This window comes from Oncorhynchus kisutch, linkage group LG8 (assembly GCF_002021735.2).
Source record: "Oncorhynchus kisutch isolate 150728-3 linkage group LG8, Okis_V2, whole genome shotgun sequence".
NCBI lineage: Eukaryota > Metazoa > Chordata > Actinopteri > Salmoniformes > Salmonidae > Oncorhynchus > Oncorhynchus kisutch.
The window spans coordinates 64,920,669-65,062,147 of record NC_034181.2 but is presented as its reverse complement, the minus strand read 5'-3'; the positions used below and the strand labels follow the sequence as shown (position 1 = coordinate 65,062,147).

Below are 141,479 nucleotides of genomic sequence, written 5' to 3'. Positions count from 1 at the left end.
TTACTATGAAACAAAAGTATACAAAAGTATACACCTCACACACATGGTTATGGGCTTAATTAAAAGAAGACACCTGTACCATGTCAGACATAGAGTTGAAATGTATTACATTTTGAGTTTGATCCCAATATTTCTATCAGTTTTGAAGGTAAGCCCCAGGTGCAGACAGTGTCAAAGTAACAAAAATGTATTAAATTGTACACAGCAGGCAAAGGTACAGGACGGCAGGCAGACTCAGGGACAGGTCAGGCAGAGGTCGGTAAACCAGAGTGGTGGGGCAAAGGTACAGGACGGCAGGCAGTCTCAGGGACAGGTCAGGCAGAGGTCGGTAAACCAGAGTGGTGGGGCAAAGGTACAGGACGGCAGGCAGAATCAGGGACAGGTCAGGCAGAGGTCGGTAAACCAGAGTGGTGGGGCAAAGGTACAGGACGGCAGGCAGACTCAGGGACAGGTCAGGCAGAGGTCGGTAAACCAGAGTGGTGGGGCAAAGGTACAGGACGGCAGGCAGACTCAGGGACAGGTCAGGCAGAGGTCGGTAAACCAGAGTGGTGGGGCAAAGGTACAGGACGGCAGGCAGGGTCAGGGACAGGTCAGGCAGAGGTCGGTAAACCAGAGTGGTGGGGCAAAGGTACAGGATGGCAGGCAGACTCAGGGACAGGTCAGGCAGAGGTCGGTAAACCAGAGTGGTGGGGCAAAGGTACAGGACGGCAGGCAGACTCAGGGACAGGTCAGGCAGAGGTCGGTAAACCAGAGTGGTGGGGCAAAGGTACAGGACGGCAGGCAGACTCAGGGACAGGTCAGGCAGAGGTCGGTAAACCAGAGTGGTGGGGCAAAGGTACAGGACGGCAGGCAGACTCAGGGACAGGTCAGGCAGAGGTCGGTAAACCAGAGTGGTGGGGCAAAGGTACAGGACGGCAGGCAGGGTCAGGGACAGGTCAGGCAGAGGTCGGTAAACCAGAGTGGTGGGGCAAAGGTACAGGACGGCAGGCAGGGTCAGGGCAGGCAGAAAGGGAAAAAACTGGAAAATACACAGGGGATAATGGGGAAGATGGGAAACACCTGGAGGAGGGTGGAGACAATCACAAAGACAGGTGAAACAGATCAGCGTGTGACAATTTCACTGTATATACATCCCAGAAGACTGGAATATAACGAAACCGTTTGACATGGAAACACCAGATTGTAAGCATAAAAAAATATATAAATGTTTATTCATTATGAAATTCTGAAAAATATGAATAACATTCCACCCTTACAATCATGTTGGCTGGTAACTTATTCTTTATACGTTTTGGGCTGCTGGTGAACCATGATGTGAAGGCATAATCAAAGTTACACTGGACTAGCACACTTATCAGAGTCTTTAGGATGTCTATAGCCAGGTTTCCATCCAATTGGCAACAGATTTTCATGTGAATATTTAAAAATCTTCAAAAAACCCAAATGCAATTTCAGAGTTTCCTTCAGGACAATTTGTTGCCGATCAACATGACAGGGGAAATTTTAATTTACCAGACATTTGAGAAATTTAACGAACATCCACATGCATTCAGAGCCAACCTTGCGCAGCCAGCACCATCAATAAATGAGGGATGTGGGCCAAATGAGCAACAATTACGTATCCTTAAATATAGCCTTTAATAAATTACAAAAACACTATTCATTGCATTTTGATGTGTAGCATATGCAAATCTTTCTAGACTATTTTTTTAGGGGGAGGGGGGTGTTAAGCTCCTTTCCATTTTTATTTTACCTTTATTTAACCAGGCAAGTCAGTTAAGAACAAATTCTTATTTTCAATGACGGCCTAGGAACAGTGCCTGTCAGCTCGGGGGTTTGAACTCACAACCTTCCAGTTACTAGTCACACACTCTAACCACTAGGCTACCCTGCCGCCCCAGGGTTTCAGCTGTTAGAGATTTGAGTACAAAATGTATCAGGGCATTGCATGCTAAGGCTTAGGTGTCCACCGAATGCACTGTATATAAAGAAAAATAATCTTAGCCTAACCCCAGAGAGATACATATACCGGTGGCATGCTATGACACCGACATGCACTTCTTTATGTCAGATGACTACTGCGTCTGTTATACAGATATAGACATACAGAAAGAGGGTAATTATTACATTTTTGATTAGAATATTTCATATAAAGTTAAGCATTGTATTGTTAGATTATAGGAGTCACTCTGGTAGGCCTGAAACAGTCTTCCTCACCACAAGGTCAACTGTCTCAGTCAACTGCACTGCCTTCATATCATAGGCCTGCAACAGCTAAAGCTTAATAATAGCCACAACACACCAAACCTTCAAAGGTAAGTCAAGCCATTGTTTATAGGGAAAATACGAGTAGAAGAGCAAATGGAAGTCTCTAAGAGCTTTGCACACCTTGATTGCACAATATTTGCACATTATTGTTTTAAAAAATGCATCAATCTCAGTCACATTGGTTGTTGATCATTGCTAGACAGCCATTTTCAAGTCTTGCCATAGCTTTTCAAGATGATTTAAGTCAAAACTGACTGTAAACTGTAGACTGTAAACTCTCCTTCCAGACCCATATCAAACATCTCCAATCCAAAGTTAAATCTAGAATTGGCTTCCTATTTCGCAACAAAGCATCCTTCACTCATGCTGCCAAACATACCCTTGTAAAACTGACCATCCTACCAATCCTCGACTTTGGCGATGTCATTTACAAAATAGCCTCCAATACCCTACTCAACAAATTGGATGCAGTCTATCACAGTGCAATCCGTTTTATCACCAAAGCCCCATATACTACCCACCACACCATTGCGACCTGTACGCTCTCGTTGGCTGGCCCTCGCTTCATACTCGTCGCCAAACCCACTGGCTCCATGTCATCTACAAGACCCTGCTAGGTAAAGTCCCCCCTTATCTCAGCTCGCTGGTCACCATAGCATCTCCCACCTGTAGCACACGCTCCAGCAGGTATATCTCTCTAGTCACCCCCAAAACCAATTCTTTCTTTGGCCGCCTCTCCTTCCAGTTCTCTGCTGCCAATGACTGGAACGAACTACAAAAATCTCTGAAACTGGAAACACTTATCTCCCTCACTAGCTTTAAGCACCAACTGTCAGAGCAGCTCACAGATTACTGCACCTGTACATAGACCACCTATAATTTAGCCCAAACAACTACCTCTTTCCCAACTGTATTTAATTTTAATTTATTTATTTATTTTGCTCCTTTGCACCCCATAATTTTTATTTCTACTTTGCACATTCTTCCATTGCAAAACTACCATTCCAGTATTTTACTTGCTATATTGTATTTACTTTGCCATCATGGCCTTTTTTGCCTTTACCTCCCTTCTCACCTCATTTGCTCACATTGTATATAGACTTGTTTATACTGCATTATTGACTGTATGTTTGTTTTTACTCCATGTGTAACTCTGTGTCGTTTTATCTGTCGAACTGCTTTGCTTTATCTTGGCCAGGTCGCAATTGTAAATGAGAACTTGTTCTCAACTTGCCTACCTGGTTAAATAAAGGTAAAATAAAAATAAATAAATAAAAAACTGTAACTAGACCACTCAGGAATGTTCAATGTCATCTTGTTATTTATATATTTTTTTATATTTAACCTTTATTTGGTAAGTAACTCCAGTGTATATTTGGCCTTGCGTTTTAGGTTATTACCCTGCTGAAAGGTGAATTTGTCTCCTAGTGTCTGTTGGAAAGCAGACTGAACCAGGTTTTCCTCTATGGTTTTGCCTGTGCTTAGCTCTATTCCGTTTCTTTTTATCCTAAAAGACTCCCTAGTCCTTGCCGATGACAAGCATACCCAAAACATGATGCAGCCACCAACATGCTTGAAAATATAAAGAGTGGTACTCAGTGATGTGTTGCATTGGATTTGCCTCAAACAACGCTTTGTATTCAGGACATAAAATACACTTATTTGCCACATTTTTTGCAGTTTTACTTTAGTGCCTTATCGCAAACAGGATCCATGTTTTGGAATATTTGTTATTCTGTACAGGCTTTTTTCTTTTCACTCTGTCATTTAGGTTAGTATTGTAGAGTAACTACAATGTTGTTGATCCATCTTTTTAGGATGAGTTTTGTGATTTAGAAGTTTTCTCCTATCACAGCCATTAAACTATGTAACTGTTTTAAAGTCTCCATTGGCCTCATGGTGAAATCCCTGAGCAGTTTCCTTCCTCTCTGGCAACTGAGTTAGAAAGGACACCTGTATCTTTGTAGTGACTGGGTGTATTGATACACCATCCAAAGTGTAATTAATAACTTCACCATGCTCAAAGGAATATTCAATGTCTGCTTTTTTTCCTCCAATCTACCGATAGGTGCCCTTCTTTGCATGGCATTAAAATGCCTCCCTGGTCTTTGTGGTTGAATCTTTGTTCGAAATCCACTGCTCGACTGTATGTGTGGGGTGCAGAGATGAGGTCGTCATGTTAAACACTTTTATTGCACACACAGAGTCCATGCAACTTGTCCATGCAACTCGTATTGAGTTGCTTGGATGAATACGGTGCCCAGAGGTGCCCAGAGTAAACTGCCTGCTACTCAGTCCCAGTTGCTAATATGTGCATATTATTAGTATATTTGGATAGAAAACACTCTGAAGTTTCTAAAACGGTTTGAATGATGTCTGTGAGTATAACAAAACTCATATGGCAGGCAAAAACCTGAGAAAAAAGAATCCAACCAGGAAGTGGTAAATCTGAGGTTGGTTGTTTTTCAACTCATTCCCTATTGACGATACAGTGGGATATTGGTCATGTTGCATTTCCTAAGGCTTCCACTAGATGTCAACAGTCTTTAGAACCTTGTTTGATGCTTCTACTGTAAAGGAGGGAGGAATGACGGCTCTTTGAGTCAGTGGTCTGGCAGAGTGCCAGAAGCTCGTGACGCTCGTTCACGTGAGAGTTAGCTCGCGTTCCATTGCATTTCTGAAGACAAAGGAATGATCCGGTTGGAACATCCTAAAGAAATCATCCTAAAGATTGATTCTATACATCGTTTGACATGTTTCTACGGACTGTAACAGACATTTTTGACATTTCGTCTGCTCCTAGTGAACGCGCTTTGTGAGTTTGGATTTGTTTACAAAACGCACTAACAAAAGTAGCTATTTGGACATAAATGATGGACAGTATCGAAACAAAACAAACATTTATTGGTGAACTGGGATTCCTGGGAGTGCATTCTGTTGAAGATCATCAAAGGTAAGTGAATATTCATAATGTTATTTCTGACTTCTTATGACTGCACAATATGGCGGATATCTTTTTGGCTTGTTTGGTCTTTGCGCGCCGTACTCAGATTATTGCATGGTTTGCTTTTTCTGTAAAGCTTTTTTGAAATCTGACACAGTGGTTGCATTAAGGAGAAGTGTATCTAAAATTCCATGTATAAGACTTATATTTTAAGCAACATTTATTATGAGTATTTCTGTAAATTGATGTGGCTCTCTGCAAAATCACTGTATGTTTTTGAAACTACTGAACCTAATGCGCCAATGAATACAGAGATTTTTTGATATAAATATGAACTTTATCGAACAAAACATACATGTGTTGTGTAACGTGACGTCCTATGAGTGTCATCTGATGAAGACCATCAAAGGTTAGTGATTCATTTTATCCCAATTTCTGATTTTTGTGAATCGTTTGTGGTGCTTTTGCCGTAAAGCCTATTTGAAATCGGACACTGTGGAGGGAATAACAAGAAGTGTATCTTTAAAATGGTGTGAAATACTTTGATGTTTGAGGAATTTTAATTATGGGATTTCTGTTGTTTTGAATTTGGCGCCCTTCATTTTCACTGGCTGTTGTCATATCGATCCCGTTAGCGGGATCTCAGCCCTAAGAAGTTTTAAGCACATTCTTACTCCTGAACATGTCATAACAAAGATGCTAATACATATTGACTCAAGACATTTCAGCTTTTAATTTTTTATTAATTTTAAAACATTTCTAAAAACACAAGTCCACTTTGACATTGTGTGTAGGCCAGTGACACGAAATCTAAATTGAATACATTTTTCATTCAAGGCTGTAACACAACAAAATGTGGAAAAAGTTAAGGTTTGTGAATACTCTCTGAAGGCACTCTATTTCACTAAGGGACTAAACCACTCAGGCTGAACTAATCTTGATGGGGGCATACATTTTCCAACAGTGATGAGATTTCAGGCCAAGAAAGGCTTTTGTTCATTGCTCTCATTCACTTTTCCGCCCTTTCTCTCTCTCACTTCTGAGTTGATGGTCTCATCCTCCATGGCCGCGTCTCCCAATTACAGAATATTAATCTTCCACACTGTACATATAAACATTCTTAATACTGCTGATTCCAGAATATACTCTGAATTGAAATAGCTTGCATTTCATTCTGAGTAATTTGATAAATCAGCATATAACTATTCCCATACCAATAACTCTTTCATAGGTTGGTTGCCCTGCCCAGTAATTGACTACTATCTAATACACCTCAAAAAGGGTACAATTAGATTGATTCCATAATCATTAAATCATTTACTTAAAAAAATATATATTTTCTTACACTGTGCCATTTGAATCCACTGAGCCAGAGTTAAAGCTGGAACTGCCATGTCTGTTTGGAATATTACAACAACGAAGAAATCACTGCAAACAAAAAAACACTGTTTTTTTCCTATGTACAGAATTTATTTAAACATGCTGTTCACTTCCGTTAGGATGCTCCTAACCTCTGTTTAGTAAAAAAATTTTTTTTTTACAAAAGCGCCTGGGGCGACCAGCTTCCACTTTTGCGGATCCCAGCTTTAAAAAGTTATGTATATATTCAGTATTGATCATAACACCCAGAGATTTCCAATGTTGGGCACGCATGTTTATCAAGGTTATCTGAATGAGCTGAAGTTTATTCATCGTAATTATCCAGAATCAGTAAGCACTGCATAAATTCTCTTCTGCATAAATTCACACCGCATCTCAAAGACCTGGCAAGCAGAACTGTCTGTCTGTCTCTCAAAACATAAACTTCATAATAACGTTTTACATTTCCTAATTAGTCTATTCAAACATGTTGATCCCATTCTCGTCTCAAAGTTCAGAGTTTGAATTAGTAGGCTAGAGTACCCTCTGACCTTGCTGTAAAGGCACCACTTCAGACAGCAATGCCTGCCAAATACTCAGAGGAAAACTAACTAACTAACATTCCTTTTCTTTTTATCCTAAAAGGGCTTTATTGGCATGGGAAAAGCAAGTGAAATGGATAATAAACAAAAGTGAAAATGTCTAGTTAAATTAAGGTCAAATAAAATAAACAATAGAACATTTACAGTAAACATTACACTTACAAAAGTTCCAAAGAATAAAGACATTCCAAATCTGTGCAGAAGTTCTAGGTGCTGCTACAGGTCTTCCTTGGTTGGGGACAGAAGCACCAGATCATCAGCAAACAGGTGACGTTTCACTTCAGATTATAGTAGGCTGCATCCCTGTCTCACCCCCCGACCCTGTGGAAAGAAATGTGTGTTTTTTTCCAATTTGTTGTTTGCGTACATGGATTTTATAATGTCGTATATTTTTTCCAAAACACCACTTTCCATCAATTTGTATAGCATGCCCTCATGCCAAATTGAGTCAAAAGCTTTATTGAAATCAACAAAGCATGAGAAGACTTTGCCTTTGTTTTGGTTTGTTTGTTTGTCAATTAGGGTGTTCAGGGTGAATACGTGGTCTGTCGTATGGTAATTTGTTAAAAAGCCAATTTGACATTTGCTCAGTACATTGTTTTCGCTGTGGAAATGTATGAGTCTGCTGTGAATGGTAATGCAGATGATTTCCCAAGGTTGCTGTTGATGCATATCCCATGGTAGTTATTGGGATCAAATTTGTCTCCACTTTTGTGGATTGGGGTGATCAGTCCTTGGTTCCAAATATTGGGGAATATGCCAGAGCTGAGGATGATGTTAAAGAGTTTTAGTATAGCCAATTGGAAATTGTGGTCTGTATATTTTATCATTTCATTTAGGATACCATCAATCACACAGGCCTTTTTGGGTTGGTTTGTATTTTTTGTCCTGTAGTTCATTCAATGTAATTGGAGAATCCAGTGGGTTCTGGTAGTCTTTAATCGTTGATTCTAAGATTTGTATTTTATCATGTATAAGTTTATACTGTTTGTTCTTTGTTATAGAGCCAAAAAGATTGGAGAAAGGGTTTATCCATACATCTCCATTTTGGATAGATCTCTTCGTGTTGTTTGTTTAGAGTTTTCCAATTTTCCCAGAAGTGGTTGGATTCTATGGATTCTTCAATTACATTGAGCTGATTTCTGTTCCTTCTTTATCCATAGTGTATTTCTGTATTGTTTTAGTGATTCACCATAGTGAAGGCGTAGGCCCAGGTATTCTGGGTCTCTATGTTTTTGTTTGGATGGGTTTCTCAATTTCTTTCTTAGGTTTTTGCATTCTTCATCAAACCATTTGTCATTGTTGTTAATTTTTTAGGATGTCTGCTTGACATGTTTAGATTTGATAGGGAAGCTGAGAGGTCAAATATACTGTTTAGGTTTTCTACTGCCAAGTTTACACCTTGTCCAAGAAATTGTCTAGAAGGGAGTGAATTTGTTGTTGCCTAATTGTTTTTTGGTAGATTTCCACACTACTTTCCTTCTATCTATAGCATTTATTAATATTATTAAGTTCCTTTGGCTTTGATGCCTCATGATTGAGCAAAGCTCTGTTCAAGTAGTGTGATTTTGCTGTGATCTGATAGGGGTGTCAGTGGACTGACTGTGAATGCTCTAAGAGACTCTGGATTGAGGTCAGTGATAAAGTAGTCTACAGTACTACTGCCAAGAGATGAGCTATAGGTGTACCTACCATAGGGGTCCCCTCAAAGCCTACCATGTACATACCCAGCTTCGGACAGAGCTGCAGGAGTTGTGGCCCGCTGTTGTTGGTTATGTTGACGTAGTTGTGTCTAGGGGAGCATATAGGGGAGGGGATGCTGTCACCTCCACGTAGGTGTTTGTCCCCCTGTGTGCTGAGGGTGTCAGGTTCTTGTCCAGTTCTGGCATTTAGGTCGCCACAAACTAGTACATGTCCCTGGGCCTGTAAATTGTTGATCTCCCCCTCTAGGATGGAGAAGCTGTCATCATGAAGGTATTGGAATTCTACTGGGGGGGATATAGGTGGCACACATGAGATAATTTCCTTATTAATTTCTAGCCAGATGTTCCTGTTTTGACTAATTTAATAGAGTGGATTAGGTCTGCTCTATATGAAATTAGCATACCCCTGAGTCTCTTCCCTGTTTCACACCTGGTAGTTTGGTGGATGGGACTACCAGCTCTCTGTAACCTAGAGGGCAACCAGTGGGTCCGCCTCTTTTATAACATGTTTCTTGTAGGATGACAATGTCTGTATTTCCAATTTCTTTGATGAAGTCTGGGTTCCTGCACTTTAGGCCAAAGGTAGATGACCTCAGGCCTTGTATATTCCAGGATGAGATAGTAAAAGCTTTGTGTTCCATAGTGTCTAGTGTTGTTTTGTGTGGGTTAGACGCGGACAATCACAGTTGGTGTGAGCAGGGCACGTTGAGCATCTGATACATACTGTTGAAGTCGGAAGTTTACATACACTTAGGATGGAGTCTAAAAACAAGTTTTAATAACCACTCCACACATTTCTTGTTAACATACTATAGTTTTGGCAAATCGATTAGGACATCTACTTTGAGCATGACACAAGTAATGTTTCCAACAATTGTTTACAGACAGATTATTTAACTTACAACTCACTGTATCACAATTCCAGTGGGTCAGAAGTTTACAAACATTAAGTTGACTGTGCCTTTAAACAGCTCGGAAAATTCCAGAAAATGATGGCATGGCATTAGAAGATTCTGATAGGCTAACTGATAGGCTAACTGCCACAAAAAAGCCAGACTCCGGTTTGCAACTGCACATGGGGACAAAGATCATACTTTTTGGAGAAATGTCCTCTGTTCTGATGAAACAAAAATATAACTGTTTGGCCATAATGACCATCATTATGTTTGAAGGGAAAAGGGAGAGGCTTGCAAGCCAAAGAACATAATCCCAACCATGAAGCACAGGGGTGGCAGCATCATGTTGTGGGGGTGCTTTGCTGCAGGAGGGACTGGTGCACTTCACAAAATATATGGTATCATGAGGATGGAAAATTATGTGGATATATTGAAGCAACATCTCAGGACATCAGTCAGGAAGTTAAAGCTTGGTCGCAAATGGGTCTTCCAAATGAACAATGACCCCAAGCATACTTCCGAAGTTGTAGCAAAATGGCTTAAGGACAACAAAGTCAAGGTATTGGAGTGGCCATCACAAAGCCCTGACCTCAATCCTATAGAACATTTGTGAGCAGAACTGAAAAGCATGTGCGAGCAAGGAGGCCTACAAACCTGACTCAGTTACATCATCTCTGTCAGGAGGAATGGGCCAAAATTCAGCCAACTTATTGTGGGAAGCTTGGGGAAGGCTACCCAAAACGTTTGACCCAAGTTACACAATTTAAAGGCAATGCTACCAAATACTAATTGAGTGTATGTAAACTTCTGACCCACTGGGAATGTGATGAAAGAAATAAAAGTTGAAATAAATCCATCTCTGTCACGCTCTGGCCTTAGTTGCCTTTGTTTTCTTTATTATTTTGGCTAGGTCAGGGTGTGACATGGGGGATTTATGTGCTTTGTCTTGTCTAGGGTTTTTTGTATGTTTATGGGGCTGGTACCTGTCTAGGTAAATTGTATGTCTATGGTTGCCTAGATTGGTTCTCAATTAGAGGCAGCTGTCTATCGTTGTCTCTGATTGGGAACCATATTTAGGCAGCCATATTCTTTGGGTATTTTGTGGGTGGCTGTTTCCTGTGTCTGTGCCACACGGGACTGTTTTCATTTTTCCCACGTTTCTTGTTTTGTAGTTGTGTTCATGTTGAGGTATCCTATTAAAACCATGGACACTTACCACGCTGTGTTTTGGTCCGATCCTTGTTTCACCTCTTCAGAGAAAGAGGAGGAAATCTGCTGTGACAGAACCACCCACCAAATCAGAACCAAGCGGCGTGGTGAAAAGCAGCAACAGCAAGAGAGGCAGAACTATTTGGAAAAATGGACTTGGGAGGAGATCCTAGACGGGAAAGGACCCTGGGCACAGCCAGGAGAATATCGCCGACCCAAGGAAGAGCTGGAGGCAGCGAAGACGGAGAGGCGCTGGTATGAGGAGGCAGCACGGCGGAGCGGATGGAAGCCCGAGAGTCAGCCCCAAAAATGTATTGGGGGGGGGGGGGCACACAGGAAGTGTGGCGAAGCCAGGTAGGAGACCTGCGCCAACTTCCTGTACTTACCGGGGGGCGAGAGAGACCGGGCAGGCACCGTGTTATGCTGTGGAGCGCACGGTGTCCCCAGTGCGAGTGCATAGCCCGATGCGGTACATACCAGCTCCTCGTATTGGCCGGGCTAGAGTGGGCATCGAGCCAGGTGTCATGAAGCCGCCTCTACGCATCTGGTCTCCAGTGCATCTCCTTGGGCCGGCGTACATGGCACCAGCCTTACGCATGGTGTCCCCGGTTCGCCTGCACAGCCCAGTGCGGGCTATTCCACCTCGCCGCACTGGCATGGCGACCGGGAGCATTCAACCAGGTAAGGTTGGGAAGGCTCGGTGCTCAAGAGCTCCAGTGCGCCTGCACGGTCCGGTCTATCCAGTACCACCTCCATGCACCAGCCCTCCGGTGGCAGCTCCCCGCACTCGCCCTGAGGTGCGTGTCCTCGGCCCAGTGCCGGCACCACGCACCAGGCCTACAGTGCGCCTCGTCTGTCCAGCGCTGCCAGAGCCTTCCTCCTCTCCAGAGCTGCTAGAGTCTCCCGGCTGTCCAGAGCTGCTAGAGTCTCCCGGCTGTCCAGAGCTGCTAGAGTCTCCCGGCTGTCCAGAGCTGCTAGAGTCTCCCGGCTGTCCAGAGCTGCTAGAGTCTCCCGGCTGTCCAGAGCTGCTAGAGTCTCCCGGCTGTCCAGAGCTGCTAGAGTCTCCCGGCTGTCCAGAGCTGCTAGAGTCTCCCGGCTGTCCAGAGCTGCTAGAGTCTCCCGGCTGTCCAGAGCTGCTAGAGTCTCCCGGCTGTCCAGAGCTGCTAGAGTCTCCCGGCTGCTAGATTCTCCCGGCTGTCCAGAGCTGCTAGAGTCTCCCGGCTGTCCAGAGCTGCTAGAGTCTCCCGGCTGTCCAGAGCTGCTAGAGTCTCCCGGCTGTCCAGAGCTGCTAGAGTCTCCCGCCAGTCTGCCAGGATCCTCCAGAGCCGCCAGGATCCTCCAGAGCCGCCAGTCTGCCAGGATCCTCCAGAGCCGCCAGGTTCCTCCAGAGCCGCCAGGATCCTCCAGAGCCGCCAGTCTGCCAGGATCCTCCAGAGCCGCCAGGAGCCGCCAGAGCCGTCAACCAGCCTGAGCTACCTCTCAGTCATGAGCTACCCCTCAGGCCTGAGCTGCCCCTCAGTCCAGTGGGGCCATTTAGGGTTGCCAATCCTAGTAAGAGACTAAAGCGGACAAAGACTATGGTGGGGTCCACGTCCCGCGCCAGAGCCGCCACCGTGGACAGACGCCCACCCAGACCCTCCCCTATGGATTTAGGTGTGCGGCCGGGAGTCCGCACCGTTGGGGGGTTACTATCACACCCTGGCCTTAGTTAGTTATCTTTGTTTTCTTTATTATTTTGGTTAGGTCAGGGTGTGACATGGGGGATTTATGTTCTTTGACTTGTATAGGGTTTTTTGTATGTTTATAGGGCTGTTTCCTACAATTTAACTAGACAGGTATGTCTATGGTTGCATAGATTGGTTCTCAATTAGAGGCAGTTGTCTATCGTCTCTGATTGGGAACCATATTTAGGCAGCCATATTCTTTGGGTATTTTGTGGGTGGTTGTTTCCTGTGTCTGTGTTTGTGCCACACGGGACTTTTTGGTTTTTCCACGTTTCTTGTTTTGTAGTTGTGTTCATGTTGAGTTTTCCTATTAAAACCATGGACACTTACCACACTGTGTTTTGGTTCGATCCTTGTTTCACCTCTTCAGAGGAAGAGGAGGAAATCTGCCGTGACAAACTCTCTACTCTTATTCTGACATTTCACATTCTTAAAATAAAGTGGTGATCCTAACTGACCTAAAACAGGGAATTTTTTACTGGGATTAAATTTCAGAAATTGTGAAACTGAGTTCAAATGTATTTGGCTAAGGTGTATGTTACCTTATGACTTCAACTGTACTTCTTCGGTTGCATGACGGAGCTTGGACGGGTGTAATAGTGAGGGTTGGGCCTGTTGCTCTGCTCATGGCCTGGACATATGTTCTGCTGTCATCTTGAGGTCCTTACTACAGGGTCGGGGGGGCATGGGGTGGGCAGAAGGGGCATAGGTCTGATGTGGGGGAGGTGGCTATATAGAGTTTGGCCAGGGTATGCTAGAGGTGGTCTTAGCTGGTTAGGGTGTGGCTGGTGATGCTCTTTCTCGCTCTCATCGCCCTCTCGCTCTCATCGCCGTGTCCTGGCAGGCCTGTGTCTGGTTGAACTGCATTGACAATGACATTGATAGCTTGCTCCCTCATGGCATGCAGCTAAGTTTTGTTCCAGGATTTTGCTACACATGCCGACAGATGTCACACAGCATAGGCACAGAAAGGGATAAATCCCCACAGTGGCTGGGTGAGGGATCAGCTGAGCGACTTGGGGACAGGTTCCAGTTGAGTTACAGTAATGTGACTGTGTTTCAGACCTTCTGCTCAGAACAAGGGATGTCAGACATCCAGTAGACATGCCTGTGTGCCTGTGTGTTCAGCTCCCTCAGTCTGTTGCAGAGATTGTACACTGTATAGCCTTGCCTGCTATTGTAGACTGTCAGGAGAAATCAGACTCAAACATGCCCTGAAACTCTGACGCTCACTCACTAATTCAGCAAAGCGACTACATCCCTACAGGCAACCTGACCTGCCTCACATCATAAGAGTGAAGTCAAATTCACTTTTTTCTACCCAACAATACCAAACAACGACTGCTTTAAGGGCTAAGAAGCAGAAAAACTATAATGATTGTCACGTGCTCACACTCCGGCCTGATGGTCACTAGGCTGCTCGTTATGGCGCACACCTGTCACTATCATTACGCGCACCTGCGCATCATCAGACTCACCTGGACTCCATCATCTCCCTGATTACCATCCCTATATATTTCACTCCTTTTGGTTCCTTCCCCAGATGTTATTTTTTCTGTTCAAGTGTTAAGTCTGTGCGTTGTTTGTTTCTTGTTGTGTTTATTTATAAAAACACTCATTCCCTGAACTTGCTTCCCGACTCTCAGCGCACATCGTTACGATGATGTACTCTGATGATTTAAGAAGTTACAAAAATAAAAAACTAAATCAAGGGAAAGTCTGGTAAGACTACTTTCAGTTTGATGGAATTCATCTCCGGTAGAGCTGTAATGACATATAGATATCAGAAATGTTTACTCCCCATGGTATTCCTTTAAGGCTATGACAGCTCTGTGTCAAATTATTTCCTGTCATCATTAATTGGTTGAGTCATCAAGGCCAAACACAGCTTGAGTGGTGGATAATCAAAGAGATGGGGAGGCTCTGACAATCAAATCAAACCCACATCTTCAGATACTGAGACGGAGGTTCCACTCCCTGCCTGCTGGAAAAGGCTCCTTTGATGTTCACTGTGGTTGGGCTGTGCCGATTCAATATCCGGGAATGAGAAGTAGAGGAGAGGCGCTTGCTTAATTATTTCCTTTAGTACCATAACTCACTGCCGAGACAGGAGAGCAGAAGCTCCAGTTAAACATCGCCTGGTGAGAGAAACATTATATTAAATCACAGGTGGTGTTAACACAAAGTATGAGACTTGAGTATGAGAGAACACAAATTCAATTGCTCTGTTGGATGTTCAGTGTCAACCTTTTTTAAACAGAGGAAGCAAAACAAGGTTTTGTCAAATCGCCCTCGCTCTGTATGGGATTCCATTGCCTCTGTACTCTGAGACTCTGAGAGCTCCTGTCAGGCTGGGCCAGTGATATTCTTCAACTACAATGCCTATTTATCTCCTGCTTTCAACCCCCCCCCCCCCCCCCCCCCCCTCCAGTTGGCTGGATTTAGGACCTTGCAGACACCACAGAGTGTGTGAACAGAGGCAGCTGTTGTCTGTGTATGTGTGGTGCTTTTTATCCGAGATGTAAAACCAAGCAGAGCAGAAGCTGGCTACTCTTTATTTGACTGATGTAGCTGGCAAGGTAACTGCTGTTTGATTTAACAAAAGTATTTATTCCCAGTGCTGAGCTAGTAGTGTAACTGACATGTAACTACCAATCTCTCCGATTTGGTCCTGCCATACATACCAACAGTGGCTGGCAAAAGTATTCACCCCCCTTGGCATTTTTTCTATTTTGTTGCCTTACAACCTTGAATCACACTCTCCCAAAGTCAATACTTTGCAGAGGCACCTTTTGCAGCTAATACAGCTACAAGTATCTTGGAGTATGTCTCTATAAGCTTGGCACATGTAGCCACTGGGATTTTTGCCAATTCTTCAAGGCAAAACTGCTCCAGCTTCTTCAAGTTGGATGGGTTCCGCTGGTGTACAGCAATCTTTAAGTCTTACCACAGATTCTCAATTGGATTGAGGTCTGGGCTTTGACTAGGCCATCCCAAGACATTTAAATATTTCCCCTTAGACCACTCAAGTGTTGCTTTAGCAGTATTCTTAGGGTCATTGTCCTGCTGGAAGGTGAATCTCCATCCCAGTCTCAAATCTCTGGATGACTGAAACAGGTTTCCCTCAATAATTTCCCAGTATTTAGCGCACGCCATCATTCCTTCAATTCTGACCAATTTTTATGGAATGGTCTGCCTATCCATGTGATAGATGCAGACTCGGTCTCGACCTTTAAGTCTTTATATTTAGACTCATCTTTTCAGTAGGTCCTATGAATGAGTATAGTCTGGTCAAGGGGTGCTAAGGTGAACGGGAAGGCACTGGAGCGACGAACCGCCCTTGCGATCTCTGCCTGGCCGGTTCCCCTCTCTCCACCAGGATTCTCTGTCTCTAACCCTATTACGTCAGCTGAGTCACTGGCTTACTGGTGCTCTTCCATCCCATCCCTAGGAGGTGTGTGTCACGGGGCCACAGTGTCTCCCAACCCCTCCTTTCTCAGCCTCCAGTATTTATGCTGCAATAGTTTGTGTCAGGGGCTAGGGTCAGTCTGTTATATCTGGAGTATTTATCCTGTGTTATCCGGTGTCCTGTGTGAATTTTAAAGTATTTTCCCTCTAATTCTCTCTCTCTCCCTCTCCCTTCCCGGAGGACCTGAACCCTGGGACCATGCCTCAGGACTACCTGGCCTGATAACTCCTTGCTGTTCCCAGTTCTCCTGGTCGTGCTGCTGCTCTAGTTTCAAATGTTCTGCCTGTGGTTATGGAACCATGACCTGTTCACCGGACGTGCTACTGTTACGCCCATGAAAAAGGGGAGAAATAATCACGAGTGATACGGTATTGTTTCCTCAATGAGAACTTTTAGTGCAATGAGGAAACTTGGGTGGAGACCAGAGCAATCGATCTTAGGCTCATAGATTAAGAGCATTTAGTATATCACAGATTAAAATTTTTACCCTTCCATTAGGCACCACAAAATATTTTTTTATTTTTTTATTTCACCAGGTAGGCTCATTGAGAACAAGTTCTCATTTGCAACTGCGACCTGGCCAAGATAAAGCGTAGCAATTCGACACATACAACAACATAGTTACACATGGAATAAACAAAACATACAGTCAATAATACAGTAGAACATAAGAAAACAAAAAGTCTATATACAGTGAGTGCAAATGAGATAAGTTTTAAGGAAATAAATAGGCCATGGTGGCGAAGTAATTACAATATAGCAATTAAACACAGAAGATGAATGTGCAGGTAGAGATACTGGGGTGCAAAGGAGCAAAATAAATAAATAAATACCCGTATGGGGATGAGGTAGGTAGATAGATGGGCTGTTTACAGATGGGCTATGTACAGGTGCAGTGATCTGTAAGCTGCTCTGACAGCTGGTGCTTAAAGCTAGTGAGGGAGATGTGAGATTTTTGCAATTCGTTCCAGTCAAGGGCAGCAGAGAACTGGAAGGAAAGACGACCAAAGGAGGAATTGGCTTTGGGGGTGACAAGTGAGATATACAGTGGGGCAAAAAAGTATTTAGTCAGCCACCAATTGTGCAAGTTCTCCCACTTAAAAAGATGAGAGAGGCCTGTAATTTTCATCATAGGTACACTTCAACTATGACAGACAAAATGAGGAAACAAATCCAGAAAATCCCATTGTAGGATTTTTAATTTTTAATGAAATTATGGTGGAAAATAAGTATTTGGTCAATAACAAAAGTTTATCTCAATACTTTGTTATATACCCTTTGTTGGCAATGACAGAGGTCAAACGTTTTCTGTAAGTCTTCACAAGGTTTTCACACACTGTTGCTGGTATTTTGGCCCATTCCTCCATGCAGATCTCCTCTAGAGCAGTGTTATTTTGGGGCTGTTGCTGGGCAACACGGACTTTCAACTCCCTCCAAAGATTTTCTATGGGGTTGAGATCTGGAGACTGGCTAGGCCACTCCAGGACCTTGAAATGCTTCTTATGAAGCCACTCCTTCGTTGCCCGGGCGGTGTGTTTGGGATCATTGTCATGCTGAAAGACCTAGCCATGTTTCATCTTCAATGCCCTTGCTGATGGAAGGAGGTTTTCACTCAAAATCTCACGATACATAGCCCCATTCATTCTTTCCTTTACACGGATCAGTCGTCCTGGTCCCTTTGCAGAAAAACATCCCCAAAGCATGATGTTTCCACCCCCATGCTTCACAGTAGGTATGGTGTTCTTTGGATGCAACTCAGCATTCTTGGTCCTCCAAACACGACGAGTTGAGTTTTTACCAAAAAGTTATATTTTGGTTTCATCTGACCATATGACATTCTCCCAATCTTGTTCTGGATCATCCAAATGCTCTCTAGCAAACTTCAGACGGGCCTGGACATGTACTGGCTTAAGCAGGGGGACACGTCTGGCACTGCAGGATTTGAGTCCCTGGAGGCGTAGTGTGTTACTGATGGTAGGCTTTGTTACTTTGGTCCCAGCTCTCTGCAGGTCATTCACTTGACCCCACAGGGTGAGATCTTGCGTGGAGCCCCAGATCGAGGGAGATTATCAGTGGTCTTGTATGTCTTCCATTTCCTAAAAATTGCTCCCACAGTTGATTTCTTCAAACCAAGCTGCTTACCTATTGCAGATTCAGTCTTCCCAGCCTGGTGCAGGTCTACAATTTTGTTTCTGGTGTCCTTTGACAGCTCTTTGGTCTTGGCCATAGTGGAGTTTGGAGTGTGACTGTTTGAGGTTGTGGACAGGTGTCTTTTATACTGATAACAAGTTCAAACAGGTGTCATTAATACAGGTAACGAGTGGAGGACAGAGGAGCCTCTTAAAGAAGAAGTTACAGGTCTGTGAGAGCCAGAAATCTTGCTTGTTTGTAGGTGACCAAATACTTATTTTCCACCATAATTTGCAAATAAATTCATAAAAAATCCTACAATGTGATTTTCTGGATTTTTATTTTCCTAATTTTGTCTGTCATAGTTGAAGTGTACCTATGATGAAAATTACAGGACTTTCTCATCTTTTTAAGTGATAGAACTTGCACAATTGGTGGCTGACAAAATACATTTTTGCCCCACTGTACCTGCTGGAGCGCGTGCTACGAGTGGGTGCTGCTATGGTGACCAGTGAGCTGAGATAAGGCAGGGCTTTACCTAGCAGAGACTTGTAGATAACCTGTAGCCAGTGGGTTTGGCGACGAGTATGAAGTGAAGCGAGGGCCAACCAACGAGAGCATACAGGTCACAATGGTGGGTAGTGTATGGGGCTTTGGTGCCAAAAGGATGGCACTGTGATAGACTGCATCCAGTTTGTTGAGTAGTGTTGGAGGCTATTTTACAGATGACATCACCGAAGTCAAGGATTGGTAGGATGGTCAGTTTTACGAGGGTATGTTTGGCAGCATGAGTGAAGGATGCTTTTTTTGCGAAATAGGAAGCCGATTCTAGATTTAATTTTGGATTGGAGATGCTTAATGTGAGTCTGGAAGGAGAGTTTGCAGTCTAACCAGACACCCAGGTATTTGTAGTTGTCCACGTATTCTAAATCAGAGCCATCCAGAGTAGTGATGCTGGACGGGCGAGCAGGTGCGGGCAGTGATCGATTGAATAGCATGCATTTAGTTTTACTTGCGTTTAAGAGCAGTTGGAGGCCATGGAAGGAGAGTTGTATGGCATTGAAGCTCGTCTGGAGGTTAGTTAACACAGTGTCCAAGGAGGGGCCAGAAGTATACAGAATGGTGTCGTCTGCGTAGAAGAGGATCAGAGAATCACCAGCAGCAAGAGCAACATCATTGATGTATACAGAAAAGAGAGTCGGCCCGAGAATTGAACACTGTGGCACACTCATAGAGACTGTCAGAGGTCCGGACAACAGGCACACTGATTTGACACACTGAACTCTATCAGAGAAGTAGTTGGTAAACCAGGCGAGGCAATCATTTGAGAAACCAAGGCTGTCGAGTCTGCCAATAAAAATGTTGTGATTGACAGAGTCGAAAGCCTTTGCCAGGTCGATGAATACGGCTGCACAGTAATGTCTCTTATCGATGGCGGTTATGATGTCGTTTAGAACCTTGAGCATGGCTGAGGTGCACCCATGACCAGCTCTGAAACCAGATTGCATAGCGGAGAAGGTATGGTGGGATTCGAAATGGTCAGTAATCTGTTTGTTAACTTGGCTTTTGAAGACCTTAGAAAGACAGGGTAGGATAGATATACGTCTGTAGCAGTTTGGGTCTAGTGTGTCACCCCCTTTGAAGAGGGGGATGACCGCGGCAGCTTTCCAATCTTTGGGATAGCTTTTCTAACTGCCTGTGTATATTTGTTCCTAACTTCCCTGAAAAGTTGCATATCACGGGGCCTGTTCAATGCTAATGCAGAACGCCACAGGATGTTTTTGTGCTGGTCAAGGGCAGACAGGTCTGGAGTGAACCAAGGACTATATCTATTCCTCGTTCTAAATTTTCTGAGAGGGGCATGCTTATTTAAGATGGTGAGGAAGGCACTTTTAAAGAATAGCCAGGCATCATCTACTGGCGGGATGAGGTCAATGTCATTCCAGGATATCCCGGCCAGGTCGATTAGAAAGGCCTGCTCGCAGAAGTGTTTCAGGGAGCGTTTGACAATGATGAGGGGTGGTCGTTTGGTCACAGACCCATTACGGATGCAGGCAATGAGGCAGTGATCGCTGAGATCTTGATTGAAAACAGCAGACGTGTATTTGGAGGGTGAATTAGTTAGGATGACATCAATGAGGGTGCCCATGTTTACTAATTTGGGGTTGTACCTGGTAGGTTCATTGATCATTTGTGTGAGATTGAGGGCATCAAGCTTAGTTTGTAGGATGGCCGGGGTGTTAAGCATGTCCCAGTTTAGATCACCTAGTAGCATGAGCTCAGAAGATAGATGGGGGGCAATCAATTCACATATGGTATTGAGGGCACAGCTGGGGGCAGACGGAGATCTATAGCAAGCGGCAACAGTGAGCGACTTGTTTCTGGAAAGGTGAATTTTTAGAAGTAGAAGTTAAAATTATTTGAGTACAGACTTAGCCTGCAGAGTTCTGTATTACTATCTTTGCAGTAGATTGCAACACCGCCCCCTTTGGCAGTTCTATCTTGGCAGAAAACGTTATAGTTAGCAATGGAGAGTTCAGGGTTTTTGTTGGTTTTCCTAAGCCAGGATTCAGACACGGCTAAGACATCTGGGTTGGCAGAGTGTGCTAAAGCAGTGAGTAAAACAAACTTAGGGAGTAGGCTTCTAATGTTAACATGCATGAAACCAAGGCTTTTACGTTTACAGAAGTCAACAAAGGAGAGCACCTGGGGGGTGGGAGTGGAGCTAGGCACTGCAGGACCTGGATTAACCTCCACATCACCAGAGGAACAGAGGAGAAGTAGGATAAGGGTACGGCTAAAGACTATACAAACTGGCCGTATTGCCACGATAGCATAGATTCAAGGCATAGTGTACAGACAAAGGTAAGGTAGGATGTGAGTACATTGGAGGTAAACCTAGGCATTGAGTAATGAAGAGAGAGATATAGTCTCTAGAGATGTTTAAACCAGGTGGTGTCATCGCATATGTAGGAGGTGGAATAACATGGTTGGTTAAGGCATATTGAGCAGGGCTAGAGGCTCTACAGTGAAATAAGACAGTAATCACTAACCGGGACAGTAATGGACGAGGCATGTTTATATTAGAGAGAGGCATGCGTAGCCAAGTGAACATATGGGTCCAGTGAGTGGTTGGGCTGGCTGGGGACACGGCGATTCAGACAGTTAGCAGGCTAACAAGCTAACAGTTAGTAGGCCGGGGCTAAACAAGCTAGCAGCTAGTGGCCCGGGGCAAGCTAGCAGTTAGCAGGCCGGGTTAGCAAGCAAGCAGTTAGCATGGGCCAGCAGTTACAGACCGGGCAGGTAAGCTAGCAGTTAGCAGGCCGGGGCTGGCAGCTAGCAGTTAGTAGACAGGGGCAAGCTAGCTGTTAGCAGGCCGGGTTAGCAAGCAGTTAGCAGGGGCTAGCAGTTAGCAGACCGGGCAGGTAAGCTAGCAGTTAGCAGACCGGGCCTGGCAAGCTAGCAGTTAGCAGACCGGGTTAGCAAGCAAGTAGATAGCAGGGGCTAGAAACTTAGCCTTTGGGGGACGTCGCGATGGGGGTAAGTCTGTTTTTTGCCTCTTCGTGCGGTGATGTCGATAGAGCAGTCATGGAATTAGTAGGGTTCCAAGTAGCTCTAGGTAGCTAGCAGGCCTAGCTGGTTAGCATAATGGGTCTTCAGCGGGCGTCGCGCCTGAGGGGCTTGTTGTAGTCCTTGGGCAGATTATGTCGGTATTCCGGTCGTAGGGGATCTGCGGGGTTCCATGCCCCCTACCGGCTGTAGAAGGGGTCCGGATATTGTAGCCCAGGAGTATACTTCAGTGGTAGCACAGGAGCCCTGGCCGGGCTAGCTTCAAGCTAATTGGTGCTTGCTCTGGGATGGAAATGCTAGCCAGGAGTAGTCATCCGGGATTGTGGTTAGCTAGTTGTGAAGATCCAGATGAAAATGTTCAGTTTGCGGTAGGAATCCGGGGATAAAAATAACAGGTCCGTTATGCTCTGGTTACAGTCACGTTGTTCGAACTGACGAGAGCTTTCCGAGCTGAAGGTTAGCTGATTACTAAATACTTTAGGAAAAAAAAGCAGATCCACGCCACAGTGGGTGAGGCGGGTTGCAGGGGAGTATTTAGATGTTGAGGTTTATCAACATTTTTTAAAGGATATGCGACGAAAAAGATGTAAAACGATATACAAGGGACACGACAGGACAAAGACGTCTGACTGCTACGCCATCTTGGAAAAAGTAATTCATATAACGTTTACACATTCCTCTCACAATTCGTATCCTTTGTACGCTTGACCGATTTGAACTTTTTAACACAATTATATGAATGTTATCAATCTCTATCAACTAATTCTGAATGCATGATCTTTTTGACCCTGCTGGTCATCTATGAACGTTTGAACATCTTGACCATGTACTGTTATAATCTCCACCCGGCACAGCCAGAAGAGGACTGGTCACCCCTCAGAGCCTGGTTCCTCTCTAGGTTTCTTCCTAGGTTCCTGCCTTTCTAGAGAGTTTTTCCTAGCCACCGTGCTTCTACATCTGCATTGCTTGCTGTTTGGGGTTTTAGACTGGGTTTCTTTATGATGTAAAAAAGGTGATGTGAAAAGGTATTTTTAAAAACATATTTAATTGGTTAGCTAATGTTTAATCCCCTCTCGACTGAAGTTCTGTCTGAAGTGAATGAACTCGCTAGATAGTAGCTACCACAGCCAGTTCATTTCTGGGCTCTAGCTACCTATCAGGTAACAGTATGTAGCAGCCTTTATTTTGTCCCTGTTACATCTGCTCCTGCCACGCCCTCTACTTCTCATCCTGTGTCTCCCTAACCTGCCGCCACTGCCCCAGTGCTCCCTCTCTCTTCAGTGAAACGGAATAACATGCACTCAGAAATGTTATTCCTCTGCTGGAGGTGTAAAACACAAAAGGGGACATATTTGCATATGTTGTGTTCTTGTGAAGGATGGCCTAATTCTGGCAAAGAGTATGTTGTTTTATCTCAGCATGTCTACAGATCCTCCCTTCTCCCTGTTTTTGTTTGTTTGGAAATGTTGATACTGGAGACTGTTATCAGAAGAAATTGTGTAACCTAGCATTTAAAGCGGCTAAGAAATGCATTGCCACTCATTGGAAGGTTGTTAATTCTCCCACATTGCCACAATGGATGGCAGAAATGTCAAGTTATGTTTCACTAGGTTTTATTTATTACAAGATTAAGGGTATACTGTGCAACTTTCATAAGGTCTGGATGCCTTATATGGAATACTGTATGACAAAAAGTGTCTGCATTGAAAACATGCCCACATCTGGGGAGATACCGACAGTATTTAGGCAATCCCTAGCTGCTGGGCTCCTCAGTCCTGGCCCTGGGGACCTGTCATATCAGTGGTTGTCACTCTGGCCTGGGCCAAACACACCTGAAACCATAATGAATGTTTCACTTAGATCCTAAAGCTGAGTGAGCTGTGTTGGGTTGGGGCACTGCAGGGTGGTGACCACTAGGGTGCAGGACGGAGCGATCCAGCTATAGTGTGTTCAAGTAAAATAAGCTGTACAGTACAATTAGGTCTATGGTATGAATTACAGTGCCCTCGGTAATTATTGGGACAGTGAAGTATTGAAATCAAAGAATGACTATGACGTTAAAGTGCAGACTGTCAGCTTTCTTTTGAGGGTATTTTCATTCATATCGGGTGAACCGTTTAGAAATGACAGCTCTTTTTGTACATAGTCCCCCCATTTTAGGGGTGCAAAAGTATTAAGACAAATTCACTTATATGTGCATTAAAGAAGTAAAAAGTTAAGTATTTGGTCCGACATTCATAGCACGCAATGACTACATCAAGCTTGTGACACACGTGTTGGATGCATTTACTGTTTATTTTGTTTGCGTTTCAGATTATTTTGTGCCCAATAGAAATGAATGGTAAATCATGTATTGTGTCATTTTGGAGTCACTTTTATTGTAAATAAGAATATAATGTGTCTATAAACACTTCTACATTAATATGGATGCTACCATGATTACGGACAATCCTGAAAGAATCGTTAATAATGATGAGTGAGAAAGTTAGAGACGCACAAATATCATACCCCAAAGACATGATAACCTCTCATGATTACAACTGCAGGGGGATGGAGGAGGAGGGGGGTTGATATTTGTGTGTTTAAAACGTTCTCACTCATCATTCTTCACGATTCATACAGGATTATCATCCACATTCTTGTAGAAGTTGAAAATAACCCCAAAAGGGTCATATTAAATTGTGTAGAAATGCAGGAAAACCCCAGACTCTCTGACAGGATATGTCCCCCCCACTTCTAAAACCAAAGTTGCGCCCCTGGTTGCCAATAATGTTTGTCATTGAACGGGAATTGTTTGCTTCACAGTGAGATATTCACAAGAAGCTGCTATTCAGCATTGTATTGAGCCTCACAACAACTATAAAAGTCAATCAGAGCAGTTGCAACACAAAGAAAACACTCCTGTGGCCACATGCCCACTGTTATCACTGCAACCCCTCTATTGACCAATATCTCTGTCCTGTCAGAGAGCTTTCATCCTCCTGCGAACTCTACTCAGCCATGCTCCTCTCCCTCGTTATCTGACTGCCACGGAGGTGTGACTATCACGGATGACTGATAGTCTTTTGGGGGCGAGTTGTCCTTCAGTCCCATAGCAGCATCTAATCTTGTCCTTGTCCCTTGCTAAACTGCACTAGCAGTCAAGTGCATGAATACTTTTATAACAAAATATTGTTTACAATAGGCTGATCCACAGCTATAATGAACTGTATTTCTGGGTAAAATCTAAATCTCTCACCTTTCCTACTGTCTCATCAAGGACAAGGTCACTTTTATATTGTGATAGCTACTGACATGTACTTGTACTTGGAATCCGAATGCTACTCTCCCCTCCAACTGTATATGGGCTTTCTATGTCAAAACAAGGTACATTTTGCATATAGGGGAAGATGCTCTATGTTCCATGTCTTTATTGGTGGGCTTACAAGTTGTTACTTTTTAACATCTGATTCCATTGAAAACATATAGGCTTCTTTATGGAAGATTATATGCATAAACAGAATGCAAATTATTTAGTATCCCCTCCAAGTAGGTACCTGAACAATCAGAGCAATGGTTGCCAAGGGACCATAGACAGCTGCCCAGCATAGTAGGCACCCAGGAGGCCAAGCTTGATTGGTGCATCTAAACACTGGCTATCCGTTTTCTGTGTTAGAGAGTTACATTGTATTTCAAATCAATATATTGGTTTTAGATCATTAAAAGGTTGGATTGTTTCTCTTAGCTCTTGCCAGTGATGTGCTCCCAGCCACTTTACTGATGAACACTTAAAGTACAGTACTTTGTAGTGTTTTTTTTGTTAGTTTATTATAATCTCTTAAAGACAGATTCTCGTGGACAGATGAAACGGTGAGAATCTGTCATGGCTCACGTTGAATTAAACCGGTGCAGTGATGTTCAAGCCTGTGTGTAGATGATAAATGTTTCCCACTAAATTCCATAGCCACAAAGTCAAAATGGGCTAAATCGTAAAAATTCATGAAAACAAACATATCCTTTTTGACCATGATACATGATACGGTGAAATTTGTGGAAGGGACGGGTTTGGCCGAGAGTTTCCGTTTGCGAGGGAGGAGACTTCGCTTCCTTCCTTAGCACAAAGGTAATCACAATTGTTAATGGCATTCCACCCAGAAGTAAAACGGGAAATGACAAACTTTTGCAAGAGAATATTAGGTTTATTCCAATTCTACTCTCATGTTTATATTTTCATTAACATGTGTCTCCCCCCTGTTGCCTGAGTAATAAAGTGATCCCAATATTCCCTCATCTCACAAAGCTGGGGTAACATAGACATCAGTAGCTTAATCCAATTATAATGAAGAATACACAGACTGTGTAATGGAAAATGAGTAAAAAGAATAATCTAGTGCAAACTCCTGCATTTAGTGTCCATCAGTTGACATTTCTGGGATGCATTACAATGAAAATGGAATAAAGTAATTTCTGGGTAGATAAAATATGTTAATTCATATTCCCAATTAGATGTGGAAAACATTTCAGATTTTACCTAATTCCTTATCTAATTAAGTAAATTACAAATCTGCACCCTCCGATTCGGGTACCTTACTCACAGTCAGAGACATCCACAACACTTTAAACACGTATCCAGTTTGGTGAAGTACTATGTAAGAGAAACAAAGCTTGAAGACAATTTAACACTCCTCTTTCCTCTGGTTCAATTTGCTTTGCCCAGTTCCTATTGATTTTGTTTCCTCGAGATTGAGACTGATGGGCACTAAGGTTACATTTAAATGAGATGTGGAAAGTTTTGTGTACTCATTCCCTGGGTGGCTTGTCTCTCACTTTCTTCTGGGCTCTGTGCAGTCACTGTATAATTCATTTTGCTCAGTGTGTTTGCCTTTAGGAAACAATTTACTGCGGCTTAGGCTTTTCTCTCCAACAAATGAGTGACTTTTCTCGTGTCATTAAATATATTGTTTCAGATACTATTTTGAGTGACTCCTGGATAATTTAAAAAAAGATGCATTGCAGTAGGGAACAAATGTTTTAAGCAAATGTGAATTGAACAGGAAGCAAATAATGACAAGACTCATGCTGTTAAACTGAGGAAGAGTGGAGGAGGGATGAATAAAGCGTTATAATACACTTTAGTCTACCCTAATATTTGATACTCTGTGCACTTAGTGATACTGTATGTATGTACCTAACTCTACAACAACAACAAAAAACTGAGATGTGTATGTTACCTTGATTATTACTCAACTCAAAACATTCCAAAACTCACCACCATTTATCGCATATTAGAGTTCATTCAAGTACAACAAACAGATTGTTTGACAGAATAAGACATTTTCAGACGTGGTGTTATGCTGTTGGAGTGGTGTGTCACTGAGCTGTCATCCCCCTGGCAGTGGCCTAATTCTCTGGGTGCTCCATTCCTGTAGACAGACAGGCGGTGTAGGAGGCAGACGCAGAGGGACCGCCGTGTCTGCCTGCCTCTTCAAACAGCCACTTCTCTCTCTCTCTCTCTCACACACACACACACACACACACACACACACACACACACACACACACACACACACACACACACACACACACACACACACACACACACACACACACACACACACACACACACACACACACACATACAACACACACACACACACACATACAACACACACACACACACACATACAACACACACACACCACACACACACATACACCACACACACACATACACCACACACACACACACACACACACACACACACACACACACACACACACACACACACACACACACACACACACACACACACACACACACACACACACACACACACACACACACACACACAGAGAGAGTGTTTGTCAAGGCTGGCGATGCCTGTCACAATATCTATCTCACAATACTACAACAGGCAAAGAAATAATCCTGGCCCATCCAAACGAGCTCTCTCATGGGATGTGGCAAGGACACAATGTGCAGCTCAATACGTGGCTCAGTGATCAATATGTTTGATAAACTGCTGGGTAAATCAAAGCCCGTGCTGTCACTGTGAGCACCACTCTGAATGACCTCACAGCACTTGGCCTTGCACTTCATCCTTCCCTGGCTGGCACTCCTTCTGTGGTCATTCCACAGTCCAAACTCCAAGGGCTTCCATTACTGTGTCTTAGCACTGATATAAGCACATCATCCCAAATGAATTACAGTAATGACTTATTCTTTTCTCCCCTCTCTCTCTCTGTGTCCCCCCCCCCCCCCCCCCCTCACTTGTTCATTCTGTCTCACACATTCTTTGTCTCTCTGGGTAAAGTGCTGGCATGGATCAATATTTTGTACTTGTGTGTGTGTGACCTTGCCCACTGTTGTGCAGTAGCAAACACCCTCCTCTGCTTACAGTTTTCTCCTGACAGATATCATTAGCATATCAAACTATCTCAGCATCAGTCGCATCCCTTGTTCCGGCCAAGGAAACAACATCAGAGCTGCTCACTGTTAATGCCTCTGTGTTTCATGCTACTCAGGTCAAATGGTCTCAGTGAGGAAGGAGGAGTGAGAGGCATATTAAATCTATGCCTAGTGTTTGTATGGTTTTGACCTAGAGGCTTCTCCTATTTGACTCTATTCTTCTACCCAACATTAAAATGATCGGCATGTCTGTAAATGAATGTTTAGAGAGTGCCATTGCTGTTTTCTTTAACATTGTCAAACCATAACTCCTTTTCATAATCAATACAATTGCATTGTTAACCCCGAGTACAGCAATGTACAGTCATACACTTCCAATATATACTGTATACTGTACGTTTAGTTTAGCGGAGGTAATAAAACACAATCTCACACACTGACAATCTCAATAGCTATTATATTCTATAATCTAATTTTATTTATGGGTAACAATGGGCAACACATAGTTTAAGACCTGAACCCTTTTTTTGTCATATCAAAAGCTATCATCTTCTGGCTTGTGGGCAATTTGCTCTCTGGGAAACTGCTAATCTGAAACAATGTGTCAGAGGGCAGGTTTGTCTGCAGGCAGCTTAATCAGTTCTGCAGCCAGGTTGCATTAGCGGGATGAGGATGATAAAACCTGCACCGCAGAGGGCAATACTGCAGCATCTATGAGGCATGGAGCTTGTTATCACACATAGTTCTATCAGCATATTAATACAAAGGTAACACTCCTTCCTCCATGCCCAAGTTTCCCCTATTGTGTTTTGGATCACAGCCATCAGACAATGATCGAAAGTCAGGAGAAGGGACGAATGAAAGAGAACCTGGGGTGATCACACTTGAAATTACCCATATAGACACTACCTCATATCACACACCTCCTGGCTCCTACTGAGGCATCTGTCTCTATGGAATTGTTCATATTGTTTGACAATACAAACCACAATATGAATGTGATTAATGCTGTGGTGAGGTTTGGTCCTTGTCTAGTATACACAGTGAGCATGATTACTCAGGTTGCAATATCTGTCCAAGATTAAACCTAAATCAAATCATATCATACATACAGTACACAGGCAGCCAATTTCTATTGTAGGCTAAGTTTCTAACCTCTGTTTAAATATTTTGGCTCTGGGTCATGTCAGCCTTAGAAGGCCAGCCTAGTAGGAGGCCTCATTTAGTGTTGCCTTCTGTTTGTATCTATTCATCCCATATCACTGTTATGTGATCTCTACTTGACACAAGCATGGGGATGTGCTGACAAATGTATTCCTGACCTATCCAATTAAAGCAAATCTTAGCTCAGCTGTATGAAAACACCGCCTCAGTGATTGAGCTGACCTGCCCCCCTATCTAGTGTATGGCTTTCAGTTATCATCTATCCATGATAAAGGCCTGTTTTACTTTCCCTCGTAAATTGCAGGTTGATGTTTACTTTCATGAGTCTTGTCCTGGAACTGAGCGATTTCTGCCAGCTGCAAAGACAAAATTGGCTATATTGTAAAAAAGTATGAAAACTAAAATGTGCTTATTGGTCCTAATTGAAGGTTAGGGTTAGGCATTAGGGTTAGCAGTGTGATTAAGGTTAGGGTTAGGTTTAAAATCAGATTTTATGACATTGTGGCTGTAGTGACCACTCTGCAGAGCTGCCTCCAGTGTAAGATTCATAATGAAAAACGTTAACCTGCTCATAAATGAGGTCATATCAAAGTGTCTGAACTGTAAGAATTACAGCTCAAGTGAGAAGGTTACTGAAATTGCTCAGTTCCAGGACAAGACTCATGAAAGTAAACATCAACATGCAATTTACAAGGGAAAGAAAAACAGGCCTTTATCATGGATAGATGACAACTGAAAGCCATACACTGCAACTTCGAAGAAATCCATTAGTTTATACATTCAGAGATAAAGAAATAAATATTGTCATTGCATGAACTTTTACTTTATAGGAAGATCAGTAGCCTACATAAAAGATCAACCTTGCCTATAAATGAGAAGTTCATCTCTCATATGGAGATGATTTCATTACACAGACCGGTAAAGCGGCAGGTAGCCTAGTGGTTAGAGCTGTTGGACTAGTAACCAAAAGGTTGCAAGATTAAATCCCTGAGCTGACAAGGTAAAAATCTGTTGTTCTGCCCCTGAACAAGGCAGTTAACCCACTGTTCCTAGGCCATCATTGAAAATAAGAAGTTGTTCTTAACTGACTTGCCTAGTTAAATAAAGGTTTTAAAAAAGTGCACAGAAAACTAATTTGAGATGTTGTTCAAAAGTATATCAACTAAACTAGGAACGGCTTCTGTGTTTGCAGACTTTAAGGATGAGGTTCATATTAAAACTCTTAAAATGAGAAATGACTCAGACATGTACAAATCATTGTGCAAACTAGGACTCTAAACCCAATACGTATTGCCAGGAAGCACATTATGAGTTTCAATGCCATAAGCAATGTATTTTATGAAGCTGATAATTGAGTCACAAGGCCTTTCAGAAGTATTGATGGGTTTGCAACTGCAATATACAGAGGATTAGGGCTTATTGTATTGTGTGCACAGCCGGGGGAAGTTCACCACCAGGTGGTCATAAAATGGGTCTTTATCCCTGTAAAGTAAATACCATTGAAATATTGAACTCCAACTTTAAAGGTGCCATTTGCCTAAGAGGTAATCTAAGATTAATTTTGAATTTCGGGTCAGTGTATTTGAGATCAAACATTTCAGTACAGCAATAAAATCTAAAATATTCCTTCACACTAATTTCAATTGATATTTGGTTGTGTTGAGAGGTTTTCTGAGCTGTGTGCATGTCTATTTATTTCAATAAAGATCCACTCACTCTTTATATTGCCTCCCAGGATAGTCTCTCCAAGTGATGAGCTCATACTGAACAGAGAAACGCTGACTCTTTTAAAGATTCTCTCTCCTCTCAGTATGTAACGAATTCATTTGCAGACTTGCTCCAAATCTGTCTGCTTCATGACGCTAAGATACCTGGGAAATTTACAGCTTGATTTATTCACACAGAGCAAAACACAAGGTGTGGTTATATACAAGAGAAAAGTAATTTCACAACAGTCCATAGGAGGGTTTGGTGCAATTGGAGGGGTGGTACAGTAACTATAGAAATGTATACAGTAAGATTTGGCAAAAGAACAAAAGCAAAATGTGCCGGTATAAAAAGACAAGCCAACCTTTATTTAGAGGATTGGAACTCTTTATTCAAACACCATTCCATTGGGCAATGGCACAATCCGTTACGGCAGGCGCCGTCAAACAGCCAAATGGTTGTTAGGCAGTAATTGAGGTGTACAGACATACTGTCTGTGTATTCCTTGTGTAACTGTACACTGTCATCCAACCTTACTGCTGTAATCCATAAGCATAAATAAAGTGTGGCACAGGAAATTAGCCTTATCACTTATCAGGGCTCCCTCTGCCTCTGTGATTATCCAGCAGTCTGACAAATACAGAAAGCCGTAATATTCAGCCTCATTGCTCTGTTTGGAGCAGAGAAACTGACACTGGCTGCTTCAACAACTTGCTGTATCATTCTTCTGATCATGACAGACAATCTGACATTTGCTTTGGAGGAGCTTTGAAGTTGCACTAGTGGATGTCCAATCGAAACGAGCACTGTGAAAACAGTGAGGAAATGGGAAAGGACTAGAAAAAGACTTCAGAGTAGTTCATGGATGAGTTGCAAGGCTTCAATTCACTTCAGATATGGTTTGTGTCTGGTCTGAGATGTGCAAGGGGTGCCTAAACTCAAACAAGCTGATGGTACTGCATGCTATTGTGGTTGTCTTTTTAATAATTGTGAACCTCCGGAAAGCTATCCATCAGCGCATAACACACAGCACGCCTCGTGAATGCTCTTTTACTATCTCCATGTCCCTTTTGTACCACACACAGACCATAGTCTATGCAGATATAAGATGTTTGTCAGTCAGTTCCTGTGCATAGCTCAAGGCATTCAAGCATAATATTAAAAGGTCAGAGATGAATCTTGTATCAGCAGGAAATATGGATTTGTTGAGTTTGTATGTTCACCTCTGGTGTGACGGCTTGGGATCTGAAAATAGGTGACTTAAATTAAGCAACGTTCCTATGGCAACATGCAGTGGTTGAAAAAGCCCAATTGTCATACCTGAGTAAAAGTAAAGATACCTTCATAGAAAGTTACTCAAGTAAAAGTGAGTCACCCAGTAAAATATTACTTGAGTAAAAGTCTAAAAGTACTTGGTTTTAAATATACTTAAGTATCAAAATTAAATGCAATTGCTAAAATATACTTAAGTATCAAATGTAGGGCCTCCCGGGTGGCGCAGTGGTTAAGGGCACTGTACTGCAGCGCCAGCTGTGCCACCAGAGACTCTGGGTTCGTGCCCAGGCTCTGTCGTAACCGGCCGTGAACGGGAGGTCCGTGGGGCGACGCACAATTGGCATAGCGTCGTCCGGGTTAGGGAGGGTTTGGCCGGTAGAAGATATCCTTGTCTCATCGCGCACCAGAAACTCCTGTGGCGGGCCGGGCGCAGTGTGCGCTAACCAAGGTTGCCAGGTGCACGTGTTTCCTCCGACACATTGGTGCGGCTGGCTTCTGGGTTGGATGCGCGCTGTGTTAAGAAGCAGTGCGGCTTGGTTGGGTTGTGTATCGGAGGATGCATGACTTTCAACCTTCGTCTCTCCCGAGCCCATACTGGAGTTGTAGCGATGAGACAAGATAGTAGCTACTAACAATTGGATACCACGAAATTGGGGAGAAAAGGGGGTCAAATGTTTTTGTTTTTTAAACAAAACAAAAGTATCAAATGTAGAAGTACAAGTATAAATAATTTCAAATTCCTTATATTAAGCAAAGCCGACGTAACCATTTTCTTGTTTTAAAACTGTACAAGGGCACACTTCAACACTCACACATTATTTACAAAAGATGCATTTGTGTTTAGTGAGTCCACTAGACCATAGGCAGTAGGGAATACCACGTGTTCTCTTGATAAGTGCGTGAATTAGACAATTTTCCTGTCCAGCTAAGCAATCGAAATGTAACGAGTACTTTGGGTTGTCAGGAAAAATGTATGGAGTAAAAAGTACAATATTTTCTTTAGGAATGTAGTGAAGTAAAAGTAGTCAAAAATATAAATAGCAAAGTAAAGTTCAGATACCCCAAAAAACTACTTAAGTAAAAATACTTTAAAGTACTACTTAAGTACTTTACACCACTGGCAACATGAAACATCCTCGAAGAGATGGTATGGGTAAAATGCACTTTAGATTTGGAAAATAACTAACAGGGACATTTCACTATGTGTTGGATGTAGGGTCACACTAAACCAGTGTAAAACTATTTGACTATAAATATGTCTCTTTTACAGCTCAGTAAGCTTACGATATATACAGTGCCTTGCGAAAGTAGTCGGCCCCCTTGAACTTTGCGACCTTTTGCCACATTTCAGGCTTCAAACAAAGATATAAAACTGTATTTTTTGTGAAGAATCAACAACAAGTGGGACACAATCATGAAGTGGAACGACATTTATTGGATATTTCAAACTTTTTTAACAAATCAAAAACTGAAAAATTGGGCGTGCAAAATTATTCAGCCCCCTTAAGTTAATACTTTGTAGCGCCACCTTTTGCTGAGATTACAGCTGTAAGTCGCTTGGGGTATGTCTCTATCAGTTTTGCACATCGAGAGACTGAAATTTTTTCCCATTCCTCCTTGCAAAACAGCTCGAGCTCAGTGAGGTTGGATGGAGAGCATTTGTGAACAGCAGTTTTCAGTTCTTTCCACAGAGTCTCGATTGGATTCAGGTCTGGACTTTGACTTGGCCATTCTAACACCTGGATATGTTTAATTTTGAACCATTCCATTGTAGATTTCGCTTTATGTTTTGGATCATTTTCTTGTTGGAAGACAAATCTCCGTCCCAGTCTCAGGTCTTTTGCAGACTCCATCAGGTTTTCTTCCAGAATGGTTCTCTATTTGGCTCCATCCATCTTCCCATCAATTTTAACCATCTTCCCTGTCCCTGCTGAAGAAAAGCAGGCCCAAACCATGATGCTGCCACCACCATGTTTGACAGTGGGGATGGTGTATTCAGGGTGATGAGCTGTGTTGCTTTTACGCCAAACATAACGTTTTGCATTGTTGCCAAAAAGTTCAATTTTGGTTTCATCTGACCAGAGCCCCTTCTTCCACATGTTTGGTGTGTCTCCCAGGTGGCTTGTGGCAAACTTTAAACAACACTTTTTATGGATATCTTTAAGAAATGGCTTTCTTCTTGCCACTCTTCCATAAAGGCCAGATTTGTGCAATATACGACTGATTGTTGTCCTATGGACAGAGTCTCCCACCTCAGCTGTAGATCTCTGCAGTTCATCCAGAGTGATCATGGGCCTCTTGGCTGCATCTCTGATCAGTCTTCTCCTTGTATGAGCTGAAAGTTTAGAGGGACAGCCAGGTCTTGGTAGATTTGCAGTGGTCTGATACTCCTTCCATTTCAATATTATCGCTTGCACAGTGCTCCTTGGGATGTTTAAAGCTTGGGAAATCTTTTTGTATCCAAATCCGGCTTTAAACTTCTTCACAACAGTATCTCGGACCTGCCTGGTCTGTTCCTTGTTCTTCATGATGCTCTCTGCGCTTTTAACGGACCTCTGAGACTATCACAGTGCAGGTGCATTTATACGGAGACTTGATTACACACAGGTGGATTGTATTTATCATCATTAGTCATTTAGGTCAACATTGGATCATTCAGAGATCCTCACTGAACTTCTGGAGAGAGTTTGCTGCACTGAAAGTAAAGGGGCTGAATAATTTTGCACGCCCAATTTTTCAGTTTTTGATTTGTTAAAAAAGTTTGAAATATCCAATAAATGTCGTTCCACTTCATGATTTTGTCCCACTTGTTGATTCTTCACAAACAAATACAGTTTTATATCTTTATGTTTGAAGCCTGAAATGTGGCAAAAGGTCGCAAAGTTCAAGGGGGCCGAATACTTTCGCAAGGCACTGTATGCGACATAGAGAAGACAAATGACTTTACTTTGAGCAGGATTTAATTGAATTTTCAATTGAAAGTTGGCTCCCCATTACCAGCCCCAGTTCTCGTATCCCCTGGGCCCTCCTGTGGTGGTTCTTCTACTTCACTTAGCCACCTGTACCTTACCTGCAGGATCCACAACTGATAAACTCTCTCCTCCAGTGAGTCCTGTGGGACATTTATTACTTCTCGACAAGGCTCCGACTCCCTCCATATGCTACCCAAACCTTTTCTGATTCCCCCATAGTGGGCTTGTTTTGTGCCAAGAATATATCTCTCTGTCTGTTTTATTGTGACTGTGTCAGGGGCAGCAGTAACTACGAGTGTGCATGATTATCGAGGTGCACTCTCTCATTGCCTTTCTCCCAAGAGGCAGAAACCTGAATTATAAATGTGGGTAAGGGTAATGGGACCGTCTCACGCACACAGACCAAGGACACAACTGCTTTATTGGGTTAGGAATTCTAGATTTCTCAGAAAGCTCTGGTTTTCAGATGAACTAAAAAACAAGGAGCGATGCCATTCATAGAATCATCAAACCCACATTTTGAGATATTGGAAGAATTTTTCAGTGTTCAAAGTAAGATGGTTATTACTCAGTGACGTATCCAGGAATGCAATCAGTATCTTTATGTAAAGCTTGTATGATATCTGTACGATAACAATACCATTTCTCATGTGATGCACATGTTTTTTAGTCATCTGAGAAACACTGTTACTGGGATTGATTGAACAGGTTCATGTTATTGTCATGTAAGAAATCACACTTCCATTTATTTGGCTTTAATTCATGAAATGATATGTGAATCCTAATTCTTTTACTTTGAGTATGAAGAGGCCATTTCAAAGCAGGTGCTCTCTCATCATTATGCTCATCTGAAAGGTTTTAATCATTCATGATTAACATTATGCAAAAAAGCCACCTACTGTATGCGTTAACAAGAAGAGCTCCAGTGTCATAAATAACTCAATGTCACGCTGAGATTCAAAGATTTGAATATCTCACTTGGTGAAATCTGTTTGAAGAGTTCACTGTATGTGGTTCCGCATTATTTTATGAATTTAGAGCAATACAACTACTGTGACAAAATTTGAGATGATGATTATGGTATTCTAGATATGAGAACGTTTGTGCATATCAACTCCCAACCTTTGGGAAATCAATTCCGTTTTGAATTTGAGAATGCACAAAAATATTTTCCGGATTTAAATCTGTTAGCGAAGGAAGTGGGTTTGCATGTACACTACCGTTCGAATGGTTGGGGCCACATAGAAATGTCCTTGTTTTTTAAAGAAAAGCACATTTTTTGTCCATTAAAATATCAAATTGATCAGAAATACAGTGTAGACATTGTTAATGATGTAAATGAGTATTGTAGCTGGAAAAGGCAGATTTCTTATTGTCATATCTACATAGGCGTATAGAGGCCCTTTATCAGCAACCATCACTCCTGTGTTCCAATCGACGTTGTGTTAGCGAATCCAAGTTAATAATTTTAAAAGGCTAATTGATCATTAGAAAGCCCGTTTGCAATTATGTTAGCACAGCTGAAAACGGTTGGTCTGCTTAAAGAAACAATAAAATTGGTCTTTAGACTAGTTGAGTATCTAGAGCATCAGCATTTGTGGGTTTGATTACAGGCTCAAAATAGCCAGAAACAAATAACTTTATTCGGAAACTCGTCAGTCTATTCTTCTGAGAAATGAAGGCTATTCCATGCGAGAAATTGCCAAGAAACTGAGGATCTCGTACAACATTATGTACTACTCCCTTCACAGCGCAAACTGTCTCTAACCAGAATAGAAAGAGGAGTGGGAGGCCCTGGTGCGCAACTGAGCAAGAGGACAAGTACATTCGAGTGTCTAGTTTGAGAAACAGATGTCTCACAAGTCCTCAACTGGCAGCTTCATTAAGTAGTACCCGCAAAACACCAGTCTCAACGTCAACAGTTAAGAGGCAACTCCGGGATGCTGGCCTTCTAGGCAGAGTTCCTCTGTCCAGTGTCTGTGTTCTTTGCCCATCTTAATCTTTTATTTTTATTGGCCAGTCTGAGATATGGCTTTTTTCTTTGCAACTCTGCCTAGAAGGCCAGCATCCCGGAGGTTGCCTCTTCACTGTTGACGTTGAGACTGGTGTTTTGCGGGTACTACTTAATGAAGCTGCCAGTTGAGGACTTGTGAGACGTCTGTTTCTCAAACTAGACACTCGAATGTACTTGTCCTCTTGCTCAGTTGCGCATCGGGGCCTCCCACTCCTCTTTCTATTCTGGTTAGAGCCAGCGTTGTACGAGATCTTCAGTTTCTTGGCAATTTATCTTCATGGAATAGCCTTCATTTCTCAGAACAAGAATAGATTGACGAGTTTCAGAAGAAAGTTCTTTGTTTCTGGCCATTATGAGCCTGGAATCGAACCCACAAATGGTGATGCTCCAGATACTTAACCAGTCTAAAGAAGTACAGTTTTATTGTTTCTTTAATCAGCACAACTGTTTTCAGCTGTGCTAACAGAATTGCAAAAGGCTTTTCTAATGATCAATTAGCCTTTTAAAATTATAAACTTGGATTAGCTAACACAACGTGCTATTGGAACACAGGAGTGATGGTTGCTGATAATGGGCCTCTGTACACCTATGTAGATATTTCATAAAACAATCTTTAAAAAAATCTGTCGTTTCCAGCTACAATAGTCATTTACAACATTAACAATGTCTGCACTGTATTTTTGATCAATTTGATGTTATTTTTATGGACAAAGAAAAATGAGCTTTTCTTAAAAAGAAATAAGGACATTTAAGTGACCCCAAACTTTTGAACAGTAGTGTATATTTAATGGCATGACTCCCCTGGCCCAGCATGAATGTGGATGCTAACGAGGACTGGCATGTTGAAAACCGAATGTGCCACTCCTCTCCTCCCCTGGTACACACAACAGTCAGAAGAGAAAGGCTTCGACAGAAACAAGCCCTGATTCTAGACTTGTCTGCTTCTGTGAGAAACTGATTTAGATGCCATTTCTCAAATGTTCTCCCTGTGCGCATGTGTGTGCTCGCAAAATGTTTTTGTTACATTACTGCACAAAACCATAAAAAATAAGGACACATGGAGGATATTCATTTGAAAATAATCCTGCAGCAACAGAAAATGTGAATTGTTAAGTGGATTATTTTTCGTTAGGGCAAATCAAGTCTGACATTTTAGAGAGGCAATTACACACTTCAGAAGCCTTTTTAAACCTTGAATACACTACAAGTTCCTGCCGTGCAGGAAAATTCTCAGCAACAAAAGAGTGATCAAATTAAGATCCTACATCTGTATGTGATCATTAATATCATTTGTGTAATCAGCTACCATTAAATAGTGAACATAAATGATTAACTTCTGTATGTTGAGAGAGCTATAACCTTAAAGGCATGAGTTTTAGGGGAAAAACACACATTCATTTTGATAACATGACATTTGCTTTGTGGCACATGGGACCATACGCACATACGGAACAGCTGGTGGCTGTTTACATGGAAAGGGCACACTCAATATTGTACCATTGGGAAAAAAAAACACACTACCACACATTCATGTAGTATCAGTTCTTTTACTGGCATAAATTATAAATATTTTGAATATTTACACTTAGAAAATAGTATATTATTTTCATATATATGTATTCCAACATGTTGGCATTTCCCCAAAACTGTACAGCTTAATCGCATAATAAACTTATCCTACAAACCTGAGACACTAGAAGAAAAGAAAACAGCAGAGAACTTTTCATAATGCTTGCTACACGGTAGCAGTTATGTACCAAGTACAACAATGAACATATAGGACCCAGTACAACCTTCAAGTCAACAGAAAACCAACTACACTCTTCACAAAATGTTTCATAACGTTGTAGTATCTCATAATGAACAATCTATCAACCATCTATCGCTGATCCATAGGCGAAAGAAAATGTTTAACATTTATCATGTGATGTCAACTGGTGAACAAAAGACATCATGGTCCTCCAATGCCTGTCATTAACCATACACCATTCTCCTTTATCCACAACAGAGAATCCAGAGGAGTAACAGAGTAAGCACCCCATCCAGTCCAGTGTGCTCCAGTATATTTGACCAGTGTTCTCTCAGAGGGGCTCATCATAGGGCACTGCCAGGCAGTGTGTTGGTGATGGACCATTTCTGTCCAGTGCATTTTTGAAGGACCAGCTGGTACCCAAACTCGTTGTCATTGCTGGCCACCAGCTCAAGGCATCGCTTCGATTTCCTGTTCTGAATGGAACCTCCCTGAAAGGAAAAACGGTTAGATCAAATTACAGTGGGATGCGACAGCATCATTGGTGTGCATGTCGTTGATTGCTGTGTCACCTTAACCCCACAGTGCTATGAATTAATGGATGGGGTTGATGTGTATAGCTTAACAAGCACCCCGCAGCTCTGTTTTGTACTGATTTCCCTTCGGCACCAGCACTGGGGCCTTCCCAGATAGCATCAGCATGCTCACGAAGCAAGAACAACACTCTATCTACCATTATACTCAGTAGCACTCTCAGTAGGAATGCCAAGATTATGTGATAACAGAAGAAGATAACATTAGATGGGAAGAAACCATTTTTCACACGTCACCTGAGAAAACAACCCTCACACTTACAGGAAGAAACTCCATCTTCGTCACCTAAGGAATCGTGTGCTTCGAAGTGTCTCTCCATCTCATCTCTCATTCCCATTTGTTAGAGTGGAGAGTCTCTCACATTTACGTGGAGGCCTTAAAGCTTTGTGTTGGACTCAACTGTTGGGACCAGTGTGATGGGAGTCACTGCACAGATCAGATAAGCTCACTATCTCTAACTTCAGGGCCTGGGATGAGAGAATCTCCCCTGTCACCTCTCAGTCAGGAGAACAAAGACTCAAGCTGGAAAGGCAACCGTTTTAAAATGGCCTTTCATTTTGGTTCAAGACGAGATGCTCTATGGGAAATGGGAATGAAAGATGAGATGGAGAGACACTTCGAAGCACACGATTCCTTAGGTGACAAAGATTGAGTTTCGTCCTGTAAGTGTGAGGGTTGTTTTCTCAGGTGACGTGTGAAAAATGTTTTCTTCTAATCTTTAAAGAAAGAGGCCAAGGGCATGTTAAGGTTCAGAAATTCAGACCAATACACATCATTAAGATTTGCACTAACCAATTGATAATTAACATAGCTTTTTATGAGGGATTCATCCTTATATGTGGAGTCAACAACCACCTCTAAGCAATCTCGTTGTCAACTTGTCATCAATGTTTTGTTGCACATTCAGCATACGGATGATTTGGTCAGGTTAATTTGAAAGTGAATTCATCAAAAAGACAAGGAGTCTAGTCGATGTCACTCTGATTCAGGATATGATAAGTTTTCATTAGAATAGAATAGAATACTGTCTGTTTAGTTAAGAGTGCTTGTCAGGTCTTGCATGCCTAAAAGCTATGGAATGAAACAATTATCTGCTTGAGTGCATTCTGTAAAATACATGGGGGACGGATACAGTTTACATATTCACTAATAGTTTTTCATCAGTAATCAACATCTCCACGTGTAGTAATGGCTGTCAGATGTAGCATGAAATATAACATGGTAGATTCCATATGTTCAACCAAATGAAGAACCATTAGCCATTAGATACACCTCATTGGCCACATGGTGCATATAGCCTGGAATGAGTCCAAGGAAAACAACATTACCTGCAAATAAGATATGACAAAGAAAACAAATTGAGCTACACAATGCAGTAGAACCAAAAAGTCCCATATGAAAAAAGTTGTACATGTACTTTATGTTATCATTGCTGATGAATTTATTTCAGCTCATCAATTGTTAAGACTATGTATGAAATTGAAGTTTCAAAATATAAAACAATAATACATTTGTTTTTCATTCTGTCATTATCATACTTTGCCAGAGGCGCATCCTGAAATATTTAGGAGGCATCTACCAAGCAGCTAAAACACGTATTTATTTACAGAAAATATTCATCATTTCATCCTGATTCTATTCATATTTGAAACATTACCATCTTGCAGCAGGAAGCCTGCCAAGTAACCTCAAGGCTTCGGCATAATGTTCTTAACCTGATGTTTCAGCTATACATGGCTAAATAGCAAACATTTTCTGAGGCAGTTGAATTCCAGTGGGTCACTGAACACTTCAGAACAATTTCACACAAATAATATCAGCATTACTCAGCCTTTCTCTATCTGGGAAGTCAACATCAAAAGATGCTAAACACCAATAACCATTATAACCTTCAGGGTGCTTAAAAAGCCTGCGTTCTCTCCAGGAGAAGCTGCATTACAATACAAGGCCCGAGGTTGAATTCTGTACTGGCAGAAGACCAGTCCTGTTTGCTCCCTGTGCTTGATCCTGTGGGCTGCGGCCAAATCAACATATTGATTTGCTATAGAGAGTGAGCCAGTGAGCCAGAATGATAATGGTTCTGGGTTCACAAGCAGCGGTGAAAGGTTAACCAACTCTCCTGCGTTCTTTCATCTAATTGATTATTTTTGAGTGAACAGTTTGGGAGTCTGTGTGTGCATGCATGCATGTGTTTACGTGTTGTGTTACATAAAGAGATATTATGGGCTGTAGTATGGAGACACAGAGGGTTTAAGTGTAAAGAGCCCTGCTTGGGAGACAATCTTAACACGCCGATTAAACACATCTAATTAGCTTTCTGTTCATCCTCAGTGCTTTAACTGACTCGATGACATCACCTTCCCAAGTGCTTCTGGGAAGTGTTTACAGTGTGTAGGCCGACATGAGAGGGAGAGGATACACCATGTAGTAGAAAAGCACAAAGGATAGTAGAAAACAGAAGCACTTGGGAAGGTGATGTCATCGAGTCAGTGAAAGCACTGAGGATGAACAGAAAGCTAATTAGATGTGTTTAATCGGCGTGTTAAGATGGTCTCCCAAGCAGGGCTCTTTACACCTAAACCCTCTGTCTCCATAATACAGCCCACGCTACAGCCACCTTAACTGCTGACAAAATCTTTACAAATACAAAACACCCACTTCTTTTCTTCTGCTTCCCAAGATACATAACAATTATTTAACTTGAGGAGAGCATGTTGAATTTCCACTATAAGGCTCTAAAGAGAAGAAAAGTCACAAAATTGTCAGGCACATTCAACCAGAGAGATTCATTGATTGCTGCTCTTCTCCTCCTCGTAGAATTTAAGTGTGGTAACGCTTAAGCTAGAATGGGAATAGGAACATTCCTCCTCGCTACAGTACTGTACCACCCTATGCTTGAGTTGTATCGATGCATTTCCTTTTGAGGTAAAAAACACATTTCACACTATGTCTAGCAGAAATGTGCTCAATAATCCATGGTGTCTGACTCCATTCCTTCTTAAAATTATACAATGCTAAACCAAGAAACCACCTACAGAAGAGCCATGTAGATATGTGAAACGTGAGATCAAGCATTTCAATCCTTTTACACTCCTATACTTCACCCCTTTTCGTAGTATCCAATTGGTAGTTACAGTCTTGTCTCATTGCTGCAACTCCCGTACAGACTCGGGAGATGCGAAGGTCGAGAGCCGTGCGTCCTCCAAAACACAACCCAACCAAGCCGCACTGCTTCTTGACACAACGCCCGCTTAACCCGGAAGCCAGCAGCACCAATGTGTCGGAGGAAACACCGTACACCTGGCCACCGTGTCAGCGTGCACTGCGCCCAGCCCGCCACAGGAGTCGCTAGTGCACAATGGGACAAGGACATCCCTGCAGACCAAATCCTCCCCTAACCTGGACGACACTGGGGCAATTGTTAGCCATCCCATGAGTCTCCTGGTCGCGGCCGGCTGTAATAGAGCCTGGACTCGAACCCAGAATCTCTAGGGGCACAGCTAGCACTGCGATGCAGTGCCTTAGAACGCTGCTCCACTCGAGAGGCGCAAACTAAGAATTTTACACAGTTCCATCAACAATGATCTCCCCAACATAATCAAAGAACAATTGCATTAAGATGTAAAACTGTGCTTGGCAGCATTTCAATAAAAACCTTTGAACGGAACATACAACAGGATTTCCTTCTCAGTAAGTTCACAAGGCATCACACTAATGTCAAAACTATAGAAGCAAATAGGTTGAAACCATAATTGACAATACCTTGACTTTTAGGAGGTTAGTGATAGAGATTCAACCAATCCCGGCATGACATACAGTACATACTACTGTATAATATGTTTTCAATGTCTCACTCCTTGTTATCATTTTTTGGGGGGGATACGGTACAGAACCTACACGTTTCTAACTTGTGCGGGCATCCACTCAAAATAAATAAGTGATCCACCAATGCAGAGAAACATACGTCTTTATCTGAAAACACAATTCCTAGAAGTTGAATTCAAGGTTAGCACCCCACCATTTTGAGTGGATATTTTGAGCGCATACATTATGATGACACTGAACATGATCAGAACGGTTTTAAAATGCACCTTCAAAACTGGGTGAAGTGGGTGACGCACTCTTCAGACCATGTTGATGTAGCCCTCATTACAGGCCACTGTGCTCAGTGAGCCAGTCCAATAATGGAGACCGAGAGAGTCATTATGATGCATTTACTGTTGTGGAGAGGTCTGTGGACCGTAAAACTCTGTTATATCTGTGACACTCCTTAATGGAGACCAATCCAACCCCACTGAGCACTGAGCCATAGATTTACGCAAATATTACCCCTTAAAATGTACCCAAGATACCTACCTCCACTGGTGCCACATTTACTAATGATCCACCTCCCTTACAACAAATTATTAATTTTAGAAAATGGCAAGTCAATGATCTATCGCTTGCTGGTCTATTTTCAGTGAGCAGTCTGAGTGTGTTGGTCAGGTCTGTATGGTTTCTTACCTGAGTAAATAGCCAGTGGAGCTTCATGCGCTTGGCTGTGGCGTAGCTACACTCAATGAGGCGTGGTCGGCTGTTCACATCCACCAGGCACTTGTTGTCATCGTCATCGATGGTGGGACTGAGCACCCCTACATGTAACTGCTGAGTGCTGGTGTAGTACACATTCTGGAATGACAGAAGAGACAGCACATACATAAGCTACTGAGAGCTGGAGGCATTCAAGCATTTCACAAAATGTTGATTTGTTTTAGGCTTTTCACTAGGACTTACTTCACCCATATGGCATGTCTATTCATGCAGCTACCCTCACTGAACTGAAGCACAGGGCAGGACATGGCATAGTGTGGGAAATGGCTTATTGTTTATTGAGAGGAGCGCTCTCCATAAACAATACAAATCGATCAGCTAGCCCAAACACTTCTAATTGCACTCTCTGATGCAGTCCTTCCAGCCCGTATTTTCCAAGGGCACTTGAGTGCCCATATTTAGCTAACAGGCCGTAAAACACCACTGGAAGGAAAAAGCATCTGTTTGAACTGAGCGGAGCAGCAGAGGTAGTTGTGTGTGCTACAGATGGCAGCTGCATCTGTGCTCGGACTCCATCGGCGTGCGTATGAGGGATGAGGGGGCTTGTCTGCACATGTGGGGTAGCTAGACACGTTGGGTAGCTAGAACCCTGGGAGAGGCGGGGGAATGTAACAGCTGGAGGGGAGGGAGGACATCACAGCTGGATAGGGGTGGGGATAAAGGTGGTAGGGAGCACAGGGAGGTGTTTAGTGCTACCTTGTCGTTCACAAACAGTTGTCAGAAATACACTGTGTATGTCACCTTAAACTACCCCATCAATCATACAGGTAGAATAAATCTCTTTAGAATGACAAGGCTGACAATGTTTTTTATTTATTATTATTTATTTACAAATTACCCCACCGATGACATTCTTTAAAGAAGTATACACGGTCATACCAATTACCCCACCGACGACATTCTTTAAAGAAGTATACACTGTCATACCAATTACCCCACCGATGACATTCTTTAAAAAAGTATACTCGGTCATACCAATTACCCCACCGATGACATTCTTTAAAAAAGTATACTCGGTCATACCAATTACCCCACCGACGACATTCTTTAAAGAAGTATACTCGGTCATACCAATTACCCCACCGATGACATTCTTTAAAAAAGTATACTCGGTCATACCAATTACCCCACCGATGACATTCTTTAAAAAAGTATACTCGGTCATACCAATTACCCCACCGATGACATTCTTTAAAAAAGTATACTCGGTCATACCAATTACCCCACCGATGACATTCTTTAAAAAAGTATACTCGGTCATACCAATTACCCCACCGACGACATTCTTTAAAGAAGTATACACGGTCATACCAATTACCCCACCGATGACATTCTTTAAAAAAGTATACTCGGTCATACCAATTACCCCACCGATGACATTCTTTAAAAAAGTATACTCGGTCATACCAATTACCCCACCGACGACATTCTTTAAAGAAGTATACTCGGTCATAACGGACTTTATATGGGCAAATAAAATTCATAGAATACAAAAAGTGTTACATCTTCCTAAATCCGAGGGTGGTTTTAACCTTCCAGACTTGGCATTGTATCAACTCGCTACCCAAGACATTTCCTTGCGACAGTTAAATGTATTAAAGAGGAACAATGGGATACATATTGAAGATGTGCATGCTCAACTCCAGAATATTTTTACATGTCTATTTTCAAAGGGATAAAGCTATGAACATTAACAACTTCATAGTTAAAAACACTATAAAGATATGGAAGAAAATAAAACGGATTTTACAAGATCCAAACCAAACAGACCGAGTGCTCACATCCCTATCATCCAATACATTCGCTTACGCAGGATCTGTAGTACACAGAGTGACTATGACAAACAAGCCGACTGTCTGGACGAGCTTTTCAGACAGCAGGGTTACCCAGAGGAATGGCTGCATGACGCAAGGGATTATAAAAAAACTATGACCAAGAATGACATCCTCACACCCAAATCACCCCGCCGACCAACGAGTTCAGTGTTCCTTCAATACTCCCCACTTGGCAAACAGTTTGACCATATCATAAAAAACACTGGCACATCTTGATTCACAAATGGAAAAGACATTTAAAGAACCCCCGCGGGTAGTCTTTTGACGCGCACCAAACATCAGTCAAATGGTGGTAACGTCTGATCTTCCACCGGTGCCACGTGACACATTCCTAGACAATGTGCCGGACGGACGGTAATTACAGATGTGGCCGATGTACCCAGTGTAACTTCACGAACAATGCACACAATGTTCAATCACCCTATCATGGGCAAAAATTTGAGACAAGGATAGCATAACACAGGAGTAATATCAGGACTCTTGATCAGAGAATCCCTGTGGCTAAGGATTTCATGGATTGCTCTCTGAGATACATTGGTATCGAACATGTTAAGACTCTTAGGAGGGGGGAGATACTGATCATCTACTACTAAGAAGAGAATTGTATTGGATTCGCTATTTGTCGGCCATGTCTCCTAAAGGTCTAAACCAAGAGTTTGATATCAGACCATTCTATGAATATGTCACGTTGATTTGTCCTGCCATATTGGTCTCAACTTGGTCATTTTGTAAATATATTAGATTTTTTGTAACTACTGATACCAAATTATTAGAGGTACACAAGTTGTTTTTGAAATAGGTCACTAATTATATCTATGGTCACTGCGCGTTCCGCATGTAATGGTCATTTGGGCAGGTATTTCAACAGTTTCCAACGTAATCTAATTACTGTTGCCTAGGTTTGAACTTGGACCCATTTGTAGGTATATAATACTTTATGACCATATGTACAGTACTTCTGTGATTAATTATGATTGAATATGCGCAAAAGGGAATTTAATTGTTTCCAGACGTAGCCATGTGTGTCTGTAAGTTGATGATCATATGTATAAGTTTGTTTAAAAAAATATGTTTTTAAAAAGGGAAAATTAAATATTATAATAAAAAAAAGTGATAACTATCCTCACTATCAGTGGGAGGTAAAGCAGGAAGAAAACGACATCAGTAGTGGTATGAAATGTAAACGGATTCTAAAAGGAGTAACAGCACTGTAACCCGACAACTATTCAACAAAGACATCTGAACAGATTTCTAACATTAATGAGTTCTTAAATTAGCCTGCTCTCGGGATGTGAGATTGGGTGTTACAGTATGTTTTCTCTGGAGTTATCTGTTAAGAAAAGTGTGCAAGGCATCTTGGGAAAGATCAGCTCCGACTGGCTTTCTTTCTTGTAAGAGATCACAGGAGATTCCTCCAGAGCTTTAATTTGTAAACCAGCGTAAACATCAATACAGGTGCAATGAGTGTGAATGGTTTACCATGGAGATGTTTGAATAGGCAAGGATGACAGTGGATGCAACGTTTTGCTTCACTCTCAAGGATTAAACCACTTTTTACTACACATCTGGCTAAAAGATTACTGTAGCCCTGTTGGCATAACTTTTATAAATACCGTTGACACCTTTTGGAAACAGAAGATACTCTACAGGAATGATGGAGTCCATCTAAATCATGCTGGTACTTGGACCCTGTCCTCCCATTTCAAGGTTGTGTTGAGACAATGACATACCGGTGACCCAAGCCCTGCTCAGATAATCCCTACCATTGTGATGCTGAGTTGTCGTCGTTCTGCTGCAAATGTACAGTTTCCCAGGAGAGTTATCAGTCATAATGTAAGTAACCTAATTTATGTTCCTCTAACTCCCTTGAATGCCTCTGTCAATCCGACAGCTATTGTCAGCAGTAATCATGTGCCTAAACGAACCTGAGGTATGCTGTAAGCACTGATACGGTTTGCCCTAGTAGGAAGCCCACTGGGAGTAGTTCACCTTGCACTATCAGCTCAAATATAAACATCACTGTCATGTCTACCTCTGATAAGCCTCCCAGTAAAGCAATAAAAACAATCACGCAACACAGAAAGGTGCTGAAAATAGCCCACATTACCATAATGTATGTAGCCAAAGAAACAAGGTTGATGAAATCAATACCTTGCTAGTAACAGATAACATTCATATACTGGATCTCTGAATCGCACTTAGATAATTATTTGATGATACAGTGGTAGCAATACATAGCTATAACATCTACAGAAGAGACAGGAATACCAATGGGGGAGGTATTGCTCTTTATATTTAGAGTCATATTCCTTTAAAACCTAGAAAGAATCTCATGTTAAATGCTGTTGAAGTAATATGGCTACAGGTTCACTTGCCTCACCTAAAGCCTATTCTTGTGGGAAGTTTCTATAGAGCACTAAGTGCTAATCGTCAGTATCTGTATAATATGTGTGAAATGCTTGATGATGTGTGTGATATCAACAGAAAGATATATTTTCTGAGTAACCTAAATATTTGACATCAAGCTGTCAACTGAAAATAAAAGCTTCAAACTAACCAGTGCCTGCAACCTGGTTCAGGTTATCAGTCAACCTACCAGGGTATTTACAGAAATCTGCTCTAAATGGAATGTAGAGATCATACAGTAGTAGGCATATCTAAGAAAACCAAAGTGTGAGCCTAATATAGCGTTTAAGAGATCATATAAGAGGTTTTGTACTGATTCCTATGTTGAAGATGTAAATATTATTTACTAGTCTGTGGTTTTTAATGAGGAGCAACCAGACACTGAACTTTAATAATTTATGAAATTGCTTATTCCATTTACTAATAAGCCTGCACCCATTAAGATATGACTGTAAAAACAGCTAAATTCACATAAATTGATGAGGAATTAAACAATTGTATGGTTGACAGGGACGAGACATAAGGAATGGCAAATAAGTCTGGATGGCTGCACAGCCAAACATACTGTAAATTGAGAAATCATGAGACTAAAATGAACAAAAAGAAGAAGAAACTGTACCATGAAACAAAGATATAAAGGATCATAGTAAAAAAGCTTTGGAGCACCTTAAATAACATTTTGGGCAAAAAGGCAATGATTCATTGAATCAGATGGCTCAATCATCACAAAAAAAACACTGATATTGCCAACTACTTCAAAAAAAAAATTTTATTGGCAAGATTAGCAAAATTAGGCAAGACATGCCAAAAACAAACTCTGAACCTACACATCCATGCATAACTTACCAAATTATGAAAGACTTTTAGAGAATGACGTTGGAGGGGATGGCTGCCGTTTTACCGGCTCTTAACAACTGTGCTATTGTTTGAAACTTATTTTGTACATAATGTTGCTACCATAATGTTGCTACCATTGTTACCGTCTCTTATCACAGAAAAGAGTTTCAGGATATCAGAACAGCGATTACTCACCTCGAAGTGGACAAAGGTTTTTTATTTAATGAGTCCGACGCGAAGGATACACTGTTTCTCCGAGACCAGGCCCAAATCCCAGTCATTTGCATGAAGAAAAGAAGGAGGTACAAGGGTCAGAGATCAGGGTGCCTTGTGAAAATTTGTTGGCGAGTGGATAATCCACCTCTACCATCCGTTCTATTGGCAACGTGCAATCACTGGAGAATAAACTGGATGAGCTCTATTCTGAGACTATCCTACCAACGGGACATTAAAAACGGTAATATCCTATGCTTCACCGAGTCGTGGCTGAACGACAACACGGATAATATACAGTTGGCTGTGTTTTCCGTGCATTGGTAGGACAGAACAGCTACGTCCGGTAAGATGAATGGGGTGGTGTGTGTCTATTTGTCAATAACAGCTGGTGCACAATGTTTAATATTAAGGAAGTCTCGAGGTATTGCTCGTCTGAGGTAGGGTACCTCATGATAAGCTGTAGACCACACTATCTACCAAGAGAGCTTGCATCTATATTTTTCGTAGCCGTCTATTTACCACCACAAACCGATGCTGGCACTAAGACCGCACTCAAAGAGCTGTATAAGGCCAAAAGCAAACAAGAAAATGCTCATCCAGAAGCGGCTCTTCTAGTGTCCGGGGACTTTAATGCAGGCAAACTTAAATCCGTTTGACCTAATTTCTACCAGCATGCCACATGTGGAAGTAGAGGGGGGGGGGGGGAACTATAGACCTCCTTTACTCCACAGACCCATACAAAAAAACTCTCCCTCGCCCTCCATTTGGCAAATCTGATCATAATTATATCCTCCTGATTCCTGCTTACAAGCAAAAACTAAAGCAGGGAGTACCAGTGACTCGTTCAATACGGAAGTGGTCAGATGACGCGGATGCTACACTACAGGACTGTTTTGCTAGCACAGACTGGAATATGTCCCGGTATTCATCCAATGACATTGAGGAGTATACCACCTCAGTCACCAGCTTCATAATTAAGTGCATCGACAACATCATCACCACAGTGACCGTACGTACATATCCCAACCAGAAGCCATGGATTACAGGCAATATCCGCACCGAGCTAAAGGCTAGAGCTGCCGCTTCCAAGGAGTGCCACACTAATCTGGACACTTATAAGAAATTACGCTATGCCCTCAGACGAAACATCAAAACAGGCAAAACGTCAATAGAGGACTAAGATTGAATCCTACTAAAACCGGCTCTGATGCTCGTCGGATGTGGCAGGGCTTGCAAACTATTACGGACTACAAAGGGAAACCCAGTCACGAGCTGCCCAGTGACTCGAGCCAACCAGACGGGCTAAATGCCTTTTATGCTCGCTTCAAGGCAAGTAACACTGAAGCATGCATGAGAGCACCAGCTGTACACACCTCCAAGCTGTGTAAGGGCTATTTGACCAAGAAGGGGAGTGATGGAGTGCTGTATCAGATGACCTGGCCTCCACAATCACCTGACCGCAACCCAATTGAGATGGTTTGGGATGAGTTGGACTGCAGAATGAAGGAAAAGCAACCAACAAGTCCTCAGCATGTGGAAACTCCTTCAAGACAGTTGGAAAAGCATTCCAGGTGAAGCTGGTTGAGAGAATGCCAAGAGTGTTCAAAGCTGTCATCAAGGCAAAGGGTGGCTACTTTGAAGAATCTAAAATCTAAAATCTATTTTGATTTGTTGAACACTTTTCTTGTAACTACATGATTCCATATGTGTTATTTCATAATTTTGATGTCTTCACTATTTTCCTACAATGTAGAAAATAGCACAATTTTGTTTTTTAAACCTTGAATGAGTAGGTGTGTCCAAAATGTTGACTGGTACTGTATGTGTTATGGCTTTACATCATCTTTAATTAAAGTCTCTCCCACATAGTCCAGGTAGAGTCACAAATACCCCAGGGCAGCTGTCTAGGCCACTTACCTTTTTCTATTTTCACTAATGACCTGCCACTGAGTAAAGCCTGTGTGTCTGTTTATGCTGATGACTGAACATTATACATGTCAGATACCACAGCAAGTTAAATCATTGCAACACTTAACAAAGAGCTGCAGCTTAACAAAAACTAAAATCATTGTATTTGGGACAAATCATTGACTAAACCCTAAACCTCAACTATATATTGTAATGAATAATGTGGAAATTGAGCAAGTTGAGGAGTCATGGTCAACTGTCATGGTCAAAACATATTGATGCAATGGTAGCTAAGATGGGGAGAGGTCTGTGCTGCTCTGCTTTCTTGACATTGCTATCAACAAAACAAGTCCTACAGGCCCTAGTTTTATCGCACCTGGACTACTGCCCAGTCATATAGTCAAGTTCCACAAAGAGGGAAATAGGAAAATTACAGTTGGCCCGGAACAGAGCAGCACGGCTGGCCCTTTCGTGTTCACAGAGAGCTAACATCAATGACATGCATGTCAATCTCTCCTGGCTCAATGTAGTGGAGAGATTGACTGCATCACTACTTGTCTTTGTGAGAGGTATTGACACGTTGAAAGCACCGAGCTGTCTGTTTAAACGACTAGCACATAGCTCAGACACCCATACATACCCCACAAGAGATGCAACCAAGGGTCTCTTCACAGTCCCCAAGGCCAGAACAGACTCGGGAAAACGCACAGTACTACATTGAGCCATAACTACATGGAACTCTATTCCACATCAAGTAACTCAAGCGAGTAGTAAAATCACATTTTAAAAAACGGATAAAACTAACACATGCACTCTACACACGTACAATGTAATGTTGTAATTATGTTGTAGTGTGGTATTATACATTTTGTATTGTAGATATGTAGTGGTAGAGTAGTGGTGTAATAATGTGCTGTATGATATACTGTTTTTGTGTTTTTTTGATGTAATTGCCTTAATCTTGTTTGGAACCCATTGGCTCACAGCAAAAACGTTACCTTATTCAAACAAATGTTTTGTTGTCTGTTTTAGTCAAGTACAAAACTACATTTAAGAAAAGTACATGTCTAAAGATGACTTTTCAATATTTCCTAGTGTTCTCACTACTTAGAAAAACACATTATAAGGCTTCGCTCCATCCCCTTTCTGTGTTCACACAAGCATTTGTTAACCCTGGGCTAAGCTTGAGCCCCGGGCTAAGGATTCACACATGTATTCCAAAGCCCTGGGCTAACGGACAAACAACATGCGCCCAACATTATATCTATGACACGTGACCAATATTATAAGCAATAAGGTTTATTAGCACATGATTTCCTCTTGCTCCTTGTCAAGCATTTGATTTCCAACAGTGATGGTTTGAATAAACCTTGCTGTCTGCCCGTCTAACCTAGGAAAAAATGTTTTACTTTTGAAATTCGATCTTGCCCCTGTAGGTCTACAGACCTAAGTGGAGTCCTGATGTGCACGAAAAAAAAAGAAGAAAAAGCCCCCCAAAAAATATATATATATTTTCTGATCCAGGCCAAATTATGCAACAATATTATTATCATGAATATATCCAATTAAATGTCAATACAAAACCTATAAAAAAACGAAAAGAATTTAGCATTTTCTGCCCTTCCAGCTGTAGAGTTTGTAGCTTTAGTTGGCTAAGTGAGAAGACATTAGCCAGCCTGCATAGCAACCATTTTTTTAGGCATAGCAACCAAGTATTTTGTTTTTTGTCCTCAGATGGAGGGTTTAAATAGTATGAATTTACTAAATGATGTGCAGAATGCATTAGAGGCATCATCAGAAGAATATGTCAATTAAGTCATTGCAGATTTTGTGATTGGACAGTGAGCATTCCAGGCATTGTTCTTGACCCTGTTTCACACTGGCTATTTTGGCACTGTGTTTTCTGGGGCTAGCCCCGAAAAGTCGATGCTAACCCTAAATGACTGAGCAGGGCCAGCTAGGCCTGGGCTAAGGTTGGTGCTAGCCCACTTTAGGATGTGCAAGTGTAAAGACTTGATTAAGCCCGGGCTAAAATCTCCCTAAGCCCAGGGCTAAAATCTCACCTTCTGCAAATTTGAGAGATGTCTATTCAGAAACAATAGAACCACATCTCTAAAAAGAAATGACTGCTGTGCATATTTATGGCCGAAAAATATACAACTCTGTAGCCGTTGTAGAAAGTTATTTTAGTTTCCATTTTGGTTTTGGCTTAACATAGTCCAAGGTATTTCAGTTTTCAAAACATTATGGAAATTGTTAGAGAAGGTGAGGCTGATAGTGCAGAGGCAGCAGTTGTGCTGAGATAGGACTGTATCAGGCTGCCAGCCTGACCCAGATAGAAACAGTGTCAGGGGATGCTCTCCATCTCAACAGCACTGTAGTGGCTTCCTGGAATTATCTACTAATGCCTGTCTGGAAACCGGGAAAGTATACCTTTTATAAAAAACTACTGGATTCAGTTTTTTTTCTTCTCTCTCTCTCTCTCTCTCTCTCTCTGATGATAACAAATACAAACACAATGTGAAGAAAGAGACAAGTTTTGTCTAATCTCTGAGGAAGCTTCCTGTAAGTTTACTCCTTCCTGCAGACTTGTCACTTTTGAAGTAGAAACTATCTACAAATGGATTCCACTTTGCATTCTGTCAATACAACACAAATGCAGCTTAGGCTGAAGTTCAGAAACATAAAGCCCATGGTGGATGGGGGCCCTTGGCAGCGAGGTGAATGATAAGTGGAGTCCTGCTGGTCAGCTGGTAGATCATGACGGCGGCTGCCATTACTAAGCCAAGCGACGGGTCGTACTGTAGCAGAGTCATGGACTGCACTTCATTGATAAGCCTCATGCAAGATAAGAAAGGGTCAAAAGGAGGGATAAGAAAAGGCGGACTATACACATGGGAGATTTGACAGAGACAGAAATTATGTAGCAGCGATGTGGGCTGAAGAGGGCTCGAGGGGGTTCTAACCTGAGGTGTCATCCCATGACAGAGGTACAGGATGGGGACATTGTCGGTGTCCGGTCCCTGGTCCAGACACAGGTCACTCTTCAGAGAGTTCTTCAGCTGAGGGAGGACATGCACACAAAGGGAGTCATAATTTGATATGTCACTCAATCGGCTAGTTCAGGGAGAGGTTAGCTGTGTGACAGAGAATCAATGAGACCTTGAATTGATTATATTCCCACCTATCACAACGCCCTATTTAATCAAACCAGAGAGCAGGTTTCTGGTATAACTTCAAAACAACACATGGAGGGAACACTTTCTGTTCTTTGCAGGACAACATGACATAAAACATATTTTTAATTCAAACATGAAGCCTTGTGTTTGCAGTTATTTCAATCTGTAGCAGCATTTATTTTAAAGATCTAATCAACAAGTTTGTTTGAGGAGAGGGGAGGTACTCTGGAGACTGGGATTGGTGGCTGGGAGGATTAAGATGTGTTTGCCTTGCTGTCCGTGAGGACAGGATTAGGTACGGATATGACATTACAAGGACACAGCCAGAGACTGTGCCTGTCAACTCCCCACTGGCACAGGAAATGTCTCATTCTGTCTGCTGATCATTAAAAAGCCAGGCAGGGAGTGAACATGATGGAATAAAGTCTAACAGACAACGTATAAAAATATCACTGAGGTTCCATGAAATGAAAAAAATTATAACGTGCAAGGTTCATGTATGAGTGAATAAAACTTGGGGCTGCTTGTCAGTGTGGTGTGTGTAGCATAACCTTTGACCTCAAATGCTGTGCTGAACACAGTCTGCATTCTGGATAACGAATTCTCTGACAAAAATGATTGACAAGTTCATGAAATGCACCTAGCAAATGCAGTGTAATGAGGATATGCTATTTTCGAACCCACTTACTCCTTGAATTAATTTTAATAAGGCTGACCTATTTTCCTCTCTGTATCTTTCTACCTTTCATAATAAATGGAAATACGGAGAAGGAAACCAACCATAAAATGAAGACTGTACTCCAATGAGACCACTTTTTGGGTGTGTCACTGTAGATTCAGGCATATTGCACTGATGCACTGTGGCCACACAGAAATAAAGCTGTTTGTGTTGAACATGAATTGCTAATATAAATACTGCCAGCATGCCCTCATGGCCAGAATACAAATTCAGAAACATTTGTCTAGCATTGCTGAGAATTCCATTTGCCACACAGGCAGATCTCTGTGAGAGGAGGTGATATAAAACAAGCTCTGCTCACCAGCCCCACCACTGCACAACAATATGTGCATACTCAATGGTATACCCTCATGAATACACATTTCACTGTTTCTTACACGACAGTGCACAATGCTCTGTTCGTGTGTGCATAGACTACACAATAGACACCCTTTTATATACTATGTATACCAAACAATATTGAGTTGTGTGTACCCCCCTTGCCCTCAGAACAGCCTCAATTTGTCGGGGCATGGACTCTACAAGGTGTCAAAAGGGTTCCACAGGGATGCTGGCCCATGTTGACTCAAATGCTTAACACAGTTGTGTCAAGTTGGCTGGATGTCCTTTGGGTGGTTGACTATTCTTGATACACACAGGAAACTATTGAGCGTCAAAAACCCAGCAGCGTTTCAGTTCTTGACACAAACCGGTGCGCCTGGCACCTACTACCATACCCCGTTCAAAGGCACTTAAATATTTTGTCTTGCCCATTCATCCTCTGAATGGCACACATACACAATCCGTCCCAATTGTCTCAAGGCTTAAAAATCCTTCTTTAACCTGTCTCATCCTGTTCATCTGCACTGATTGAAGTGGATTTAACAAGTAATATCAATAAGGGATCATAGCTTTCGCCTGGATTCACCTGGTCAGTCCATGTAATGGAAAGAGGCTTCTGTTTTCTCCCAGAGTCTGAGTTCCTGCACCTTTTCCACATCATGCCCACATCATGTCCAAGCTTTAGCGTGCCAACCCTGGCAGTGCACACAAAGACTGAGGCTATGGTAGGCATGTCCACATGTTTCAGAGCCAAACTGCCACAGAAATGCATCTCTCTGTGAAATGAATTTATACCTAACTGCAGTCATCCAAATCGTAACTCAATGGATGATTATTTGTTCAGGCATGGACCGCATGGTTTATTCTGTGGAGACTTTACTTGACATCGCATTTCCATGTTTGCAGAGGGCATGTTGCTTACCACTCCATACGCAATGGTGTCTGTGTACATCCTCATCTCTGGGTAGATGTTGACCAGGTACCACCGAAATGTCTTACAGTGGAGCCTCTTCCTCAGGGCCTTCCTCTCAGAGATATCTCCAATGTCTATTCCTGAGTCCTGCACACACACACACACACACAGTTCGGCAGTGATTGCTGTAAAGATACAAATGCATAAAGATATCGTGCATAGGAAAGGACAGATGTGCCAAGCTCTTAGGTGGAAAAAGGAATCAGATTCCCAGTTTCCCTGATTTCAGAGAGGCAAGACTCACTGAGGAATAGTTAAGTCCGTTTCAATGTGACATAACTCCTGCGAGCCCTTCATGTTCCCTGTATAAAGAACCGCAGGACTAAGTGACTGACTTCAACATCATCTGCCATTTCCTCTGAGTCCTCACGCTTCCACAGTCACACTCTGGCCCAGACTTCCTTCTGCAGCAAGCTGCCGCTCCTGTCCACTCTACCCTAATTATCTTAATTGCTGCCTCGCTGACAAACTTAAAAGCTGAAGCAGACCTGATAGATCCAAGATCCAACATCAACTGCAATGGAGGCAACTTGCAGCCGACTGAGATACGATAAATGGACTGACGAGAGTCTAATAGACAAAACAGCAACAGCTGTGACTTGAAATAAAGTTTCTAATACGTTTGGACAAAATAAATTCACGAGACTAATCCTAAAAACAAATTTCCCTCCAAGCTTGTTGAGTAGAATTGCAGAACTCAGTTTATCGATATCAATTTAGAGATTTGCCTGCTCATGCTCATCTATTTGAAAGGAGTTTTTACATAATTGTGAGTATTGAGTGCAAACAGGAAAACTATTAAGCATCTAATCAACTCAGCCTTTGTTCAAAGAAACACCAGGCATCCCTACTAATGTACTACATCTATATGTTACACAGTTGACGTCAGAAGTTTACATACACCTTAGCCAAATACATTTACTCAGTTTCACAATTCCTGACATTTAATCCTGGTAAAAAAAATGCCCTGTCTTAGGTCAGTTAGGATCACCACTTTATTTTATGAATGTTTAATGTCAGAATAATAGTAGAGAGAATTATATTTCATTTCTATTTCTTCATTTTTATTTCTTTCATCACATTCCCAGTGGGTCAGAAGTTTACATAACACTCAATTAGTATTTGGTAGCATTGCCTTTAAATTGTTTAACTTGGGTAAATGTTTCGGGTAGCCTTCCACAAGCTTCCCACAATAAGTTGGGTGAATTTTAGCCCATTCCTCCTGACAGAACTGGTGTAACTGAGTCAGGTTTGTAGGCCTCCTTGCTGACACACTTTTTCAGTTCTGCCCACAAATTCTGTAGGATTGAGGTCAGGGCTTTGTGATGGCCATTCCAATACCTTGACGTTATTGTCCTTAAGCCATTTTGCCATTTTAACTTCCTGACTGAGGTCTTGAGATGTTGCTTCATTATATACACATCATTTTCCTTCTCATTGTAATGGGCGTTGTTGGTGGAAGAAGGTGAGGACCAAGGTGCAGCATGGTATGTGTCCATATTTATTAAAATGAACACGGAAATAACAAAAATAACAAAGAGAAACGACTGAAAACAGTTATGGCTGGTGCAGACACACAACAGAAAATAATCACCCACAAAACACAATAGAATAGGCTCCCTAAATATGGTTCTCAATCAGGGACAACGATTGACAGCTGACTCTGATTGAGAACCATACCAGGCCAAACACAGAAATAGCTAATCATCGAAAAAGTAACATAGACAACCCACCCAACTCACGCCCTGACCATACTAAAACAAAGACATAACAAAAGAACTAAGTTCAGAACGTGTCACTCTTGATGTCATCTATTTTGTGAAGTGCACCAGTCCCTCCTGCAGCAAAGCACCCCCACAACATGATGCTGCCACCCCTGTGCTTCATGGTTGGGATGATGTTCTTTGGCTTGCAAGCCTCCCCCCTTTTCCTTCAAACATAACGATGGTCATTATGGCCAAACAGTTCTATTTTTGTTTCATCAGACCAGAGGACATTTCTCCAAACAGTACGATCTTTGTCCCCATGTGCAGTTGCAAACCGTAGTCTGGCTTTTGTATGGCGGTTTTGGAGCAGTGGCTTCTTCCTTGCAGAGCAGCCTTTCAGGTTGTCAATATAGGACTCGTTTTACTGTGGATATAGATACTTTTGTACCTGTTTCCTCCAGCATCTTCACAAGGTTCTTTGCTGTTGTTCTGGGATTGAGTTGCACTTTTTGCACCAAAGTACGTTCCTCTCTAGGAGACTGAACGAGTCTCCTTCCTAAGCGGTCTGACAGCTGTGTGGTCCCATGGTGTTTATATTTGCATACTATTGTTTGTACAGAAGAACATGGTACCTTCAGGTGTTTGGAAATTGCTCCCAAGGATGAACCAGACTTGTAGAGGTCCACAATTGTTTTCTGAGGTCTTGGCTGATTTCTTTTGATTTTCCCATGATGTCACGCAAAGAGGCACTGAGTTTGAAGGTAGGCCTTGAAATACATCCACAGGTACACCTCCAATTGACTGATGATGTCAATTAGCCTATCAGAAGCTTCTAAAGCCATGACATAATTTTCTGGAATTTTCCAAGCTGTTTGAAGGCACAGTCAACTTATTGTAAGTAAACTTCTGACCCACTGGAATTGTGGGTCAGAGCAGATGTCCTAACCGACTTGGCAAAACTATAGTTTGTCCACAAGAAATTTGTGGAGTGGTTGAAAAACGAGTTTTAATGACTCCAACTTAAGTTTTTGTAAACTTCCGACTTCCGTCTTCTTCACAATACAGGTGTAGGATCTTAATTTGAACCAGTTAACTACAGCAGTAAAATAATCCTGCTGCAACAGTTAATTTGAAGAATTTATGTTTTATTTAACTAGGCAAGTCAGTTAATAACAAATTCTTATTTACAGCCTAGGAACAGTGGGTTAACTACCTTGTTCAGGGGCAGAACAACAGATTGTTACCTTGTCAGCTTGGGGGATTCAATCTGGTAACCCTTCGGTTATTGTTCCAACAGCTTTAACCACTAGGCTACCTGCCGCCCACAAGGTTACCTGCCGATTTATGTGGTTTATAATAATGGACATTTGTTTAGGCGTTGATACATTTTTGATAAGGGAAAATTAAGTCTGACATTTCAAAGTGGAATTTACAAACTTTGGAAGCCTTTTAAACCTCAAATACTCTACAAGTTTAAAATTTGCATTGTAGGAAAATTCTCCTGGGTGATCAAATTAAGATCCTAAACCTGTACACTAACGTACTACACATCACTCTTTATTTACAAATTACCACTAGCGAGACAATATTCCCCACCCTGACCACTTGCCCACCCTCCATTAGACATGGTTCAGTAGACATGTTTCAGTAGACCCCATCCAGTTAGCAGCTGACAGACTCTCACCTCCTGGGGGATGTTCCAGGCCATGTAGACATGGCTCTTAAACTCGTCCATCCAGACCTCCGCCACCCTCAGGGCGTTCCGTCTCACGTGAGACGTCAGGTCCTCAGTGTAGGGCTTGTGGGCACGCTCTATATGGGCGATACGGGCACAGGGCAGGACTTCCACACTACCCCCACACTGCCACACCTGGTGTCACACATAAAAAGACAGAGGGAAAAACTTGGTTAATCATCAGTTGTGCCGGGCAGGAAAAGACCCAGAGCAGATCTAGGGCTCTAGAGGGTGCTCCAGGAGATAGATCTGAAGCCTCTTACTCTGAGGCTGACAAGGCTACATAAGCGCCACCTCTCTACTTGATCCAAAAAGCATGTCAGATCCAACCAGGAAGAAAACCTGGAGAAACTGCTCCTTGGTCCAGATAATACCTCACAGTACTGAGGGTGCCAGAAGCCTCATCAAAAAGGAGCACCATGTTTTCACTGACATCTGACATGCTGTGTCTGACTTAGTGGGGTAACAGTTTTAATTGCTGATGTGAGATGACATTTGGAGTCCCAGTGCCTTATGCTTAATGTCATGATTAATGGCTGCTAGGAGAGCGAGAGGGAGAGAGATAGACACACACAGCAAAGCGAGAGAGGGAGAAAAGAGTGTGTGAGGGAATGAGAAAAAGGGAGAAGGAGAATTCAGAGTATGTCAGTAACAACATTCCTACAGTATGGCCATATATCCTGCTCTTTCTTAAATCTACTGTAATGCTGTGAATCACTGTTGTAATAAAACTGTCTGCTCTTTGTCCCCTGTGGCTCTGTATATCTGTGCTCTGCCTGCTTTTATCTCTCTGCTCCGGCCCTGAAGAGCTCATAGCCTCCAGCCAGGAGCCTCTCTCCTCTCGACTCCCTCCACAGCACAGCACTAACTGACATCCAACCGAGCTCCAACGGGCTAACATTCCATCCTGAGAATTCCTGCACAACGACATTCATTCCACATCTCCTCTTGTCAGGTTCAACGCGCAAAAATTCACTACAAAGCACTGATGTTCTTCCAGAGTTTCTGGAGAGGTAATGCTCATTCCACAATGTTATCATTTCCTACATTGCTGCCCACAGCACTGCCTGAACTGGCAGTCTACCTATGGCACTCAGGGACAGCCACAGAAAGCTCTAAGTCGTCTATCAGGGGATACGAAGCAGGACACATACATACATACATACATACATACATACATACATACATACATACATACATACATACATACATACATACATGCACACACACAGACAGACCCAGAAAGAGAAACAAGAGCACACAGAACAACACACAATTACAGACCACAACAGTCAGACTACAGCGTTACAGGAGTGATACAGCTCAATGACGCAAGTCCTGTAATTGATGATGTCTGTGACTGCCGTGCTATGATCTACTTCCAAGGATGAGGCACTCTGTCACATTCTCTCACAGAGGCGTTCAGTCTTGCTTTCCAGAGTCACCTCCTATCCTCTGTTTGCTGTGCTCATTTCTCCATGGTAAACTAACCAAATGGCAATGTCAACACCCACACTCCTATTTCCCCATTCAGAGTTTCTACTAAACAAACTGAAGGGGCAAAACAGGTGAAAAAGTAATGTACATGTATGTCGATCTTTTCCCCTGACCTGAGTGAACCAAGTGAACTGGTGTTAATACACTACAGACAGAGAACAGACAGAAATCTTCATCAGTCGTTGATTGGAGAGGTGCAGTATAGGTCCTCAAGAACATCAAACTGCTCTCATCATCATTATCCTCCAATCTTCTCAGCCCTTATGGCATGGGGCAGAGTATGGACACGCCAGATGATGACCTCAGTGAACCTTCTTCAGGAAAACCATTTCACAACCCACGCATTCTCTCTCCCACATGTCAAGACTGTATTTCATGCTACAGGAGCTGTGTATACCAAGCATCACAGAGAATGTGTTATGACATATTTTTCCAGCCATTGGCTTATTACGTCAACATTGTGAATAGGGTGTTGAACGGAGCAGTTCACAACATACAGCGTACAATTGGCTTTGGAATCTATTGAATATGTCCTGCCTACAATAACTAATATAGTAAAACAGTCTCAAATCCTATGGCCCTTAACATTAATAAAAAGTCAATAATTTTATTTTACCTGACATTTTCAGTAAATTACTTCTGTGTGACACATAGGCTACATTAATAGTCATTCTATGCAGTATGTGTTAATTTCCATGCAGTCTGCAACTACATTTGCAGTTCCAGCACGTACTTATCAACCAGAGATACCTGTTGCAGAGCATACTGTAGGTGCATGCTATGTCTCCTGTTTATACACAACATAACTGTATTGTATACTGTTTATATGGATAGGATAGGATAGGGCTAGGATATAAATGAGTCTAAAGCTAGTTATGTTTTATTATGAAAATGTTCATGCTTTTCATGCATATATATCCATACTCATTCAAAAACCTTTATTTTAACAGGAAGTTCCATTGGGTTATTCATAAACAGTCTTAGAGAGCATATAACATTTGCATAACTGATCTATAAGCTTCTTCACAGTGTTCAATGATCCCAATTTCTCCATCCAAAAGAAGTCACAATGGATGCATCTCCAAAATGTGCAGGTTTTATGAAAGACTATGCATACAAAGCCATACATTCTCAATAGGGTTGAATGGCAGGAACCTGGTTACCGGTGAATTATAGTAAATGATTTATATGAACAACATGGCGTGAAATGGAACTGTTAAATTATATGCAATGTCTAAAACTGGTTTCTCTACGGCCTCAGCATGATGAATCAACGCTCAGGGTGGGGATAGACAGCCCATCTCACAATGCATGTAGACCTATCATTTCTAGGGATGTGCGATATATCGGTGAACATATCAGCAACCAACATCGGTATTGGCCAGACGTCAAATTTAACGTACGTGACGTAAAGAAGCTACGTTAGATTTTGCACTATACGTGCAACATAGCATTCCTAACCTAGCTCACAATGTCTGCTGTGTGGATTGAGCAGTCAACAAGTCCAGCAGTCATTTGAAAGAGTAAGAACATTTCAGCGAGACAACTCAAAGGCCAAATCCATTAGCGGCAAGATAATGGAATTCATTGCCCTTGACAATCAAACATCATCTGTCGTGGTGATGTTGGCTTTCGTGACTGGTCGAGCACCGGTACACTTTACCAAGTGCACTATTGTTCAGATGTTGCCCTACCATAGTTACACAGTAATAGTGTCACTGCTATTAGCTTCACGACATACTATGGAACGCCGTTTGGGTCTTCTTAAATGGAAGACGTTTGGAACCACCAAGACTCTTCCTAGAGCTGGCCACCCAGACAAACTGATTGAAAAAATAATTTAAGCAATTTTAGGAAAAGGCTGTAACCTAACAAAATGTGGAAAAAGTCAAGGGGTCTGAATATTTTCCGAAGATGTCATAACCTACATCTTCAGGTAATAAATTAAATGCAGTATTAGCTTTATATTTTTAATGATGGGTTATGCATAATAAGCTTCTAACTTATAGCGTCTGTCTCTTGTGATATACACACGCACCTGTGCTCCGCTGGCCTCTCTCCTTAAAAAACGCTCCTTAGCTCTTGGAGTCCCATGCAGGAAAATCTAGACTCGAATAGTTTGCTGGATTAGCATTTCTTATACTGATAGACTACTCGAAGAGGGACGGTAGCTCTTGTTTGCTGAATGTTGAATAGAGCAGCCAGAAGAGTGAACGTGATATGGCGGTAGGCTATAAAAGTTATTTATTCAGACCCACAATCATTCAATCTTCGTGAAGAGAAGTGAAAGCCTTCTGTATCTAATTCTAGTCCTATATTATTCATGAGGGTCATTAGAATGACGAAGGTAAGGACAACAAAGCTTATTTAATTTAACTGTTAAACTTTAGGAAGGAATGAAGCAACAATAGAGAGAGAAAGAGGAGGCAGGCTAATAACATTAGGGGAAATATAATGAAAAGGTATATATGTGCCAGCCTAGTAATTTGAAAAATCGAATTCTTTAGCTTATACTTGTAACTTTGTAGGCTGCATGTGCTGCACCAGAATTGGATGTTCTGTCCATGCTTTATCATGGTTTGATGTGCGTAAAATAGGCTACAATATAATAGGCTACAGTATAATAGGCTACAGTATAATACAATACAGTAATACAGTTCACAATCAAAAGGATTAGCCTACTGGAGCTAGTTTAATTTATTAACCTACGAGAGTATATAGCTAGCTACATCTATGGGCTTTTATGTTTTTCTGTCTTGAGTAATGTGCAGTAGCTTATATAATATGTGTTGAATAACGGCACAATCATTAGGGCTTTTTTTGTGCTTGGGCTCATTACATGTCTAATGTAGGGCCCACAAAATTAATTTAATGGCTCAGGCTTGACTTTTTCGATCAAAGCTATAATCAAATCCAGACATAGGCCTATTTATATACTTTATAATGACACTCCCGGTTTTGGCGGGAAATACTCAGGATAGAACATTTGTAAAATACCAGGAAAATATTAAAACCTAATTCTCACCCTCTAGCAAAACAAAGTACATTTCTGCTTGTGTTTTATTACCGAATTAGCCTTGGGGGATTATCTTTCAGAAATATAATTTAGATTTGGCCGTCGTCTACAGCTGGGTTTTCATCAGAAAGGACAGAAACATGTTGTGCCCTCTAGCTCCAACAACAGCCAGTCAGCACTACTGTATACTTCCATTCCCTAGCAACACATTCTGCAAGCTAAAGCAGCACACAGGGGACAGTTATGTTAAATCTCTAACAAATACAATAAATAAATGAACACCATTCATTGTAAATGCCCTTCACATGACATTTCATGATCCTTGTATATTTTCTTCCAGTGAAAGAATGAAAACATGGTGCAGCTGTCATCCTGATACACCCAGGGCATTCCCTACAGATTAAGCCCAAGCCTGGACCAGAGAGGTCCCTTGCGCTGTGCAGCAGTGATGGCCTTGTGTGTGTGAGTATTCCTGTGAATGTCCCTTAGCGCTGTTCTGGTGTCAGCCAGAGTGTGTGCAGGTAGGTGGTCTGCAGGCAGGACCAATATGCTGCAACAGGCCGGCCCTGCTGGAGCTCAGTGGGGTTGCTGATCTGGGACCAGTTCCAGGGCCTCTATGGGCTCCAGTCCTGCAGCTCCAAGTTCACTGCATCACCTTCTGTCAGACCAACGCCTCCCATCAATCCACACAGCCAGGACACAGACAGGGACTGCAGGCTACGCCACATTAACCCTCCAACTAGGGACCAGGGGTCACTTCCTATATGACTCAGTCTCCTATATGACTCTGTCCAGATACAGACCCCAGCCATTAAAACAGCACATGGCTCAAGCAGCACATCCGGAGGCACAGATTTCCTTTGTCTCTATTTTTAGAGGTAGAGTTAACTGAAATAATTCATCAACTGTTTGTACATAGCGGTATGCAGGACACTGATGTATTATGTAGGTGATAAAATCACCAATGTTTTCAGCAGAAAGCAATCAGCAGGGCCATTATCAAGCCCCAAATCCTGAAAGCATGTCATTTTTTGAAGGAAAATTACTTATGGGACTAATCTCCTCCTCTTTCCTAAAGAGTGACTGTTGATTACATCTCTGTCATTACCGAGGATGGATATTTCCCCACGTTGGCATAACATGGTAAGCCTTCTCTCTCTCTCGCACTGTCTCTGTCTGAGGCTGTATGGTAATCTACAGAGTACAGCTGGAGGAAGACTGTTTGTCCCCTGTCTCTGGGTGTTATTGTTGGAGTTGATTGCTGTTTTAGTGGCGGTATATGTACAGTGAGTGTAGCAGGGTTATTATTAGACCTCCCTGGGGAAGTCCTGCCTCCTCTGGCCCATCTGCTCATTGTACTGCTGAGATCACACTGACTCTGCCTCGGAGACAGAGCTGAGGCAGGGGAATGGCCCGTCACTCACACATACAGGGGATATACTTGACTGGGGGTATTCTCGACAGTTTGAAAATATGACGTAAGATTAACACAGATACATATAACTGGCACAACCCAAAGCACTCTGTGAAGTGTATAAAAGGTTTTGATTTAAAATCGGACATATTTTTCTTTGCTAGGAACTAAGGGGGCCTTTAAAGACTGAAATAGAAAACAAATATGACTTTGGGGTGGTATAACTCCTCCTAGTCCTCTTACTACACATTGATAATGTGTTCTAATTACAGACCGCACAATGCTTTGAGCCAGAGGACACTTTACATAAAAAGTAGAGGGAGGCCAAACTCTAAAGGTAGGGCTGCCAAAAACAGTGTGGGTCATTATCGCTGTTAATTCTCCAGGATCAGAGCCAATGCCTAAATGAACGATGCCCTGTGCCTGCTGGAGGTGGCGTCATTACTCACCCTGACCCCCAGCTCCACGTTCTCGCCCCCGTACACCTCCATCCCCTCGTCAAGCAGGCCAATCTCCTCAAAGTACAGCCTGTCCACCACGAAGCAGCCAATCAGAGAAGGGCTCCTACACCATCACACATGGAGTAGATACAAAATGTATTTACATGTGTTAGTCGACCTACTGGATACTTTGCTGAACTAAAAAATAATAACTTGGGAGTCATGAACACAATCAATCAATCAATATGTATTTCAATGTGTTTTCCTATGTGTTATGTCCTGTTTTTGTCCTACACGAGGAAATACGTGTTTTTACGCTTTCATGTGTCATCTTCTCGGTATCTTGTACTTAAATACTCTATTTTTTAATTTGTACAAACTGTTTTACCCCAAATAAAATATAGCAATCAATCAAAATAATATTGTGTTCAAATGACTTACAGTATATTCTAATACACCTGGAGGCTTAATTGGCATGGATACTGTATGTATGCATTTGCCTTGTAAATCAGAAAACACACTGCATGTTTTAACAGGTGTTATGAAACAACGCAACCATCACATTCTGCCTGCATACAAAAGAGCTGAAATAATCTATATTCATAAGTCTCCATATTTCTACCTACCTAATTGGAGCACTGTTGTTGGCCTGGTGAAACCAGGACTTGGGTGGGTTGAGGTAGCGGCACCACAGCTCCCAGTCGAAGCCCTGAGCAGACAGTGGGTACTCTTCAATCTCAAACGTGTCGTATTTGATGTTATCAAACGACGGAGAGATGATGCGTGTTCTGTCCTCCTGAATTCTCATGAGAACAGGCTCAGCCCTTCAAACACATAGTAGAACGCAATTAAGTTTGAGTATGTGAGAAGCTATCTCAATTACCTACCCTACACATGTAAACGAGGACCATGTGCAATATATAAAAGTTCTGCAACTAGCTTTCTGTAGGGTCCATTGTAACTAAGGGTCCAAAAAAAATATATATATAAAAATGTGTATTTTCCTACTAGCACTGACTTTGCTGATAACTACTTATTGAGGGAACATGTATTACTACGACTGTGATATGTGGTTGTCTCACCCAGCTATCTTAAGATGAATGCACTAATTATAAGTCGCTCTAGGATAAGAGTGTCTGCTAAATGACTAAAATGTATATGTAAAATATAAGCTACTGGGAAAACAGAAACGTGAGAATAGAGCATAGATGTGTTAATGATTCATTCATACACAAAAACAATGCAAACAGTATACAATAATTGTGAAATCATGCTCAGTAATGGCTTGGATTAGCCACATACCGATAGTTACAGGTTACAGGGTGGCAGGTAGCCTAGCGGTTAGAGCGTTGGGCTAGTAAACGAAAGGTCGCTAGTTCGAATACCTGAGCCAAGAAAGTTAACAATCTGTTGATGTGCCCTTGAGCAAGGCACTTAACCATAGTTTGCTCCAGGGATGCTGTACTACTATGGCTGGCCCTATAAAACAACACATATCAAGTGTGTGACAATAAAAACAGATTAGGTTGTAGAAGCTGAGTTGGAAAATGAATCTATTGTATTCTGAACAAACCATGTGCATAGGCGCTCCTGCCAAGTATTCAGACTGAAACAATGAATCAGCCTGTAGCAAGTGCACATCTAGGTAAAAGCATTCCTGAGGGATGCTATTTGTGCTATGTAGGTTTAACACCGAATCAGCACAGATTAAAAACAGAAATACTTGGGATGCTGTTCAAACCCCCCTGACAGATTTGGGTCAGGCTGTTGAGACCACAATTCGACGGTATGAGAACTCTGTCAGAGCAATGATAGTTGTGCCCCAGGGAAGTATGGGAAGGGCCTACAGAAGGCCTCACACACTTCCTGCCACATTGTCATCATAGACAACATGCCATGCCAACACACTGGCAACTCTAAGCTATACCTCAGAAGGCAATAGTCTTTGATCAAATGTGGCTTTGAACATGGCCATAGAGTGCTGTACCTGAGAACCCATATGCTTCACAAATCAGTGTATTGAAGTGTGTTAATGTACTTTGTGTATGTCATGTGACTCACCAGCCTATATTGAACTCCACGTGGGCGTCGAACAGGGCCACAACCGGAGCGGTGGCCGCCCTCCACCCACTCACCCTGGAGCGGATCAGACCCTCCTGCTTATCATGGCGCACCACCTTGATGAAGCCGGGCCGCTGGCGGTTGGTCGCAGACACAAAGTCCTGTAGCTTCTCCTTCAGCTCGTCTAAAGAAGAAACACACATGATTACGCACACACACATGCATACGCACACAATAATGTGTTAAACCTTGAGTTTCCTCATAATCTTTGGTGAGGTAAGTAAGAGATGCTACTGATGATACATAGATGACACCACACCCAATAGACTCCATCTTATCCACCTTGGGGTATTTAAGGGTAGAGGGAGGCAGCCAAAAGCACTCATGCTCCACTGGTTTGATCACTAGACCAAAGAACTTGCCTCCAGTTGTAGGGCTCCATAGGGCTTGCTGTACAAGAGGGGATATTGCAATCCTGAAGAATCAGGCCGCAATTCTATCAAAAGCGTGAAACTAAAAGCAGGAATTGGGCACAGTTGGTGCTTTTGGCCTCAATACAGTATTTAACTTTTTGACAAACCAACAAGTCACCTCATAATCAGTTCAATATTATGCTTTTGAGTCACACAAACTGTAGGTTTATGGAAACGAATAGGCCTAAATAAAGATGGTGGCATAGTGCCACAGGCTTGTAAAGTGTTGCTATAGGGGTCAACCAAAGACAGTTTTTCTCTTAACCCCTTACACTCATGTGTATTGGCCTATAGAGCTAAATTAAAATGTTTCTTACAGACGAAAAATGGAAAGCATACTGTATGCATAATCATAGTAGCAATTAAAAGGGAATAGATTGGAGATTATGGGAAAATTATTAAACAGTTCAACTGACACAAGACTCAATCCAAACATTACACTGTTGATTTTATTTACATTTGACATTTACTGTACTTTTTGCCGCATTTGTTAATAACGAAATCTGAAAATATTCTGGATACATTCAATAATATAAGAAAATTCACGGGAAATTTGTGGTAGATTCAACATAATTACAAGGGTTTGAGTAAGAGGTCTATTGTCACCGGTCTACTAGAAGTTGGCTCCCCTGCCTGTTCGGGCGGTGCTCGGCGGTCGTCGTCACCGGCCTACTAGAAGTTGGCTCCCCTGCCTGTTCGGGCGGTGCTCGGCGGTCGTCGTCACCGGCCTACTAGAAGTTGGCTCCCCTGCCTGTTCGGCCGGTGCTCGGCGGTCGTCGTCACCGGCTTACTAGAAGTTGGCTCCCCTGCCTGTTCAGGCGGTGCTCGGCGGTCGTCGTCACCGGCCTACTAGAAGTTGGCTCCCCTGCCTGTTCGGGCGGTGCTCGGCGGTCGTCGTCACCGGCCTACTAGCCGCCACCGATCCCTTTTTCGTTGTCTTTTTGTTTTGTCTTATTAGTTGCACCTGTCTATTTGTGTGCTTGATTGGCTTCCTTATTTATAGTATGTTTACCCACCCTTGTTTCCTGCGGGATTACTCATATGTTACGTGTGTATGTTTTTTTTGGTGTTCGTGCTCTGGACCTGGTACCCTGTTGTGTTGGGTTGGTCCACATTTTCCGCGCCCTGTTTTGTTGGGCATTATTATTTGTGCGATATTAAAAGTGCATGTCTTCCTGTGGAACTATATGTTCTCTGCAATGCACTTTTATGACTCCAAAAATAATCCTCAATTATAAGGTGCATTTTTTTTGCACTCCTAGCTGTGAGGTTGAGGAACTAGAGCAAGCACACTTGTAGTTGTTTTGCTTGGAATACAGACCTGCATCCCTTCCTTCACACAAATACTACTGTTGTTTACGCAATCAAAAAACAGTCCATTATAAATCACAATCTGGGTTAGGTTGAGCATAATATGAAAGCTTGTTCTATTGCCAGCATAAGCAGCTAAATTCTAAAATATGATCTTACAGTGTTAGGTTTTCACAAGGCAATTCAGAGAAGCAGATTGTCATTTGTATGGGCATAGAATGGAATCACAAGTGCATGACTCCATTCTAAACTCAGCAAGAAAAGAAATGTCCCATTTTCAGGACCCTGTCTTTCAAAGATAATATGTAAAAATCCAAATAACTTCACAGATCTTCATTGTAAAAGGTTTAAACACTGTTTCCCATGCTTGTTCAATGAACCATAAACAATTAATGAACATGCACCTGTGGAACGGTCGTTAAGACACAAACAGCTTACACACGGTAAGATTAAGATTAAGATCACAGTTATGACAACTTAGGACAATAAAGGAGGCCTTTCTACTGACTCTGAAAAGCATCAAAGGAAAGATGCTCAGGGTCCCTGCTCATCTGCGTGAACGTGCCTTAAGCATATTGAAAGGAGGCATGAGGACTGCAGATGTGGCCAGGGCAATAAATTGCAATGTCCGTATTGTGAGACGCCTAAGACTGTGCTACAGGGAGACAGGACGGACAGCTGATCGTCCTCGCAGTGGCAGACCATGTGTAACAACACCTGCACAGAATCGGTACATTCGGACATCACACCTGCGGGACAAGTACAGGATGGCAACAACAGCTGCCCTAGTTACACCAGGAGCGAACAATCCCTCCATCAGTGCTCAGACTTTCCACTATAGGCTGAGAGAGGCTGGACTGAGGGCTTGTCAGCCTGTTGTAAGGCAGGGCCTCACTGGACATCACCGGCAACAACGTCGCCTATGGCCACAAACCCACCGTCGCTGGACCAGACAGGACTGGCAAAAAGTGCTCTTCTCTGACAAGTCACATTTTTGTCTCACCAGGGGTACTGGTCGGGTTCGCGTTTATCGTTGAAGGAATGAGCGTTACACCGAGGCCTGTACTCTGGAGCGGGATCAATTTGGAGGTGGAGGAACAGTCATGGTCTTGGGCGGTGTGTCACAGCATCTTCGGACTGAGCTTGTTGTCATAGCAGGCAATCTCAACGCTCATCTCACAGCAAGAACTGGCAAATCTGGTGCAGTCCATGAGGAGGAGATGCACCGCAGTACTTAATGCAGCTGGTGGCCACACCAGATCCTGACTGTTACTTTTGATTTTGACCCCCAAATATTTACACATGTTAATTTAGCTGAAAATAAACGCAGTTGACAGTGACAGGACGTTTCTTTTTTTTGCCGAGTATATGTGTGGTCTGTGGAAAAAATGTATTCACAATACAACAACATAGGCTCATTCTGTTTAGGACACCCCAGGGTATAATGCCATGGCATCTTGTAACTGATCATAAACCCCTGTATATTACATGAGTTTTATGATATGGAAATGTGAAGTGCACGTGGCTTGCTTGTATGACATCAAAGCAGTATTTATTATAATCCTCAACATCTCATCTTTCAAAGTCCTCGTCATATACACACACCATTTCCATCACTCAAACAACGAAGAAGTTGCAAGTTGCTCAATTAGCGGGAGTGGTGGAGGCAACTCTGACCCTTTTCACACTACGACAGATTCTCTAGAGGTTTTGGGAGAACACCCTTGGCTATACTGTTTAATAATGTGAATTTGCTAACTCTCTACCGCAACCTTCAGAAGTAGCACACAACGCTACTTCAGTAGCTACGAGTTTCCCCCTTTGAAACAAGGCAGTATGAACAGAATTGATTTGTTCAGCCCAACACTCCTAGAGCAATAATTTTGAAACAGCTGAAATGTATAGACATTTTCCTACATTTTGAGACACATTTTATAGAGTTTTTACCTGCACGGAGCCACTTAAAATTATGGAGGCCCATCCCCACCACCAAAATAAATGTAGAATGTCGATAGTAGATCATACAAAAAATATTTTTTCCCCCCCTTTAATTTTTAACATTGTGTGGTGATTTCAGAGGTAGCATCACAGGTCCCTGAGTAAGTTAGTAGCCTTGGCATGTGCGAGCTGGAACAGCACATAGCAGCAGGAGCCTACCGTTGAAGTCAGAATTTTACATACTATAATCCCACGGCTTCAACCGGGGGGGGGGGGCAGATAACCGGATGTTCATTCCTGATGCGGTCTACTCCTTGATCCTGCCACCTGGGCTCCCGGCGGAACATGGCCTTTGTGTGACAATATTTTTGGTGGCCTTCCATGGTTCCTGACCACTTTGCGTTCGCCACTGCATGCACGATCTGTGCACAGAACAAGGCTCCGACTGGTCTCCATCAACCTCTGCCTGTCCCTCACTGTCCCTAGTCTCACATATGCCTGGAATTTGTCACAGGTCTCCCCCATTAGTTCTCATCCTGGATGGCGTCAGCACACTCACTGGGTGGTCGGCCACCCTGTCCTACAGGATTCCGAACCCCAGTCCAAAGGCCAGTCGGAGCGAGTCAACCAAGACCTGGAGACGACTCTACGCAGCCTGGTCTCCGCCAACCCTACCACCACCACCTGGTGTCAGCAAGTTGTGTGGGTTGAATATGCCCGCAACACCCTTCCTTGCTCTGCCCCAGGTTCTATTTCCCTTTGAGTGTTCCCTGGGATATCATCCCCCGCTCTTCCCTGAGCAGAAGGAAGAGGTCGGCATACCTTTGGCACAGATGTTTGTCCGCCTGGAAGGCTCTCGTACCTGGAAGAGAGCCTGGTCAGCCCTTCTCAAGACCACCAGGTATCGGGGGGGGGGGGGGGTCACACCCTGATCTTTGCATGTCTTTGTGCAATCTTGCCCATTATCCCCAATGTATTTATACCTGTGTTCTCTGTCTGTTTCCGGTTCGTTTTGTTTTCTGAAACCTACCCGTGTTTTTCCCCTTGCTGTTCTGTTCTAGTTCCTGTTTTCTAGTTTTTCCCAGTTTTGACCATTCTGCTGAGTCTGCCTGCCATTCTTTACCTTGCCACACCACACTGGATTATTGACCCCTGGCTGTTCTGACCCTGAGACTGCCTGCCGTTCTGGACCTGTTGCACCCTATCTGGATTACTGACCTCTGCCTGCCCTTGACCTGTCGTTTTGACTGCCCCTGTTCAAGTAATAAACTTTTGTTACTTCGACACCATCTGCATCTGGTTCTTACCTGAAACATGATACCCTAGAGCCATTTTACCACATGTAGACCAAATTATTTGCATGATATTGATCAAAATTAAGCCTGACTTGTAATGTTGTAAGGTAGGCCTACTGTACTTTTACATTTGTATGAGAGGGGGTAGTAGGCCTAAGCTTTCATTTTTTACAGGCTAAAGTTACTTGATAAAGAAGACATGCTGTTAAAAACTGTGCTTTTGTCTTGAAGCTAAAATGTATTGTGTAGGGAAAGGGGATACCTAGTCAGTTGCACAACAGAATTTTTTATTTTATTTTATTCTTTACCTTTATTTTACTAGGCAAGTCAGTTAAGAACAAATTCTTATTTTCAATGACGGCCTAGGAACAGTGGGTTAACTGCCTGTTCAGGGGCAGAACGACAGATTTGTACCTTGTCAGCTCAGGGATTTGAACTTGCAACCTTTTGGTTACTAGTCCAACGCTCTAACCACTAGGCTACCTGCCGCCCCATGAATCGGAGAGGTGCGGGGGGCTGCCTTAAATCGATGTCCAAATTCGGCGCCCCGGGAGCAGTTTTAATTGGATATTAACTGCATTGCTTAAGGGCAGAACTGCTGATTTTTCCACCTTGCCGGCTCGAGGAGTTGAACCAGCAGCCTTTCGGTTCCTGGCCCAACTTATTGTCTGCTACTGGCCAACTTATTTTCTGCACATGCTTGTGAATTGTTGCCTTATTCAAGAGTGTAATGTGGTTTGGTTCCTTCTTCAAATGTGTTATCTGGTTAAGATAAAAAGTCACTTGCATAGTTAAAGCATACTAGTTGTGGCTAGAGCATACTGAGATAGTTCATAGGAATATTTACAGTAAATGTCCGTTGCCGAGCGCCCAATCTTCTTGCAGCACATGACGTTCTGTTGCTAATGTGAATTGAAAAGTGAATAAACATTATGTAAACTGAAACATCACGCTGCCTCATTTTTTATTGCGTGCACGGTGCTCAAGTTCAGAACAGCAGTCATTCAATAATGAGCTGTAAAGAACCTGAGCTCTGGCGTCATGTATAGCATGTAACTGTACAGCCACTGCGTTCCAATTTAGGTGCTTATCAGTGTCCAAATCTGCCATTTTCAACTCGTATCGGGGTACGAGTGTAAAGGGCTACTAATCACCATAATGTCAAGCCAAGTCTCAGACTGAAGGAAACATGAGGTCAACCACCTGATATCAACTGATGTCAGCGGACAGATAGCACACAGGTGAAACCACTAACTGGAACTCTGTGGTACCACTGACTTAAAAACCTGAGACATTACAATTCCCTCTACAGGACAGGAAATCTTTACATTCACACTAATCACACATTGGGGAATAGCAGCCTATGAAATGCCAGCCAATCAAAAAGGTTTCAGTCAATTACAAAGAATATTAAATACACTTTTATGAGCTGTGTTGTGTAAACCTCCAGAGAAATGCCTACAGTGTGAAGAAGATAGTTAGACTCTTCCAAAGTGCTATTGTTCAAGTCTCAGCGTTCTGCAGCATCATTATAAAGCAGAGAGATGTGGTAAATTAATTTGCACACCCCCACCAGGCACCTGCTTGTTTGCATCTGACGTGCTATCAGTCATCTCTCGCAATATTCACCAGATGGTAAGTCTACAGGCCAGGAACAGAGGGACCCCTAAACAGTACAGCTACTGTGCTCTGTATGGCTGGCAGCCATAATCCAATAATCACACATTTCACCATGTGTAACACCACACCAAACAGTCCACCTGGGAGTAATGACTTACTGTAAACACTAATGGATCCACAGAGAAAGGGACAGAAGGTCTCCCTGCCTACATTTTCTGGGTGGTTCCCTTTCAGTCAGTATACTCATTACAACACACAGCTATGCGGATTGCGCTCCACCGAGATTCACTGAAGAACCTTTGAGGAAGCATTTGTAGCTACCCAGCAAACTGGGAACCTTCTTAGAACATTAGCTAAGGTTCCCATTAAGTTCTAGTTCGTGTTTTATCTAACATTAGAATGATAACATCCCAAAAGAATTCACTCAAAGAATGTTTTAGATAACAAAATGTTGTTTTACTTCAGAAAATGTTTGAAATGAAATATCCTTGGAATGTTCGAACATTCACTAAAAATGTCTGTAACAACCACCACAGAACCACCACAGAACCCCAAACATTCTCATTAGGTTACCCGGTTATGTAATAACATAGAAATGTGTTCAGGGAACGTTCTTGAAACATCAGGCGATTGTTTTATACAAACATTGTATACTCATCAGCACAACTGGGCAGTGGTTGTGTTATGAGAATTTTTGCCGCACCCTAACAAATGTTCTGGGAACATTCACAGAACCAATTTTGGTATTCTGGGTAGACACTGTACTGTAGACACTGCACAGCTATCAGCTCTCAAGATTTTATAAGACACGTTGATGGTCATCCTGTTCAGAGGGAAAGCATTGAGTGTCATTAGCGTGGTGTCACACAACGTCAACAAAACTAAGGAGATGATTGTGGACTTCAGGAAACAGCAGAGGGAACACCCCCTATCCACATCAACGGGACAGTAGTGGAGAGGGTAGTAAGTTTTAAGTTCCTCGGCGTACACATCACGGACAAACAAACAAACTGAATTGGTCCACCCACACCGCCTCTTCAACCTCAGGAGGCTGAAGAAATTTGGCTCGTCACCAAAAGCACTCACAAACTACAGATGCACAATCGAGAGCATCCTGTCGGGCTGTATTACCGCCTGGTACGGCAACTGCCCCGCCCACAACCGTAAGGCTCTCCAGAGGATAGTGAGGTCTGCACAACGCATTACTGGGGGCAAACTACCTGCCCTCCAGGACACCTACACCACCCGGTGTCACAGGTAGGCCATAAAGATCATCAAGGACAACAACCACCCGAGCCACTGCCTGTTCACTATGCTATGATCCAGAAGGCGAGGTCAGTACAGGTGCATCAAAGCAGGGACCGAGAGACTGAAAAACAGCTTCTATCTCAAGGCCATCAGACTGTTTAACAGCCACCACTAACATTGAGTGGCTGCTGCCAACATACTGTCTCAACTCCAGCCACTTTAATAATGGAAATTGATGTAAAAATGTATCACTAGCCACTTTAAACAATGCCGCTTAATATAATGTCTACATACCCTACATTACTCATCTCAAATGTATATGTATATACTCATTTAAACATCTGCATCTTGCTGCATCTTGCATCTACTGCATCTTGCCATCTTTATGTAATACATGTATCACTAGCCACTTTAAACTATGCCACTTTATGTTTATATACCCTACATTACTCATCTCATATGTATATACTGTACTCTACACCATCTACTGCATCTTGCCTATGCCGTTCTGTACCATCACCCATTCATATATCTTTATGTACATATTCTTTATCCCTTTACACTGTGTGTATAAGGTAGTAGTTGTGGAATTGTTGGGTTAGATTACTCATTGGTTATTACTGCATTGTCGGGAAACTAGAAGCACAAGCATTTCACTACACTCGCATTAACATCTGCTAACCATGTGTATGTGACAAAATTGGATTTGTTTTGATTTATACTCAGAGGCATTGATTTCATTACAACCCAAGCAGAGGTAAGTAGAGAATGGAGAGTGTTAGCTTTACTTTTGCTTCCTCATTGTTTTCCATAATGCAGCTGTAGTTCCCCTCAAGCAGCAGTCTCCATTCTAATCTTCTCCCATAGTGAACAGCAGCATACTAAACATTGTCTGAGGGAGTTGAGCTCCAGGTACCATAGAATCTCACTGAATAAAAAAGCACATGAGATCTCTACTAGACATAAGAGACATGTGATTTCAAGGACAGCATACATTTCCCAGCAAATATAAGAATAATACATGGAGCAGAATCTGGAAAAAAAAGTATATGAATTCTACATGATTAAATTAGATTATTTTATAATACAATGGTTACATTTGTTTCTAATAACCACTCCAGCACCATGCAGTCCCAGTTCAGGTCAAGTAGATTGTGTTCTGAGAGAACCTCATTTGCTGCCTATTTCAACACCTTGCCCTTGAAATAGTTGTTATTTTTTGGCTGAGCACCCTAGCGTTTTGTTTATCCTTGAGCAAAATGTGTCCCTCATCAATCATTGGGTAAAGTTCAATAGCCCAACTGGACGTGCTGTGAATGGTGGGGCTGTTCCTTTTCAGAAAAGGAGCGTTGGTTACAAGCTGCTAGATGTGTTAATGCTTTCAGAGTGGCACATATCAGTTCAGTGATGGAATGGGGAGTAGCTAAATGGCATTCCCTGTTCAGATCATTCCCTTTATCAATCTCCTCAGGAAAGCAATAGGCACCTCATGGGCACGTGTTGATGACGTTTCATCAGCCGCATTAACTCATTTGTTTTATACAATTAATAATTAAGAGATTCAGATGTGTGTGAATTGAGAAGAATAATGATGAAGTGTAATGGTTTCTAATGAATCATAATAAAGCACATGGAGTTACAGGTTCATTACCCTGGGAACGGCTGATGACCAAGAACATCAATCTTTTATGACTGATATCCTAACTGAAGCTTCCTAAGAAATTCTCATGTTTGAATGTAATAGGCACAGTCCTACAGTTAGAGCTGTGGGAGTACCCAGCTGCACAAAACTGCAACATCCTCTCGATTTGTGAAGTCATCAAGTGCAAAGTGTTTTTCATATAGATTCAAAGTTCCTTTTATAAAGATTATTCTGTTTTGTACATTTGTGGAAATAGCTAATGAAGACAACTGCAGAATCATGGACATAATAGGTTGCTATAAAAACAAAATGCACAGTACAGATGTAGGATCTTAATTTGATCAGCCTGTTGCAGGACAAGTTTCCTTTAAAACGTGTAGTGTATTTGAGGTTTAAAAAGTCTTGCATTTTTAAATTTCAGACTTGATTTTTCCCTCACAAAAAATGTATTAACCCCCACAAAAATGTCCATTAAATATAATACACATAATAATTCACATTTCCTGTTGCTGCAGGATTATTTTCTTATCTTGTCATGTCCCGTGTATGTATATATATATATATATATATTTTCTTCGCATATCTTTTTATATATAGATTTTTTTCTTCTAAAACTCAACTTCAAAACACTCTCCTGCAACCCGCCTCACCAATTTAAACAAATAAAATTATTCACCTCAAATCTGAAATCCACAACAGAAGCTAGCCAGGAATCAATCACCTATCTGGACCCGTTTTACTGCCAATACGGATTCCCACCGGACCTTCACGACTGGACTACTGACGTTATCTGCCCGAGGGAGTTATCCAACTGGCCACTCTGTCGCGACGTAACCTGAACACCCATCTGTGGCCCGCTAATCATTAGCTGTCTTATCGGCTGCTATCTGAATAAGTCTATCAATTTTCTTCGGTCACTATAACTATCTCTTTTTTTGCCAATTTGATATATCCCCTCTACCACACGGAACCCCACTAATCTACCGACGGAAACGCACGAGGTGGCTAAAAACAGACCTCCATCCTCTGCCAGCTTGCTACCCATGGCCCGACTAGCTGTCTGAATCGTAGTGACCCCAACCAACTCACTGGACCCTTATGATCACTTGGCTAAGCATACCTCTCCTTAATGTCAATATGCCTAGACCATTGCTGTTCTGGTTAGTGTTTGGCTTATTTCCCTGTACAGCCTCTAGCCCTGCTCATTATACCTTATCCAACCTTTCAGTTCCACCACCCACACATGCGACGACATCACCTGGTTTCAAATATGTTTCTAGAGACAATATCCCTCTCATTATCACTCAATTCCTAGGTTTACCTCCACTGTATTCACATCCTACCATACCTTTGTCTGTACATTATTTATACCTTGAAGCTATATTATCACCCCCAGAAACCTGCTCCTTTTACGCTCTGTTCCAGACGTCCTAGACGACCAATTCTAATAGCTTTTAGCCTTACACCCTTATCCTACTCCTCCTCTGTTCCTCTGGTGATGTAGAGGTGAATCCAGACCTTGCAGTGCCTAGCTCCACTCCTATTCCACAGGCGCTCTCTTTTGATGGCTTCTGTAACCATAATAGCCTTGGTTTCTTGCATGTTAACATTGGAAGCCTCCTCCCTAAGTTTGTTTTATTCACTGCTTTAGCACACCAACCGAGATGTTCTAGCCGTGTCTGAATCCTGGCTTAGGAAAAAAAAAAAACTCTGAAATCTCCATCCCTAACTACAACATTTTCAGACATAGAACGACGAAAGGGGGCGGTGTTGCAATCTACTGCAGAGATAGCCTGCAGAGTTCTGTCCTACTATCCAGGTCTGTACCCAAACAATTTGAACTTCTACTTTTAAAATTCCACCTCTCTAAAAACAAGTCTCTCACCGTTGCCACCTGCTATAGACCACACTCTGCCCCCAGCTGTGCTCTGGACACCATATGTGAACAGATTGCCCCCATCTCTCTTAAGAGCTCAATGCTGCTAGGTGACCTAAACTGGGCCTTGCTTAACACTCCAGCCATCCTACAATCTAAGCTTGATGCCCTCAATCTCACACAAATGATCAATGAACCTACCAGGTACCACCCCAAAGCCGTAAACACGGGCACCCTCATAGATATCACCCTAACCAACTTGCCCTCTAAATACACCTCTGCTGTTTTCAACCAAGATCTCAGCAATCATTGCCTCATTGCCTGCATCTGCAATGGGTCAGCGGTCGAACGACCTCCACTCAAACGCTCCCTGAAACACTTCAGCGAGCAGGCCTTTCTAATTGACCTGGCCCGGGTATCCTGGAAGGATATTGACCTCATCCCGTCAGTAGAGGATGCCTGGTTATTTTTTTAAATGCCGTCCTCACCATGAGGACTAAGCATGCCCCATTCAAGAAATGTAGAACCAGGAACAGATATAGCCCTTGGTTCTCTCCAGACCTGACTGCCCTTAACCAACACAAAAACATCCTATGGCGTTCTGCATTAGCATCGAACAGCCCCCGTGATATGAAACTTTTCAGGGAAGTTAGAAACCAATATACATTTGCTTCCTGCAACACAAACTAAAAAATGTTCTTGGACACTGTAAAGTCCATGGAGAACAAGAACACCTCCTCCTCGCTGCCCACTTCACTGAGGATAGGAAACTCTGTCACCACCGATAAATCCACTATAATTGAGAATTTCAATAAGCATTTTTCTACGGCTGGCCATGCTTTCCACCTGGCTACCCCTACCCCGGTCAACAGCACTGCACCCCCCACAGCAACTCGCCCAAGCCTTCCCCATTTCTCCTTCTCCCAAATCCAGTCAGCTGATGTTCTGAAAGAGCTGCAAAATCTGGATCCCTACAAATCAGCCGGGCTAGACAATCTGGATCCTTTCTTTCTAAAACTATCTGCAGAAATTGTTGCAAACCCTATTACTAGCCTGTTCAACCTCTCTTTCGTGTCGTGTGAGATCCCCAAAGATGGGAAAGCATCTGTGGTCATCCCCCTCTTCAAAGGGGGGGACACTCTTGACCCAAACTGCTACAGACCTATATCTATCCTACCCTGCATTTCTAAAGTCTTCGAAAGCCAAGTCAACAAACAGATCACCGACCATTTTGAATCCCACCGCAACTTCTCCGCTATGCAATCTGGTTTCAGAGCTGGTCATGGGTGCACCTCAGCCACGCTCAAGGTCCTAAACGATATCTTAACCGCCATCAATAAGAAACAATACTGTGCAGCCGTATTCATTGACCTGGGCAAGGCTTTCGACTCTGTCAATCATCACATCCTCATCGGCAGTTTCTCAAATGATTGCCTCGCCTTTTTCACCAACTACTTCTCTGATAGAGTTCAGTGTGTCAAATCGGAGGGCCTGTTGTCCGGGCCTCTGGCAGTCTCTATGGGGGTGCCACAGGGTTAAATTCTTGGGCCGACTCTTCTCTGTATACATCAATGATGTCGCTATAGATGTTGGTGAGTCTCTGATCCACCTCTACGCAGATGACACCATTCTGTATACTTCTGGCCCTTCTTTGGACACTGTTAAAAACCCTCCAGACGAGCTTCAATGCCATACAACTCTCCTTCCGTGGCCTCCAACTGCTCTTCAATACAAGTAAAACTAAATGCATGCTATTCAACCGACAGCTGCCTGCACCTGCCCGCCCGTCCAGCATCACTACTCTGGACCGTTCTGACTTAGAATATGTGGACAACTACAAATACCTAGGTGTCTGGTTAGACTGTAAACTCTCCTTCCAGACTCACATCAAACATATCCAATCCAAAGTTAAATCTAGAATTGGCTTCCTATTTCGCAACAAAGCATCCTTCACTCATGCTGCCAAACATACCCTCGTAAAACTGACCATCCTACCGATCCTCGACTTCGGCGATGTCATTTACAAGATAGCCTCCAATACCCTACTCAATAAATTGGATGCAGTCTATCACAGTGCCATCCGTTTTGTCACCAAAGCCCCATATACCACCCACCACTGTGACCTGTACGCTCTCGTTGGCTGACCCTCGCTTCATACTGTTCGCCTAACCCACTGGCTCCAGGTCATCAACAAGACCCTGCTAGGTAAAGTCCCCCCTTATCTCAGCTCACTGGTCACCATAGCAACACCCACATGTAGCACACGCTCCAGCAGGTATATCTCTCAGGTCACCCCCAAAACCAATTCCTCCTTTGGCCGCTTCTCCTTCCAGTTCTCTGCTGCCAATGACTGGAACGAACTACAAAAATCTTTGAAACTGGAAACACTTATCTCCCTCACTAGCTTTAAGCACCAACTGTCAGAGCAGCTCACAGATTACTACACCTGTACATAGCCCATCTATAATTTAGCCCAAACAACTTGCTCTTCCCCTACTGTATTTATTTATTTTGCTCCTTTGCACCCCATTATTTCTATTTCTACTTTGCGCATTCTTCCACTGCAAATCTACCATTCCAGTGTTTTACTTGCTATATTGTATTTACTTCGCCACCATGGCCTTTTTTTTCCTTTACCTCCCTTATCTCACCTCATTTGCTCACATTGTATATAGACTTATTTTTCTACTGTATTATTGACTGTATGTTTGTTTTACTCCATGTGTACTCTGTGTTGTTGTATGTGTCGAACTGCTTTGCTTTATCTTGGCCAGGTCGCAATTGTAAATGAGAACTTGTCCTCAACTTGCCTACCTGGTTAAATAAAGGTGAGATAAAAAAAATAAAAACATTTAAATCCTGCTGTAGGAAACTCAAAGATCTTACATCTGTATAAGAAGCATAATGAATAGGTGATGATATACAGTGAGCTCCAAAAGTATTGGGACTGACTATTTTGTTGTTGCTTTGGCTCTGTACTCCAGCACTTTGCATTTGAAATGATACAATGACCATGAGGTTAAAGTGCAGACTGTCTGCTTGTTTATTATGCTGATGAAAATACCCTCAGATTAAAGCTGACAGTCTGCACTTTAGCCTCATAGTCATTGTATTATTTCAAATCCAAAGTGCTGGAGTACAGAGCCAAAACAACAACACATTTGTCACTGTCCCAATACTTTTGGAGCTCACTGTTAAGCCGTTTCCTATATTCCAAATGTGTCTTTCTAAATCGAGCACAGTTGAGGAGTTTATAATCCAGGGGGGATGGACCTAATCCTTGTTGTTGAGTCAAAGTTTCTGTATGTTCTGTAGCTAAAAGCTGGGAGTTGGAGAGACACAGAGGATGCCATCCATCACTCAAAATGAGCTCGGGTTGGCAACTCTGTCAGGGCTGTGAATGTAATACATGAACAAATCCTCATCACTCCGCCCAGACCAAGAGACAGTGAGGGAAAGAGAAAATAAAGTGAGAGAGAGAGAGAGAGTGCGAGAGAGAGAGAGAGTGCGAGAGAGAGAGAGAAAAGGCAAACGTTAGAGAGGCGGATGTATGGAGTCTGAGAGAAGATGATGAGGGACCAGAGAGAGAAAGAGAGAGTGGACAGACAAAGATTGTTCCTCCTTCATGCTTCTTTCTCTAGCCCTGTGATATACAGCCTTTCTCCCTGCAATGGAGAGTAGCTGGATAACAAGGCTGTTAGGATGTGCCTAAGGGGTTCTCATTGCCTGTTCGTAAGGATAATCATTTAGAAACTCACTCTGATACAACCCTGTCAGATGACCTCATACTGATTTGAATACAGTGAAATACACAAGATGACAGGTTCAACTAAGGGCCGACAACATTCCAAACAATATACTGTAAGTTATGCTATTTACAATTATCCTAAAATACAGTAGTGTGTAGTTCAATGTTGAAACATTGAGGAGTCATTGGCAGCCATTCCAAATTCTGCTTGGCTTCCAATGAAATCCTGAGCCTTCCTCCAATCAATCAGATGATTGGACACCTGTCAGAGTCCCTGTGGCACGGAGACATGTCTTCCTCAGGCTGGGTACATCATCCAATCAGCCAGGTAAATTGGCCCTTCTTCCCCTCAATGGTCACAGTGTCTCCTGCGCATGCTAATGCTGGGTGGAGGTGAACTCTCTCTGCAGACAGAGATTCACATTATGATGCTCCTGGTGCTGGAGGACAGCAGCTAGATGGTGACCCCCTGAAACGGCCTAAGCAGCACCATGGGTCAACAGGCTGACAACGTTTAGTAGAGATAAGATTAGCAATCATGACGATAATGATAAGTATAAATCTATCAGAGTGAATCTGACAGAATGCTCTGGCAAACAGGTTGCAATGCCGTTAGTAAAATGTCACGGCGCGACTAGCTTTCCTGAGGGACCTCAGGGGCTGCTCTCTGCCTCCCAATTACATGATAAAATCAAAGATTCCATGGGACACGGTAATCCACTTGAGCTGAGGGAGGACGGCAACAACCTTTGGAATTTCACCTCACATAGGTGGGAAACAGATGGCATCTCCAGATAAGGGCACTCAGCCTACCCCCGTACCCAGGTAATAATGGACTGTCCCAGGAGGCTGTCAGCTCACTGAGGCAATAAAGTGTGCCTGAGGTACCTAGGGATTAGCAGAAGGGTGCAGGAGGTTGAGTGCACAACCGGATAGAGAGGAGAAAAGAGACGAGGGAAAAAAGGAAAGAGGGGTATCTTTAAATTAGTTCTTATCCAAGCAGGAAGAGTATGAGGTTCTTCTGGCTGACCTCAACCCACTGACCCACCCATCAGCATTCTCTCCAATCACCAGTCTACACCAACTGATAGCTGGCATTATTGACTTTTAGTGATATAGTCCTGCACAAACTCTACAACAGCAGGATGTTTGCTTCCATCTCACAGCTGGCGACATCTTTAATCAGCCTTCCCCTCCACACCAGACTGTGTGACGGTGGTCATTAGTAACAGTAGACACAGGCCGCTCACCGATATGGCTGCACTGTTTTAAAAGACTGTGTGCTTGTGGTGAGACTCCATAGGATCAGCTGGTGTTTTAAACCAGGCACAGTTTGAGACAGATCTCAGAACCAGTGGGCTCACACAGCTGGGAGGCCATAATAAAATTCAAAATACTTAATTACCTCTCTGGATAGTAATCTACCATCAGGCAGATCTCCCTGCTTTTCCTGCTAATTAGTATTCGTTCACCTATCCTTTAAATCCAGTGAGCACAGCCCATAATTAAGGACATTAAAGAGCTAGATTATAGAAAGATAGTAATTACCCCTTTGTTTCCTGCAGACTAAGACTAGAAGATTCCCACTTATAAACTGGAGTCCAACAGAGCCAAGACCCAGAGCGAAAGAAAAGTACCGCCGCTCTAGTTCTCAAAGGAAAAGACAATCAAACAAAATATGGGCAAGCTACGGCTGCTTCAGACAAAACACTTGGTTGCAATACACTTTCATCATGGGTCATTTCAGTTCAATACAGTCTAATGATGCTCACCGTTGTCACTGTAGTCGTCAACCAGGATGATCTCTTTGAGGAGGTGGGAGGGGGTCCTGTGCATGGCAGAGTGGATGGAACGCAGGATGACGGACAAGGCTTCGTTCACAAAGATGAACACAATGCTAACTTGAGGGAGGTTAGATGGATACGTGATGTTTTTACACCTGGGGAGAAAACAGACCTGATGTGAGTGGCGTGTGGAAAGAAGGGACCTGATTTAGAGAAGTGCACATTCAAAGCAATAACATTCTAGCTATATTAAAAAGATGTGTCTGTTTCTCAGACGCCTGGGCAATTTGTGGTCTCAATGTTGAGGTGGTTGTTATGTTAATGTCCCTGGCAGACCTCCAAACCCAACAGCAGATGTGACAGTAACAATACGTGTATTTCAGTGTGATCCAGATTAAAGCATCTGAAGCAAACAATGGGATAAGATATGACACTTTTCACAATGTAACGTTATTGTATGAGAGCCGCAGATAGACAGAAGGGGAGTGAGGGTATTTTATGCTCCTACTGGGTAGACAAGAGTTGGTAATTATGAGAGGTAAAATTGCACCCCACTGTTTTGAAGTAACACTTCCCTTCTGGGTTGCCAGTCAAAACAGGGCTTGAGTCAAATGCAGAGGCATATTCTCAACATGAAAACCCACTAGGCAGCTATGTTTTTTATGCTCTCTACAAAGTCAAACAAGTGGGGACTAATGTGTGCTCTTCCGTATAGTCTGTATCCCAAACTATCACAACTAGTGTGTTATAGTCAGACCATAGTGAATTCAGACAGTCTGGATATGAAGGTCCTGTTAGCCCCTGGGCTCCTGGTATGACTTGGGGGGACAGCAGAAGTTTAAGTGGGTGATATTCTCAGTGCTTCATTCAGATAGTTCAGCGTACCCATCAGGTCTGAGGTCTGGGATGGCTCTGTCCAGGGAGAGGCGGTCGCTGAGGTAGCCGTTGTAGCCGTAGTACTGGAACATCTTCAGGGCCACCCTGCGGCTGTCAGCGCTCAGCTCCTGACCCCAGTGGGCAAACAGGGACGAGTCAGAAAACGATTTGTCTCCTAGAACATCTTCTCCTTTCAGGGGGGTTTCTGTGGGAGCCAGAGAGCGAGAGAAAATGAATATTTGTATAAACCAGCCACACATAGACCCTGCCTGTTAATGAGGGTGCATGAGAGGTGAGAGCAACGCCTCAATAACAAGGTCAATGTAACTACCGTTAGAAGACATAGTAGAGCTCTTGCATTAATAAATGAATTGACGTTACACTGCTTATGTTCACACAGCTATCACACCTTAGAAAGCAGTAACAATACTCATATCAATATACAGTTCTGAATGTTAAGTAAATAATTGTATAGTATTTCATTCATATACTGCGATAGAAAAGAGACTGTATTCATTTATACAGCTTTTCAAGATAATAGATTTCCATGGTCACTGAGAAAGATGTAGTCAAGCATTGTGATGTGAGCCTTCAGAGAACGCAGCCAGAGGCTAGTAGTTTGTAAACCAAAGACACATTTAACGAAGCCAATAAAAATGAAAGCTCCAGTGAGCTTGATAGAGTGAAACATTAAATCTGTCAAACAGACAGACAGTTGGTACATGTGATTACACTGTTTACTCCTGGACTCCAATTGAATTTAAATAGATCCTGCGTCTTCCTCTATGACTCTCACAGCCACACACTGTATGCCCCAGGGCTGTCATTTAATGCAGTCATTCCTTTAAATCCCAGTGTGGAGGGATTCTACGTTAGAGTGAGGACAGAAGGATACATCTGAAAGCTCTGTAATGCTGAACGCTGCAGTGTGATTTGAATGTGACATTGTTGTACAGCTCGATGACATTTATGATCGCTGTGAAGACAAGGAAAAAAGACTCAATACATTTGTGCAAATCTTGAATGTCGCTACATCATAAATTACTCTAAAGGGGATCAGTGGAAAAGGTTATGTTATGATGGTTCAGTGTAGTGTGTCTATCTAGGAGCTTTCAATAGATCCAGAATGATCCAAGAGAAAACTGCAGAAAATCAAGCTGAAGTGCTGTAGGTTTTCAATCTGCTCATTTTGTTCTGGCCGCTGTGAAGACCTTAAACCTACAAGGTCTCCTATTTCTTCTCAAATACACATCTCACATGGTGACCACAGTGGGCTCAAGTTTACCAGGAGGACAGTCATTGTTTAAGGGGTTTAGCCAAAACCTTGTAACACAAGGGAGTTGGGGAAGTCACTGAGTAGTCATTGGTTTCGGCGTACACATCACGGACAAACTGAATTGGTCCACCCACACAGACAGCGTGAGAGACTGAAGCCCACTGGTTCTCAGGAGACTGAAGAAATTTGGCTTGGCCCCTAAGACCCTCACAAACTTCTACAGATGCACAATCAAGAGCATCCTGGCGGGCTGTATCACCGCCTGGTACGGCAACTGCTCTGCCCACAACCGTAAGGCTCTCCAGAGGGTAGTGAGGTCTGCACAACGCATCACCGGGGGGAAACTACCTGCCCTCCAGGACACCTATACCACCCGATGTCACAGGAAGGCCAATAAGATCGTCAAGGACAACAACCACCCGAGCCACTGCCTGTTACCCCGCTATCATCCAGAAGGCAAGGTCAGTACAGGTGCATAAAAGCGGGGACCGAGAGACTGAAAAACAGCTTCTATCTCAAGGCCATAAGACTGTTAAACAGCCATCACTAACATAAATGAAAAAAATGTCTGTAATACATGTATCACTAGCCACTTTAAAACAATGCTACTTGATATAATGTTTATATACCCTACATTACTCATCTCATATGTATATACTGTACTCTATACCATCTACTGCATCTTGCCTATGCCGTTCGGCCATCCATATATATTTTTATGTACATATTCTTATTCATTCCTTTACACTTGTGTGTATAAGGTAGTTGTTGTGAAATTGTTAGATTACTTGTTAGATATTACTGCATGGTCAGAACTGGAAGCACAAGCATTTCACTACACTCGCATTAACATCTGCTAACCATGTGTATGTGACAAATAACATTTGATTTGATTTGACAAAACAAGGCAGAGTGTGCACGGCCATTGTAACAGAACAGTAAGGGAGAACAGCTCCAGAGGCACCGGTCAGGACACTGAGACTGTGGGGTCAGGGAGGTCCCTGGGCTGAATGGTCTGTCAGATGTGGGCATGTGATAGGATGCACACTCCCCAGACAACTACACGAAGAAAAAAATAAGGTAACTCATATCCAAATGTACTATTATACAGTGTTTTATTCAGAAACCTGGGTAACAACATACTGTAAGAAAAAAATAGATAGAAATAGATCATTAACATGAAACCAAACAAAATGTCAAGGGGAAAATAAATCTAGATTGCCTCCAGCTATTTCCAGATCAACTCAGCAGACTAAAACAATTGCTTTGACAAGCCAAATTAAATATCCTCTAACATGAGGTCATATGAAGAAAAAAAAAAAATGGGGTGAGAATTAGACTAGAGTTGAAACATCACTATGAGAATCTGTTTGATGGCAGCACAACAATGAACCATTACCCTTTCACAGAAAGGATGTTAAGCTAAACAGTGGGGGGAAAAAAACATTTCCATTTATTTTCCAGGTATCAAAAATGTGTTTTCCAAACCAAGAATAGATAAACATGAACAAGTAATGCTACTGTTATACATTCAACAAATTCAGAAGGAAATATGTGCTTTCAATGAATTATCTAAAACTCCAAATGAACATAGCAGATGGTTGATTATTGTTTACCTCAGATTGAATGGTATACTTTCAGAGACAGGAAACAGTACCTCCAATGGTCTGTCTATCTGTAGGTAAAGGTCTTTATCAGGAACACAGTGCTGCATTATAAATCAGTGCAGCATCTCTGCCCTTGCTAGCCTGCTATGGTGACAAAGTATAGCATGTCATCTTATTACTTGAGTCAGTGGTATGTATGCAGAGCGGCATTGGACTTTCCTATGAAACAAACAACCTTGTTATTCTCTGCGTTTCAAACTCATTAAAAAGACACACCCTCCTCCACTTACCCTGGCCTTATGCCCTTGGTGGAATCCCCACGACCATCTTTGCCGTCGGTCCAAACAGTTAGCCAAGCAAGGGAAGTTGGCAACTGTGCGAATGTACAATTCTGTTCACTCTGGGGCCTGAAACGCCCCATAATTCAATTCGCGATGATTGTAGATCCGCTAAGAAAAGTACACCAAAACATAAAACCAACATCTACATACAAGTGTAAGTATTTAAAAAAAAAAAAAAAGTTAGAAACTGTGCTGTTAATGCGCATGACGGCAAAACACGAATCATAAAAGTACTTATGTTTTAGTTTGGCTAGCTTTTGGAAAAGTTAGCTTGCGCATTGAATTGTCCCTGCTATCACACTTATACATTGTAATTTTCGATTTACTTCATATTGTCGGATAGTATGCGTTTTCTTCCAGCCAAGATATGAAATGCAAATCATAATTGACTAGCGCATATAAAGCACATACAACACTACCGGTGGTTCCATGATGACTGAAAACACAACCGTGGGACAAAAGAGTGACACATTTCCATGCAAGGGCGGTCCATTTAAAATGAATTCATTCTTCCCCGCCCCTTGTCCTGCAAGTGTCAAATCCTCATACGTCATTAGAAGTGTCCAAGTAATTTGAGGTCTGAGGGGAAGGGTGTCTTTTACGTGTTTGCAATGCAGCCAATTTCTACTGTAAGTACTGTATTTGGTCACATGCTAATTAGAAAGAACATTGTGAAATATGGTGTATGATTATGAATAATCACGAGAGTCGCTTGAACAACAGTTCAATCACTCAAAGTGCAGTGTTCACTAATATTGGGACCCTTGGTAAATACTAAAAAACGGGCTATGAAAAGAATTCTCTGCTATTTATCCTCTTGGTCTTTCATTCAAAATATTCACAAAAATAGAACCTTTAATTTAAGGTTAATGATTGAAAAAAAAGTTGAATATTTTTCTCTAAAACATGTGTGCCACAATTATTGGCACCCCTAGAAATTCTTATGAGTAAAATCTAACTTTAGTATATTCCCATTCATATTTTACGTTTTTTTAAGTTCACCAGAGTGATTAGGAACACTTAAGTGGTAACCCAAGACTTTCTGTTTGACTGGGGTATACACTACCGGTCAAAAGTTTTAGAAAACCTTCTCATTCAATGGTTTTTCTTTATTTTTACTATTTTCTACAATGTAGAATAATAGTGAAGACATCAACAACTATGAAATAACACATGGAATCATGTAATAATCAAAAAAGTGTTAAATCAAAAAATATTTTATATTTGAGATTCTTCAAATAGCCACCCTTTGCCTTGATGACAGCTTTGCACACTCATCCGGCTTCATGAGGTAGTCACCTGGAATGCATTTCAATTAACAGGTGTGCCTTCTTTAAAAAATATATATTATGTTTATATAATAAAAATACATTTTAAAAAAGACAGTGATACAAACATTGACATTCATTGTACTGTTGAATGGGATGGCCATATAGAGGACAAAACATAACTTAACTCACACATACAAAATAAAACTAAATCCTATTAGGTGGTACATGTATAAGAAGACAGAATATAGTAATTATAAGCAGTGTAGTTAAGCCAAAAATAAATATTGATTGGAGTACACCACAGAAATTAACTTGTGGAATTTCTTTCCTTCTTAATGAGTTTGAGCCAATCAGTTATACAGGGGGTTTACAGAAGATAGCCCAATTTGGTAAGACCAAGTCCACATTATGGTAAGAACAGCTCAAAAAAGCAAAGAGAAACGACAGTCCATCATTACTTTATGACATGAAGGTCAGCCAATACGGAAAATGTCTATAACGTTGAAAGTTTACGACGCCGCCACAACCGGTCCGTCCGACGCCACTGCTACTGGTCAGTCCGACGCCACCGCAACTTCGGCAGCCGCATAAGCGTTTGTTTGGCCTTCGTCCCCGTGCCCTTACACGGCACGCCGTAATTTGGGCTTAATAAAAAAAAATATTATGCATTCCTGCACCTGTCTCCCGAATCATTTATGCCGACGTGACAGCAGCCTCCGAAATTGCAGCCCAAATAAATACGTCAGAGTTCAAGTAACAGAAACATCAACATCAACTGTTCAGAGGAGACTGTGTGAGTCAGACCTTCATGGTTGAATTGCTGCAAAGAAACCACTACTAAAGTACACCAATGAGAAGAAAAGACTTGCTTGGGTCAAGAAACATGAACTGCCATGTGTATTTCCCACCGTAAAGCATGGTGAAGGAGGTGTTATGGGGTGAGGGCGCTTTGCTGGTGACACTTTCTGTGATTTATTTAGAACTTAAGGCACACTTAACCAGCATGGCTACCACAGCATTCCGCAGCGATACTCCATCCCATCTGGTTTGGGCTTAGTGGGACTATCATTTGTTTTTCAACAGGACAATGACCCAACAAACCTCCCAGCTGTATAAGTGCTATTTTACCAAGAAGGAGAGTGATGGAGTGCTGCATCAGATGACCTGACCTCCACAATCCCCCGACCTCAACCAAATTGAGATGGTTTGCGATGAGTCGGACCGCAGAGTGAAGGAATCGCAGCCAACAAGTGCTCAGCATATGTGGGAACTGCTTCAAGACTGTTGGAAAACCATTCCAGGTGAAGCTGGTTGAGAGATTGTCAAGAGTGTGCAAAACTGTCATCAATGCAAAGGGTGAGTATTTGAAGAATCTCAAATATAAAATATATCTTGATTTGTACACTTTTTTGGTTACTACATGATTCCATATGTGTTGTTTCATAGTGTGGATGTCTTCACTATTATTATACAATGTAGAAAATAGTAAAAATACAGGAAAAACCGTTGAATGAGTAGGTATGTCCAAACGTTCGACCGGTAGTGTAAATATAAGATGACACAGGCCAAGTTTCCATAGTCATCCATCACTATGGGAAAGACCCGAGAATACAGTAATGATGTGAGACAAAAGGTTGTTGAGCTGCACAAATCAGGAAATGGCTATAAGAAAATAGCTCAATGGTTGAAAATGCACATTTCCACTATCAGGGCAATAATTAAGAAGTTTAAAGCAACTGGAGGTGTTAACAATCGGCCTGGAAGGGGACATGTGTCTATATTGACCCCACGCACAGTGAGGAGGATGGTTTGAGTTGCCAAAAAAATCTCAGGATCACAGCTGCAGACGTTAGTTGGGTCTTGGGGTCAGAAAGTCTCCAAAACTATGATCAGAAACTACCTACATAACCACAAGTTGTTTGGGAGGGTTGCCATAAAAAGCCTTTGCTGTCATCAAACAAACTGAAGCGCCTACAGTTTACCAAATGTTACTGGATCTTTCTATGTGACCAGGTTCTATGGTCAGATGAGACCAAAATAGAGCCTTTTGGAAACTGTGGCAGAGGTGGATTTGGTGTAGACAGAAAGACAGCCATGCAGGAAAGTACCCCATCGCAACTGTGAAGTATGGTAGTGGATCTTTGATGTTGTGGGAGTTTTTCAATCAAAGGCCCTGGACAACTTGTTAGGACACATGGTACTATGGACTCCATCAAGTACCAACAGATATTACATCAAAACCTGACTGCCTCTGCTAGCTTAAACTGGGCCATGGTTGGATCTACCAGTAGGACAATCATTCAAAGCACACCTCAAAATCAACACAAAAATGGTTCACTGACCACAGAATCAAGGTCTTGCCATGGCAATCCTAGTCCCCTGACCTAAACCCCATAGAAAACCTGTGGGATGAGCTGAAGAGGATTGTCCACAGGTGTGGACCTCAGAATCTGAAGGATCTGGAGAGATTCTGTATGGAGGAATAGTCTCAGATCCCTTTCCATGTGTTCTCCAACCACATTATGCATTATAGGAAAAGACTCAGAGCTTTTATCTTGGCAAAGGGAGGTTGCACAAAGTATTGAATGAAGGGATGCCTATAATTGTGGCACACATATATTTGAGAAAATTATTTGTTTTATTTAAATTGAGAGGATAAAAATACAACAACAAAAAATTCACCGCCCGTTTTGCTCATATTTACCAAGGGTGCCAATATTAGTGGAGGGCACTATAATGCCTGGAGATGGATAGCGTAAGTGTAACGAATACTCAGGGAGAAAAAGGTGTATATTCACACGCAGAGTGCAGCAGATGTTAATTAAGCCTTCGCAGAAGGCAGGAATCGTGGTCGCAGGCAGGCAATGGTCAAACACAGGTAGGCAGGCAATGGTCAAACACAGGTAGGCAGGAATCGGTCGCAGGCAGGCAATGGTCAAACACAGGTAGGCAGGCAGGCAATGGTCAAACACAGGTAGGCAGGCAGGCAATGGTCAAACACAGGTAGGCAGGCAGGCAATGGTCAAACACAGGTAGGCAGGCAGGCAATGGTCAAACACAGGTAGGCAGGCAGGCAATGGTCAAACACAGGTAGGCAGGCAGGCAATGGTCAAACACAGGTAGGCAGGCACGCAATGGTCAAACACAGGTAGGCAGGCACGCAATGGTCAAACACAGGTAGGCAGGCAGGCAATGGTCAAACACAGGTAGGCAGGCAGGCAATGGTCAAACACAGGTAGGCAGGCAGGCAATGGTCAAACACAGGTAGGCAGGCAGGCAATGGTCAAACACAGGTAGGCAGGCAGGCAATGGTCAAACACAGGTAGGCAGGCAGGCAATGGATAAACACAGGTAGGCAGGCAGGCAATGGTCAAACACAGGTAGGCAGGCAGGCAATGGTCAAACACAGGTAGGCAGGCAATGGTCAAACACAGGTAGAGTCAAAAACAAACAATACCTCACAACCATACAAACAGAAAGAACTGAACTAAATAGGGAGCTGATGAGACCAGGTGAGAAACGAACACAGGTGAAATCAATGAACAAAAATGAAAGCCAGGGCTACGTTCCAGAACACAAAGAAACAGGGCTACGTTCAAGAAAACAAAGAAAAAGAACACAAGGTTGACTAAGAAAAGACAAGCAGAACCTTATAGTAAATTAAACATACAGCATTGAAAGTTTCAGTTGCTTTGAATAGCAAGGGAATGCCTCCATTCTTGATGGGAGAAGAACACAGTGATTAGGCTCAGACCGGGATGAGGTTCTAAAAGTCTGCCAATCCCAGCAAACATGCCTCCAGGCTCATTCATGTGACTACTTGTGCTGGTGATTAATTAGGCCTTCTGAGACGCTTTCCTCAGGAGTGAAAGGCTAGAGCGCCGGCTGGGTCAGGGGTTGATGTTTTGCAGACAGGGTAACCTAGGCAACTTGTAATAGTATGGGCAGTGTGTCATCCCAAAGGCTCTTTTGTTGGGACAAGAACTCAGAAACCCCTAAAACATGTAGGCAGCCTCATTTGCCTATTGAACACATTAGAGGAACCACTCAACTGCTGCATGCTCAGTGCTCTCTGACAAAAATGGTACAGTAATTCAGTGATGATCGCCTCTAAGACAAAGGAGAGTGTCGAGAACTCAGTAACACTATGAACCAAGTCTGTGTAATGAATTATAAATTAATGCATTAATATATTTATAAATGCTTATAGCTAGTAGTTTTAATCGCAGTTCAACAAAACAATACTTAAAAAATGTAGAAGGCAGAAGAAAGGTATCTCAAAAACATGACACGAAGCAGATAAACTGATGTTTCAGTAGGAGAGTAGAAGGAAAGGAGGATGCATGTCAATACATGTCTGGCTGAGGAATGCTGAGTTTTGATAGCTGGTCATGTGATTTGTTAGCAACAACATTGAGTTACCAAGCACATTCACTCTGAGATGAGCAACACAAATGAGGAAAAATTTGGTGGTTGAATTCAATAAAAGTTTTTATTAAAAGTATGAATTTAAGCACACGTCGGAAGGACCGCAGTGGTACAGGACAAACATAGGTACAGGTAAGTGTTTTCAGAATTTACATTTTTACAAGTATCGACTGATGGTGGCTCAATGTTGTTGATAGCAAATCGCGAGACCAGTTGTCAAAACTTAACTCCGTCTCAATACAAGAGAACAGAGTTGAGCGTTCCTCAGAGCGGTTCCATTTAAGCAACTCCTATAATAGGAAGAGGAACACCCTGCCTGTCTCTCTCTCCTGGCTTGTTTCTCTGTGGGTGGGAGTGTGTGTCTGTGTGTCTGTGTGTATGCGGTGGGTTCTGAAGGGCTCAGGAAGGGGGACCCAGCGGGGTTTTGCTTTAAACTGTGATGGCTCTGGTCCAGACACAGAGAGCAGCAACATAGGCCCAGAGCTTATCAGCAGCAGCCCAGCCTGGTGAAGTGAGTCAGTCAGTGCGCTCCATTGTGTGCACATCAGGACAAGTCAGTTAGGGCCATGTGCTTACTGTGGCACATCCACAGAGGAGGAAGGTTGAGAGACAACATGAAGAGGGAAAAAGGACACACAAAGTGCCTTTATTCCTGGTTCAGGAAGGCAAACAGCACAATATAGCGAAGGGATTATGGCAACGAGAGCCGAGGGGAAGGTTTACAAAAGGAGGTCCACCGCAGAGTGCGAGAAAGTTAGATACAGTGAGCAGGTCTGTACGCTGCAGCAAAACATGTGTTCCCTATGCTAACCTCCATGACAGAACACACAGAACCAACCCAGGGCGAACCGTACGGAGGGAGGATTTCTGCTGTTTTATGGGAAAACAGGGATTTCAGGACAATGAGACACATTGCACCAGAGCTCCGCTCTTGCCTGCCGACCACTGTTCTCCTCAGTTGTTCAGTGAGATTAATGTCTTGTCTGGGGTATAATAGGTAATTAAGACTCAACAGCTCTCATCTGTGCTGCTGTACCATGAGGCACCATATCAAACACTATCAGATGATATACGTGACGATGGCTCCCCAGCAGAGTGAGGGGAGGTCAGCAGAGACAGAGGGAAGAAAACACACTGAAGGTCTACATTAACCCTTTACATCCCCTTTCCAACCCAATTAAATCATTATGACGGACTACAGTATTATTATATTTTTAAAGCTATCGTATCATGCGATCATTTTCAATTATACTTTCCCCACAAAACACTAACAGTATCCTTTCTGAAGAAATCACCGTGATAAGAGTACTCTGAAGATTAAAAGAGATCACATTACATCTCCTTGTGGCCTCACGGGGAGAACATATTTCAACCAGGGACCGTTTGTCTTTGACACCTCCAAGTTGAGTCACTGCATACATGGTAACTGACTGAGGCATAGTTGTGTTGACAAAAACACAAAATCTTTGCCTGTCGACAGAAAATATAGGAAAAATGTACACCCTCAGTACACACCTTAGGCCCTTATAAATTGCCCTTGTGTGTAACATTATTACCTCAAAATCCGTCCAGGTATGACGCAACATTGTGACAAAGTCACTCACTACACTGGAAGTTAATAGGAATACGACTTTTAGATCGCGAAACGTCTATCATACATGTCCCATAACTGGAGGATGTCTTCTCTCGAATGAGCCATTGATCATATTTTTGCGATATTCCAACCTCGAGAAATGTATAATTTAATGGAGGGCTTAGGACATTTTTCCTATTTTTCCATCTTTTGTTCAGGGTGCATTGCATGTTGCGATTTGCCAGAGATATTATAGAAAGGAGATTGGAATCCAATGAACGATGGACCTTATTATACTCCACCCAGCAGACTGTTGACCAATCGCGCTCATGTTGTCATGCTGCACCATGCAGTTGCTAAGCTAATAGTCACACAATCTCTTCTCAAAGTCAGTGTTATGTCGAGAAACGTGCCTATTTTTCTCGAAAGCCCCTTATGTAACGATTCCAAAGCTATACGATACTACAGATTGCAAGTTAATCTCACATCTTGGAAAATATTTATAATGTTCTTGTTGATGTCTTGCTTATGAAATTCATGCTAATGTTGGGTTTTTGAGCTAGTGCCCAATAGTCTCCCATACACTCCTTGAAGGAGAGCACTCCTTGTCCCATAATAGCCCAGAATGCACCGCGTTGCTCATTGACGTAGCATGGGCAACGTTTCCAATCTTCTCAAAAGTATATCTGCTGTTGCGAATGTTGACCCCACTCTGTGAGGCACATCGATCTGCAGGTTGAACATGGTATGATTTTAGACTAAATTGATAGCTGTAAAATCGCCTAAACAAACTGCACCAACTACAGCAGCTACGTTACATGCTGATATCGTCTTTGGTGTTATTGTGTCTAGCTACGTTTGTTGGCTACCTAGCTAGCTAGCCAGCAAGTCTATAGAGTGAGCATTGCTTTACTCCACACAGGATTACAGGCAATATCCGCACCGAGCTAAAGGTTAGAGCTGCCGCTTCCAAGGAGCGGGACACTTATTCGGACGCTGATACGAAATCCCGCTATGCCCTCAGACGAACCATCAAACAGGCAAAGCGTCAAAATAGAACAAAGATTGAATCCTACTACACCAGCTCTGACTCTCGTTGGATGTGGCAGGGCTTGCAAACTATCACGGACTACAAAGGGATATCCAGCCGCGAGCTGTCCTGTGACGTAAGCCTACCAGACGAGTTAAATGCCTTTTATGCCCACTTCGAGGCAAGCAACACTGAAACATGCATGAGAGCACCAGCTATTCCGGATGACTGTGTGATCATGCTCTCCGTAGCCAATGTCAGCAAGACCTTTAAACAGGTCAACATTCATAAGGCAGCAGGGACAGAAGGATTACCAGGACGTGTACTTAGAGTGTGCGGGTACCAACTGGCAAGTGTCTTCACTGACATTTTTAACCTCTCCCTGACCGAGTCTGTAATACCTACAGTATATGCCGAACACCATAGTCCCTGTGCCCAAGAAAGTGAAGATAACCTGCCTAAATGACTACCACACCATAGCACTCACGTCGGTAGCCATGAAGTGCTTTGAAAGGCTGGTCAGGATTCATATCAACACCATCATCTCGGAAACCCTAGACCCACTCCAATTCACATACCCCCCCAACAGATCTACAGATGACGCAATCCCAAATCACACTCCACACTGCCCTTTCCCACCTACATCTTAGCGTTCAACACCATAGTACCCACAAAGCTCATCACTAAGCTAAGAACCCTGGGACTAAACACCTCCCTCTTCAACTGGATATGTTCTTAACTCTATTTCTAGAACTGCATTGTTGGTTAATGGCTTGTAGTTAATCATTTCACAGTAAAGGTCTACCTACACCTGTTGTATTCGGCACATGTGACAAATACAACTGTTTTATTTGTGGATTTTGGAGTCGACTTAAGCTGCAACAGATTTCCACAACAATTTTCCATGTTCCTAACAACCTTATTATAATACCAAAATTAAACATTTGTTCACATATTAGTGTTATTTAACACTAAATTAAAGGAATTTGTGTTTTTGGGTGGATTCTTTTCAGGTGAGCTGGGGTGTTGAATAGACACTAGTGTGCTACTGAGACAAGAGAAACACCTGGCTCATTGAACAGCATCAGCATCCCATGTGGATAGACAGATGGAATACTTTGGCTTATGCACACGGCCAAGAATTATTACCCCCAAAAACTTGGACCAGAACACAAACATTACCTTCAACATGCGAAATTGCAACTTAAATAAAGAACCAATGGTGCTGCTATTTTAATGTACTGCATAATCACCTCTTGACATGGACATCTCTAGAATGTGTGGGATAAGGAGGTGGAGAAATGTTGTTATTCCCTGTGTGTATACGGCCACTACTTCTACCACTCGTCATCTATTCATGCTACAAGGTTACATAACTCCAATCCAGCCATCAACCCCCCCCCCCCTTTCAACAGTCAAAGCTCTTTACAACTCGCATCTTCACAGAACAAGACTTCTCCTGTGAAAATAAATGCACAATTAGCTTACACTCCAACTCCACACAGCTCAGCTCAGTGCCGTGACATACTGTATCACTTCTCTCTCAACGACTGTAGTTTGGTTGGTGCCAGCGCCCGCTTGCTTGAAAGCACATATTACAGCTAATAGCCAATTAACGTGCTCACAGGTTGGGCGCTGTGTACTCTGTCATACTGGGCCCCAGTGGAGACTGATGAAGTTCTCTGACTGGGTCTGTAAAAAGGGGCACTCTCTCATTAGAACACATCAGCGGCTGACACGTCTTCCTGACATTGTTCTTTCTCTGGGAGTAGGGGAGGAAGAAGGGTGTGGTGGGGAGTAGGCCTACTCTCTGGGTTTATTCCTGAGAGGGGAAAAACACACTGCCAAAGTTTGGATGTAGGGTGGCCTCTGCTCCCCACAAGCTATTGTTAACCCTGCTCCTTCTTCCTTTCTGCTCATTAAAGTAATACAATCACTAGGCCCTTCAGGAAGGCACTCACATGTCTCACACTCACCCTGACATCCCTTAGGAAACCAATGGGTGGTTCACAGATGATAAATATGGCCTATTCCAACAATTCCAGGCTAGAAAATGAAAAAAAAACATAAAAAAACAAGAGAACATCAGAAGGGGACATTTCTCTCTCCAAAGTAAAGTACATGTTAAAAAAACAGCGCAAAAACATTGTTTTGTTTCTTGTGTTTGGGTACATTTTTCAGTCTCTTAGAGACTAAGAGAGAGAGACTAGATGAGAGACTAGATGTTAGATGTGCCACTCTATTAAACCAGTCAGTGGAGGTGCGTCTCCTGTTGCCTCCTATCATGTTGATCTGACTCCCACTACACTTGGTGCCTGTGGATTAGCGTTCATTCTCTGAAGAGGGAGATTTCAAAAGAGATTCTGTTTGCTTGGTGAGTCTCATCTGCACAGCGCTCTGAGCATGATTTCTCCTGAAGGGTTTCTATTTTCAGTGTAGGGTATGGCCTCTGCTCAGGAACAAACTCACCACCGCAGGAAACAAATCAAAACATTTCACAGCAACACATTACAGTGTCCGAACAACAGTGGTTGCCAAAGGCATGCGAAGACAGTCAGGAATCAATATGAAAATACTGTGCATCTTCTTACCGAAGCATAGGCATCTTTACAGTACATGTCTCAAGTACCATTGATGATTGCCTCTCGTCAGTTTTCGATGGTAGAGCAGCCACTTAAGCAAAGGTTTTTACAGTGAAATCCCTTGATCAATGTTTGTATAGAAATCAACAAGCGAGTGATATTTTTTCAAACAAGGAAATGTATTTCAGATCGATACATGTTTATTCTAAGACAAAACGCTCGAAACGTTGGACATAAAACATTTTTGCATCTGAGCTCCTAGAGGGTGCGGCTCTCCTTTATTTAAAAAAAGTATTCTAGGACAAAGACCAGGAAATACAGCGATAGATGCATTCTTCAGGAAATAGTCAGGCAACTATTTTTTCACCATTTGACAGGGCTTAAAAAACTGCTACAAAACCCTTATACATTGATCCATTCTAGAAACTATAGAAGAAATATTCAGCGGTCTCAAGTTTAGAACCCCAAAAGCTATGTCTAATATCACATCACATCACTCATTGTATTCTGTGAGACGAGGAGTTGAGTATGGTACAAACTACTACCTCCTAAATGCAGGAGGACAATTTAAAGAAGTATATTGAAAATGTAAATGAAATATGGATAGTGTGGGATAATGTGTGTGGGCGATGTTAAAAATCTGTTGCACTGGTGCTATTTATATCTCCTTGAATCATTCATTAGGTTAAATGTCACACGGTCACAGATGGAGTGCATGGAGCATGCTTTAGTGAGCGCAAATTAGCATGGAAGTGTGGTTACATTTTAAACTAATTTCCTTTGGCTACTCCACAAAACTGCAAACCTAGAGGGGTATCTTGAAACACTGCTAACTTTATGGGACAGGCATATCCCCCAAAAGACTAATTTCTTATGTAAATGATCCTGTGTCTCATTTGCTCAGATCTATACTAGCCTGTTGGGAGTCATCTATCTGATTTAATGTCCTCAGTTGCCGGACAGTCTGACTCACAGCACATCACTCAGCTAACAAGTTTGCCAGGGCCAGAGCAATTACACCAATGACATACAATAAGCTCTAGGGACGCACTGTCTGAATCTTCTTCAACGTAAGACCTATAAAAAGTCAACATGGCTCACATTTGCTTTGTATCAAATTAAGTTCTAGTGTGTGTGCCTTAATGTTGGACTACATTGATTTCCAGTAAGCTATTACTTGCCTTGATTGTTCACCACCTAAATTGAAAATGTTTCTCCTCTACCACAAATTATTGTAACTCAACACTTTTTCAAAATTTAGAACATAAATCTGAATGTCACACCATAACATTCAGAGAGAAAGAGAGATAAGAGAGAAAGAGAGAGAGAGAGAGAGAGAGAGAGAAGCGTGATGTGCCTCCCTAAGCATTTTGAATATTTTCCAATATGGTAACAAGACTCTGAAGCTGGAAAGAGACAGAAAATGATTATCATGCCCATAACATTTCGCCTTCCCTTCCCTTTTAGATTGGATCACAAGATTCAGGAAATAAATACTTGGCTGAGCCAAATGAAATGAGATCAAGGCAGCTTGTCTGATGATAATAGAGAGTTATCTGGTCAAAACCTATGATAAGTACAGAATTATGGTGCTTGATCCATTACAGAACATGAATTTCCATCAACTTGGATCAAAGCCCTACAGGTTAATAAGTTAGATCTTTTTATATAATACGGAGATAAGATAATACAAAGATTTTGCAAAGGAGCCTGCTTAAGCAAAGTTCATCTAAGAGCAAGATAACTTTTTTTTGTGGGTGACATTCTTCAAATAATGGATCTGCATGTCTGCCATGATATCTAAACCATAACTACATCTTAATTATTGTATCAACCAAATGAGACAACATAATATTTTTTAAAGAAAAACCCACAGAAAGAACAAAAAACTAAAATCTCCAAAACATGCTCCAATCCATGAAGACACCAGTAGATAAAGTGAAAAGGAACTTGAGAAGACTCATTTAGACACCAGTAGATAAAGTGAAAAGGAACTTGAGAAGACTCATTTAGACACCCGTAGATAAAGTGAAAAGGAACTTGAGAAGACTCATTTAGACACCCGTAGATAAAGTAAAAAGGAACTTGAGAAGACTCATTTAGACACCAGTAGATAAAGTAAAAAGGAACTTGAGAAGACTCATTTAGACACCAGTAGATAAAGTAAAAAGGAACTTGAGAAGACTCATTTAGACACCAGTAGATAAAGTAAAAAGGAACTTGAGAAGACTCATTTAGACACCAGTAGATAAAGTAAAAAGGAAGTTGAGAAGACTCATTTAGACACCAGTAGATAAAGTAAAAAGGAACTTGAGAAGACTCAAGGTTTCTTCTACCTGCTGTGTTAAATATTTCAGTAACAGACTGCTGTCTTTAAACAGCCATTCTACAGATGTAACACCCACCACTTGTGATGTGCACCTGAACTTGAGTTGTTTCTCACTGCATCTAAAAACAGACTTCACTGGCCTATATGCTAGAACACTATGTCCACATAGATTTCGATTGCAGGCCCAATCACTGGGATCTCTCATCATCATAACATCACAGTTATTCCAGCTGGTGTTGGTTTTCAATGAATTATTCAAGTTGGGAGCGCTCAGATTTTTACTGAGGGAATGTTGATGGGAATCTGGCACAGGTCAGTGCAGCCTGAGCTTTTTGCAAGTACTTCAATCAGATGAGCTGCTGCTCGCTTGGTGATTGGCTTTTGACTTTTGGCTAGGAACATAAGTTCCTAGGCTGCACCTAACTCTGAACGGAATAGATGATACTCTGTGGCAGAGGCTAGGATCACACGTACACCGCCCTTCTTCACCAAAGCACAGAGTTGATGGAAGTACAGTCATGTGATTTATTTTTATTTATGTGATTTATTTGTCTGGCATTATATTCTGCTAACCCAGCTCTACTGAACCAGCCTCCTCTGTTCTGCTGCTGGTGTGAACAGGGGTGCTGCATCAGGGAGAGATGGGATGGGTGGAATGATAGCCTGAGGTAGTAGTGTTGTTGTTGTTTAATGGCAGAGCCTTCTTTACTGAACCAGCTGGCTGAATGTGTCACCAGCCATTGAAGGTGGAAAACAAGCCCCAGAACCCAAGAAGTCTCCCATAAGGGTACATGATGGAAACAGGCTGCCAACCAAATTCAAGACATCAGGATGGGAGCCTGGGAATAATACAAAATAGATGGTGAGCCTCCCTATTATAAGATGTATTTTCTGTACCGGACCATCCCACATGCAAACAGCAAGAAATATGTCCACCATCTTTCTATTCTCTAGCTCGAATACAGTCCTAGCCTTTTCCTCCCACGCATTGACAGAATAGATTCATGATGAAAAATGACAAACAACAGCTGAATGGAGGTGAAGGGAAAGTCAGTCATCTGTTGTTATCTATTGTCCTCCCCTTGCCTTTATTCATCACTTACATTCCACACCAGTTAGACTGCAGACTGAAAATAAACAGCTTTCTCTTGAGTCCTGTCTCCACATCCTCCCAATCTCTCTGGGGGAGTAATATGGGCACAAGGAGAGCAGGATTGAAATGGTTACCTATCTCCAAATGAACCTGCCCCCTCCCCTCTACCACAGAGCCTCTTTAAGGAACGTTCTGGTGACTGTGGAGACCCCGTGACAGGACCAGTGGACCCATGAGTACTTCCATTACACCCATTTCCTTCTCAATGTGGCCCAGATCCCCTCCTCTCCAGAAGCTTTTAGATCTCTAACCAGAGGGAACAGGACTGGAGGAGACTGGGTGAGGCTGGGGAAGACTGAAGGGGACTGGGGAGGCTGAAGCAGGAAGAAAGTGGCTGAAGCAGGAAGGGAGAGGGAGGAGGCTGGGGGTGACTGGATGAGACTGGCCTTTAAACAGGGCCTGACTGATTGGGGGGCTCATTGCTGCTGAGCGTGCTCAGTCTGCGTGCTGCAGAGACAGACATCCAGCAGGGAGCTTTAGGCTCCTCTCAGAGGGAGAAGTGCTTGGCTGACTCTGCATTATGTGTACCAGACAAACACCATTACGCTTTGTTTGCCTGGGGTGGAAGGCAACTCAATGAGGCCACAAAGATCTGCATTCAGATGTCTTGTATTTTTTTCCATAGATGTTTTTCCTCTCTAAATATTTATGGCAAGGTAAAAGCTTTCTCATTTGTGATAATTACCATTCACCAACCTTGCTACAGCAGAGCGCTTTTATTTCTCTCAAAACTGGTGGGTTGGCCTCTCTACTTAGAAAAGTTTTTCTCAGACACAACAAACAACACATTCTCATTCTTTAGAGTGAATCACAACAAGGAACGGCAGCTGCATGGACCACAAGTTAATAATGCGTTCGTGTGCTAGTCGGAAGTAGGAAACTACGAAATGTCCAACTTGCTAACTAACTGGTTGAACACGGCACATGTATAACTACAACCTGTTAGCAAGTCGGAAATGTACGAGTTTCCTAGTTGCGACTAGTTGCGGCATTAGATTATGGGAGTGCTGAAGAGTTTGTGAACAGTTATGAAAACAACAAGCTTATATTGGGTGGCAGGTAGCCTAGTGGTTAAAGCGTTGGATCGAATCCCCGAGCTGACAAGGTAAAAATCTGTTGTTCTGCCCCTGAACAAGGCAGTTAACCCACTGTTTCCCGGTATTCATTGTAAATAAGAATTTGTTCTTAACTGACTTGCCTAGTTAAAAAGGTTAAATTAAAAATATTTATCCACAACCTGTCTCAACAAAACAATAGAACAATAGATAACCATGGAGGAAAATGCATTTCAATTGTTGACTTTAAGGTGAATCACCTACGGTTTACAGTCTAATTAATTGATGAGACTTTTGACAGTATGTAGTCCCTGGAAGTCTCTGCATTTTGGAGAAAAAACAATTCTACATCACACACGTCTATGCTGATTCTATCTCCTGGCATAGAAAACACTAGAGCCATCGTTCTTATACTATTAAAAGAAGTGTTACCTTCAAAATCATCAAACGAAGTAAAACTCCCATGTGAGGTGAACTTGATTCATTGAAATTGAATAGGGGGATGTGGAATTGGCAGTAACACCGATACTCAGATGTGATAAGATTAAGTTTAAACTGTAGCTCTAATTCATAGAAAATGGCAGAGTCTCCTGGCATATGCAGCACAGTGAGAGTAAGAAATGCTTAGATGTTCAATAATTCTGTAATCAGAGAAAAGCACATCCATGCGAACCTTACTGTTTGAGGGGTTTATGACAATAAACCCAGCTATCATATTACAACATGTGCTATCACTATCACGACTGGGGTTGCAAATTCATAAATTCTGAACCAAACAATTGCCCTAACTTAAATTCCAGAAAGTGCTATGAGAGATTTAATGGACTTGAAAATGTCTGCAGTGAGGGAAAAAATTAAACAGTCCACTCCTTATCACCACTCCGCAGATGCCCCACTAAAGCACATGAGAGGGAAGGTTTTCGCTGTGCAGCTTCGCTAACACCTAAGGTCAGACAGAGCGGTTGGCCGCTGATGGCTGCCATTGCCCTCTGTGCCAGACTGACAAAGCCCTGCCTGGTGGCTATATCCTTCCTGTCATGTTTTGTCAGAATATCTGTTTTCCAAAGCTTCAAACTGGGTTTTTATGAAAGGCAGCTCAGAAGTATCCATTTAGAGCTTTCAGAAGTAACACACAATGCCCTGTAGCCTTTCAAATCAAGACCATTCTCTTTTCTGTTCTTCTCAAGCTGCTGGTGGCTGGACAATATTCTCCAACCATAGCATGAAGACATTCAAAGCTTTGAACAAAGAAATAATATCTTGTTACTAAATAGATATTATTTGCATTGTGCTCTGTGCAGCATGCCTGCTGTAGAGTTATTACTAGAGATGGGGGAAAACATTTATTCAGTTTAATATCAGGATATTATTTTTTACAATATATTGTATCGTATCAGTTTGAATATATCGCAATATTAGTTTTGCACTAGTTGGCTGTACCTGCACCAAAACTCCAGTATTTTTCCTTCATAGCTGTAGTGGTTATTTCTATATTATCACACAAGTCAGAGTTATACTTAAACTAAATCTTTATTCACTTATTAATAAGGAGAGCAGGTCACACACACAAGTGAATGACGTGAGTGCCCTGCAATAACGATGGCTGGTCGACAAACCACCCTCTGACACAAAGAATACCAAAAGCTTTTATATGGCAAAGATACACCCCCTTAGTCTACATGACAAACAACAGATGTGTGGAATGAGTCCCAAGGTGAGACTTGATATATGAGAAAGGGATATCCCCCAGGCAGATAGCATTTGCTATGAAGACTGTACAGAGTTTGTCCCCTAAGACAAGGCTCTGATCTTGTCCCTGGTACTTCGCAGTACAGAAACACCAACTCATTCTATGGCATAAATCAATTGTCAGCTCCAGATACCCCTATCTCAAAAGCTCCTCTCAGTTCACACAGATACAACAGAGTTCTAAGAACCCTATTATATTGCATAAAACAACGTAGCTTGTTCTCCATCTCATTTTTAAATAGGGAGCTAATTTGTTTTTAGCATTTTTATTTCCATTGCTCACTCTTGTCCCTCTGCAGCAGATGTATCAGAAAAATAGTTATTTTATTACAGAGCAGTACTGTACTATCCTTTCTACAATGGGGAATTGTCATCAGAGTTGATATAAACATGTAACAAGCGAATACAATACACTGTTGTGGAACTAACTTTAGAATGTAATACCTGCATCAGGTTTGTTGTTAACATTCCTCTAACCTTCTCCACGCTGTGCTATTTGTCTTCACATAGATATTTATCTGAATAATTGCGGTTTAGGGAATTTATTAAATAACTGATATAGAGCGGGAGTAGCTAATGAGGCTGCACCTGAACCTGTGACCTGAGGTCTGAGGGGTCATGTCATGAGTGTGAGAAGTACTAGCTGATGCACATCATACACTTCAGGCTATCCTCTTTGATGAATGCACCACTACCATTTCAAGGAGCCTTGTGGGTCCAACAAAATCAGAATGCAGCGAGCCAACACTACCGCTGTTGGAATGCTCAACCTGAGTTCATGAGAGTTCTGTACAAAATTCAGTGGAGGGGGTCTGATGCGAATGCAAACAACATTTTAAGTATATTTTGGGAGAATGTGTAATGACTTCCGTCCTTCCAGTATCACCACCTTAAAACATATTGGATCTATTTTAACACTTTGCATTTGCATTCTAAAGGCAGCAGTGAATATTTGATGGCTTGCACTTGTGCAGTGAGGAGGCGGAGCAGAGAGGCAGAGGAGAGAGGCTGGCAGAGCAGTGCAGAGCACTCCTGGCATAAACTCATTTTATGACCAAAGATTCTGGCTCCACTTCAGCCTCTGACTGGCGTGGGCTACTTCTCTATACAAGCTGATGGCCTTGATTCTAAATCAATAGAAAGAATAGCAGCTCTTTGAGATACAAACATTCACAGATGAGGTTTTGAAAACAAAAACAACGCCTGCAGAAGATGAAGGTTTCATGAGGAAGTGGAATATAGAAACCACACATGCTACAGATATCAGTAATGAGGTTTACAGATCAATGTCTCTCAAATGTGCAAACGCCTCATGTTAATTGAGCACACATCTGTGATGCCTGTGTGTCAGAGGCAGTTGTGGGAACAAGTAATACATCACTCAGACTATTTCAGGAGTAGAGATGCCATGATTCAGAACACCACTCATATCTCTGGGCATTCCTTCAGGTATGGCCTGCAGTGACATAGTGACAGCTCTTGAGAGGTGGACAGGACTTAACCAGTGTTGACAAGTTGAAGAGACCTTTTTAACATTTAAAACAGAAAATATTTGAAACTTCTGAATATTGTGTATGATAAATACCCCCACATTGTTTCTGCTGATGCACCTGCTGCAGTCAATGTGGAAGATGTCCCCTGTGACACTGATGCAATTCAGGTGCAAGCTCTGAGCTTCAAAGGGCCTGATAACTTCACCTAGCATCACGTCCTACAGTAACACAAAGTCGTCTCTGTAGTGGTTCCCTGTGGAAGCAGATGCATAAAGGGCTCTCCTCCTCCAGCCCTGTGGTCTGTGCTCTTCAACATGAGGCATCTGACACCAACACCCCAAGTCTAATAGTTTACTGAAACAGCAGAGGACAGGCTGCTATCTGTCCTCGGATCTGACGTATGCTAATGCAAATGTCACACGGGGCTTTCAAGTTCAACTGGAGAGAAGAGGAAGAGTGAGTTGAACTTGGAGGGTAAATATATGATCATTATCTTAAAATTAGAATTTAAGGCTACTGTCTTTCATGCTAATGTCACAACTTAAAGTGAAAATAATTAGGGTTTCTCTCTGACGTAAGGTGAATGAAGTTATCAAAAGAGGATGGGATAATGAGAGTGGTTGATATTCTTTGAAGCAATTTTCTCTCGATTCAAAGGTTACAAGACGCGCCTACATGGTAATGCCAGAGGCGAAACACACCGACACAGGTTGCAAAGTTAACACAGTGGGAAGGTTTACACATCATTGAGTCTTCTGAGCAGAGCAGATTAGGGGCTTGCCTTGAAGCATACCTGAACCGTTCCTGGGAAACTGCTTAAAAAACACTTTAAAACACAACTATTAAACCCAATCCAACGTTTTGTTTCAAGACACTCTTGAGTGAGCTACACTTAATTTGAGTGTCTTGATAGGCCACTGTCTGCTTCTACAGGTCTGTCCTTCCATACGAGATTAGTCAGTCGATGAGACAGAGATGACTAAACCTCTGCCCTCTGCCCACTGGCAGGAATGGAGAGGTTTGATAGTGCAGGCATGGATGATTTCCCCCTCATAATAACATCTGTTCAAAGTTAATCTTTTGAGTCGTCTGTGGTTTACAACAAAAAAAAACAACAGCGGGTGCACTCAATGGGATTCAACTGAACCGTGCACGCTCCTCTGGCTTCAAAGCAAATCATCACTTCTCGTCTTTGTACCTGCATGCTTTTACCACTAACAGCATTTCAAAGAACATCATTGCTTGCAAATGTTTTTGGCTTCAGCCAAAACTCCTGACGCAATGAGGCCAGAATGACTCTTTGTCTTCGCCTGCAACTGTCTCTTCTGGCCTTGAAACAGACAGAAGGGTGCGGTCTTACATTCCCTTTCAGTATATGACAAATTCACATCTAGACTGCAATCATACATTACTAGTTTTACTACAACATGTCTATATGTCCACATCAATACAACTACAGTAGTATGGCTTATGATGGACATCGCTAATGCCCAGTGACAGTTGAACATGCTTGGGATTAGGGCTGTTTCATTGACCGTATTACCACCAAATTCCACAAGACCATTTAGTCACAGTAACTTGGCTTCTCCAAGCTCTGATGGTCATTAGTAGCCTACCAAACTTGCTAACTGCCTGGTAATCAGCACTCTACTGTCCCTCTAATCACTCTGACATCAATGCAAATGTTTTCGAAAAATCAAATCAAACACTTCATGAGAGCATATAAGCTCTTGTTGCGCAACATTTCTATAGGCTATGCAATTGCGTGAGAAAACAGTTTTGATGGCCTCTTTTAAAAAGAGGAGGATCCCATCAGCTTTCTATAGGCTAAGTCTACTATATTTATTTATCCTAATATTAAAGCAGATTGCTTTGCTTAACAACAGGAGCATAGCCTTCCTGGCTGGCATGAAAATGAACCATGGGAAAAGTGTCCTCCATTCACGACTTAAGTGCATGTTTCGACACAGCAGCATGATATTGGTCTATTCTAAATCAAAACCAATTTCACATATCTATTATTGAGAATATGAAAAGACAACATTAAGTTAAGAATCATCTGATGGGTGACAATACTTGTGAATGATGTATTATCACTTGTGAATGATGCCCAGTGTGTGTAGTAAGGCAAGAAACAGTGCATGCCTTTTTTTTGCTACTTTAAAAAAAAAAAATCACAGTCGCACACCTCATGTAGCTTAGTCCATAGGCCTATATGTTTGATACTTTTTGAATCACAATTAAAGTGAGGAGTATGTGTCTGCAATGAAGTCCTTTTGTGGGGAAAAACTCATTCTGATTGGCTGGGCCTGGCTCCCCAGTGGGTGGGCCCATCTGCCAAGGGTGCATCCCTGCCCAGTCATGTGAAATCCATAGATTAGGGCCTTGTGAATTTATATCAATTGACTGATTTCCTTATTTAAACTGTAACTCAGTAAAGTCTTTGAAATTGTTGCATGCATTTGCAGTCACTTTTGAGAACAGTGTTTTCCTGCTAATTGATTGCATTTTGTAACATTCGCGCTTATAGCTTACTGCCGTGTACGCATTGCTGCATTTATGATTTGAAGAAATAGCCTAATTGTTTGTCAACATTTTAAGTCAAATGTTGTAATCTGTTGCATCAGCCTCATTACTTTTAAACATTTTTAGGTCAACTTTTGTACTATTGGGGATAGTAGATTGACATAGGCTAGTGCTTTAGCTGTTCGGTAAGCCTAGTTCTTCTAACATCTTCAATATGCTCCTCGGAACTCGATAAGAGGGATGCGCGCAGTTGTGTCTCCGATGTGTCGGTCTTCACTTGTAGCCTACTTCTTAGCTGAGATGCCTGTGAGAAGGACCTGTTAATGTGACGGGCATTGGCTAAGAATTGAGATATCTGAGAGAGCCACATGAATGAGAGGCGGCTGTGGAAAGCCAGGAGAAGGGAATTATAATTGTTATATTCAGCCCAAGGGCACAATGTCCACCGCAAAAGGCATGGATTTTTTCAGTGGGCATTATGGCCACACAAGGGGGATGCTGCTGGGAAATTCATGGTCTGTTGAGAATATTATCAAGTGCTTGTCAAATTGAGAATGAGTGATTGATGAAGTTTGTGCAGCCTGCACAAGAAAACAAATCAGAGCTCATGCTTTTCATGAGAATTTTTTCCAATCATCATTAGAGTTGCATCGTGCAGCTTCAGAATGTATTAAAATCTAAACATATAGCCCAAAGTTTATATCACAACTAAAGTTGCATAAATAACTCGATATTAAGCATTAAGCATAGCACAACACAGAATTGCGTGCACTTCATTGGAAATCGTTTGGAGAAAATATATTTTCAATTTTATTCAGCTATGTTCAATTGTATTCTTCATACTATAAAATAATAAAAAATTGTGTGGATTCTAAGCAACTCTTGTTGCTAAATGAACTAGTGTAGCCCACAGCCATATGGCATAACCAGATCAGGGCCTAACATAAGGACAACTGCTATTCTGTTCTTCTGAAATAGACTACATTTTCTTCATATCATGTTTTTTTATACCTGTCTAAAATAAATCATGGATTTATTGTGAAGGTCTAGGCTATATTACATGGATTTATTAACCTTTTTTAAATGTAGATGTTCCAAAGGTTGCATCAGTGGCTTGTAGGCTATGTGTGGAAGCCAGGAGATGCTAAACGTGTTTATGTTAATTAACAGTCAATTGCCGTGAGACCGGCAGTTATTTGCTTGACAATCACCGTCTGACAAAATTTCATGACCCCCACAGCCCTACTGTACTTGCAATATGTTCAATATAATGATGAATGAATGAATATAAAGATAGCCTACACAGGAAGGCACATTACTATAACTGGTAGTATTAATGTGCACTATAAGAAAACACGACAGCATGAATGGGGCATGTCTTTAATGCGCACAGCGCAGATTGTGATTATATGGATTGGTGATAACTATTATGAATAACCGGACATGTTGCAGCCCAGTGGACAAAAGTGGCCAGATGCTAATTGCTGTAGTGATTTTAATGAACATCTGAAAATAAACCTGTGTGGTGTGTGTGTTGCCTTCAGGTGGTTTGTGAGGAATACTGAAAAACAATTAGATAACAGGAGAATTCAGCGGCACGAAGTAATTAAGTTCCAGGGTAAAAATTATCAAATGAGACATGGTGATAATTGAGGCTGATTTTCAACATCCTGTGGGTATGAGATGCCTTAGTAGCACTCTCTCCCAATACATCAGCACAAATGCCAGTCTGCAATGGAGCACTAATTTCTGTCAGGATCAGGGAATGTTCAACTCTGGCTGATTGGGCCTATATTCGTAGCTCCTCACAGGTTCTTCATTCCCTCTAATTAACTAGCAATTAGGTCCCATTGCCGCTAATTAGAATCCCCTGCTCAAGATATGGGAGAAAAAAAGTGTCTCCTCTGTAATTAGCTGCTTCATTCACTCAATAGTTAGTATAAGTTAGAAAGCCTCTCCACTCAGTACACTCCGTAATAAGAACACTGACACAGGAGGGAGTTGTTTCACTCACTCACGGTTCAACAACAATGACATAGCAGCAACCTCAATAGTCTCACAGCTACGCATGTGGCAATGAATAACTCATAGAATAACACACAATGACCCACAGTATAACAGTTAGTTAGGTCCATTCGGTTCACTTCTGGATCAGTGATGGATTATTAATGTTTTAAAAGCCCTGGGAGCCAGTGAGTAGGGGACATGATGAGACATATGCATTTTGATTAACATCCCAATTAGGGTTAACAGTGATGAATCCTCGGGCAGGCCACTGGTGATGCAGTCTCCTGCTGAGTCTCTTCCTTCCTTCCCGTCATCATCTCTCTCTGTCTCACTTCCTTCAGTCTCTGGGTTATCAATCCATGGTTTACACCAACCTTCAGCAGGATACATATGTAGGATATTCATTTGAGCCAGTTTGCTACAGTGGTTAAAATATCCTGCAGCAACAGGAAATGTGAATTATTATGTAGATTATAATTAATATACATTTTTGTAGAGGTTGATACATTTTTCATAAGGGTAAATTCAGTCTGAAATGTCTGTGAAAATGTCAAACTTCAGAAGCCTTTTTAAACCTCAGATACACTACGTTTGAAAGTTCTCCTGCAACAGGGTGATCAAATTAAGATCCTACAACTGTAGTCTGCTGATTCATCAGGGAGCGGTGCAGAGGCATAGAGAAATAAGGCATGCAATAAGAACAACTCTTCTTTTCCTCTTTGCCAATAGACTCCAGCGATACCCTACCTTAAATGTCTTAACCTGCACACACTACCTACGGAATAAGACATCTTCATTACAGATATAGGATCTTAATTTGATCACTGTGTTGCAGTTGGTCCTCCCTGAAATGCAGGACATGTAGTGTATTTAAGGTTTAAAAAGGCTTCTGAAGTTTGTAATTGAACATTTCAGACTTGATTTTCCCTTTGTAAAATGCATCAACCCCTACAAAAATGTACATGAATTATAATCCACATAATAATTCACATTTCCTGTTGCTGCAGGATTATTTTCCTGCTGTAGCGAAATAGCTCAAATCTGTAAATTTCTCCAGACCTGTTTTCGAATGCAGTCATCGACTGTGCTGTGCTCTGCACGACCTCGATTTGCACCACCGAGTTTCTGTATGAATTCCTAAATAAGAAAATGAGTTTGTGCATTTCCCCTGTGTAGTACATCCTGGTATGTTTCCTGCTCTATGAGAAAACAGTCCTACTCATAAATCAATACATCAAAGAATAATACAGTATTAGAAAACTAGAAAGACTGTAGAACTCCAGAAATAAAGGGCTTTTTCTGCTCAAACCAAAATGTTACTTTCTTACTCAGAGGCATGAATTATGAAGTATATAGGATGGCAGATGAATATGGGTAGACAATCTAGCATGTAAAAACAAAGCACTCCAATTTGTCTAAGTTACTGTCACCTTCACTCAGCTTCCTCGTTTCGCCACATGGAGATGAGCCTTCCCTAAAAAGCCTGTCTGCTGGAACACAAGCTGTCTTTGTGCCCATGTGTGCACTTAGCAAATAGACCGGGCAGATATGAGGGACTGAGACAAATTGCTTGGGATGATGGTTGGGTTTAGAGGAGAGGCAGAGTCTGCATGGGACCATCTTAATCATGGTATAGCCAGAGAGGGCTGTCAAATGCTTTTGTTTCAGTGGGACACTTCTAAACGCTGTTCTGAATTATCTGTACGTTGCTTTCTAGATATTATAGCAGATACGGAGTAAACCGTAAAAATAACCTCCTCCTTACACTTCTCCAGAAATGAGACATAAATCTACCTCAGAATCACAGTAGTGACTAACAACAATTACATGAAGACACTATTTTATTAGTTAATTCAAATAAACATGGAACGGCAGCCTTGAAGAAGTGCCATAAATAGTTTCCTGTTTAGAGTAAATTGTCAGGGGACACTCTTGGAACTGAAATACTTGCAAGGGAGGTTACAATTTCTAATTTATTTTGATTTTCTTCATGATGCTTTTGCCCTCTGGATTCAAGGTAATTAATTGTTTTCATTAGCAATCATCCTCCAGTGCATTTGTTTCTCTGTAACTCAATAATCGTTCCATTACTGGTAAAGCAAATCAACATTCTGGAGACTCCCTTTCCACACTCTCACACTCCACCCCTGCTTCAGCACACTTTCACTGACACCACATTCCCTAAGGATTGGTAGATCTTAATTGTTATTCCAGTAAATTGTCAATCCCAAAACCACTACATACATTGAGGCTGTACTCTGTAAAGAACAGACACCCTGTAGAGAAAGGACAACATTTCTACTCTGTTACCGTGGCACCAATGCTACCCTGACACCCAGATTCTACCAACCCATAACCTGCAAAGGTAATTAACTGTGGGAGTTGCTAAGAGGCAACTACTGAGTGTTAAAAGGCAGCATGGGAGAATGAGATACTGTATCTCCACTTCCCTTTGAGGGAAAAGGGTTACAGCATTTCTGCATTCTGCTCTGAAATTAGGATATTCATTGGTCCCTTAATAGTACATAAAGATTGTCAGTACAAAGCCGGGTACTTCCAGTTGAAGTCGGAAGTTTACATACACCTTAGCCAAATTTATTTAAACTCAGTTTTTCACAATATCTGACATTTAATCCTATTAAAAATTCCCTGTCTTAGGTCAGTTAGGATCACCACTTTATTTTAAGAATGTGAAATGTCAGAATAATAGTAGAGAGAATGATTTCAGCTTTTCTTTCTTTCATCACATTCCCAGTGGGTCAGAAGTTTACATACACTCAATTAGTATTTGGTAGCATTGCCTTTAAATTGTTTAACTTGGGTCAAATGTATTGGATACCCTTCCACAAGCTTCCCACAATAAGTTGGGTGAATTTTAGCCCATTCCTCCTGACAGAGCTGGTGTAACTGAGTCAGGTTTGTAGGCCTCCTTGCTCAGACACGCTTTATCAGTCCTGTCCACAAATGTTCTATAGGATTGAGGTCAGGGCTTTGTGATGGTCACTCCAATACCTTGACTTTGTTGTCCTTAAGCCATCTTGCCACAACTTTGGAAGTATGCTTGGGGTCATTGTCCATTTGGATGACCCATTTGCGACCAAGCTTTAACTTCCTGATTGATGTCTTGAGATGTTGCTTCAATATATCCACATACGCCCCCCCCCCCCCCATGATGCCATCTATTTTGTGAAGTGCACCAGTCCCTCCTGCAGCAAAGCACCCCCACAACATGATGCTGCCACCCCCATGCTTCACGGTTGGGATGGTGTTCTTCGGCTTGCAAGCCTCCCCCTTTTCCCTCCAAACAAAACGATGGTCATTACGGCCCAAAATATTTGATTTTTGTCTCTTCAGACCAGAGGACATTTCTCCAAAAAGTACGATCTGTGTCCCCATGTGCAGTTGCAAACCGTAGTCTGGCTTTTTTGTGGCGGTTTTGGAGCAGTGGTTTCTTCCTTGCTGAGCGGCCTTTCAGGTTATGTCAATATAGGACTCGTTTTACTGTGGATATAGATACTTTTGTACCCGTTTCCTCCAGAATCTTCACAATGTCCTTCATTGTTGTTCTGGGATTGATTTGTATTTTTCGCACCAAAGTACGTTCATCTCTAAAAGACTGAACGCGTCTCCTTCCCAAGCGGTATGACGACTGTGTGGTTCCATGTTTTTTATACTTGCGTACTATTGTTTGTACAGATGAACGTGGTATCGTCAGGCGTTTGGAAATTGCTCTGAAGGATGAATCAGATGTGTGGAGGTCTACATTTTTTTTCTGAGGTCTTGGCTGATTTCTTTTGATTTTCCCATGATGTCAAGCAAAGAGGCACTGAGTTTGAAGGTAGGTCTTGAAATACATCCACAGGTACACCTCCAATTGACTCAAATGATGTCAATTAGCCTATCAGAAGCTTCTAAAGCCATAACATCATTTTCTGGAATTTCCCAAGCTGTTTAAATCCACAGTCAACTTATTGCATGTAAACTTCTGAACCACTGGAATTGTAATACAGTGAATTATAAGTTAAATAATCTGTCTGTGAACAATTGTTGGAAAATGACTTGTGTCATGCAAAGTAGATGTCCTAACCGACTTTCCACAAATGTATTGTTAACACACTATAGTTTTGGCGTGGTTGTAAAACGAGATTTAATGACTCCAACCTAAGTGTATGTAAACTTCCGACTGTAACTAAATATCTAATGAAACTGCTCGCGCACACCAATGAGCATCTGCGTTGCCAAGGGCTAAAATAGAAGTATTTCCTATTACTGACGCAGATCACGCTGCAAGTCCTGCTTCTCCCATCTCCTCATTGGTTTATAGAAGCAGGTACCCACGTGCCATCTCCTCATTGGTTATACCCACGTGGGTGATTGAAAGACTAAATGTTGTCGGTTGTCATGGTAATACTATGAAAATGTAGATGCCAATCACCATATAAGTTGAAAGATGAAAAATCCTGGAAGGAGGAGAGATGACTAGAAAGGATTCGGTTGGCCGCTTTATGTGTGGATTAAATTGAGTTGAGCACCTTGTGCATTTCAAGTAAAATAACAACTCAATGTTTATATCCCAGGACAAATTAGCTAGCAACAGCAAGCTAGCTAAATAGGACAAATTAGCTAGCAAGTGCAAGCTAGCTAGCTAAATTGCCATACATGTGTAATGCTTTTCGACCTGTCCCCAAATTATTGTCATTGGTTCAGAGTTTGTTTTGATATTTGAACCTGCGTGTCGTGATTGCGTTTGGTGTCGGTGGACAAAATACATTTGAACACGTTGGTGCACGCGTGTAGCCGGTTTGGGTTGCGTGTTAGTCTTTGTTTTTTGTAAACGTTACTTAATGCATCAAAAGTAATCAGCATCGCCAATGATTTGATTAGTATTTTGGGTAGCTTCCCAACAGTCAGCAGATCAGCTGAACACGGCCTGTTCAGCCCTAATGTTCGATCAAGATAACCACTTTTTTCGATCCATATTCAATCTATATTCAGCAAGTTAAGCATAATGTATTATTATGACACTTGGTCAACGCCTGCTGCCTCTTGCAGCCATTATGTCATTCAATATTTAATTGAAAGGATGTGGGGGCAAACTGACTTGGCATGGCAGAATACGGGGGGTGATATTTTTGTGGAAGCAACAAGGCAGATAAGTGCTCTATAGCCAAAACCATGCAAAAAGATAAAACCATCGGCTATACATGTCTTCTTCCATTATACAACATTTATTACCTGCCCTCCAGCAAGGAGTGTATAACACACACACACACACACACCACACACACACACGTCCCCTCTCTCACTCCTCTTCTCAAGAGTAAACACTCATTGTGATTTAGAGGGCTTTTCAATTGATTTGACAGGTTGATTTGATTGAGGCCTTCCAATCAAATAGCATCATCATCTCCCTCTGAATCAGCAACATAGCATTAGTTATCCCCAGGGGTAATATACAGCCCCCTGAGGTAAAATAAACCAGAGGACCACTGCCTTCTCACAAAAACAATCACCATTAAATACACCCATACTTTGTCTTTGCTTTCCTCGTGTTCAGAGGGGAGATCTATAGTAAAGTCTGAGGCAGTTTACGGAAGAAAACTCCTTTGAGTTCTGTCATGTCTAAATTCATATTCACTTTTTTATGACTCAGGACCTCTCAAGTGAATTCGCAGTTACCTGTGTAGAGGAGCACTCTTGAACGGCTCCAAATGTGAGCCCTGGTAAGCTCATAAAAAGACAGGTAAACACATTGCAGGAGGAAAGACACTTCACACTTACAATACAAACACCATCATTCTGAGTGGTTGAATGATGCCCAGTGTTATACAGCACAAGACACAATTCTATTAGAGGTCGACCGATTATGATTTTTCAACGCCGATACCGATTATTGGAGGACCAAAAAAAAAAAACTGATGCCGATTAATCGTCCGAATATATATATATATATATATATATATTTGTAATAATGACAATTACAACAAGCTGAGTGAACAATGAACACTTGTATTTTAACTTAATATAATACATAAATAAAATCAATTTAGTCTCAAATATATAATGAAACATGTTTTTTTATTTATTTATTTTTATTTCACCTTTATTTAACCAGGTAGGCAAGTTGAGAACAAGTTCTCATTTACAATTGCGACCTGGCCAAGATAAAGCAAAGCAGTTCGACAGATACAACGACACAGAGTTACACATGGAGTAAAACAAACATACAGTCAATAATACAGTATAAACAAGTCTATATACAATGTGAGCAAATGAGGTGAGAAGGGAGGTAAAGGCAAAAAGGCCATGGTGGCAAAGTAAATACAATATAGCAAGTAAAACACTGGAATGGTAGTTTTGCAATGGAAGAATGTGCAAAATAGAAATAAAAATAATGGGGTGCAAAGGAGCAAAATAAATAAATAAATAAAATTAAATACAGTTGGGAAAGAGGTAGTTGTTTGGGCTAAATTATAGGTGGGCTATGTACAGGTGCAGTAATCTGTGAGCTGCTCTGACAGTTGGTGCTTAAAGCTAGGGAGGGAGATAAGTGTTTCCAGTTTCAGAGATTTTTGTAGTTCGTTCCAGTCATTGGCAGCAGAGAACTGGAAGGAGAGGCGGCCAAAGAAAGAATTGGTTCTGGGGGTGACTAGAGAGATATACCTGCTGGAGCGTGTGCCACAGGTGGGAGATGCTATGGTGACCAGCGAGCTGAGATAAGGGGGGACTTTGCCTAGCAGGGTCTTGTAGATGACATGGAGCCAGTGGGTTTGGCGACGAGTATGAAGCGAGGGCCAGCCAACGAGAGCGTACAGGTCGCAATGGTGGGTAGTATATGGGGCTTTGGTGACAAAACGGATTGCACTGTGATAGACTGCATCCAATTTGTTGAGTAGGGTATTGGAGGCTATTTTGTAAATGACATCACCAAAGTCGAGGATTGGTAGGATGGTCAGTTTTACAAGGGTATGTTTGGCAGCATGAGTGAAGGATGCTTTGTTGCGAAATAGGAAGCCAATTCTAGATTTAACTTTGGATTGGAGATGTTTGATATGGGTCTGGAAGGAGAGTTTACAGTCTAACCAGACACCTAAGTATTTGTAGTTGTCCACGTATTCTAAGTCAGAGCCGTCCAGAGTAGTGATGTTGGACAGGCGGGTAGGTGCAGGTAGCGATCGGTTGAAGAGCATGCATTTAGTTTTACTTGTATTTAAGAGCAATTGGAGGCCACGGAAGGAGAGTTGTATGGCATTGAAGCTTGCCTGGAGGGTTGTTAACAGTGTCCAAAGAAGGGCTGGAAGTATACAGAATGGTGTCGTCTGCGCAGAGGTGGATCAGAGACTCACCAGCAGCAAGAGCGACCTCATTGATGTATACAGAGAAGAGAGTCGGTCCAAGAATTGAACCCTGTGGCACCCCCATAGAGACTGCCAGAGGTCCGGACAGCAGACCCTCCGATTTGACACACTGAACTCTATCAGAGAAGTAGTTGGTGAACCAGGCGAGGCAATAATTTGAGAAACCAAGGCTGTCGAGTCTGCCGATGAGGATGTGGTGATTGACAGAGTCGAATGCCTTGGCCAGATCAATGAATACGGCTGCACAGTAATGTTTCTTATCGATGGCGGTTAAGATATCGTTTAGGACCTTGAGGGTGGCTGAGGTGCACCCATGACCAGCTCTGAAACCAGATTGCATAGCAGAGAAGGTATGGTGAGATTCGAAATGGTCGGTAATCTGTTTGTTGACTTGGCTTTCGAAGACCTTAGAAAGGCACGGTAGGATAGATATAGGTCTGTAGCAGTTTGGGTCAAGAGTATCCCCCCCTTTGAAGAGGGGGATGACCGCAGCTGCTTTACAATCTTTGGGAATCTCAGACGACACGAAAGAGAGGTTGAACAGGCTAGTAATAGGGGTGGCAACAATTTCTGCAGATAATTTTAGAAAGAAAGGGTCCAGATTGTCTAGCCCTGCTGATTTGTAGGGTTCCAGATTTTGCAGATCTTTCAGAACATCAGCTGAATGGATTTTGGAGAAGGAGAAATGGGGAAGGCTTGGGCGAGTTGCTGTTGGGGGTGCAGTGCAGTTGTCCGGGGTAGGACTAGCCAGGTGGAAAGCATGGCCAGCCGTAGAAAAATGCTTATTGAAATTCTCAATTATGGTGGATTTATCAGTGGTGACAGTGTTTCCTATCTTCAGTGCAGTGGGCAGCTGGGAGGAGGTGTTCTTGTTCTCCATGGACTTTACAGTGTCCCAGAACTTTTTTGAGTTAGTGTTGCAGGAAGCAAATTTCTGCTTGAAAAAGCTAGCCTTGGCTTTTCTAACTGCCTGTGTATAATGGTTTCTAGCTTCCCTGAACAGCTGCATATCACGGGGGCTGTTCGATGCTAATGCAGAACGCCATAGGATGTTTTTGTGTTGGTTAAGGGCAGTCAGGTCTGGGGAGAACCAAGGGCTATATCTGTTCCTGGTTCTAAATTTCTTGAATGGGGCATGTTTATTTAAGATGGTTAGGAAGGCATTTAAAAAAAAATATCCAGGCATCCTCTACTGACGGGATGAGATCAATATCCTTCCAGGATACCCCGGCCAGGTCGATTAGAAAGGCCTGCTCGCTGAAGTGTTTCAGGGAGCGTTTTACAGTGATGAGTGGAGGTCGTTTGACCGCTGACCCATTACGGATGCAGGCAATGAGGCAGTGATCGCTGGTTGAGATCTTGGTTGAAGACAGCAGAGGTGTATTTAGAGGGCAAGTTGGTTAGGATGATATCTATGAGGGTGCCCGTGTTTAAGGCTTTGGGGAGGTACCTGGTAGGTTCATTGATAATTTGTGTGAGATTGAGGGCATCAAGTTTAGATTTTAGGATGGCTGGGGTGTTAAGCATGTTCCAGTTTAGGTCGCCTAGCAGCACGAACTCTGAAGATAGATGGGGGGCAATCAGTTCACATATGGTGTCCAGAGCACAGCTGGGGGCAGAGGGTGGTCTATAGCAGGCGGCAACGGTGAGAGACTTGTTTTTAGAGAGGTGGATTTTTAAAAGTAGAAGTTCAAATTGTTTGGGTACAGACCTGGATAGTAGGACAGAACTCTGCAGGCTATCTTTGCAGTAGATTGCAACACCGCCCCCTTTGGCAGTTCTATCTTGTCTGAAAAAGTTGTAGTTTGGAATAAAAATTTCTGAATCTTTGGTGGTCTTCCTAAGCCAGGATTCAGACACAGCTAGAACATCCGGGTTGGCAGAGTGTGCTAAAGCAGTGAATAGAACAAACTTAGGGAGGAGGCTTCTAATGTTAACATGCATGAAACCAAGGCTATTACGGTTACAGAAGTCGTCAAAAGAGAGCGCCTGGGGAATAGGAGTGGAGCTAGGCACTGCAGGGCCTGGATTCACCTCTACATCGCCAGAGGAACATAGGAGGAGTAGAATAAGGGTACGGCTAAAAGCTATGAGAATTGGTCGTCTAGAACGTCTGGAACATAGAGTAAAAGGAGGTTTCTGGGGGCGATAAAATAGCATCAAGTTATAATGTACAGACAAAGGTATGGTAGGATGTGAATACAGTGGAGGTAAACCTAGGTATTGAGTGATGGAGAGAGATATTGTCTCTAGAAACATCATTGAAACCAGGAGATGTCATTGCATGTGTGGGTGGTGGAACTAATAGGTTGGATAAGGTAGAGGCTCTACAGTGAAATAAGCCAATAAACACTAACCAGAACAGCAATGGACAAGACATATTGACATTAAGGAGAGGCATGCTTAGTCAAGTGATCAAAAGGGTCCAGTGAGTGGAGAGGTTGGTTGGGGATCACGTGATTTAGACAGCTAGCCAGGCCATCGGTAGCAAGCTAGCATAGGATGGAGGTCTGTTGTTAGCCACCTCTTGCGTTCCGTCAGTAGATTAGTGTGGTTCCGTGTGGTAGAGGGGATTAATCCAAATCACACAACAACAACAAAAATAAAAACAATAGATATAGTTATAGAGGCCCAAGAAGAAAACATAATAAAAATAAATAAATTGTCCGATTGTCTATTCAGATAGCAGCCGGTAAGACAGCTAACGGTTAGCAGGCCGCAGATGGGCGTTCAGGTAACGTCGCGACGGAGGAGCCAGACGGATAACTCCTTCGGGTAGATAACGTTTAAATAATGCGAAAACACAGTGTTGGAGAAGAAAGTAAAAGTGCAATATGTGCCATCTAAAAAAGCTAACGTTTAAGTTCCTTGCTCAGAACATATGAAAGCTGGTGTTTCAATATTCCCAGTTCTTCAATATTCCCAGTTAAGAAGTTTTAAGTTGTAGTTATTATAGGAATTATGACACGTAGACTATTTCTCTCTATACCATTTGTATTTCATATTCCTTTGACTATTGGATGTCCTAATAGGCACTTTAGAATGCCGTAGAGTGCAGTAACAGCACTTATGGTGGGCGTGTGTGGACTTTTCAGCACCCAGCCAAGCCTCATTCAGTGACTGTGCTTAATACAAATCAAGGGTTGTGTGCAGTGCCTTATGCGCTCTTTAGACAAATGCAGACCACTGCCCTTAATCATATTGATATGAGGAGTTTTCAAGCCGTATTAATATTGAGTATGGAGGTGACATCAGTCAGACACATTTTAACGGACTGTCGGCGTACTTCCGGCGCCGACAGAGATGGCTGCCTCGCTCCACGTTTCTAGGAAACTATGCAATGTTTTTGTTTTTTTACGTGTTATTTCTTACATTAGTACCCCAGGTCATCTTAGGTTTCATTACATACAGTCGAGAAGAACTACTGAATATAAGAGCAGCGTCAACTCACCATCAGTACGACCAAGAATATGACTTTCGCGAAGTGGATCCTGTGTTCTGCCTTTCACCCAGGACAACGGAATGGATCCCAGCCGGCGACCCAAAAAAACAACTTCGTAAAAGAGGGAAACGTAGTGGTCTTCTGGTCAGACTCCGGAGACGGGCTCATCGTGCACCACTCCCCAGTATACTTCTCGCCAATGTCCAGTCTCTTGACAACAAGGTTGATGAAATCCGAGCAAGGGTAGCATTCCAGAGGGACATCAGAGACTGTAACGTTCTTTGCTTCACGGAAACATGGCTCACTGGAGAGACGCTATCGGAGTCGGTGCAGCCAGCTGGTTTCTCCACGCATCGCGCCGACAGAAACAAACATCTTTCTGGTAAGAAGAGGGGCGGGGGCGTATGCCTTATGGCTAACGAGACGTGGTGTGGTCACAAAAGCATACAGGAACTCAAGTCCTTCTGTTCACCTGATTTAGAATTCCTCACAATCAAATGTCGACCGCATTATCTACCAAGGGAATTCTCTTCGATTATAATCACAGCCGTATATATTCCCCCCCAAGCAGACACATCGATGGCTCTGAACGAACTTTATTTGACTCTTTGCAAACTGGAATCCATACATCTGGAGGCTGCATTCATTGTAGCTGGGGATTTTAACAAGGCTAATCTGAAAACAAGACTCCCTAAATTGTATCAGTATATCGATTGCGCAACCAGGGCTGGCAAAACCTTGGATCACTGCTATTCTAACTTCCGCGACGCATATAAGGCCCTGCCCCGCCCTCCTTTCGGAAAAGCTGACCACGACTCCATTTTGTTGATCCCTGCCTACAGACAGAAACTAAAACAAGAAGCTCCCACGCTGAGGTCTGTTCAACGCTGGTCCGACCAATCTGATTCCACACTCCAAGACTGCTTCCATCACGTGGACTGGGATATGTTTCGTATTGTGTCAGACAACAACATTGACGAATACGCTGATTCGGTGTGCGAGTTCATTAGAACGTGTGTTGAAGATGTCGTTCCCATAGCAACGATGAAAACATTCCCAAACCAGAAACCGTGGATTTATGGCAGCATTCGCGTGAAACTGAAAGCACGAACCACTGCTTTTAATCAGGGCAAGGTGACCGGAAATATGACCGAATACAAACAATATAGCTATTCCGTCTGCAAGGCAATCAAACAAGCGAAGCGTCAGTATAGAGACAAAGTAGAATCTCAATTCAACGGCTCAGACACAAGAGGTATGTGGCAGGGTCTACAGTCAATCACGGATTACAAAATGAAAACCAGCCCCGTCACAGACCAGGATGTCTTGCTCCCAGGCAGACTAAATAACTTTTTTGCCCGCTTTGAGGACAATACAGTGCCACTGACACGGCCTGCAACCAAAACATGCGGCCTCTCCTTCACTGCAGCCGAGGTGAGTAAAACATTTAAACGTGTTAACCCTCGCAAGGCTGCAGGCCCAGACGGCAGGCCCAGACGGCATCCCCAGCCGCGCCCTCAGAGCATGCGCAGACCAGCTGGCTGGTGTGTTTACGGACATATTCAATCAATCCCTATCTCAGTCTGCTGTTCCCACATGCTTCAAGAGGGCCACCATTGTTCCTGTTCCCAAGAAAGCTAAGGTAACTGAGCTAAACGACTACTGCCCGTAGCGCTCACTTCCGTCATCATGAAGTGCTTTGAGAGACTAGTCAAGGACCATATCACCTCCACCCTACCTGACACCCTAGACCCACTCCAATTTGCTTACCGCCCAAATAGGTCCACAGACGATGCAATCTCAACCACACTGCACACTGCCCTAACCCATCTGGACAAGAGGAATACCTATGTGAGAATGCTGTTCATCGACTACAGCTCGGCATTTAACACCATAGTAATCAAATCAAATGTATTCATATAGCCCTTCGTACATCAGCTGATATCTCAAAGTGCTGTACAGAAACCCAGCCTAAAACCCCAAACAGCAAGCAATGCAGGTGTAGAAGCACGGTACCCTCCAAGCTCGTCATCAAGCTCGAGACCCTGGGTCTCGACCCCGCCCTGTGCAACTGGGTACTGGACTTCCTGATGGGCCGCCCCCAGGTGGTGAGGGTAGGCAACAACATCTCCACCCCACTGATCCTCAACACTGGGGCCCCACAAGGGTGCGTTCTGAGCCCTCTCCTGTACTCCCTGTTCACCCACGACTGCGTGGCCACGCACGCCTCCAACTCAATCATCAAGTTTGCGGACGACACAACAGTGGTAGGCTTGATTACCAACAATGACGAGACGGCCTACAGGGAGGAGGTGAGGGCCCTCGGAGTGTGGTGTCAGGAAAATAACCTCACACTCAACGTCAACAAAACTAAGGAGATGATTGTGGACTTCAGGAAACAGCAGAGGGAACACCCCCCTATCCACATCGATGGAACAGTAGTGGAGAGGGTAGCAAGTTTTAAGTTCCTCTGCATACACATCACAGACAAACTGAATTGGTCCACCCACACAGACAGCATTGTGAAGAAGGCGCAGCAGCGCCTCTTCAACCTCAGGAGGCTGAAGAAATTTGGCTTGTCACCAAAAGCACTCACAAACTTCTACAGATGCACAATCGAGAGCATCCTGGCGGGCTGTATCACCGCCTGGTACGGCAACTGCTCCGCCCACAACCGTAAGGCTCTCCAGAGGGTAGTGAGGTCTGCACAACGCATCACCGGGGGAAAACTACCTGCCCTCCAGGACACCTACACCACCCGATGTTACAGGAAGGCCATAAAGATCATTAAGGACAACAACCACCCGAGCCACTGCCTGTTCACCCCACTATCATCCAAAAGGCGAGGTGCATCAAAGCTGGGACCGAGAGACTGAAAAACAGCTTCTATCTCACGGCCATCGGACTGTTAAACAGCCACCACTAACATTGAGTGGCTGCTGCCAACACACGGACTCAACTCCAGCCACTTTAATAATGGGAATTGATGGGAAATGATGTAAAATATATCACTAGCCACTTTAAACAATGCTACCTAATATAATGTTTACATACCCTACATTATTCATCTCATATGTATACGTATATACTGTACTCTATATCATCTACTGCATCTTTATGTAATGCATGTATCACTAGCCACTTTAACTATGCCACTTTGTTTACATACTCATCTCATATGTATATACTGTACTCGATACCATCTACTGCATCTTGCCTATGCCGCTCTGTACCATCACTCATTCATATATCCTTATGTACATATTCTTTATCCCCTTACACTTGTGTGGATAAGACAGTAGTTTTGGAATTGTTAGTTAGATTACTTGTTGGTTATTACTGCATTGTCGGAACTAGAAGCACAAGCATTTTGCTACACTCGCATTAACATCTGCTAACCATGTGTATGTGACAAATAAAATTTGATTTGATTTGTCCAACATGGTGAAAATGTCCCGGTGAAAATGTTCCCTTCCCACATGCAGTGACACACTGTCGGACATGGGGCATTATCTTTACATCTCAAGCAGTGCTTGAGGTGTGTGTGGTTTTGTTTTACTATTCTTGTGGGGACCAGAAGTCCTCACAAGGATAGTCAAACAAGAACATTTGGATAAGTGGGGACATTTCGCCAGTCCCCACGAGGAAAAGGGCTATTTTAGGCTTAGCAGCTAGGTTTAGGGTTACAATAAGGATTATGGGTAGAATTAAGGTCAGGGTTAGAGGTTTAGGAGTTAGGGTTAGATTTAGGGTTAGGGAAAATAGGATTTTGAATGGGAATATATTTGTTGGTCCCCACAAGGATAGTAAAACAAAAGGATGTGCGTGTGCATGTGTGTGTGTGTCTGTGACAGTTACAGGGACAGCAAACTAGAAATATTTTCATTCTTGGCAGTTACATTGGCAAGATAAACAGAACTCTAGATGTGTTCTGAGTAGTAGTCTTCCTAGTTTACTATTCTAAAAAACTAATCCACATTTTTTTTTTATGCCTGCCCAAGCCGTGTCTTCAAACCCATCTCAAATCTGAGGTCCTCTAATAGGCTGAGTGATGATACATTCCAAATCAACATGCATGCACAGCTGAGTTACAGTGCATGTTTTATCAGTCCACCCGTCATCCATACAGTATAGTGCTATAGACAGAGGGCATTCTGTCCTACCAGTGTTTCCGTGTTCTGTGCCACAATGAATTGATCTTTACAATCTGACCTAATGCGACATTTCCCCTTTTGAGTAACACAAATAGTCCAAACATTTCCTGAGGAGATGAGACAGTTAGGCAGACACTCTTACATAGAAAACGTACAGAGCGCTGTTCAACAGGCTGCTCTCTGTCAGTGCCAAATAGTGAAATGTAGTCTTGGCACCACAACTGGCCAGCCAGGCTTGACTATGTATGATGCCTCACAGCTCAGTGAAGTCCACCTCTGCCCGTGACCTAGGGATGGGTGTCTCCCTGTAACTCATACTCTACCTGTCAAATCAGAGCACAATTATTCTCTTGTGTTGACAAGAGTGAAGCTCAAATCATGACACAAAAAGGGAGGGAGAGAATTACAGTATGAGTATGGAGTAACTGTATTCTGTATGCTAGGGGCAAAGCCTGAAGGAATTTGAGAAGGGAAATCCAGACATTCCCAAGAACACAAGAGGAATCCAAAGTCAAAAGGATATTCAATGTTTTTTTTATATCAGATTACCATTAGATTAATTGAATTAATGGCCCCATTCTGTAGCAATTGAGCTTGTAAGATAATACTATAAAGAACAGTATAACAAAAATTATGTCTGTGGAAATTCACTCGCTGCAAGTTCAACAGTATCTCCAACGCTATGTCTGGGGAAAACAGACCAACCTCTGTTTGGGTACAGTATATACTGTGTGTGACATATTACATTGATATAAAATCCTTCAAAATGTAGTCCCAGTACATTTGACATTGAGTTTTAAAGCTCAAAATAGATGACATTGTAGCAGATACGTACAGTACGCTGGGCTAGTTTTCACATTCACAGTATACGCTACAGTCTTCATGAGACTATTGGCCTAACAGAAAAACAAACTTCAATAGTTTCACAATAGGCAGTCATAATACACCTGATGAGCAGATGCAAAAAAAACAAAAAAAAACAATTATGCCAAAATGTATATGTATGAAAAATAAGGTTTTAAGCTTCAGCATGTGAGAGACAGCAAACAATGAGGTTGAGTATAACTGCAGCTACACATTGACTATATGTATATTTCATGCTGTGGGAGAAGCCATTAAGTTCACCAACACTGCTCCAGTTATAATACATAGACTACTAGGAATTTTGCCTCCAGAGAGAATAAATGGCTTTTGCAATGATCTCATTGTCCTTTTCCCTTTCTGTCACATGGTCCAGACAGGCAGACCACTCAAAGTAAGGGGATGACGAATGTTGGTCACATTATTCATAAAGGAAAATGTTAGGGTCATCTTATGTTATAAATCAACAATGTCATTATTTGCTGAGTTTGGAGATATAGGCTCATTCACATAGGTCGATATCATTAATGCATCGCAAACCATCCATTCCATGCAATTAAACATATGCAACTCAGAATCGATCAGACGGTAAGTAAAGGATACTTGCTCTGTGTAGTGGTTACTTTACCTTGTATGTGCTGGTTGACCACATTCTCAAGTCGATCAAGTCTTTCTATGATCCGTAGGGTTTCCCCCTTCTTATCGCCTTCTAACTTTTTCTCTGGGACAGGCATAGGGACTTTGATGTATACATTCGCGATATAATTAGTGACCCATCCAACATAGAGCAGACACACGATGTTGGTCATGCCACTCAAGATCACGCATGTAGACACCAAAGTTTTGGTTCTCCTGGTGCAAGCCATCCCGACATCCCTCCATACAGCCAACGAAATTCAATACACCAGAGGACAAGTGCGACTGTCGCCCACCAAAATCCTAGAATGTGCTATGCGCGTCACTTGAGAGCAACCTGGATAAATTACAACTCCACAACGATGCAATTCGTTCTGCAAATGCGGGCAACCAGCGCCTCCGGATCCAATAACCGCACTCTGCCTACACGCGCAGAAGGCTATGATTTAATCCAAATAGGTAGGTCAAAAATGGAGAAAAAAAATCTCAGTCGTTGGAAAGTAAAGGTGTTTGTCTTGTTGACGAACGTTCCCTATTTCGCTTCATTTGCAAGTCCACACCAGTCGCGATTTCACCGACAGACAGAAGGCGTGTGGAACATGCGTTTAACGCTGTCCAATGAGAAACAATAGTGAAATTGTGTAATAGGCTACTGTGCATTCACTTCCACAATTATTCATTTAGATTAGAATGTGTGGGAGGGGGAGTTATGGTGAAGGTTTTCAATTGCGCTAATAATTAATAGATAGTAATTACTCATTTAAGATGACGCAGCAATTATTAACTGTAATTGTTTCAAGATGTTCCTATTTTGATAGAAAGGTAGGCTACTGTACAGTCCAAGAAGTCATACAATGACTGAAGTTTGACTTTACTGTTTTCCAATCAAGGACTAGATTAAACCTAGGCTACAATTTACATTGTGAAATGTGACATTTAAATTATTGTCAAATGCTTATTTCTTGTCACATGCATTCTTGTCATCTGCAACCTGTCACATACTAAGAGTAGGCCTAGTAAACATATCCTAGAGATGACAGCATATTAAATATTGCCAACTTTACAGACAATCAGACTGATTGGCTTGGAGAAAACACTCAGTTGGTATGTCATGTGTTTTTCTTGTGACAAAATTATCCCCATATCGCTTAAGGTAATTGTTGACACCTAATCTTTTTTGTATCCAAATAAATTAATGACCAATTTTTTTAATAGCGTCTCCCTGCAAATTGAACGTTCAACTTTGTTTCCAATGGATGTGGCACTGAGTAAGAGCGTGAGAGATCACTTGCAATACTTTATCAAGCCACAAGATAGAGACACTGGGACCTAAATGGTAAGGTGTATTATAAGTGTTTGTGCACACTACTTCATCAGTTCGACAGGAAAGATTCATGTTAGAAAATGAACACGTTTATCTCATAACAGTGTCCTGCTTGTTGCTTGTAGATTAAACCTATTCTCTCTCCAAAGGGGGGAACACTGGACAACCCAATTACTACATTTCCATTGATCATCACAGTTACGCTATGTGAGGACACAGTGAAGTAGACAAACAGACGGCCAAACAAAACAATAAGGTGCTGAAACACATTTTCATCCTCATCATCATTATTATTATAATCAGTCACTTAGAATACACCTTTCCCTGCATGCACAACAACATATTTCATTGCACAATGGCACAGAAATCTATCTTTGCTGTGTGCATTTAGGTGTCCCTGAGTGAGAAGCCTACTTGAAACAGGCTACAACTGTTAGAGTGGGGACCATGGTGAATGCATTTGGCGCCAGTTCTTCCTTCAATGGTCTTAGAACCAACCCCATCATGCACAGTGGCTCCTTCTGGAGGGAACCCAGTGTGCCCAGTTGCTCCTGCTGTGTGCATCAGACAGGGCCTTGATCCCTCTCCCCCTGTATTCCTCTGGAACATGAAAGCATGAGAGAAATGTCACCCCTCAGGCCTAAAAACGACAATAAACACTGAAACATCTCAGCAGCCGCTCAATGGGGGGCATCATGGAAGATGGATATGCAATATTATATTGTAAAGTTGAGAAGGCTATTGATCTCTGATGCCAGCGTGAGTTCAGCTGCACATTGAGACTTTGGTTTTATGCCTCATAGGAATGCAAATGTACTGGTGGAAAGGCATTATTTCCTCCCCTCTAATGAGTGATTCAGCGCTTGAATTATCATTATTTTGTAAGTTAATGGATTTACAGTAAAGCAAAGATAACATATTCAGCACCACAGCGATTCATTGATGCATGGTTTTGCATTGTCTTTTTCTATCTATGGACAGTGCATTCGCAAAATATTCAGACCCCTTGACTTTTTCCACATTATGTTACGTTACAGCCTTGTTCTAAAAACCTCATAATGACAAAGCGAATCAGGTTTTTAGACAAGTTTGCTAATTTATTACAAATAAAAAACATAAATACCTTATTTACATACTGTAAGTATTCAGACCCTTTGCTATGAGACTTGAAATTGATCTCGGGCACTTCCTGTTTCCATTGATCATCCTTGAGATGTTTCTACAACTTGATTGGAGTATACCTGTGGTAAATTCAACTGTTTGGACATGATTTGGAAAGGCACACACCTGTCTATACAAGGTCCCACAGTTGACAGTGCATGTCAGAGGAAAAAACAAGCCATGAAGTCGAAGGAATTGTGCTAGAGCTCCGAGACAGTATTGTGTCGAGGCACAGATCTGCGGAAGCGTACCAAAACATTTCTGCAGAATTGAATGTTCCCAAGAACACAGTGGCCTCCATCATCCTTAAATGGAAGAGGTTTGGAACCACCAAGACTCTCCCTAGGGCTGGCCGCCCCACCAAACTGAGCAATCGGGAGAGAAGGGACTTGGTCAGGGAGGAGACCAAGAACCTGATGGTCACTCTAAAAGAGCTCCAGAGTTCCTCTGTGGAGATGGGAGAACCTTCCAGAAGGACAACCATCTCTGCAGCACTCCACCAATCAGGCCTGTATGGTAGAGTGGCCAGGCGGAAGCAACTCCTCAGTAAAAGGCGCATGACAGCCCGTTTGGAGTTTGCCAAAAGGGACGTAAAGGACTCTCAGACCATGAGAAACAAGATTCTCTGGTCTGATGAAACCAAGATTGAACTCTTTGGCCTGAATGTCAAGCGTCACGTCTGGAGGAAATCTGACACCATCCCTACGGTGAAGCATGGTGGTGGCAGCATCATGCTGTGGGGATGTTTTTCAGCGGCAGGGACTGCGAGACAAGTCAGTATCGAGGAAAAGATGAACGGAGCAAAGTACAGAGAGATCCTTGATGAAAACCTGCTCAGGACCTCAGACTAGGGGCAAAGGTTCACCTTCCAACAGGCCAACGACCCTAAGCACACAGCCAAGACAATGCAGGAGTGGCTTCGGGACAAGTCTCTGAATGTCCTTGAGTGGCCCAGCCAGAGCCTGGACTTGAACCCGATCAAACATCTCTGGAGTGACCTGAAAGTAGCTGTGCAGAGATGCTCCCCATCCAACCTGACAGAGCTTGAGAGGATCTACAGAGATCACCGGGAGAAACTCCACAAATACAGGTGTGCCAAGCTTGTGGCATCATACCCAAGAAGACTCAAGAAGACTCAAGGCTGTAACCTGTGTGTCAACAAAGTACTGAGTAAAGGGTCTGAATAGTTATGTAAATGTGATATTTCAGGTTTTTATTTTTAATACATTTGCAAAAATGTCTAGAAATCTGTTTTGCCATTATAGGCTATTGCGTGTAGATTGATGAGGGGGAAAACAATTTAATAAATTTTAGAAAAATGCTGTAACGTAACAAAATGTGGAAAAAGTCAAGTGGTCTGAGTACTTTCAGAATGCACTGTAGATCCAACCTTTATGTACGGTATGTGACATTGGTCAGGCTAATAAAGGTAAAGGTTGGGGGCGCTGCACCTCTTCCGTCACGTCCCTTCATTCCTCATCCTCCACCCCAACAATGCATCCTCCTTCCTGAATTACATGCTCTGCTGTACACTAATTGCCTTTCTGGGCCTCCCTTTTGTTGTGATGCCGTTAATGGATCTCAAATCGTCTAGTCGTATGAAACTTGAATTCTGAAAATTGGTATTTGCGTCTGCCCAGAGTGCAGGCCCTTTGTGAATGGCTTCAGTGCCAGTTTTGTAAGTGCCAAGCACACTGCAGCTGTGGAAGAGAGTGGAGACTCAATTAAGGGGCACAGCAGAAAGCCAGTCTTGTTCCACAGAACCTAGTCAGAGTTGCGAGGGTTTTGTAAAAATCTCTGTCCAAAGCACCATGCTGTAATTCTCATATCTGCTGGAATATAATGTTCTTGGTGCAGTGGGGCCAATGGATTTTCTGTTTGTGTGCCAGTTGGAACAAAACGTTCCCAAATCCCATTCTGATTCGCTCTTCATGCTGGCTGCTTTTAGAGATGAGAGACATCTGTGTAATGCCTCAAGTGTTCCTCTGATACCAGCAGCTTCCAACAGCCCTTTTCCTGTCGCCAATCAAGAGGAACTAATTTATACCTTTTTACAGGTCAGCCCACTCTATATATTGTATTCATAAATCCCACTGGCCCCGTGGTCCTCTTGTGAGGTTTGTTGCAGTGTGACCAGAACATGACTTTTGTGTAGCTCCCTATTGCTAAAGCACCGGGTTTCTAAGCCTCCTCTCCCTCAGGGTTGGGCATAAATGGCAGTATCAAAGTCTGGTATCAGCATTCGACCTAAAATTACATTTCTCAATATGATCTGAAGGAGAGCTAGAGAGTCATTTGCACTCAATGTCTTAGTCATCACAAGCACCAGTCAAAGATTGCAGCAGGGCCAGACTCACAATAGATGTGATGAAAGAGAGGCAGGGAATGTTGCCCCAGCAGGCCAGTTGTCTTTTCAACACCGGATTAAAGGCGGATAATTATGACAGGTCTTTGCCCCTGACAGACGTCTGCACTGCTTAAGGAGTTTGACCAAACATATTTATGTCGCAGCAGGGAGGTAGCGGGTGCCCTCTCAACCTTCGCTGTGGGACACTCACAGTCCCTGCCTCTTCAGAACAGAATGAATTACTGGCCGCCTGTGTGGCTGGCCTCGATTACAAACTTGATTAGAGAGAGGATGCCACAAGTAGAGAGCACCAAGCAGCCTCAGCATCTCTGGGAATTAAAAAGCTTTAACAATTGCATTGATGGGAAATTTGTAAGGATCAGTAGGGGAAGACATTTATGCAAACACAATTAGAAGATGTAATACCATCTGCTTACCATTTGAAATCAAATGTATTCCTTTATAATCCCATTAGAATCACATTTGAACATAGAGGGCATTGTTATTTAAATATATTTGATCATCAAGATGGGATCCATTTGTTTTCCATTCCCCCTTCCCTGTGTAAGCCCTGAGGTGGCATGACAAACAACCACTGGTCTCCTATGCTGCTCCATCTCATCAGCTTCACTCTCATGGGAGAATGAGTCAGGCCCTTATACAGTATGATCAGTGTGGTCCATTCCTCCCAGCTAACAGGCATACAGCCCACTGCACATCTGTGATTTACTACAGTGTGGAGTCAGCGGTTTGTAGGGCTACCTGGGTGTGATGTAAAATGGCAGTGCTTATTTTCATCTGGCTCTGCTTATTTACACTTACATCAGAATTAATGTCAACCCCACCACTCCAGCCCAGCCTCCATTCCTTTCATTTAACCTTGCCATATCTATCTACACTACAGTATCTGTCTTGGAAATCTTGGAGTTTTCAGACTGTCCTAAAAAACATTGACTTGGATTTTTCCGGGTCAGTTGAAGTGCTTTTTAACTGAGTTCTAACCCTGCACAGTTCGTCGCATGGTACAGAACTGGCCTTAAGCTCTCCTGCTTCAAGGTATGGAATTAGCTTTTTAATCAAAGTGTATAGAAAGCAGATGGCAACTCTCCTTGGGTTTAGACCAGCATATTATTAATATGATATTCTCTGTCTTTAATCACTCTGATGACAGACATGGCTGACAGATGGCCCTTAGGTTTTGAGGCCATTAATTCGTGAGAGTGCTATAGTCTGAATAGTTTTACGCTTATTCCAGCCCATGCTGCTGACGCAAATCTACTCCATCCACTTTAACCCACGACATCTAGTCCTGACAGTGCATGCCTGCATTTCCCAACATAGGATTATCTCATATGTTGTGGTCAATGTATCCTCAAACAATCTCTGTATGCAGGTATAAAAATGGCTGAGGATGCCAACCATGGAAACCTTGCTTCCACAGTGACAGAGCAGTGTGTTGTCATTAAGTTTGGGGCTCATGCGCCTGTCATCTCACACCTCTGTTTAAATTGTATATATACTGCATTGTCACGCCCTGATCTGTTTCACCTGTCCTTGTGATTGTCTCCACCCCCTTCAGGTGTCTTGTATGTTTCCAAGTCAACCAGCGTTTTGCTTTTTGCATTCTCCTTTTTCTAGTTCTCCTGGTTTTGACCCTTGCCTGTTTCTGGACTTTGGATATCTGTTTCACAGACTTCTGCTCTCGTAAAAGCCTGTGTATTCTGCACGTTAACAATAGAAACTCATTACCGAAAATGGATCAATTGAAAGTGTGGGTTCACAGCTCCAATCCAGATGTGTTGGTCATTACTGAGACGTGGTTAAGAAAGAATGTTTTGAATACTGATGTTAACCTTTCTGGTTATAACCTTTTTCAGGAAGACAGAACTTGGGGGAGTGGGAATCTTTAACAAGGATCACCTTCACCACCTGACCATCACCTCCACCACCTGACCAAGTCCTAAAGCAATGGAACTTGCTAAATCTTTCTCAGATTATTACCAATCCCACAAAGTACGACTCCAAACACCCAGAAAAGGCTACTCTCCTCAATGTTATCCCCACAAAAAGTCCTGATTAGTCTTGTGTAATAACCTTAGTGATCACTGTTTTACAGCCTGCGTTCTTAATGGCTGCTCAGTGAAATGACCTGTCCTGATTTGTCATAGACACTTGCTAAAAATAAGCAATGAGCAAGCCTTCCTTCATGGCCTGGCCTCTGTAAATTGGTATAGAATCAACTTGATCCCATACGTCTGTCATGCCCTGACCTTAGAGAGCCTTTTTATGTCTCTATTTGGTTTGGTCAGGGTGTGATTTGGATGGGCATTCTATGTGTTGTATTTCTTTGTATTTGGCCGAGTGTGGTTCCCAATAAGTGGCAGCTGTCTATCGTTGTCTCTGATTGGGATTTATACTTAGGCCGCCTTTTTTCCCACCTATGTTGTGGAATCTTGTCCTTGTATTGTTGCTGTTGAGCCCTGCAAGGCTGTACATTTCATTGGTTCTCTTTTCTTGTTTCGCGAGTTATCATTAAAGAATATGAGTAACCTACCTCACGCTGCATCTTGGTCTCATTCGAACGACGGACGTTACAATGTCGAAGACGCTTGGACGTTCTTCTTTGATATTTTCAGTAATATTTTTTTTAAACACACCCCCATGAAGAAAATATGAATTAATAACAGGTTCAGCTACTGACGAAGCACATGGCTGGGCTTTTTAATCACCACTTCATTAAGTCAGGATTCCTATTTGACTCAGCCATGCCTCCAACATTTCCTGATCTCCCACACCTTCTAATGGGACTAGCCCCGATGCTCCTCCCTCTTCTTCCCCTGCCCCGCTACAAAGTTTCTCCCTGTAGGCGGTCACTGAGTCCGAGGTGCTGAAGGAGCTCCTTAAACTTGACCCCAATAAAACATCTGGTTCAGATGGTTTAGAGCCTTTCTTCTTTAAGGTTGTCCCCCTATAAATCGCCAAGCCTATCTCTGACCATTTTAACCTGTCTCTCCTCTCTGGGGAGGTTCCCATTGCTCGGAAGACAGCCACGGTTTGTCCTTTATTTAAAGGGGAGATCAAGCTGATCCTAACTGTTATAGGCCTATTTCTATTTTTCCCTGTTTAACAAAAGTGTTGGAAAAACATGTCAATCATAAACTGACTGGCTTTCTTGATGTCTATAGTTTTCTCTCTGGTATGCAATCTGGTTTCTGCTCAGGTTATGGATGTGTCACTGCAACCTTAAAGATCCTCAATGATGTCACCACTGCCTTTGATTCTAAGCAATGTTGTGCTGTTATTTTTATTGACTTGGCCAAAGATTTTGTTACAGTAGACCATTCCATTCTTGTGGGCCGGCTAAGGAGTATTGGTGTCTCTGTATTGGGTCTTTGCCCTGGTTTGCTAACTACCTCTCTCGAAGAGTGCAGTGTATAAAGTCAGAACATCTGCTGTCTCAGCCACTGCCTGTCACCAAGGGTGTACCCCAAGGCTTGATCCTAGGCCCCACGCTCTTCTCAATTTACATCAACAACATAGCTCAGGCAGTAGGAAGATCTCTCATCCATTTATATGCAGATTATACAGTCTTATACTCAGCTGGCCCCTCCCTGGATTTTGTGTTAAACGCTCTACAACAAAGCTTTCTCAGTGTCCAACAAGCTTTTTCTGCCCTTAACCTTGTTCTGAACACCTCCAAAACAAAGTGGTTTGGTAAGAAGAATCACACCTGTGGGAGAGGGGCATTACTACCTCTGAGGGCTTAGAGCTTGAGGTAGTCACCTCATACAAGTACTTGGGAGTATGGCTAGACAGTACACTGTCCTTCTCTCAGCACATATCAAAGCTGCAGGCTAAAGTTAAATCTAGACTTGGTTTCCTCTATCGTAATCGCCCCTCTTTCAACCCAGCTGCCAAACTAACCCTGATTCAGATGACCATTCTACCCATGCTAGATTTATAGTAATTTATAGATCGGCAGGTAAGGGTGCTCTCGAGTGGCTAGATGTTCTTTACCATTCGAACATCAGATTTGCCACCTATGCTCCTTATAGGACATATCACTGCACTCTATACTCCTCTGTAAACTGGTCATCTCTGTATACCCGTCGCAAGACCCATTGGTTGATGCTTATTTATAAAACCCTCTTAGGCATCACTCCCCCCTATCTGAGATCTATACTGCATCCCTCATCCTCCACATACAACACCCGTTCTGCCAGTCCGCATTTTGTTAAAGGTCCCCAAAGCACACACACCCCTGGGTCGCTCGTCTTTTCAGTTCACTGCAGCTAGCGACTGGAACAAGCTGCAAACAAACACTCAAAATGGAAATGTTTATCTTAATCTCTTAATTCAAAGACTCAATCATAGACACTCTTACTGACCGTTGTGGCTGCTTTGCGTGATGTATTGTTGTCTCTACATTCTTGCCTTTTGTGCTGTTGTCTGTGGCCAATAATGTTTGTACCCTGTTTTGTGCTGCTACCATGTTGTGCTGCTGCCATGTTGTGTTGCTACCATGTTGTTGTCCTGTTGTGTTGCTACCATGCTGTGTTGTCATGTGTTGCTGCCATGCTATGTTGTTGTCTTAGGTCTCTATGTATTATTGTGTTGTCTCTCTTGTCGTAATGTGTGTTTTGAGCTATATTTAAATTTGAAATCCTAGCCCCTGACCCGCAGGAGGCCTTTTGCCTTTTGGTAGGCCGTCATTGTTTTTAGACTTTTAGACTTTTACTGGGTGACTTCATTTTCTATGAAGGTATCTTTACCTATTACAATTGCATACTTATTACACTATTGACAATATGATACTTGATAAGTCCCACTGATGTGAACAATGCTGATGTAAATGTATTCCTCTGGCTGCTTGTCTGCAGGCACCCTCCTTCGTCTGAGCCCCAGAGAACACTCATACTCCGTTATCATGTCAGAAAATGTTCAGTGATGACCAATCTCCATGATCAATAATTTGATGGGATTCATACAGATTCATTATGGGTTATGGCATCCCCTACACTGTGATGGAAGCTCTGGGGTCCCATGAGTCCCTCTAGTAATCAACCGATTGATTCTTAGCTAGGGAATGTGGTGGTTGGGTGATTTGTGGAATAATTCATGGGATTCATGCTTTTAATCCCCTCTCTGCATGCATGAACAATCCACACAGTTTATAGGCCACAGGCACAGATGAAATAAATTACCTCAAGGAGCTTGAGTCATTTTTCTAAATGTCTCCACATTTTGCATATTCATTATTAAGAGTGGACTAGGGTTTTATATGGAGATTTTAAAGATTTGAAATGGATCCTCTCAATAGTAAACACAAACACACAGCTCCACGTTAATGAGCTCACAGCTTATTACAGCGTGCAAAACCTAACGGCAACAGGAAGGAGGCAGGTGCTCTGTGTACCTTCTGTGCGTCTGCAGGGATTACGGCGCTGCGTTTGGCATATATAACTAATTCACTTTATACAGTATCTTCCCGAACACTTTTAAAGAGATCTGTGTAGGGTGTTTAGGGTAGGGTTTTAGCTAAGCAGTTTTATTGGTCTTCATGGTAGGCCTTTGGGGGATGGACTCCAATTTCCTCTTTGGACAGTATAGTGCAGTATGTGTAGTGTGTGTATTGGTATTTTGGAAGCATAGCATACTTCTAAACTGATGTTGCAGTGTTTAAAGATATGTTTTTTAAATTAAAAATTCACATGCATGTCATACGTCTATAATAATAGAGCTCTGAACTTTACGTTATCTTGTTCAAAGCTGTAAATGGACCCAGAGGAGAATGTCTGTTTGTTTTTCATTACTGTCTGTGCCCCATTCTGTTGACCCGTCGGATGGGTGGTCACAGATGAGATTAAGGCGGAACAGGGATATCACATTTCCTGCCCTTGGCCAGTCTCTTCTGACTTCGCTGGCATCAGATAAATTCACAATAAATGAGCCCAGAGAATGGAAGGAAACAGAGGCCTTCAGACAGGAGGAACAGACACTGTAGGTCACCAACGAGGGGGAGTTAGCAGGGGACATGTTTTAATTTTCTCATCATGCTGCATGCTGGGAAAGCTCAGTGGGGCCAGATGTGAGCCTTTAAAAAGAATTGCTTCAGATTGTGGAAAATAATCAGGAAACAAGGAGAAACAACAGGCAGGAAAATGAATATGTGAAGAGAATCGTCTGTGATGTCAAAGGGGATTTGAGAGGTAATAAGATTAACAGGCACAGTTGGGTCCCCTGGAACAAAAGTCTGGGGCCTTTCTCTCTGCAGGCAGACAGGAGTCAAATAAGGATAACTTATCACTGTGCTCAAGTTAGTGAGACATTGCTGCCGCAAAGGACATTGAATCATAATGGTCTCTTTAATTTCATTCATTTCATAAAGTCCCTAATCCAAGAGTTGAATGAGTTGAACATTTTTGAAGCCCTCCCAGATATATAAGAGAGAGAGAGAGAGACAGAGAGAGACAGAGAGAGAGAGAGAGAGAGACAGAGAGAGAGACAGAGAGAGAGACAGAGAGAGAGAGACAGAGAGACAGAGAGAGAGAGACAGAGAGACAGAGAGACAGAGAGACAGAGAGAGAGAGAGAGAGAGAGAGACAGAGAGACAGAGAGACAGAGAGACAGAGAGAGAGAGAGAGAGAGACAGAGAGACAGAGAGACAGAGAGAGAGAGACAGAGAGACAGAGAGACAGAGAGAGAGAGAGACAGAGAGAGAGAGAGACAGAGAGAGAGAGAGACAGACAGACAGAGAGAGAGAGAGACAGAGAGACAGACAGACAGAGAGACAGAGAGACAGAGACAGAGAGACAGACAGACAGAGAGAGAGAGAGACAGAGAGACAGAGACAGAGAGAGAGACAGAGAGAGAGAGAGACAGACAGAGAGACAGAGAGACACGCAGACAGAGAGACGACGACAGACAGAGAGAGAGAGAGAGAGAGAGCAGAGACAGAGACAGACAGACCGAGAGACAGAGACCAGAAGAGCAGACAGACAGAGAGACAGAGAGACGAGAGGGACAGAAGACAGAGAGACAGAGAGACAGAGAGCAGAGAGACCAGAGAAGAGGAGAGAGAGAAACAGAGACAGTTAGAAGAGAAGAGACAGAGACAGAGAGAGAGAGAGAGACAGAGACAGAACAGACACAGACAGAGAGGAGAGAGACAGAGAGAGCACAGAGAGAGACAGAGAGAAGACACAGAGAGAGACACAGAGACAGACAAGAGATGAGACAGAAGACAGACAGAGAGAGAGAGAGAGAGAGAGGACAGCAGTTAGAGAGACCCAGAGAGGAGAGAGAGAGAGAGAGAGAGAGAGAGACGAGAGAGAGAGGCCAGAGAAGAGAGAGCC

The 141,479-nt window shown here is 42.5% G+C and overlaps 1 protein-coding gene across 1 annotated transcript; it reads right to left on the bottom strand.

Moving 5' to 3' along the window:
- Window positions 1–38,920: 38,920 nt before the first annotated feature.
- Window positions 38,921–129,951, bottom strand: LOC109895413 (polypeptide N-acetylgalactosaminyltransferase 18-like). Its single transcript, XM_020489074.2, has 11 exons — window positions 129,285–129,951; window positions 86,431–86,626; window positions 85,534–85,700; window positions 68,611–68,794; window positions 67,176–67,373; window positions 66,559–66,673; window positions 60,132–60,317; window positions 56,691–56,828; window positions 54,496–54,591; window positions 44,241–44,405; window positions 38,921–39,634 (listed from the first exon to the last, which is right to left on the bottom strand). The coding sequence occupies exons 1-11, from the start codon at window positions 129,520–129,522 to the stop codon at window positions 39,488–39,490; spliced, it is 1,830 nt and encodes a 609-aa protein (XP_020344663.1). The 5' UTR covers window positions 129,523–129,951; the 3' UTR covers window positions 38,921–39,487.
- Window positions 129,952–141,479: the final 11,528 nt, after the last annotated feature.

Excerpts from the sequence above, each read along its gene's own strand:
- LOC109895413 (XM_020489074.2), bottom strand. The coding sequence starts at position 129,522 with ATGGCTTGCACCAGGAGAACCAAAACTTTGGTGTCTACATGCGTGATC. Across the intron at positions 66,674-67,175 it reads AACAACAGTGCTCCAATTAG|GAGCCCTTCTCTGATTGGCT; the intron begins GTAGGTAGAAAT and ends GTGATGGTGTAG. Across the intron at positions 56,829-60,131 it reads CCTGGAACATCCCCCAGGAG|GACTCAGGAATAGACATTGG; the intron begins GTGAGAGTCTGT and ends GTGTGTGTGCAG.